Source organism: Leishmania braziliensis, chromosome 33 (genome assembly GCF_000002845.2).
Source record: "Leishmania braziliensis MHOM/BR/75/M2904 complete genome, chromosome 33".
Taxonomy (NCBI): domain Eukaryota; phylum Euglenozoa; class Kinetoplastea; order Trypanosomatida; family Trypanosomatidae; genus Leishmania; species Leishmania braziliensis.
In genome coordinates this window covers 641524-776491 of record NC_009325.2, presented here as the reverse complement: position 1 = coordinate 776491, position 134968 = coordinate 641524, and the positions used below count along the sequence as shown (strand labels likewise).

Sequence of the window (134968 nt, the reverse complement as noted above, 5' to 3'; positions counted from 1 at the left end):
ATATCAGGGAGAAGAAAAGCAATGGTGTGCGTTGGCTATCGATACGATCTGGGTAACATGCTGGCTAGTGTCGACTCCATGCGCTGAATCATGGTATACCACTCTATCCATTCGTCCGCTCGCTCCACTGCATCCGGCTCCACAAGTTCGAAGAGCCGTTCCGAATAGTCTTCAAAGCCCATTGGCTCATAGGTGTGTTCTGACAAGCTTCGCCCACACGGAAGGCGCAAGGAGCGGGCCCTGGCTTCACCTCTCGCCACGTCGAGGAAGCGATTAGGTACCTTTGTGTAGCGGATAGTATATCCCATGCGGTACCACAGCACCTCAGCTGCACAAACGACTGCCTGGCAAACGCACCGCTCTCCAGTCTCAGGGTGGAATGCACTCAAGCACGGGTGGCCATAGTCACAGATGAGATTCTCGTTGTTATTTCGCAGTCGACGAATGTTCATATCCTCTGGAGTACTCAATAGGGCCTTGATGAGTTGGCGAGTATGATCTGCGATCGTAGTTCGAAGAGCCTCGTCCAATATGCTGTTGGCTAGGAAAAGGGGGACTGCATCGACGTCGCTGATAGCATCAGCGGCCATTTTGAGGAGACTTAGCTCTGTACCTCTGCGCTGCAGTTCAGTTTGCCACTTTAACTCTGCGCGCACCTCCATTATATTCAGGACGCGTAGTTTGTCGGCTCGTTTTTCCTCAAGCGCAGCTACTCGACTGACCTTCTCCTCAGCCAAAATAAGTGCACGATTTTGAGATTCAAATGCGACTGCATCTGTCAACCCCTGTGCTACACGCGACTGCCAGGCCTCCGCCTTTGCACGCTGTAGTATGTAGTGATTGTGAATGCTATCCGCCGCCTGTAAAGACGCTGACTCCTCCAAGAGTACATTGGGATCGAAGTCTGAATCAAGCAAACCGTCCAATAGGTTGTTCTCTTTTCCATCCTCATGCAGAGATGCGTCATTTTCCGTTAGGGCATCAAAATAGTCAGGCGCTAAAACCTGAAGGGGTCTGCAGAACGCAAGAAACAGTGCTTCAATCTTTGCACACATCGCTTCATTGTAGATTTGCCTATTTGGATCTGTCTCCCGTGCCTTCAGTACAATTTTCCGTAGCCTTGGTAAACCATCAGCGACGGCCTCGCGAATTTGGCTTGAGAGTAGGTGCATGTGCTCAGCATCACAAACAGGTAGATGGGAGTCAACATCACCGACCACACTCTCGCTGCAGTCATAATGGTCACCACCTGTGCAGCACGCCTTTAAAGCAAGCACATACTCAGTGAGAGTCTCAGTTAGCGTCGTCAACTTCTTGAATTCGGTCATGTAAGGAGTTCCTGTAAAAGGAGCCGCCAAGCAGTTAGAAAAGTTGCTTCATGAGTCCAGTCAAAGGCGTATACCGAAAAATGACCAGCTTCGAAAAGCGCAGAGAGCCGTGATGTAGTAAGTCAAGCCCTTGTTCCTTTTTCCGGTGCATCTAGAGGATAGCATTTTCTCTCGATGTGTTAGCTGCAAAGCAAATTTCTCATGGCTTATTCAATCAGAGGAGTAGCACCATCGCTAGCGGAACGCTTTTCAACAGCGAAGGCCTGTTCTGTTTTTTTTTTTTTTGCCTGTCATATGGGTATTCTTGTAAGTTGTGATTGAGCTAGTTGCAGCCTCATCAGTCATAAATCCCTATTCTGTAACCTCAAGCAGGTGCACAGCTCCTTGACAAAATACTCGTTGTCCACAATGGCTTTGAAGGCATTTACGGGGACACAGTACTTCCTCTCTACCTCCATATCAACAATGCTTTTTGCGCCGTGTGCCTCGCGGATATCCACGATAGAGTGCTCACTCCCGATAAAGATGTTATCGTCAAAGAATACAGAGTAGTAGTTCGGATCGTTCTGCGAAATCGGGTATACCTTTCCGCCAGTCCGGTGTTCCGCTGCCTGTGCCCAGCTAGGGTAGTAATCCACAAGCCCACCTACGTTCTTAGAACGGGAAAAGTACGCCACCAAGTGATCTTTGAGATCGGCAAAAGACGTCTTGCAAGCCGACGTACACCCAGGCACTTGGCGCAAATGTTCCAGCACCTTGGCAGGATCTGTCTCCTCAAAGCTTGGCGTGAAGTATGACGAGAGCGACACACGAGGTCCGTAGCAGATGTATATGTCATCAGCCTGTCGAAAAAAACTCCCCGACAGTGGCTCAACATAGTTCTCTTTTAGCTCCTGCAAAACTGGACCAGAAGGCTTGCACGCATGCATGCCAAAGACGAACGATCTCCACTCTTCCAGAACGGCGCTCAAATCGCTACCGAAAGTTCTGAAAATGAGCGTGAACTGCAAGTTAAGCTCTGAGAGTGTGTTGATCATGTGGAAAAACGCAGGGATAATGTTGTAGTACCCGTCACTATGCCCCAAGTGTTGACGCTGCAGATCGACTAGTGGTGCATATGCCTCACCAGCCTCCCCAGGAAAAGTGAACTTCCTCGTAGCCTGTCGACGGAGATTTGATACCGTCCTCCACACAGCATCCCGCTCTGCCTTTGATAGCTCCTGCATCCCCGGAGGCGCGCAATATAGACTGTCAATGTACGTGTCATACGACATGATGGGACCACTGTAGGTATCGGGTTGTGCGACCGGTGCATCAGAAGGACCGTAGAGAGGCCGCCACTGATTGTCAGTAGGGTCGATACAGCCATACGTGTTAGCGGCAACATTACTATTTAGCACATCATCCATGGTGCGCCCACCCGCCTGGTCGACCTGGATAATAGTTTTGTTGATGTCCATGTGAATCACAAAGTGCTTCTTCGAGCACCGCTGGAGAAGCTGACGCGACATCCTGTCAGCTCTTATGTGTTCATATGAAGTCCAGGGGGTAAAGCTACTTCAGACTGAGAAAAGACACTAAGAAGCAAGGCATCAACAATGGGAAGGAAGAGCGTGTGGCAAGCAAGCAATGTATGCGGCAAAGAACACCACTGGTGCTAGCGCGTCAAAACAGAACCTTTGAGAACAACAAGTTCAAATCACCCTGTGTCCGCTATCGGAGCAGAGTAATTGTAAGGTGCTTTAAAACTGGGTGAAGTAAACCCGGCCATCTATTACTTTTATTTTTCGCTATTGTTCAATGAGACTAAAAGCAAACTATGTCACCCGACCTAACGGCGCAGCAAATGCCCACTCGAATAGCCACTGAATTCGAAGGGGACTCTGTCCAGTGATGCGAGGAAACACCTCTAAAAAGTACCACAATACATGTCCGAGAATGTTGCCCAAGACCTCATTTGACACTCCAGAAACCATTGTGTTCATAATCATTAGCACAAATGGAAGAAGGCGCATTGGAACGGGAACCACGAAAAAGATCGCGACTTCTATGTCGTTGAAGATGCGACTCATAATGTATGTCATGCATGTGCCTAGCATGTAGCTTAAGTACGGCACATCCACAATCGACGAAAACCTCAGGCCCAAAAGCGAGCAACCGACGATCAACAGCAACAAGATGTAGTCGAGCGGTCGCCTGTTGTAGTACTGAGCTTCAAGGTAAGAGCTGACCAAGTAGATCCACTGAATTTCCATTATGCAATGAGCGCTGATTGGACCGAAGTAAAGGAAGTTAGTGACCAGGCGCCAGTACTGATGCTCTTTGAACACCAACGACGGGCTCAGCAGCAAGTAGAGAGGATGAATCACCTCCAGCGATGACATGACACCTAGCATCCCCATCAGCCCACAGACCACGAGCGTAATGGGAGTCTCCCGCAGGGCATTCTCAATAGCGTTGTTCATTCGGAGATGAGTCGCACCGTACCTGTATATCTCTGTGTAAGGAAGCCGCCCTCACTGCTTTTAAAGTCCTTGCGATGCCTCCACTGATTGTGTGGTGTGTCTCCAGAACCTGCAAAGAAAAGGACAAAAAGGAAGGTAGAAAAGCAAAGGTGGATATTTGAGTTCAGATGACTGCGGCGAGTCCCGCACACCATCAGCTGCTCCTCAGCTGCAGATATAATACCTGTATCAAGTCACCCTCGTCCATGTGAAGAATGGTGCTTCGTGACAGGCTCTGAACCTTTTCCACTGGCTCAATCTGGTACTCAAACAAAAGATGATCGTTATCTCCCTGCGTTGAATCCAGACGCAGTCTCGTGGTCTTCTTTCACTTCAAATGGTGTAGGTGGTAAAGGCTGAAAACCAGACCGTGCTTTCACGATTCCCCCGACGACTACCTCAGAACCCTCACTCACTGCAGCCCCCCCCCCCCCCACTGACGCTCACAACAGCTCTGAAGCCTCCCAGGCTACTGTAAGAAGCACATCTGTTCCACTTGTGCAACATTTGCTAACAAACGATACGAAAAAGGGCTAAGACACGCGTGGGATAGTGAAGGCTGGTGCTGGGTGTCCTCAACGCAGTTCGATTAGCATGATACTCTGATGGGCCGCTGCAAATCAGCGACGATGCCAATATGGTAAACGAGTTCTTGAAAGCATAACGTGTGCTGCTAGCGACTGGACTGAAAGCGATCTTGCAGCAGGAAGACAAAGACCGCCTTGCACACATACAAAAAGGAAAATGAGCCTTGCATTAACAGTGTCTCCGCACTGCCGCCTCAGAACCTTTGAGAATGGGCCTCCTCGTGCCAAACTCAACAATCTCTTGCTCCCTTTCGCTCTGTTTCTCCCCTGCCGGCTGGCAGGACCATGACCTCCACATTAATACTGTTTGGCAGTGCTGCCGTTGGCACATTGGTAATCTTGCGGATTGCCTTTACCCCCCACGCGTTTCGAATAATTGCCACCGGCGTGGCCGCGGGTGCTGTTGGCGGAGGAGCGTTGACGTACATGAACTACCTGCGTCACCATTCCATCGCCGCCAATTACCGGCTACTGGGACTTACACCCCCGCCTCCCAACTTTGCCGTCATGCAGCCTCTTCTCTACAAACACCTTTCCGAAGAGTACAAAAACCGTGGAGAGTTGGAGCTGGGAGAGGAATCTCTCACGGTGCAGCCAAACGTGTTTGCACAGATTGGCATCATCGACGTGAACGGTGTCCGCCAAATGTGGACGAAAGCAATCATCCCCGCTCTTCTCGATTGGCGGCAAAGAGAGCTCCTCAAAAGCGAGGGCGAATCTCAAGCTGATCTTGAGGCGAAGATAGTGTTTTGTGACATTGGCAGTGGTGTCGGCAACGTTTGCTTGCAGGTGCTTTCTGAGACGAAGTGTCTGAAGAGCGTTGGTGTGGAGATCATTCCGTCGCGAATCCGGGCAGCTGAAGAAGCATCGAAGCGAGCAAAGCTGCTGTACTCAGACATTTTCTCCAAAAAGGAAGCTGTGTGGGTGCAGAAGGACCTGATTAAGTGCGCGGCAAGGCTCAAAGAGGAGGGTGTGACCGTTGTCTTTACGCATTCGTGGATGTTTGACAACGATCTCATGACAAAATTGACGGAAGTTATCGCTCAAGTCCCCAGCATCCAGTGTGTTGTGACCTCTCGTAAGCTTGACGAAAAGGTGCTTGCTTCAACCATGCTGCGACAGCGGACCTTGATGCACTTTAGTGCAGATTGGAACGACGAAGCCCCTTTCTACATTTACGGTAAGTAGTCTCCTAGCGCTGAACTGGTGCACTCTGCACCTTTGGCTGATATTGTCAAGGCCAAAATAACAGCTTTTAGCCACCCGCGTTAGGCAATATCCAGACTACTTGCTCTGTGTGCTGTGTTGTGTCATTGAGTTTTTAGAAGTTCTGCTACGTACGGGATGCATATTTGCTGACAAGTGCCATGCTTTGCCGAACTACCCTTGCTACACCTAGCAAACGCCAAAAAAAGGTAAGTGCGGCCGCAGACCTCACAATCAGTTGCCACGACGTTCTCCGTAGCGGCAAGACACTAAGCGACTGCAAAGGTTCACCACAGCGCTTTGGTAGCTACTCTAACAGCTGGAATTCCATAAGTGCGCAACAGTATCGATCTCACTTCACCCCGGGGGTTTGCTCTCAGCTATGCCGCACTACCCTAGTTCATCTTATCACTTGCGTCTAAACTCGTGCACCTCGGTCACGTCGGCATTCCTTTTCTCGAAAACATGTACGGCTGCCTCCCTGAATTCACATTAAGCAAGGTGTGGCACTTCAAAACACACAGCAAAGGCTCTTTATTTCAAAGCCTTACCTCTACCACTAATGAGCCTCACATCCGATCTTGAAGAAATTTCGATAGAGCTGGGTAGCGACCATGACTCTTCTTATGACGACTCTCTATTCGAAGAGGCCGACGATGATGACGACAATTTTGTATTCTCGAGCAAGTCTGTTCCGCTGGTCAAAGAACTGATGAAGCGTCTCCTCAAAGTATACGGCAGCTTGAAAGAGAAAAGCACAGCTGTGGAGAACGAAATAGCATCTACGATGGGCTCTATCAATGAAGAGGAGGTAGGCCCGCCACAGGCTCTCACTAGCAGCGCCATCGCTGAGCGCGAATACACCCTGCGGAGCCTCCTTGAGCTGCAAGAGTTATATGGTTTCTTGTGGGCCAGGCTGCTGTATGTGTTGAATGAGGAAAATGAGCGATGTTCAGACTCCTACATGACAACACTGAAAATGCAGGAGCGGGTGCCCTTTGAGTCCCTGGCTCATACAATCCACCACAACACTGTTTTCTGTGATCACATGGGCGAGGTTCTCGACCTCAACTACGAGCAGCAGCTCAACAGGGAAGAAACGAGGAATGCCGTTGGCTGCGATCTACTTGTTGAGTTTTACACCCGAATGGAGCGCACCCAGTGCACTGCTTCACACTGCGCGCTATTGGTCGTAGAGGGCTCGCGCGAGAGCTTTCTCGATCCGATCTCTATGTACGACTTGTGTAAGTCTCTCGCTACGGAGAAAAACCCTCGCCAGCGGCTTATCCCCCTATCGCTCATGTTCAGTATGCTCGATCAAGACGAACAAACTGTGTCGGAAGCGCTAGCACAGAATATGCCGAAGGTTCTGCTGCAGCGCTTTCGCCACTGGGTTCATCAGTTATATGGATACTTTCCGCTTTACAGGGAAACTACGCTGACCTCGCGCTCCCAAAGAAGGTCTCCGCAGCGGTACCGGTCGGCCGCCGTGCCTAGCGACATAGACTCACAGCCCAACTCGCGCAGGTCCTCGCCAAGCCGATCCCCGATTCTGACGCAGCAGCGAGTGCAAGAAGTGGCAACAGATGAAGCGGGAGAAGCCTCGCCTGTGGCTAAAACCACCCCAGACTTGCCGCTGCCACACTCCACAGAACCAAATTTCATAACCGAGGGCTCACCTCCCGAACCTACAGGGAATGGTGTGCGGAAGCGGCAACGGCGCAAGCAGATTTTAACACAACGGGCCCTTAAGAATGCGCGCCATGAAGGTCCCACTGGGGTAGAGTTTTATCTCGATGAATGGATTCCGAAAGCTGGCGACCGAGTTGGGCGCGGCCCAGGCTGGAAAAGCGGCCAACAAGGCAAAGGGTGTGACTACGGTATCGTTGAGGGGTTCACAGAAAATGAGGTGCTTGTACGCTGGATTCCGAGCCTGGACCTGCCAGCGGTAGGGGAGCAGGACCGTCTTTTTCTGTACCAGTTTAGCTCGCCGTACTACGAGGTAGTTCCATGGGAAACATACCTGCGTGTGAAAACTATGAGAGTGACGCAGGCAGACATCCGGATGCTGGAGCTTCTTCAAATTGGTATCGTGGCCGGTATTCTGTGTCAGCAAAGTGATGCTGTTCTTCCTATTTTGCAGTTTCAGACAATCGAGTCTGCGCTCAAGGTACTGGACTCTATCGACATCAGTGCCCGATTCCTCGAAAATGAGCAAGCGCGCGAAGCTGCAGAGCGCTCAGTGCGCCAAACACTTGCCGAACACAAAGTAGACGAGGCCACACACGAAGAAATGGTAGCCAGCCTCCTGCAGTGGGATGTGAGCCTCATTTCAATAAAACGCTGCTATCGCTTGGAGCGTGAGATGCTGGCCCGCATTGGGTGGGTGCTCAGTGCGGTCCTATCCCACAAGAAACTTGCGTTTCTCTTCCTAGATGCTGACGGTGTCAGCCGCATTCTACGTGTAGTACAAGGCAAGTTGGAAGCGTACACGACATACGGTTGCGCCATTGTCCTTTCCCATCTGGCCAAAACCGCGGTGTTTGAGGAGCTGCTACGACGCCAGCGGAGCCACTTCGAGCCGATCATGCAGTTCATCATTGACCAGTGGAAGCACACAACAAACAGTGATGTGCAGAGCAGTGTGGGTGCGTTTCTCTTCCACTCACTGAGCTTTCCTATCGTGATTGACTACTTTGAAGCCGAAAACGGTCCAATGGAGTCCATCGAGGCGCTGGAACGGTGCCTCAAGGTTTCGGAGGAGCAGTTCGACGTGATGCACAGCGACTTGCTCCTCGCACTGCTGCGATGTCTTAACATCTACCTCGTGACGCACTTGATGCTCTCCACCAAGGTGATCTTCCGGAAGCACCGGGTGCTGTCGGCGCTGGTCACACAGTCGTCGCGCATCACGTCCCTGCCGCGGGATCCGCCAACAGTCGACGCAATCCTTGGCTTCCTCGCTGCGCCGTCGCCTGGGCTGCCTGGTGTGTCGGCCGAAAACGTGCAGAGTTTGTTGACGGCGGAGCGACTTGGCGCCATCCAGCAGCTCGTAGACATCGGAATTCACACACTCCTTCTCCGTTGCGCCAATTTCTTCTTTGTTCAAAGTCGGTGGGACCTACTTATCGCGTCACTGCAGGCGCTGTGCGCGCTGACTGTTATTCCGTATGTGCGGCCGCTGATAGCCGAAGTGCGCTCGCACGAGTCTGGAATAGCGCAGCTTCTAGCCATTGTCAACGATCTTGCAGTTTCGTACCAGAACCGCAACACTTCCCGTGAGGGGCACCTTCTCCCGTGCGTAGTGGCAGCGCTTCAGATCCTCATCCATATCACAAATCCACCAGCAGACGTAGCGGATGAAAACGCTGTTGCGAATTTCAACAACGCCTGCGGTGCCTTCCGCGCGAGTGACGGCGTGCGAGCACTCCTGGAGGTGCTCAAAATTCGAAAGGATGCTTCCATGTCGGCAAAGCTCAACTACTTCCCTGTAGTGGCACGAGCGGTGCAGTTGATGGCGGTGCTCCGGCGATACAGCGACACGGCGATTCTTTTCGAAGCGCTCAACATACGAACGCTGGTGCAGGACCTCTCCGCCCAGTACAGCGATGTGCAACGTGAGTTCATCTCCGTCGTCGGGGCCCGCAAGCTTCCAACAGAGCTTGGCCCGGCTGGACACTTCATGGACAACCTCAAGTCATTCATGCCCAGTGCCTTTGGCGGAGTGAGCCAAGCCGATGTGGTGAAGGTGCACGCTGTCGATCCGCTGGAAATGGAACAACGGCAAGCCATTATCGGTCGTGCGGTGGTTGACTACTCTAAAGAGTCGCTGCTCCAGCTCATCGCAGAACACCTGGACAGCGAAGGCCTCGCCGCGGCAGCGGCCACGTTGCGGAGCGAGAGTGGCATCAAATCGTCAGCCGCTACAGCTGCGCTATGCAGCGATGGTGCCACCGCCACATCGATGTCGATCAGTGATGCAGCCGCCAAGGGGCCGACGCCTTCGCTGGACGGTGTCATACGGTCGTACCTGCGCCAACAACAGGAGCGCTGTCCAAACCCCATCGAAACCCTTCCGCAGTTCGACCTGACGAAGAAGCACGTATACCTGCCGCTGCCCATCCCGCTGGACGACACGCGGAACGAGTTCAACCGTCTGCTGTGGCGCCGCTGCGGTGGCAAGTTCACGCTGCGCACGCAAACGAATGCTAACTGGCTCACGTACCGCTACCCGGCGTTCATGTTCGACATCACGGGGAGTGGAGAAGAGCTGCAAGGGGAAAGTGTGGTGTTCTGCGACAGCGGTGACTCCATCGTGATTGGTACCTCTGAGGGCTCCGTTGCTCTCTTCGACACCTTCCCTGAGGAGACGCCAGATGAGAAGCTACTCGAGCAACACCTGGTCTTTGAGAACGAAGCCATCTCAGCTCTTGTCGTCTCGGACGACGGCAACCTCATCGCAGCCGTCAATGACTCACACAAGGCTCACGTGATGCGTCGCAACCTCCTGCCAGTGGCACAGCAGGAGCTGACGGAGTGCCGCACCCTGCGCTTTTCGCGCGACAACCGACTCGCCGTCGTCACGAGTGAGGAGGAACACGCCTGTCGTGTACACGACCTAGTCACCGGAGTCGAGCTGCGTACCCTGTCAGACCCTATCTGGACAGGTGAGAACATGGCAAACGTGGCCTTGTTCGACTGTACCTCGCAGCTGGTGCTCAACGACTCCATCCTGTGGGACCTGCGGATGCCCGAGAAGCCGATCTTTCGCTTCGACCGGATCACCGAGTCATTCGCGAGCACCTTCCACCCAAAGCTGCCTCTTGTCATCATCGATGAAAAAGTATGGGACATGCGAACGTGGCGCATGATGCAGACGGTCCCAACGTTTCAGAAGACGACCAGCTTCCATTGCTCGAAGGCGGGCCGAGTATTGTACAGCTTCCGCGAGGCCTCTCGTATCTCCGGTACGCACCTCCCTATCGTCTCGGCAGTGGACAGCTACACTCTTGACAGCGTCTTCTCCGAGGAGGTGCGGCCTTCCTTTAAGGCCTTCGCTGTCGATCCATCTGACCGCTATTGCGCCGCCATTCTCGACCAAGACATCGACTCCGTTATCCGACTCTTCAGCCTCTCAGCCGGCCCGTACCCGGATCACGGCGCCTTTGCTTCGCCCGCCGTACAGGAAGATCAGGACAGCACGATGGGCACCGATGACGATGAGGAGATGGAACAGTGGTCGATACAGGATGACGACTACGACACGGACGACTCGACTAACACCAACGATGACGAATTCGAGGAGGATGACGATGACGACAGCTACGACGACGAGGATGCGGAAGAGGAGTTCGAGGAATGGGAAGAAGATAGCGGCACCGGGACGGACTCGGGTTCTGACGAGCAGGGAAGCACCCAGGCGTCATCTCGGCACACCAGCTAGTGCAGATGAGGTAATGCGAGTGTCTCGCTCTGCACCCCCTCCCCTCACTACCCCCTTGCCGTGACCCCACCCTTCACTCTTTGTGCCCCTCTTACCCTCAGGGCTCAGCAGTAGTGTGGTATTTCTCTGTGGCTTTGTTGATTTCGTATTCCTGAATTGACTGGACTGTCTTTTGCGCGTGTGTACATGTGTGTGAGTATGTGGCGTTGAACGAAACGACGGTGTCTCGGGGTATGTTCGACTAAGGTAACTCATGTGAGCATTAGCCTTTCTTTTCCTCTCCCAACGGCAACTCACCTCTTTTTATCTCTCGTATTCATTCCTTTCGCCGTCCGAGACCCACGACAAGATGCCTTGGTGCGCATCTGTGTCTGCCGGTGGACTGTTCCCCCTTCCCAGAAGGTTCAAAGTCATGCTAGGATGAAAAGCAGCTGTGGGCGGGAGGAGTAAACCGTGACGCGTGGGGAACCGGTGATGTGTGGATGAGTTTTTGCCCCCCCCCCTCCCGGCCCCCTACCCCTCCTCAAGGAAAGCACAATCTCGATGAAAAAACAGCGGCGCGTTTGCCGCGTCAGAGCGATGCCTCTTTCCACCTACGTCTGAAATGGGCACACCGTGTCTCGCCACTGCAAGACAACTTTGCTGTGCTGCTGCCTTACGGCGCCTCCTACTATCGTCTCTATCAACCGTGGCGGAATAGCCAATTGGTAACTCCTCTCGTGGTTGCTTTTCCCCTTTTGCCTTTATTGACTGCATTGCACCACATCAATGCACGTACTTGCCCCCTTCGTCCATCTCTCCAGACACGCTCCTTTACTTTTACCCTCCTCTTTTTCTTTTCGGACCTCTGCAGATCATTCTCCCCGATCTTCACCTACCCTTGTGCTGGCTATCTCTTCCCCCTTTCACTCTGTCCTTTCCGTTGGTGCGTAGCCGTCTGCTCTCCACGCCAATTCACGTATTTTTCTTCGTTGTTCTGGGTCTCTCAGCGCACCAGTCTTCACACTTTACCCACTCGTTGTTCCTCCTTCAACTCGCCTTTTTGGACCTCTCCCTCCTCTTTCACTTGAAAATTGTTCCGCAAGCTGCAAGTTGTCTAGAAAGGCAACGACTTCCAAAAGGCCACCAAAATCGTGTCTTTCCCTATTCCCGACCACGTGGAGAGAAGCCGTGTATTTTGCCCGCAACCATTACAACAGCGTCAGAACCGCAGGCATCACCTCGATTTAGAACTCATACGCTCCGCGGTACACCGTGCAGCACAGCTTTGACCTTGGGGAGCTTGGTGAAGTTGTCTGCGTCGGCGATGCCCTGCAGAACGTCGCCGTTGGCGATGCAGTTGCGGTGTACTAGCCCAGTGGTTACAGCGGGTACCAGGATGGGCCTGCTGAGGTGGACGTGCGTACTCAAGCTGAACTACTAGTACCTGGTTATCAACGTCAGCGTGATGACTGCTGCCGTTTCTATCGGCGAGCTGTGCTGGCCAAAGCCGACAGACGTTGCCCTCGCCACTGCTGCCGGTGGCAGTAACAGAGGCATCGCGGTGGAGCTTCTCCAGAAGCACGACTGCAAGCGTCTCGTGAGCACGTGCAGCACGCCAGAGAAAGCCAAATTCCTTCACAGCATCGGGTGCAACGAGGCCATTCATAAGAAACCTGAGGAGGGGTTGGTAGCTGATAAGTGCCGAGTGGCTCCTAACGGCTTTGATATTGTGTACAAGAGTGGGGGTGGCACCCTGCAGCGGACGATCCTCTGGTCTGCATGAGACGCGTCAGTGGTACCAATGGTAACTCGTCGTGGCATCAGGATGCCAACAAGGTGGATGCGAAGTGCATCGACTACGTGCCTCTGCACAACATCCGCCCTCGCCGCAGCGCTTCTGTGTTTGGTTTCTTACACATTTTCGCTCTCATTCCCGCGTATTTTTCAGACCTCATCAAGATGCTGGATGCTTGAGAGCGGCACCTGCGCTGCGACTTGAGCGGGCAGATGACTGTGCTGGACCAAGTGACGGACGCGGTGGACTACCTGCACTCGGGCAAGGGCTTTGGCAATGACGCAGTCCACCTGACGTGATGGACGTGTGGGCGCTTCTCGGCCCCAACGGCCCCCCTCAAAGCACGCAAGCACTTCCCATCACTCTCCATATCCCTCCCCCTATCCGTGTTATTATTTCATCTTGTCTTTTCGTTCCTGCCTCCTCCCAGTACAGACGAGACTCCCTGTTGAACTTTTGCTTTTCACTTTCTCCCTTTCCCTCTCGTCGTTTCGCTCCTCTCACATTTGCTCACCCAATCCTCCTCGACAGCTCTTCTGCTTCTCCCTCTTTCCTCCCATTGGGGCGCCTGGCTTCCCTGTTTCTTGGATCCATCTCCTTTGGCTGCCTGCCTTTTCGCTTCGCTTTTACCGACCTCCTTGTGAACGCATAGCACCTAACCATACGGCTTTGGTTGTTGTTGTTACCTGCTCTTAAGCACCGGCACACAAGCACACCTGTTGTGGAGTGCGCGTGTATGGGCATGCGAAAACCTCGACATGTACGCTTGTATCACATTGGGTGTTTCGTGGAAGCGTAAGGAGAGCATGTCGAGCGTCCATTGTGCCCGTCTGTTTTTCTCCGGCTTGTGTGCGGGTGTCCGCCTTTGTGGGTACTTATGTGAGTGCCGTACTCGGCGTTTGAACTGTCGTGGGATGCGCCTCCTTTACCGACTTCCTCCCCGGGTGCAGTGCCAGCTCTGCTAGATAACACGTTAGAGGAAGAACAAAACGGCTTCTGCTCCATTTGTAGGTCGACTGCTTCATGCAAGTCGGTACCTCTGCCCGGCATCAGCCTCTCCCTCCTCTGCCTTCATCGTATGACGGGGGGAAGGGCATTCGCCGTGAGCTGCAACCTATACACGTGATGTGACACGCACGTCACTCACAGCAAACATGCAGCCCGTTCTCTGACTTTACCTCCCGTGAAACATATAAAGCTCTGTCATGGTCCGCCACACACACCCCACCCACCCCTTTTTGCTCTCTATGCCCTCCTCTATCTTCGGCAGAACGTAAGGGACCCTTGTGCACCTTTTAAGTATGATAAGAAGGCCGACCTCACCACAGCATAAAGAGGCACGCGTGCGCGTCAAGAGCAAACCAAAGTCGCATAAGTCCGCGGCTGCACACTTAAGCACTGCAGCGAGGAAGAGCGCCCGAAAGGCAGCAGCGATTGAGCAACGCCCCTGCGGCACGGCATCAGTACGTGAGGCAGCAGATATCAGGGATGCTGTGGGCGTTGTGTGGAGTGCAAGCGCTGCAAGGCACGGGTGGGAGCCAAAGCACACAAAGGTGCATCGCCAAAGAGGTACGGCTGACATGCCGTTTGATCGCTACGACCTGGCGGACACCGCGAATATCAACGAGCTCGTCCTCCGACACGGCACCATGAAGACGTCTGATCTCAAAACTACTCGGCACCCAGTTCTCTACCAGCGAGTGGGGAGGGCGCACGATTGTTCCTCCTCGCCTTTCATGCTAGACCGCTACCTTTCCAACCTGGTGCGCGCGCTTGTCCACCCCTTGCACAACTATCTCCAGTGTCACCACAGCCTGCACAATGCAGACGAAGTGCAGGTGATGCTCATGCCAAAGGATGGACCAATAGCACTTGCCGACAGGACAGCCACGCCGCCCCGCTTCTCATCGTACCCTGGAGGCAGCAGCGCTCTCCGGCGCTGCTACGTTGCCACAAACAACGAAACGCTCACACAAGAGAACCTCCAGGCAGCCGTTGCTGACTGGGGCGTCGCAGCGGTGTTTCAGATTGGTGAGTTCGTACTGGTCACTGGCAAAAAGGGTTGCCACGCGGAGCAGAAGCTTCTCGACCACTTAGAAACGCAAGTACTCTCCCACACCGCCCCCTCGGCTCTTCCGTCGGCGGACCAGAAGGCCCTCATCGTTGGCGAGCGACTCCCGTGCGTTGCGTGCCGACTCTTCGCGATCCAATTCGAATCCGTGGCGGTGCTGCTTCCGTCCCACGGGCACTTTTACCCCTCCGCTGCCCCCGCCGGCAAGGGCGCGCCTGCGGGCGCCGGCACCCCGGGGGAAGCCGCGGCGCTGCTGCTTGCGCCAGGATGCCGGAGGGTGCTCCGCTAGGGAGGAGGGGCGGTGCGCGGCCCCCCATTGCCCGCCCCCACCACCGCGCGCTGAAAAAAAGGGGGCGGGGCCGGGGCGTTTTCCCCTCCCCCGCGGACTCCGGCACGGGGCCAGGGCCCAAAGCCGGCACCGCGCCGGCCGCAGACACGGCCAGCCGGGACGCCGCACCCTCCCCGCGGCGCCACCACCCCGGGCCGCGAGGGCGCGCAGCCACCCCACGCAGCGGGGACCATGGAACCGGATCGGGGTGTTATCACCGAATGCAGTCATCACGAACCCTTCGGGCTTGCCGAATTCCTGGCGGTAAGCAGTCAAAAGTTTGGTGCGCTTCTGGTCGTCCAGCGACACCGAGACGATCGTATGCAGAAACGGCACATACTACGAAATTGGAAGGTGTTGGTATGTATGTAGTAGCGATGATAAAACTGTTGCCTTCATACAGAGCAGAGGGAAGAGGAAGGTAGACACGGAGGCAAGTTCGGGCACGCTGGCGCCGTGGCAGGGGAGCGTCGCATGTTAGGCTGATTCTCTCTCAAAAGTGCCTCTCTCTTTCAGATGAGAGGCGAGGAGGAAAAGGCGTACCTCGGACGAAAAAAACGTGGCATGTGCAACACCAGCACAACTCTTTGCAGGAAAGTCGCACCGTAGCGCATGTGGACGGCAGCCGCATCGTCGGGGGTACTTCGATCTCGTTGTTTGTTTGTGCTAGAAGACCTGCAGTCGCACGTAGCACCTTCTCCCACCGCTCCACGCCTTGTGAGGTGCTGGCAGGACGGAATGAAGATGGCCGAAACAGCAAAGAGCAACAGACAGATACACTGCGTGCAGGGAAGAGGAGAGGAGCGATGGTTAATACACGTACCGTCGTCGCTACTGGACAGCATGGTGAGTGTTTGGTGCACTTCATTTAAACCGACAAAGTCTTCTCCAAGCGCGTAAGAGAGCTGCAGTGATGCAATGGTAGCACCCTAGAATGGGTAAAATTAGCCACTACGGCTCAGAAGCTCGTACCATTCCAGCCGCAATGCAAAGGCGAGAAGTAGAGCACAAATATACTGTCGGCCAGGATGCCACACTCTTTGGTGTCAGCCGCTGTAATTAGGGACGTCACCTTCTCCGGCTCCAACGGACAGCACCCGCCAAGCACCTCCACTCTGACGTACGCGACAGGATCGGTCGAGCCTAAGAAATGCATAGGTGTGTTGCCGTGGAACGTCATCATCACGAGGTTCTCAGGTTTGCCGAGCGCATCACGGGTGATTGCCTGGTACACCTGCGAAAGGTTTTCGCACCTCTGGTGGTTGAGTGGAGTCGAGAGAAGTGTTTAACCAGCATTTTTGACTGAGAGGGATGCTAGTACAAAGCAAAGTGAATATTAGCAGGTGTGTGTATGCGTGAGCCTATGGCTCCCTAGTTGCGGCCCCGCACGCCCTCTAGTAAGTGATGCGCGTTGTAGATATGTATGGGTGTTGGTCCATATGTGTTTGGCTTGTTGGGATGTGGTTCTGTGGGCACGCAAGTCCGTCAGACTAACGCGTTTGGGCAGCAGGCGCCAAAGGGGGGAGGAACAGCGGTGCTCGGCGTGGTGGTGCGGTGTTGGCTGGGGCCCGCGCGCCCCGCGCCTTTCCCATGGGCGGCGCGGCGCGGCGCGACAGGAATGGCCCAAGAGCACAGCCGCCCCCGAAAAGCGGCCCCCCCACAACCCGACCCACCGCGGCGCCAGGGCAAAAGCCGCACCGCCAAGCACGCGCACCCGCGCGCGCGCGACCCGAGAATCCGTCTACACAACCACACTCCTTTTTAGGTAAGACGAAGGCGAACTTCCGAGGGCCCGGCATCCCTGCTCATCACCTGAAGGCGCCTCGTACATTCATCAATTAGCTCGCGGGGCAAACCAGAGCGGCGTACCCACGCCGATATCTTCTCCCGCTGGTGGGGCGACTGGATCTTTGCACTCGCTTGGAGGAGAAGTGGCTGCGCCACTTCAGGGGTGCTCATCAGCCTGTGGATTGAGGGTGTGCTGAAGAGCACTGCCATGCTAAGCTCGTCAAATCGTCTCGCCAGAGCCGCGGCGTGGGTGGCAAGCTTTGCCAGCAGCACGGCATCGTTGTGGCCCAGCGCCTGCAGTGCATGAATCGCCTGTGCAGTGTCCAGCGGTGTCAGGAAGCGGCAGATCTCCGTCAGACGCCCACCAATGCGGCGCAGCACCGCCGGTATGCGAAGAGACAGCTTATCCATCCCGGTGAGGATTTGTACTAGCGGCGCAGCCTCCATCAAAAGCCACTGCTCATCACTGATGCTTGACATGAAGCGCTTCACAGATGCAAAGTACTCGAAGCGGATCGCAGCAAGGCTGTGCAGGATCGACGCAATCGTCTGCGCGGACAGACGACTCAGCACACCGCAATCTACAATCGCGTCCAGGCACTTCTTCAGCAGCTTATCCTGCTTGAGCACCTTTTCTTCGCATACACCAAAGAAGTACTTGTGGTCGTCGGGGCGCGCGAACGGCAGCAGCTCCGCATACTTCTCCGCCAGCCGAACAAGCGCATCCACATCGTCCGAACGGGTACGAACCATCTCCTCCACAATGGCGCAGCTCTCCTGCTGTTGCTCTGTCAGGGGAGTGAGGGTGTTGGAGGGGTCGTGCAGGTTCATCCACTGCGTCGGCGGCATAGCGGACTCCCCCTTCACGCCCCGCTGCGCCACATCCAGCAGAAACGCGTGCGTCTCAGGGTACTCCCTCAACAAGTCCTCTCCGAGAGCGACGCACACCGCCGTTGCAGTGTCGGCGCTTTCCTTCTCGGCAGACGCGACCGCACGCTTGGCTGCGATGTACGCCGCCACGTCGGCGAAGAAGGCTGTGTCGCGACAGCCGAGGCGATGCAAGCTCTCCGTCGTGGCCAGTACGCAGCGTAGTGGTGCACCTTGCGAGAGGTGCTTGCGTGACACCTCTACGCAGAACTGCAGAAATGCATCGAGACGTTCGCGCTCTAGCTCATCATCCACGTCCGCATCCCCCGCGGCATCCTCGACGATGGCGCGGGGCTCGCCTGCACCGCTGGTACCTTGCACTGCCGCACCTGCCGTCGAGCCGACTGCAGTCGCGACGCTGAGGCAGCGCAGCGCCACGCTCAACTGCACAGGCGGCACATCCGAGGCTGTTTTCGCAAACTGGTCGCGCAAGTAGCGGGACGTGCCTGCGTCCTGCAGGCCGTGATCGCCCATTAGAAGAAGAAATCGAAATGTTTGAAGGGTTGGAAATGACTGGCACTGGTTCGCCGCCTCGCGTAGCATTCCTAGGCCCACCCGCTTGCACTCACTTGTGGGTGCCTCCAAAAGGCGCACCATAAGCCCTACCGGCGAGCTTTCCGCAGATAGCAGCACCTCCTGCAGCGGCTCCACACTGGCAGCGCACGCATCCGCAACAGCGAGCAACTCTGGGGGCCACTGCAGATCCGGGTAAGTACGGAGCATCACGCTCAGCTCCAAGACATGTGACACAAAGTGCTGAATTGCATCGGCGTCGTCGCACCCGCTCAACCCGCCCTGTGCAGCGGGCACCTGCTGCAGCAGCTCGCGGGCCTGCAACGACAAGAATGCCACAAACTCCAGCAGCTCCTGCCGCAGTGCAGTGCGCACTGCAAACGGCAAGTGCACCACAGCGCTGCACAGGTTTTCTAACGACCTCACGTCCAGCTCTTCGCCCGTGATGCGCTCCATCAGCCACACAACCGCCTCATCGCTGATGAGCGCAGGTTTGTGCCGTGCCACGAAGCACATCAGCTGCACAGCTGTGAAAGTGTCGCCCTTTTCCGCGCACCGGCCGGCCTCCTCCTGAAACGCGATCACTGCGTTTGTATTGGTCCAAAGTTTGCGGTTTAATTGGCCACAGATGTGCCCAACCGCACCAGGAGTGAGCGACTCAGCGAGAGCCGCAGCTCGATCCCCAGCAGCGTCCAGCAGCCTCGTCGGGTGCGCTGCTAGTTCAGGGAGGGACGTCACGATCGACACAAGCGCCGGTAGGTCATCAGCGCTGGCACACGGAATGGCCGCACCTGCATAGCGAGCAGCACACTCCACAAAAGCTGTGTCGTATGCGCTGAACCGATGAATGTGATGTATTATCACCCGCAGGTCGGACGGTGCCCACACACTGGCCTGCAAGGCACGGGTGGTAGTGCTGACTACTCGCGACCACAGCGCTGTCGCCACAGCACTCTTGGATGAAGGAATAACACGCGAAACAGCAGCAAAACGCCGTCCATCGCCTGCCACCTCTGGGCTTACATCAGCGCTGTCCAGCGCTGCTTGCAGAGTCTCAGGGTTGTGCCGCACTAACTTCTTCAGTGGCACGAGGCACGTTCGTGTCCCGCGGGCGTCTAGGTAGAGTGTAAGGTCCAGCAGCGCTGCCGCAGTTTGCGCGACATCTTCCGCAGCCGTGAGGATCGGCTTTCGGCAGCGAGAGATGAGTGCATTCAGTTTCGGGTTTTCCATATTGGACTGGCACTTCTGTTTAGCAAAATCCGTGAAGTTGCTGTACAAAACTGTAGCCCTCCGTAAGACTCGGTGACGGTAGTGCGTGAAGGGGTATTGAGGAGAAAGACGAGAGAAGTAAGGAAGAAGTGGATGACAGCGTAAAGGAGAAACGCAGAAACGTGTCAAGGCAACCAGCGGCACACATACGCACACGTTCGCAATGTGCGCCGTCAATTTCCGCTGAAACAAATGCAAAACAATCAAGCACGCGACTTCAGGCATGGACAGAGGCGTCGGGGACGCTGTGTGATGTGGTGCGGAGTGCTACTCGCAAGTAAGAACAGACATCACCTCCCCGCCACTTTGTCTTTACAGCTGCTCTGCAAAGGTGCGTGAAGAGCGTTCTGTTGACGGGATGAGCCGAGCATGCTGTTGCTCACCACCAGAGGGTACAAGCGGGTCGTCTCGGGGACGGGGTGAGGAAGGGGGCATGTGCAGGTGCATCGGGCTCGGACGCAAAGAGCCGAAGACGAAATGGCGGATGCACAGAGAGGGGGGGGGGGAAGAGGAGAGGACAGACAAACAGCGATGTCTGTAGACACAGCAAGACTTGCACGCACGCACGGACTCCTACCCACCCAACCCCAAGGAAAATATACATGATGCGAGTTGTCCGACAGAGACGGCGCAAAGCTGTCAACCATAGTGTCCTGTTAGCGTAACACAATTCGCCACCATCTGCATGCCAAGCAGAGAGAGAAAAGGGAAATGCGCAAGATGGCCACACACATACATAACCACGGACAGTATGAAGGAGAGGCGCAAACAACGCTCAGCAGAAGAGTAGAGAGGAGAAAAAAGAAACGAGAATCAGCAGAAGAAAAGGGTTCATATCCTTGATCTTGTACCACGGATGGCAGCCGTCCACGCTTGGCACCGTGTTCTGCGTACACGACAAGGAGGACCTGCAGATGATGAAGGTATCGGTGGGATGTGCTAGTGGGTCTAATCCCTTTCGTTTTTTCTTTTCTACACCCTCATCGTGTCCATCTCCCTCCCCCCCCCCCTACTGAGGAAGTTGACTCACAATGCTCTGCACACTGTTCGTCTTTCCCATCAGGGCTGCCTCTCTCAGCACGGAGTCACGGATTGCCGCGTTGCCCTGCGCAATCCCTATGCTGACGCGAGCCAGACTCACCACATCCGGGTTGTTGGCCTCGCCACCAACGCGGTAGGCATGCTTGTAGTAGAACAGTGCGTGCTGGTGGTCGTGGATGAGCGAGTACACCTCGCCGAGGAGCAGCAGGCACAAGGAGGCACCGCTCTTGTCGCCTGCTACGCTGCACTGCTCCAGACACTGCTCCAGGTGCATCTGCGCGGTGCGCATATCTCCGATACGCAGCGACACGAGCCCCACGTTGCCGAGTGCGATGGTGAGCAACATCGAGTCGTCTGTTTCCCGAGCATTCAGCAGTGCATCCTCGAACGCCTGCTGGGCGAACTCAAGCTCACCGAGGGCGGCGTAGCTCACACCCATGTTCATCTCTGCGACGGCGCGAGCGTAGCTGCCCCCAAGTGCCTCCTGCTTCTTGTGGTGCACAAGTGACATCTTGTACTCCTCCAAGTGGTAGAAGCAGACGCCTAAGAGGTTGTGGCAGAACGCAAGACACCGAGCATCCTCCAGCTCCTCAGCTACGTCAAGTGCCTTTTTGAAACATCTCACCGCCAACTCCATGTTGCCGTAGTTGTAGGCAAAGCAGCCCGATACACAAAAGAGCTGGGCCGCCTTGCTCTTTTTGCCGGCACGCAGCGAGGAATGTGCGAGCGCCTCCGCGTCCTTTGTGACCTGGATCTCTGTAACCGTGTTGTCCTTCGCCGCGGGCGGGGTGTGCCGCCACGAAACCGCCGCACTATCAGCCCCTTGCAGGAGGGCCACGATACGTCGTGCTAGTGGCAGTCGTGTTGGCGGCTCCTCTAGGGCTGGGGCATGATACTCCTCCGGCGCCATGAACCGCAACGGCACATCCAACGCGCTCTCGTGCTCGTGAATCGCACTCACTGACAGCAGCAGAACCCTGTCGCAGTTTTCGCTCACCTTCTCAAAGGGCAGGGTCGGAATCCCGTGCGACGGGGGCGGCTGCGTTCCATTCGCGTAGGTCGCCGAGACGACGCGCTTCTCCACGAAGCGATCAATACAGCGGAGATCATCGCGGGACAGAAGTGTCTTGCTGTCCGACGTCACCACCGCATACTTCTGCTTCTTGGTGGACAAGATGAACTTTCCTGTGCTCATGATTGTAGCGAATCGTCAACAGCTGGTGGGCTTCGTACTAAATTTTGCTCGTTCAGTCTTCGCTGGGAAGGTCCTGAGTAGGAAAAGGGAGAAGAGAGACGTCACTCAAGGAGGGGGACGGACGGCAGGACCAGAGTAAGACAAAGATGACAAGGCACACCTCTGATACACTTGCGCTGCTTTATAGGGGAGAGGGAGAGGAGGAGAGAGAACAGATTACGCAAACACAAAAAAAGCTGGAGAGATTACAGCGAAAAGGGAAAAAATGACGAGACAAGCAGCGAAGAGAGGACTACTCTCTAACGCATTGGTTTCTGGGTGCATAGATGCTCCGCCTTGCTAGGGCAGAAAGGAGGGGCATTGCGCCATAAAACGTCAGGGAGAAGGGCTTGTTCAACGTTGCAGACATCAGCGACAACTGCAAATCTTCTGCAATGCAGAGAGGGAGAGCAGCAAAATCACGCATGACAAGGATCAAGGGCGTGCGAGTGGGTGAACTACGCGCATCTCCTCTTCGGCCCATTCTCATGCTCGTGGGCAGCAAGTTGAGAAACTGCTTGCCTTTCATTGATTGGATCGTTTCTTAGCACTTTGAAGTTGAGTAAACCATAAAGAGGGAGACATACAGAGACTCGCTACTCGCCTAAAAGGAAGTACACGAGCATCGACGCTGCTGCGAGTGCAATGAGCATTGCCAGGTTTGTCTGTGGGGGAAAGGGGGGTGCCGATCATCGCTTTGTGCTCTGAAAAGAGAAGAACCGCGAAGGGTGAATCAAACAGAGGAAGATGATGCGCAGGAGCAGAATTTAAAGGAGAGAAAGAGAGACGGAGGGTGACAGCGGTATAACACACAAACACAGAGAAGGAATAATTAAAAGGAAAAAAAAAACATTTCAGCACTGATGGCAAGACAATATTTGATTGTGTGCGTGTATTGTCTCGGCGGTGTTGTGTCCACCATCCCTCCTCTCTCCTTCTCCCTCTGTTTCTCTCATCTCTTTGTCACCCGGTCTCCTCTTTCGTCGCTCTATCAGTCTAGATGGTTTTCCCTCTTTTTTGTGGTCACTATCATTCACGAAAAGCCGCCAAAACAAACCACAGGCGCTCTAACAAACAAACGCCCAGCACACAACCACTGGAGAAGGTGTGAAAAGGTAAGAGAAGGACAGCGACCACACAAACACACATGCCTGCATATACAAGCGCAAACACGTCGGTACTTGAATGCAACTGGTGAGAACTCAGCAAAAAAAGGTGGCAGGAAACAGAGGTGGAAGGAGGCAGGAGAGAACAAGAGAAACAGCAGAGGACGGAGAAGCAAAGGCAAAAGGGGGAGAAAACCTACCACGTAAGGACGGACCTCGAGTTGTCTGGGGTTTGGTGTAGGAGACATCGAGACGATGGGGTACTTCTTGACAGCGAGTGTGTGGAGGTACGTGCACCAGTCATCAGGAAAGCGTTGGGGGTGGGTATTTCAGTCTTGAGTGAGGGAAACGTAAGGTGCCCCTTCCGTCTTCACGTACCCACATCCTTCCCTTGACTCTCCGTCTTGAAAGACCATCGCCAACAACGTCCTTAAATCGCTTCACTTCCCTCCCTGCCGTTCACCGCATTGCTTCCGTCGCCTCGCCCAGCTCCCCTCTCCTCCTCCTCCATGCAACCTTGATGTTATCCTTGCACTCATCGAAGCAGATTGCCTGACAACTAGCTATTTCCTTCTAGGAAATGGAAACATAAAAAAGGGACAAAATAATGAAACGACGTGTGAGACAGTACGCCTTTGCTTCCACGCGGCTATTCCGCCATACAACACATCAGCTCAAATCCCCACTCTGCCACGGGCCCATCGCGCGGTGCGAAGCAGCCCTAGACACACATTGCAGCACCGCGCCGCCACAGCCCCAAACTCCTCCCGCACCGCCCCGCTGGTCGCACCACCGCCGCTCCCATATGCCGGCCGCCGCCTGGCGCATCTCGCGGGGCGGCGCAGGCTCCTCACACCAGTGGGCAGCGAGGGGTCGGGGGCGATGCGCTCGAGCCGCGCCGGCACGTCGTCCAGCATATGGGTGGCACAAGCGTGCTCACTGCGGCAGGTCGCTCCGACGCAGCGCTACCCAGGTCCTTACCGCCAACATCAGCAGCCACACATCGCTCTGACACCCCCGCATCGGTGGTACCTGGCCCTGCCGGCACCACGAGTGGTTTGGTATTGGCAGGGGACAGGGGTGCTGCTTGGCTTCCCCACACAGTGGGGGTACTGGGGCCTGACCATCGCACGCGGAAATGTCGCCTATCATCTGGCGTGAACCAGTACACAAAGGCACAAGGAAAAATAGAACGAAACACACATCAAGTAAAACGACGTGGCGTCACAGCCCTTGAGTGCTTGCAAACAACATCAGCAACAACGGAGCAAACAGAAGGCAGTGAAAGAGAGCGTGCGAGACAAAAACCAGTTGCGCCCATATACGCCCACACAGGGAGAGGGAGCACAGCTTTGCTGTTGGGGGGTGGGGTGGGGGGGGCAACGGGGTTTCATGTGAGAGGAGACGCAGAAAGACAGACAAAATATGAAATAATAGTAAAGCCTATAGAAAGAAGGAAAACGAGAAATCGAACTACATCAACTCCGGATCGCCCTTCACCGCCGTGTCCTCCTCGCAGCGTAGCAGTTCATCCTTCATCAGTCGTCGAAGGTCGAGGAACCACTTATGAAACTCAGTTGTCTTGCCGCCAATACGATACACAATTACCTTGGTATAGCCGGCTGCCGCGGGGAGAAGACGCACGCCAATCTCCAGTACCTTCTTGGAGTCTTGGGTGTAGGTCCCGTAGAGAAAGCCGTTCACATCACTCTCCTCGAAGGCGGTCGAAAGAGTCTCCTGCTTGCTGAGAAGGAGCGCCTTGATCACCTCGCGCTGGCCGGCAACCGTGTACCCGGTGTTCAGCGAGGCGCGGAAGGCAGCGTGCTCTGTGGCCTCGAAGAAGGCGTTTAGGCGGCGCAAGCGAATGGCGAGTGGGTGGTTCTTGAAGAAGTCGTACTTCAAGCACAGCCCCACAAAGCCTTCAAAGGTGAGGGAGGACAGACCTTTGTGTTCCGTGTCCATCGAGGAGAATACCGACTCAGCATCCTTGTCGGTCAGGCCCAAGCCGAGGCTCTTAAGCTTCTCCTTGGTGATGATGCCCGAGTGCTCAGCGTCGATCATATCAAAGGCCTCGCGTACTACTTGCAGGAACTCCTTTTCTAAGTCGTAGTGGAACAGGTGTGCCATCTTGGAGAGGTCATACTTTGAGCCGAGGTCGTTCTGGTGCCTTGTCCATCCCATCACGAATTCTTCCTCCGTAATGCGACCCTCCCGATCCACCTGGAAGTTGCTCATGAAGTCCTTCACCTCCTGCTCGGTCACCTGATTACAGCCGTTGAGCTTTATGAGGGCGTCGCGCACCTCCTCCTTGTTGAGGAATCCGTCGCCGGTGACGTTGCAGCTCTGGAATGCCCGATGCATCTCCTCCGCCATGCTGGTGGTGGGTGACGGAGCCGCACCAAAGCTGCCGGTACCCACCTTAGGGGTGAGGGAGCGCTGAATGAAGTCGCCGTTGCTAAGCGGGCTCATCGGTGTTGGTTCCGCTTTTTCGTTAGGGAACATGCTGGGATCGAGGTTGACACGGAACCACGGGTGCTGAATCACATCCGAGGTCGTGTAGCGTGCAGAGGGGAGGGAAACTAGCAGATGAGCGATGAGATCGGCGGCCTGTTCCGGGAGGTAGCGGCTCGTCTTGTTGTATTGGCAACTCAAAATGCGCTTGCGTGTCAGCCCGTCTGAGCGGTCGGTGAAGGGGAGGTAGCCGCAGAGCATGAAGAACAAGACACAGCCACAGCTCCACATGTCACACGAGGCTCCCTCGTACCCCCGCTCTTTGAGAACCTCGGGTGCCTGGTAATCAATGCTGCCTGCCAGAGAGGTGAAGAGCACCTCGTGGTCGTTAAAACGACCGTCCTTTGTGTAACGAGAGAGTCCAAAGTCACACACCTTCAGCACGTTGTTCTCACCGAGCAACAAGTTCTCCGCCTTCAGGTCACGGTGGACAATGTTCATCTGGTGGCAGTAGTGCACTGCGCAGATGAGCTGCTGGAAGTAGTTGCGCGCCGTTTCTTCGTCGAAGCGTTGCGAGTCCACAATTTTGTCGAAAAGTTCCCCATTCGGGGCCAATTCCATGACAAGGTTGTACGCCTTGGATGTCTCGATAGCCTCCAGAAGGCGTACCACGTGTTGGTTCTTCATCTTCCGCATCATTTCAATCTCGCGCTCCACGTAAGACTGAATGCCGCTGCTGCGCACCAGCGCCTTGTCAATCATCTTTACCGCTACATGTACCTTCTTTTTTACATCGTACGCGTTGTAGACCTTGCCAAAACCGCCAACACCGAGCACGTGACCGAGCTCGATGTGGCCGCCGATCAGCTTCTTCTGTGCAGCCTTCAACGCCTTGCCACCATCCTTCATTTCCACCCCTTCATCCTCCATGGGAGCCTTGGATACCTCCTTGGACATGGCTGGCACCTATACACCAAACAAAAAAATGAACGAAATGCGTCACAGCAACGAGCAAGGGTCAGATACACCGGTCAGTGCACGAGGAAGTGTACAGTCCGAACGAGAAGACGCAAACGTCCACAGCTCCGCAGAAAAAAAGGAGATGAAACAGATGCCACCTCGTGTGCACGGTGGGATGGCTGCTGAATAGGGTCAGAGGGTCCTCGATTACGCACACACACAGGCCAGATTAGCGCACGACACAAATTCGGTGCCCCCTACAAGGCGTTAGGAACAGCACGTCTGAACAGAAAACGTCGTAAGTCCAAACTCAGCTTGAGTAAACCTCCTTGGCTTGGTGTATAAGACGGTAGAGTCGACACAACACAGTGTGCGCTAAGTGCCTGCTGGAAAGTCCAACGAAGATGCAAACGAAAAAAAAAGAAGAGGTAAGGAAAGTCAGCTTCTTCGAGAAAAAGACGTCAGAAAAACGCGTACGAAACGTGGAAGCAGGAGAAAGAGATAATAAGACTCAACAAGCGTGAAATCAGTTATACGTTCTACAGTGTGCTGAAGTACATGTAGACCTCCATAGACTCACACCTGCATGCGGAAAGAGGTAAGATTAGAAATTCCAACACGCGTTTATGTGTTTGTGTGCGTTTTTCTTTTTTTTCGGCCTTTGTGGCAGGGGCGGAAGTGGTACTCGTCTTCCCTTCTTTCCTTCTTGGCTAGGCATGCCCAATCCGCACCTGCTGCCCACTCCCTCACCCTCCTTGTATGCGACAGATAAATGAAGCAAGCAGGCGAAAAGGGGGGGGGGCTGCTCAAGAATCCTTCCGTGATTGGATCCCACCTCTAGCGAAGCGAGACGAGCAAGACTTACACACGCACACACACACACACACACACACACACACAGGTCAATCCAGCACAGCAGCAAGCAAAAGAAAATGCAACTCGCAGCGAGCAGACAGAGAGGGGGAGGAATGAAGAGTACAGCAATCACGTCAACGCACACACAGAAACACCCGAGGGGGCAAAACGACGCACATAAAAAAAAAGCGAGTCCGCAGCTTACGTAACGAAGTGAAAGAGAAGAGGAAGGGGGGCGAGAACGTGAAGGATAGACGTGTGCGATGAAGCGGTGCAGACGCCAAGCGAAAGAAGACGCAGCAAAAAAAAAAGAAAAATCAGAGCGACGGAAGCGTTGAACCAGATGAAGAGAGAGGGAGATGGACCTGTGCAGCACTGCAAGGATCGAGACTAAGGCTAGGATCAAACAGACAGCAATGCAGTATCGCAAACACAGCAGCTGAGGCTAAAACAGCAACGAGAAAAAGTGGAGATAAGCCACTATGACGACTCTCTTGATTTATCTTTTTTTTTGGGGGGGGGAGGGGGCGTCAGCTGCGTGTGTATATCTGGTTTCTTGGCTTGGTCGCCCGTTCCTTCCGCAAAGCTGCAGGAGGGAATTCGTTTAGATTAAGCGTAGGCTGGTGTGTGGGGACGTATGGCCAGGGAGCATGACAGGAGTGTGAAGCAAAACGCCGCGTTGGCGGGTGCATAGGTGGGCACCACCCCAGGCGGCGAGTATGAGGCGCGGCGTGAGAACAAGGGAAAGAAAGCGGTGAGAAGCACGAAAGACGAAAGAGAGGGAAAAATACACAGAGAAGATCGAGAGCAAAAATGCGATGGGCGAGCACCACGAATACACCCAACACACATGATTACAAAGGTAAAGGGGGATCAGCACAGAAGAGGAGTTGCGCGGTGGGACTAATGAGAAGAGGCTGCCGTTGCTTGCGCCCAACAAACATACCATCGCAAGAGGGGTATATCTCAGCTGTTCCGCTACGTGCTGAGAGCGTCGAGGCGATGATATTGTCCTTGTCCGTGGGCACAATCGCGAGAGCGCTGTTCTTTCCGCTTTGTGCTGAGGCACTCTCCATTTCGTTCAAGAATGTTTGCTTTCCCTCCGCACAGCTGTTTGACAGAAACCCCTTTCGTGGCGTGGCACGCGGGGGCTGAGTCGTGAAAAGACGACAAACACCAGCACAACAGCGAAAGAAAGTGCAACGGTGTGAGCATTTCCTGTTCCCACTAATGTGAGATGAAAGAGAAGAGGGGCAGAGAAGATAAATACTGACTTGAAGGGCTCCATCCCCATTTTCTAACCTGTTGTGGGCAATGTTGCAAGTACCCTGGACGTCGCCAAATAGAAGGGAAACTGGCTTCTGTATTCCCCTCGCACAGAAGTGCAGTTCATGTGTTCTATGACTTCTGCAAAGGTGCAGGGCCCACCCGCTTCCTTGTCCATCACGCCTCGCTCGGTGGCTGACATGATGAGGGCTGGCCGAGTGGGACTGGCTTGAACTCACAGGCGATATACTAAAGTCAGTTGACATCTTCCCCAACATAAGCAAGAGGAAAGAGAGCTGCCACGCCCATACGCCCGCGCGCCTCGGTCGGAAGTCATCAGACAAAAATAGCGGAGATTCCTTACAGAAGAGGCAAAACTCTTTCGCAGTGCGGAGGCGGCGGAAGAGCGGACATCCAACTTCGTGAGTGACGTGTGGGAGAAACAAGCTGGAGAGGAGAAAGGAAGTAGGCATCTATGGATAACCCCTCCCAACACTGAAAAATGGCAAACCAGCCATCTGCACACCACCCCCGACCACACCAGCGCTTTCTCTCTCTATGGGGGCGGAAAGCCGATCTCTCACCAGCGAGGGAGAGGAGGAAAAGAGAGGCGGAGTGCAGCACTATTCATCCTTCTCGGGTGCGCCTATGCCGTAGTATGTAGTCAGCTGCAGCTGCGTAAAGCGAGAGAGGAAGCAGATAAGGTGAACTTCGTTACGTCATAGAGAAAAAAAAAATAAACAAAACAGCGCGGGTGAAGTGCACAATGCATCTACGCTCTTCCTCTTATTGCCTCACGCGTGTACATACGCACGCGGATGATAAACACTGTCATTCGGGGACCCTCCCTAGTCTCTCTCTCTCTCTCTCTGCCTCATTACATGACAACTATTACGCCGTGTAGAGCACCAGCTGAGGAAAGGAGGGAAAAATGAAAAAGGACAGAGAAGGACATGTTACTGTGAATGCAGTCAAGCATCGATACGTGTCATCAGATGCCATCGACACAACCGAAGGCCGGTGTCCAAGCCTCGCCTATCGTCAGCGATGCAACGGAACGCAATGAAGAAAAGGAAGCAATGTGCTCAAATTTCCAGGCGACGGCGACTCTTACTTGGAATGGTACCGTTATCGTCAGCCGGCTTCTCCCACTCTCGTTGTACCGACTTCATCAACGTGTGCAAACGCTTCCTAAAGAAGTCATCAGGGCGGGACTGGTACCAGACATTGAAAATGTGCTGGGGGCGACCACGTACCAGCTCGCTCTTGTTGTCCGCCTTGAACCCAGCCTCGTAGGCCATAAGAAAGATCTCTCGGTCGAGTGCTACGTTGCCGCGTGTCTTGAAGGTGAGCTCCTTTTCTGGGTGCTCGCACGTCTCCACCTTCCACTTGGCAGCCTTGAAGAGGTTCTCTCGCGCCTCGCGCCTCATTTTCGCTTTTTTGATGCGCTCTTCCACGAAGGCAAATTTCTTGATGCACTGTTCACCACGCTCCAGCAGTGCCACCACGTAGTCACGCACCTCGCCCACCGTCTTGGTCCCACCCACTACAGCAGCGATAGCAGTGTAGTCGGTGGAGTCCATCTTTCCGCTGGTAAGGGCTGACACTACCGAGCGGTACTCGTAGAAGGTCCAAGTCGGGAAGCCCTCCGTCAACAGCCGCTCTCGCTCCTCTTGCTCCACCTCGGTCAGGAGCTCGTCCTCGTCCTCGGCCTTGTCGTCTGCCCCGTCGACACCCCCCTCCTCGTTGTTCGCCTTGCCCTTCTGCACGTCACTTTTCTCTTCATATTTGCGTTTCCAATTTCGAACCATCAGCGCCACCTCCGTGTTGTGCAACTCCGTCAGCCTCTTCGCGTTGTACAACTGGTAGGGGTGAAACTTGGGGAGCCTAGGTAGTTTCAGTGGCGGTGCCTTGGTCGCCTTCTTCTGCATCGACTCCACATCCGCCTCGGAGAAGAACTGCACCGGCTCACGCACGCGGTGGCCGCGGCCCAGCTTCTCTCCCACCCCAATGCACTGCGCAATCATGTCATTCGACACCACTGTCTGCGAGTCTCGGCTAGCGAAGGACGATTCGTAGGGCAACTTCGCCTTTGCCTCCATGGCGCCACGTGTTGAGCGAAAATAAACCAGCGCTTCTTTTAGGTTGGGGTGCAGAACAGCCTTGATCACCTCCCCGTATTGCGAGCACTGCGCCTGCAACTCCGCCTGGCTCACCGGGGAGTTCAGCTTCACGTGCAAAATGCGCGACTCTGCGCCGGTCTTGTAGCTCACGCCCTCAAAGTCGTAAATGTTCGCCTCCTCCGCGCCAAGCTGAAAGCTGGCGAGGGACATTTGCACCTGCTGCTTGGCTTCGTTCGTCAGCTGGTTCGAGATCGTCTCGCCGTCGTCGAGCAGGCGATCAATATCGGCCTCCGTGATGTCTTCGTGGCGTGTTTTAAAGATCTCCTCGGCGCCGAACTTGATCATGGACAGCAGCTCCTCTTTGGACGCCTGATTCGTCGCCTTTGACTGCAGTCGGCCCTGCTGCACCACTACAGCATCCAGGTAGAGCTTCTTCAGAGCACGGCGGTACATCTTCTCTTCCAGCGTACCGTCCGTGACGAAGCGGTACACGCGCACACTACGTTTTTGGCCGATCCGATGCGCACGATCCTGCGCTTGCAGGTCCATCTGCGGGTTCCAGTCGGAGTCGTACAGAATGACGTGATTCGCAGCCTGCAGGTTGATGCCGAGACCGCCAGCGCGGGTGGATAGCAGAAAAATGAAGTAGTCACTCGTGGGGGAATTGAAAGATGCCATCTGGGAATCTCTCTCGTAGCCGCTGGTGTTGCCATCGATGCGACAGTACATGAAGCCGCGCATGTTGCAGTAATCCTCCAAAATGTTAAGCATCGAGGTGAACTGGGAGAAGATGAGCACCTTGTGCTTGCCCTGCACATCAGCCCTCAAGCGGTGCAGCAGCTTGTCCAGAATGATCATCTTGCCGCTAGTTCGCACCAACTTTTCATCTGTGACGAATGGAGGCCCCTCCTCACCGCCCTCCATGAGGTACGGGTGGTTGATCACCTTTCGCAGTCCCATCATGACATTTGTCAGAGAAGCAACGCTGCCGCCGGCCTTGTTCAGTACCTCAGCGTCTTTCGCGAGGACATTCATGTACCACTCCCTCTGTTTCTTGGAGAGCTGGCACGAAACGTAAATCTCTTTCTTCGCGGGGATGCCAGTGCTCACATCAGCCTTGAGCCGACGGATCATGAGGGGAGCGAGGATCTTGTGCAGGTTTGACATGACGTTGGTGTCCTGCTGGCCCGACGTGGTGTCGAACCAGGCATCGAAGGATTCAGAGTCGTTGAACAGGCGTGGTGCCAAGAAGTGTAGCAGCGCCCATAGCTCCTTGAGGTTGTTTTGCAGAGGTGTACCGGTGATAATGAGTCGGTGTGACGTCTGCAGCGAGTCGAGCGCGGTGTGGGCGCGCCCCTCCTCATTCTTCAGCTTGTGGGCCTCATCGACGATCAAGTACTGCCATGCAATGCGCTTAAACAAGTTGAGCTCGTCCAGCACCATCTCGAAAGTTGTCACAATAACGTCATACTTGATGCGATCGGTAGGGTGCAAGTGTGCCTTGATGATGCTTGGCCGAAGATCGCTAGAGACATGAAACTTGTACACCGAAAGCCCGGGGCACCAGTGCTTGAACTCGCGGTACCAGTTCCCCATCACAGACTTTGGACACACGACCAGGTGCGGACCCGGCATACCTACCGTGAACTTGAGGTACGCGATGGTGGCAATGGTCTGGAAGGTCTTGCCCAGGCCCATCTCATCCGCCAAAATCCCATTCACGCCGCGCGAGAAGAGGCCGAGCAGCCAGTTAACACCCTCGATCTGATAAGGTCGCAGTTTACCGCGGATGTAGGATGGCGTATCCGTCAGATGCATCATGTCGAACCCGGTCGAATCCTCCTCGTTGTCGCGGCTGGTGTGACGGTACAGTCGGCTGCGCTGGCCGCGCGCCGATGCCCCCTTCCACTCCCGAACGCCCGTGTAGAACTCCGTCTCTCGCAGGAGCCGGTCAAAGGCAGAGAGCTCACGGTGCTCCTCTGATGAGCGCAGCGTGCGGATGATAACCTCGCGCTCTTTAAAGATCTCCTGAATGACTTGCCTATGGCTAGCAGCAACGCTCGCCCCTTTCACTGGGTCGTAGTTCGGCTCCACGTAGCCCTCGTACACCTCGGTCACCGCCCTTGCATTCGGGTCGCTGCCGTTGCGAATGCTACTGAGGAGAAGTTGTTCGTATAGGTCGTGCGCTGCCATATCGTTCATGTCTCGCTCGAACGCCGGCGTGTTATTCAGGTCCTGCCGTCTACGGGCCCTGCGTGCAATCGCCGCCGCCATCTTGTTGCGGGAAGGTTGGAGGTGATTGAAAGGAAAACTGTGCTGGCAACAAGCACATGTGGAGAAGACCGTCGCTGCTGCTATAGGATACGCAGGTGATTGGGGTTAACGTGCTTAACGTGGGTCTCACTGTATGAAGCGAAAAAGGGGGACTCTCAAAAAAGGCCCGTTTGCAGAAGCGTGCGTGCTTTTGTGTGTGAATCGCTGCGCTGCGTAGGAAACGCTGTTCAATACTGCCTGTGTGGGCAGGGTGCCCTTGTTGATCCACTACCCGTCTGATGGTAGTGTCTTCCGCTTGGACACAGCGCTAGCGCTGAGAATTTCGTAGAACTAGCCCAAAACACGCACACAGAGGCAAACACACCAAACGGTAGGCAGGTACATGAAAGAGAAGCAGCAGTGGCAAGCGACCACGTGGGCGGATGCAGAGAAATAGAATAGCATGTAAAGTAGCCACACAACCCGACTCCATGCACTTTCCTCATGAGGGACAGTGCCAAAAATATTATCATCACCTGCTAAGATCATAAAGGGGCAAAAAACAGATGTCATCCAGGGCACACCACATATGCGCCTTTCCATCTTAGAAAACACCCCTGTTCCAATTTCCCCTTTGCTCTGTTGTGAGCCAATGCCTGCACATGCGCTGTGTTCCCATTTTTTCTTCCTTCGCCGTCTCTACGATAGCAAAGGCCACACACACACACACACACACACATGCATGCCCATCCTCACACGCTAGTGCACCTTTTCTCTCCTTATCAGTAGAATAAGAAAGGCACACGCTGCACTCCCCTCAGGGTGAAATCAAACAAATATCCACCCACGAGGAAACACCATACAAAAAACCGCACCCGAGGCCTCAAAGATGTATGCGGCGCTCGCGAGGCCCACTGCAAGCGTCGTTCTCCCCTCTCCATATGGTGAAACGATGCCCATCCAAAACAACCGGCACTCTCACTGAATATGTATGGAAGACTGCTTTGTCTCTCGTTTCCACGCGGCTATTCCGCCATACAACACATCAGCTCAAATCCCCACTCTGCCCCCGGCCTGCCATGGGCCCATCGCGCGGTGCGAAGCAGCCCTAGACACGCATTGCAGCGCCGCGCCGCCACAGCCCCAAACTCCTCCCGCACCGCCCCGCTGGTCGCACCACCGCCGCTCCCATATGCCGGCCGCCGCCTGGCGCATCTCGCGGGGCGGCGCAGGCTCCTCACACCAGTGGGCAGCGAGGGGTCGGGGGCGATGCGCTCGAGCCGCGCCGGCACGTCGTCCAGCATATGGGTGGCACAAGCGTGCTCACTGCGGCAGGTCGCTCCGACGCAGCGCTACCCAAGTCCTTACCGCCAACATCAGCAGCCACACATCGCTCTGACACCCCCGCATCGGTGGTACCTGGCCCTGCCGGCACCACGAGTGGTTTGGTATTGGCAGGGGACAGGGGTGCTGCTTGGCTTCCCCACACAGTGGGGGTACTGGGGCCTGACCATCGCACGCGGAGTTGCTCTACGACATGAAAGGTATAGATGTACTAAAACAAGAGCTGCAGCGAACGAAAAACAAAAACGAAGGGTTTGCAAAAGGACACCGAAAGCAAGCCCACCATGCCCGCGCCTTCAGCGCTGCTGCTTACCAGTCGTCCACAACGCCAAAACGATCCAAGAGCGCCTGTTGCTCATGCAAATCTTTCTGCACCTTCTTGCGCATGTAGAACACCGGGCAGTCGCGGCTAGAGCAGATCACCTCTTGATGCAGTGATCCCTGGCACTGCTGGCACTGCGTCCACACCTGTGAATAAATTGCTTCGTAGTGGTTGCGCTTCGCCATAATCTTGCCGTACACCTCAGGTGCCTTCTCTTGGCAATTGTCGCACAACGCGCCCTCTTTGATGACAGCGCGGCACGAGATGCACTGCAGCTGGACCTTCACAAACCTCATCAACCCACCGGCATTCTTGCTCGGGGCGGAGATGGCAATGTGACGCGTATGATCGCCTTTGATGAGCACACTGGGGTCATCCAGTACACCTTCAAACACGCGCAAAATCGGTGGAGCCAGCTGATGCTCGAGATAGTACTGTGTGTCGATCGGGATATTGTTGTCGAGCACGTAGATGGGGTCCTCACTCCGTTCGTACGCCTTGGCGCCCTTTGCTGCCTTGATAATAACGTACGCCACGCGGTCTCCAATGGTCGGCGCTGATGCAGGGTCTCGTTGCCGCATGCGCTCCACAAGGGCAATGTGCGCCTGAGCACCGGCGTATTCATCCTCCGCCTTGGAGAAGGCCTTGGTGATCACCAAATTCGAGATGTCGAGCCGGTTCAGCAGCAGATCGCTGATCGTGCCTTTCACAAAATCGATGGCGCTCTCAACGGAGCGGTGGATTAGAATGCGGTTCAGTACCCCGGATACCATGCGCGCGACAAGAGGGCAGTTGTCCCGGCGCACTGTTTCGATACCCTTGGCATCCAGCTTGTCAAACTGATCCGTGTTCGTCCACAGCAAGCCTGCATAACGCTTCTTGTTCATGAGTAGGTACGGAAAGTACACCTTCTCGAATTCGAGCTTAATGGGTTTGAGGAAATCGCTGGACACCCTCTCCGCCGCCTCAATGCCAAAATCCATGGCCGCCTGCAGACGCTCCTTGTCGCTCGCCTTCTCATCGGTGACACACTTTACCATCACAGAGTCGGTATCGCCGTACAGCACACGCGTGCCAGGGTATAGCTGTTCAACAAGGTTCTTCGTTTTGTCAATCATCTGCCGACCATACGCCGTGACGGAGGCGCTGATCTCCAGGCACGGCAACTTGCCCACCTGAGCACCCGTGAAGCCGTACACAGAGTTGGCGCTAACCTTCAGCGCAAGCTGGCGTCCGTTCAGAACCTTGTACTCGAGCGAGTGCATGGGCACATCCTTCATCATCGCCCGCGCATGTTTTCGGGCAGCCAGCAAGTCCTGTAGCACCTCGGGAAGAATACCCGGGAAGACGTCTTTCTTCACAAAGACGTCCGACGTGGGCGATCGATCGAGTGCGTCCTCCGGGTACAGCCTCGCGTCCGCCGGGCGCACCAATGTTGAGTAACACAGGTTGTGCGCAATGATGATAGACGGATACAGCGACGCGAAGTCGAGTGTTGCGACGGGGCAGTTGTAGAAGCCTTTGATCGGGTCAATGACGGTCGCGCCCTCGTAGCCGCGATCGCTGCCGCCTGTGTACTCGACCGTAGGCACCACCAGCTTTTTCTTCTGGGCCTTGCGCAGGAGCATGGAGAAGACCTTGATTTGCTGGCCGCGCTCCAGCAGCCACCCCACCGGAACACCCGTTACGCGCGCCATCTCCACGTTGTTCACGATGCACATGAGTCGATCCAGCAGCTTCACAGGAAGAAGCGCATCCTTCAGGCAGTACACGGCGAGGCGGCGGCGTGTTTCTTCGTCGCCCTGCTGCAAGTCTGAGATGATGGAGTGGTGCACGTCCTCCTTCTGCTCTCCAAGAAAGTTCTGTGATACGGAGTTGAGTGAGTAGGAGCGTAGCTTGTAGTCGCGCTGGATCACCACCATCGCATCCATGATGATGCGCCCCTCTAAGGTCAGCTCCGTATACTCGCGGTTGCCCATCTGCTTGGACTGGAACTTCTTGTCGCGCGCCGCCGTCCGCTCGTGAACTTGTCGACCCCAGTAGTGAAACGCATCGCTCGCCTTCAAGGCTGTGGCGCGGTTCAGCAGGTATGGGAAATCGAAATTGCAGATGTTGTAGCCCGTCAGAATGTCGGGGTCGAGTGCTTTCATGAAGGTAGCCCATGCCAACAACATATCCGCCTCCGTTTCGTATGAGAACACCTGCGCCCCGGCAATTGGTGCGCAGCTCTTCAGGGTGAAGATGGTCTTCGTGAGCGGCTCCGACTCGTGACCGTACTCGACACAGTAGTTGGCAATCTGAATGACAGGGTCATGCTCCGGCTCAGGGAAGAGTCCTTTACGCCCCTGGCACTCGATGTCGATGGAGAGGATGCGAAAAGGTGCAATAGACAAGTAGTCCCCAAGTGGTTCGTGGTTCTGCACATCCTCGTGCGAACACGCCACCTCAATCTGACAGGTCGACGTCTTGAGAGGGCAAGAGACGAACTTTCCGGAAGTCAGCGTTAGCCAGTTGCTGCCGCCAATTTCATTGTCGACGAGGAAGCGTAGCGGAAAAATCACGTTCGACTCGAAGGTCGGGAAGATGCGAATCCCATCCCACGCCCCAGGGCACGAGACGCCCCGGTCGGAGAGGAGACTGCGCAGCTTGGGGATGTGCTGCGGCAGCTGCACGACGATCTTGAGATGAGGCACCAGCTGGCCGCCCTTGAAGTACATGAGACTGCGGCGCTGGTGCACCTCCACCCGCACGACGGTGTCTTGCAGACGAGTCTGGTTGCTAAGCTGATTGTTAAGCTCCCGCACAAACCCTTGCGAATGCACCGGAAGCCAGTTCCGTGGCGCCTCAATCCACAAGTATGGCTCGTAGTTGTAGCAGTGTACCAACACGCTGAAACCCTCGGCGGTGACCCCGTAGAGACGCACTACTGGCACCTCAGTGTGGCGAACACGTGACACCGTTTCGTGCGGATTTCCCTTCGTCTGACAGCAGTCGAGGAGCTGAAAGCACAAGTGCTTGTCCAGGTACGCAGCAGGAAGAGATGCGCGCATGATAGACCTCCACTGCAACAGAGTAGAGGATGACATTTTCCTGAGTATGGGTGTCCGGGAGAGGGAGGAAAAAAGAGATGCGATGGTAAAGAGAGGTCTCCTGCCTCGGCTGCCGCAGCGAATCAGAGTAGCAACGAAAGAACAAATACTAACAGTAGACCTCTTAAGGTCCGTTTGGCAGAGTGTAAGACACCATCGAGCAAAGGGAGAAGGAAAAAGGAAGAAGAAGTGAAGAGATGATACAGAAGCCCGCGGCAGAGTAGAAAGCAGAGAGGGAAGAAGTCGCACAGCTGGCGATCTGGGAAGCAGGCGAGTGTAAGTCTATTCAGGCTATTTAGCGAAGCAGGGAGTGTCGCACCATCGGACAGACAGGGACACAACAGCAGAGGAGTGCCACAAGCCGCGATCACGCGCGTGCGCTGCCCCAGACAGCTAGGAAGAGAGTCGATCACTGTAGTACGTTGCCAATAAAGGGCAGTACACCATAGGAAGCAGGAATAGAGACCACAAGATGATGTGTTACACTGTACTTCTAGTGGGTGTCGTAAACAGCGTAGGAGCAGCGAATGGTGATAGCTAGCGGATCAGAGGTGAGGTCTGTTTTCGAAGTTGCGAACCGTAGATTGCCTGCAGCGCCTTTCGCGCAGCGTTTCTGCTGGCAGCATTATCTGGCACTCCCCTGTCCACGATGGCCCAGATGTTGTGATCTCTCCGAACACGATGCGCGTCTAGATGCTGGCTCTGCAGCACGCGTAGCGCCAGACACCACTCCCCCTGAGTCACGGCAGTCTTCTGAATTATGAGGGGCAGCGTGTCCTTGTCGACAATACCCTGACGAATACCGCCAGCCATGAGCTTATCAACCCTCGAAGTGTCATGCTTCTCTTGAAGAAGTTGCGTACACAGCCTGTCAATCATTCGAAATGAAATCTGCTTCATTTGGTTTTTGAAGCCTCCTTTTCGAGCACACTACGGAGATGTATTAGGCAAAGGAAAGAAGGATGAGGGGCGCTAGTTCTGAAAGAAACGAGTGATTCTAGAGGGGATGCTCACTGTGACATGACAGCTACCATTCTCATCCGCAGGTACGGGACATACATTAGGGTCACACAATCAGAAAAGATGAGTCCGTTGCTCATCTAGCACTGCACAAAAAGCAACGCTCAGGGTGCAGTAATGCAAAACAAAGAAAATGTGCTGCCTTTCACAACCGCATACCTCTGGCGAGACACCTTCTTGGCCGTTCCATTGTCGTCAAATTCGTAGCAAACTGACACACATGTTTTAGTGCCTTCATTCTGTAGAAAATGAGTTCAAATCCCCACTCTGCCCCCGGCCTGCCATGGGCCCATCGCGCGGTGCGAAGCAGCCCTAGACACGCATTGCAGCACCGCGCCGCCACAGCCCCAAACTCCTCCCGCACCGCCCCGCTGGTCGCACCACCGCCGCTCCCATATGCCGGCCGCCGCCTGGCGCATCTCGCGGGGCGGCGCAGGCTCCTCACACCAGTGGGCAGCGAGGGGTCGGGGGTGATGCGCTCGAGCCACGCTGGTACGTCGTCCATCATCAGGGATGGCAGAGGAGTTTTTTTTTTAAACGTGTCGTTGTCCCACAAGCAAGTCAGAAGACACACTCATACAGTCACAGCTCCCCTACTGCTGCTGCACCACGGCTAAATTCGGGCTAAGACGAGGCGCCTGCCGTCAAATTGGACCATGCATCTCACAGTTTCTTCTCGTCCTTCCTCATCCCTTCTTTGTGTCCTGCGCGATCGGCGCCCGATGGAGCTAGGTGGACAGAATGCCTTGATCCGAGCGGGACGTGCCCAGGGTCCTGTTTGAGGGAAAAGTGGTGGCGGCTGTCGGGAAGGTAGTAGGGGGTAGTCTGGATGCATACAGGATGAACTCAAGGAAGAAGTCGGCCAGCCTCACGTCAGGGTTCTCTCAGACCCTGCAGCCTGCCTGCATGTCGTCCTCCTCCTAGTCGCTTCTAGCCCTGGTATTTCATAGTCTGGTGTAGTGGCTCCTCACACTGAAGTCTGGAGAACTCGATGGTGCAATTCGGGGTGCTCTCTCCATGCACCCGGCATCTGTGCCTCATCAACCCACCCAGTGGGATGCGGGAAACGCAGCATGCTTCATACGCATGTACTTTGAGGTTGATGGGTATGGATCTCCTCACGCCTTGTTTGTCCATCACGTATGCTCTTCTGCCCTCTGTATGCTTTGTTTGGATACGGTATACCATCCCACCTGTGCTTGAAAGCGCATGCGCACAGTGCTCGCATTTTAGCATCACGCCGCTTGTTTCAGTATGTTGTTGTCTGGGGGTTCCTTGTCTGCATCTTCCATTCCTGTCGATTCTACGCGTTGGGGGCGAGAGTAGTTGGATGGCTTGCTCGCATGTGCGGCGACAGATGGAGCGTTGGCATGAGTCTGCGGCAGAAGGGGCCCGTGCATAAGCATGTGCCAGTGCACAAAGACCTCATAGCTTACCGCTCTGAAGGGACACAGAGGACAGCGAGAGACACCCGGCGGGGGAAGCCCACGCAGCGCGAGGGAGACGTGCGTAGCCACATCACTGTGTGCACGATAATGGAGTCAGGTGAGGTATGCTGTGAGCTTCGAGCGATCTGCGAGTCTCGCGTGGAATTCCTGGCGCAACGTCGAGTCGGACATCCCCATAGAAAACACAGGCGGGAGTGGGAACACCACAGAGCTAGGCGGCGTAGTGATCAGCACACCATCTGCACTTCATGTTGTCACCACCAGCTACCTGCCGCTGCAGGAATCCAAAGCACGGATAGGTGGTCGTGCGGAGCTGAGCGAAGATGGTCTCCTGCCGTCTCATAAGCCCAAAATCCGTGCTTTTCTGGTGTAGAACAGCTGTCGCCAGCTACCTCTTGTCGTAGAGCATCGCATCGCGTATTACAGTTTAGCGTGTATGTCGGCATGGCGTCTGAAACCGGTGACTAAATCTGTAATCCATGCAGCTGACATCGCCGATTTTGCCAGCTTGCCAACTTTGTACTTGTGCTCCAATTCACAATGTCCAAAGATGAACTGAAATGAGCGGCGCACACAGCGAGCTAGTAGCCCTGGCACTTACATTAAGGGAAAAAAAAAACATAGAATGCGAAAGCAGGTGGAGAAATATGTACGTGTGCGTATGTGTGGTTGTCTAGGGGATACACTAGCAAGCTACCTCTTCAGCTTGATCTCCTCAAGAACATTCTTCAGAGCGCTCAAAACACGCTCCGCGTCGCTCAAAGTGGAAAAAGAGTCCCAGCTGATGCGAATGGAGCGTGTGGGTGCAGGTGTCTTCCCGAGTGTGTCGTAGACGGTGGTGTTCACCTCATTCGTCTTGCACGCAGACCCGGTGCCTATCTCGACATGGTACTGGGTGGAGAGACGTGACACCACATCTGTGTTGCTGTAGCCCGTAGGAAGAGTGGCGTGCACAATGTAGCCGCTGACCTCGCCGCGACGGTTGACCTCACAACCCATCTTCTCCAGCTCCTGCGTCATGAGAGCATCAATTTTCTTATGAATCGAGTGGCTGCGGTCGAGGCCTAGAGCCACACCGAAGCCAACGATCGCAGGAACGTTCTCCGTCCCCGGACGGATGCCCTTCTCTTGCGAACCGCCACTGAAGAGCTTGTTGCAGGTCAGGTCGCGCAGGTACACCGCACCGACCCCTACGGGCCCGTTGATCTTGTGCGCCGTGACCGTGATGGAATCGACTTCGCTGAGGTCAAGTGACCCAAAGTCGACCTTAAGCAGACCTTGGCTTGCGTCAACGTGTAGGCGGCCGCCCTCGGGGCGAGTCAGGTTGCGATTAATGCTGCCCGTCTCGTGGTTCACAAGATCCACCACCTTCACCACGGTGGTCCCGGCAGGAATATTCGAATTCCCGGTCGTCGAGGCGTGCGACCAGGGCTCGCGCACAACGTGGTAGCCGTTCAGCGCAATGTGGTTCGACTCCGTCCCACCTGATGTAAAAATGATGTCGTTCGCTGGCACATGCATCACCTTTGCGAGCTGACTACGTACCTTCTCCACTGCCATGCGAGCCTCTCGGCCGCTCATGTGCATGCTATTCGGATTCCCGTGAGGAGCCCGCAGCATGGCCATAGTGACCTCCTTTGCAATCTTGGTTCCGGCAGCGGCGTCGAAGTACACCACGTCGTGCGCATCGTCCTCGTTCGAAGCATCCGGCACCAGCGGGGATGGTACTGATGTATTGTTCGACGCGCGCATGCCAGACTGGGGATAGTATATGAACTCGGACGACTCGCACAGCTCCCCGTCGTGGTACACCTCTTTCATCACCTTGAGCTCAGTCAGTTTGATGCGGCGTACACACGCATCGAGAGTTCGGCGACCCATCATCAGGTTTGCACCGGATTTGCACATCATGTACTGGCAGCAGTCCGCGCCCTCCTGGATGGAAAAGTCAAAGGTGTTGATCTTACGTGCCTCGTCGATGATGAAGTTCTTTGTCACACCAATCAGAGGGGCGATAACGGCCTTGCAAATTGTGGGGTACAGCGTGCTGATGTTGTGTACCGTCTGTGATGCCACCTGCCCAGCAGAGTCCCCAGTGACAATGAAGCTCGAGTCATCAAATCCGGCTGCAAGTGACAGCATGAACCACTTGTAGATTAAGGTACGGTTGTGGTTGGGCACATTCGCCACGATCTGCGACTGAAGCGTGCTAATGTCCACGTAGTGCATGTCAAAGCGGCCCTGCACGCTTGACAGACGCTCGCAGATGCGTCGGTTCTTCTCCATGACGGAAGCTGTGTCGTTTGTGCTGTTGAGAAAGTGAACCCCATTGACGAGGCAGCCGCGCGTCATCATCCGATACGCTGCCACTGGGCTGTCGATACCGCCACTGATAAGAGCGAGGACGCGCTGATTGGGTGTGATGGGGATGCCCTGCGCGCCAGCGCAGATGAACGCGCCGCGAGGGTCACCTTTACGTTCCCCCTTCTCCTGAGAGCCCTCGTAAATCTTGGCAATACCGGGCAGCAGTGCAAGCAGCTTCAGCTGCTCCTTCGTGGGCACCTCCTTGCGCACCTCAATCAGCGTGTCACCGTTGCGGAAGACCTGCGGGTTCTTGAGAACACGACGCATATTGTCCATCAGCGCACGGACCAGCCGCTTGCGATGAATAGCGCTCTTCAAGTAAAGCTCCCCGACGGAAATCACCAATGCCACCTTCTCCACCGGCGGTTCTGCGTGACGCTTACCGAACCAGTACAGCTCGGGTCTCTTAATGTTGTGCAGGCAGACATACGGCTCACCCTCAGTCGCGACGGCGTTGTTCCTCTTCTGCAGCTCAAAGCCAGCCTTGTCTGTCGCGTACCAGCGACGTCCTGGAACCCGCATCTCCGCCTCAAGCTCTGGAACTGCGACGAGCTTAGGCTCTGACATGTACCACAGGTAGTTCTTGGACACATCCGGCTCCGTCATCAAGAAGTGAAAGTGCCCATTCTTTGCCTTGAGGATGAAGTTCGGCGTTCGTTCATCTGGGAACTCCCGCGGATTCGTCAGCAACTTTTCATCTTGCCTATTTGTCAACATGATTTGTGCTTATTTTGTTGTTTTCTTTAGGGTTTAAGCGAAGAAAACAAACCGAAATCTGTGAATATTGTGAGCACCGGAAATGAAGCCGTCAGAGACACAATGCTCTCTACAAGAGTGGGATTGTGTAGCATGAGGGTTGCGTGAGTGTCAATGAGGAGAGGAATTCAAATAGAATAGAATAAAAAAGGTGCGCAGATGTGTTGATTGTCGCGAAGAGTCCGTCAAGAGCAGACACAAAATGAAGATCACACTACCTGCTGTAGCTGGGCAGGGATGTGGTCATCGCACACCGCCCACATCCACACGGGGAAAGACAAGTCTGCAAATAAGGATATACGTAATATCCCACTGAAGATGTGCAAGAGTTTTCAAGGAAGCAGAAAAATAGAACGAATTTACGTGCCTAGAGGTGTAAGGACCACACACACCAATGTGCAATCAGCGAAGTTGTATCAAAATGCCGCAGAAATTGAGAAGACAAACAGCTAGCGCGCAAAGGAAAAAAAAAGCAAGATCACAGCATCCATCTACTCTCCCTTCTTCATAATCTTCTCTTTGTTGCGAAGATAGGAGGACATGGGAAAATCTGGCGCAATGTCAATAGTTTCTGCTGGAATCCAGTACTCCATCAATCTATACAGAATCCAATCCAAGGAGCAGAGCATCCAGCACACGAGCCCAAACAGAGGCCCGACAGATGCGTAGCTCATCAGCCGTTCGTACAAGGACAGCGCCGGCATTTCCATAATGCGGTCGTAGACGCGTTCGGTGCGCTCCGCCACCCAGTCCCACCTATAGAACTGCTTGCAGTTGTCGTGCAGTGTCCATGGTGAGTGGTGCGGCACGTTGCTGATGGCTTCCTCCAAGGCGGCCATGATAGATGACGGGTCGGCATCCGCCAGAAGCAACATTGGCGGCGGGAGAACTTCTGGGACACCTCCAACTTTTGTCGACACGCACAGTAAACCGCACGATGCTGCCTCAACGAGCGCAATGCAAAATGCCTCTGTCAGACTGCAATTCAGGAAGATCTGACCCTGGTTCAAAACCCTCTTTACGTCAGAGTGCTTTAGCGCACCGAGCATTTTCACCCGGCCCATTAAATTGTGTCGCTCAATCATCTGCTCGAGCTGCGCGCGACGTGGTCCATCGCCGCCGATCACCCACTTAATATCCGGATGACGCCGACAGACTTCAGGAATGACATCGACAAAGAGGTCCGCACCTTTGCGATATACAAGCCGGGTGATGATTACAATAGTCAACCCCTCCTTGTCAATCTTCGATGCCCAAGACTTGTATTTGAGATCGTCCGGGGGGGTGAAGGTGGTGGTGTCAGTGGCGTTCGGGATTACGCTTGCCCGCTGCGGTGAGATCCGTGCGCGCAGCACGGTGTTCTCGCGGGAAGTGTTGCTGACACAAATAACCTGGTCAACTGTACGTAGACTCCATACGAGCACCTTGTTGATGTTGATGGATGCCGCATCGGCAAACCCAAAGAGCGAGTGGTCAGTGAAGCACGTCTTGATCCCCATGGTGCCAGCATGAAATAACGCCTCGTGGCAAAGATTGGAAGTGGCCTGGTGGCCATGTACGACAGTGATGCGCTCACGAATGAAGATAGTGCGCAGCATCGGAAACGCACCGAGCCACGTCGGCAGCGTCACGGAGCCGGGAGGCAGCTTTGCCGCCAGTATTGGCAGATAATACACCTTCAGTCCATTTGTGTAATAACGAATCCCAACGCGGTCTCCGTAAGCACGGGTGATTATGATGATCTTGTGCCCTCTCCGCATCAGGCACAGGGCTAAATTGTAGATGTGCACCTCCACCCCACCAAACCCGGGGAAGAAGAAGTCGGAAACTTGCGCAACGCGATGCAGCCCCATCGTGCAGATTCCCTTTAAGCCACAGTACTTTGCTACAAGTACCTTTAGAGGGAGAATACAGCAAATTACTATGAAGAAACTTGTCGAGTAAACAAGGTAGTAGTGGAAACATAGAGGAGTTGAAGGGTGCCACAGCGCCGCGCAGCCTGACTCATTCATAGATACCTTATCTCATTCGTCGGAAAGCGCATGCAAAGGTTGGAAAATGTTATCACCAGCCCCTATCCATATACTCCTTTCCCACTCTTCTACGCCCTCCCTTATGCGCATGCACCCGTAGTGGAAGTGCACGACTCTGCACGAGGGAGAAAGAAAGAGACTCCAGACAATCCGAAAGACTTGCAATGAAACTCTTTTTGTATGTGTCTGTGTGTGTGTGTGTAGGTACGCTTTGTCGTTGGAGTTTCTGCTCATACCACTCCCTTGGCAAGCAAGAAGTCGGTGGCGTCAGCATACGAGAGGGACCGCCTCATTGCAGTGAATTTCAACAGTACTTCAGAATGGAAGGCGTCAGCGGCATCCTCGGAGCGAAAGCGCAGAAACAACCGGCCACCTTCTTTGCTGTCCTCAAAAACCTCGATGGCCGACGAGTGCGCCATTTGAGCGATCTCGCACCGGTCGGCTTCCGCCACACCTTTCCAATACACAACCAAGTAACCGTTGGACTCAGAGACGCCAGCGTCTACGGTGGAGACAGCAGGAGCGTACTTGTGTCTCACGTAGGGTCGCTTCGCAAAAGCGTCAACACCGTTTTCGTGAATCCATCCGACATCGATAATACCAATGTTCTCGGGCCCCTGTGCTAGCCTCGAGAGCGACGCGTAGCAAGTCGCACAGATCAGCGGCTCCGCAAAGAAGACGACGGTGGCGTAGTTGCCGTCAGTGAGCACGAATCCGTGAAGAACGCTTGTCTTGCCATATTTCTCAAACGCCGCGCATAGCTTCTCGGGAGCTAGCGTCTTGGCGTGGTAGACAACCACGCCGTGCGTGTCTCCTAGTTGAACCGCAAGCGGCTTTCCCTGCATCAGTAACTTATTGCTTAATGCAAATTATGCATGCAAGAGGCCCAAGTAATTAGAACATCTGTCACTTCAAATTCAGAGAGCAGAGCAAAGGGGAGGAAAGGTGGATGTAGAGAGTCATACATGTAGTACATTCGCCTCTTGGTATCGATGTTGTCGTTCGATTCTCTGTGAACGTGGGCAGGGGTTTCTTTCTTGCACTACCCAGAAGCCGATCAAGAAATGTGACAGGGCTACTTTTTATTTTTTGGTTTATCCAGAATAGACCTTTCACTTTCGAGGATAGTACAAGACTCTAGGAAAAGCAATAGGACACAAAGGGAGGACGGCGAAGGGATCCACCGCCAGGGGAAAAGCCAGCCTAGGAGGCGCAGAAGAACAAATTAGCAGTGCGGCTGCCCCGCTCAGTAAACCACTCAAATCGAAAGAGGGAAATCCCGTCAGAACCAAACCCCAGCATGAGCGAAGTCTTATCCGCTAGCTTCGCCATTCGTGTGCAGAGGCGCGCGTACTCCTGCAAATCGGTGCAGCGTGCCGATCCTTCCAGGTGCTTGAATACACCATTGTCCTCACCCAACGAGAGCTGCAGTGACGAAGTGACCGTGCTCGTTCTCATAACCAGCTGGCACTTCGTCGACGAAACGCGTCGAAGAAACACGTCACATCGCTCGTCGCCCCAAGCACAGACAGAGCGGACAATCCCGCTAAAGTTTTGAATGTCGGCAATGGTGTATAGAACCCTCACATCGTGATCGACCAGGAGCCTCGGTCCGAGGTCGTGGAGCGCCCCAACCTGCGCTACGTGCACGCCAGTGTTATCTTCCTTTTTCTGATAGAGAAGAACGCATGTGAGATCATCTGCGACCTCGAGAACTATGGGAGAAAGACCGTTAAAGCAAGTGAGAACATTAGTGAAAAAGGCAGCGTTTACGGCCCACGACGTCGTTTGCGGCTCCGCTGCGGCAATCTTTTGCGGTCTCTCAGACTCATCGGCAAAGGCTACCGTGGTGTAGCTGAATGGAGGGATGTTGACGGTGGAAACCTCCAGCATGGTGCGTTGGCCTTCACGTCTCAGCTTGAACTTGACAGTGTCATCGAACTGCTGCAGATACTGAGTGACAAAGAGAAGCTCGGCACCGCGTGGAAACTGGAATGCCATGTAGCAGCGCGGAGCAGCCTGGAGGCTTTGGCAGACGTATGAAAACACAGAAAAGAGAAAAAGAAATCTGTAGTAGAAGAAAGAAAGGAGAAGTAGCAGTTGGAGATAGAACAGCTGTTAAGCTCATTACAGCACTTTGGAAGTGCTTGGGGTGCAGCGGCATTCTCTTTTATGGCAAGCTCTACCAGCAACGGTGGTGTGTCGTGTTACTCTTCCTTCGAGTGTTCCTCAGTCGAGATGAAAAAAATTTCAATCGAAAGTTAGCAAACTTGTAAAGCAGCATCTGTGAGCTTTTTTCGCAACCTCCGCAGGCCCTGCGCATCGACCGTCTTCACGACACTCCCTTCAGATCGAACCCTTCATAAAGGCGCGCCAATGCACTGTCAGCTCCCTCCAACTCCGCCAGTGCTGCCACCTTCAGCTTTAAGTCCTCTCGTGCCTCCTCGATCTCATTATCGCACTGCTGTAAACGCCATTCAAAGTACTTGAGCGTATCAGAATGGCTCAACTCGCACGACACAAACGTAGAGCCACCGCTCAGTATCCACAAGTCCTCCTCGGGTCGTTTTGTAATTATTTTCCGTTGCGCCTCGCGATACTGGTTCTTTCGGCGATCGAGATCAATGAGGTACTGCTTAGCCTCCGTAACCTCCTCCGCCGCAACCTCGATATTTATTCGCTCTGTATTACGATCTGTTTTCATCTTTTGTGTGGTAACAGTACACCGCCTCAGCTAAGCATAAGAACTGACATGAAAAAACGAAAACCGAGGAAGGGGAAAACCAAGGAAGCATGAGAGCGAGACCTGACGAGAAACGTGTATGGTAAGAAAACAAGCACACGAAAGCTCTACGTCTCGCATGAATGACCGCCATTGATAACTTGACAGGAGATGCGCACGCAAGTATACAGAGTCAGAGAGCAGTCGCGCTGACCAAGGGACTCCGTGTCCCCGACATCGTTCGAAAGTGCAGTGTTGATCATCTCTCGTCCTTTTTCTCTCATTCGTTAAACCCAATAGAGAAATTACTAGAGTATGTTATATGTGAAATCGAGTAGTGCTAGATATTGAAAAGAAAACTCTCGAGCCACCGCCACCACACCTATCTGAGCACGTCTCATGTGTAGCGCCAACGGTATGGTTTGCCTACTCTTGCTTGATTTCACCACAGTCTGTGACCGTGATGGGCTGGCGGGTAGCACCAGACTGACTGCCATATGACTCCACCTTGGTGATGATGTCGTAGCCCTTGGTGACCTGGCCGAATACAACGTGCTTTCCGTCTAGCCAGTCAGTGGGTGCGGTGCAGATGAAGAACTGAGAGCCGTTTGTGTTAGGGCCGGCGTTGGCCATTGAAAGCGTGCCCGGGCCAAAGTGCTTGCCAGCGCGTCCTGCAAAAGACTCATCAGGAAACTTGTGACCGTAAATCGACTCGCCACCGGTCCCGTTGCCGGCAGTGAAATCACCTCCCTGGCACATGAACTGGGGAATGACGCGATGAAAACGGCTTCCCTTGAAGCAGAGAGGCTTGCCAGAGCGGCCAACACCCTTCTCACCTGTGCACAGCGCGCGGAAGTTCTCAGCCGTCTTCGGCACGACGTCCTTGAAGAGCTCCATCTCGACACGCCCTGCCGGCTGCGAGCCGATCGAGATGTCGAAGAACACGAGGGGGTTCTTCGGGTTGACCGGGTAAAACGGAATCTTGCGCTGAGCGCACAGCAAGGTACGGCCGAGCATTTTTTCCTGCGGAAGGTCAGTGAACAAGGTGGCGAGAGATAGGAGATGCTTGGTGCTTCTAAGTGCGTGCGTGTATGTGTGCACATGTAAGACGAAGTGTCAACGCAAAGGATATCAACATAAGCGACGAGTGCAGAAAAAATGTATTTTTCTCGTTTCCACGCGTTCAATCTCCGCGGTAGAAAATGAGCTCAAATCCCCACTCTGCCACGGGCCCATCGCGCGGTGCGAAGCAGCCCTAGACACGCATTGCAGCACCGCGCCGCCACAGCCCCAAACTCCTCCCGCACCGCCCCGCTGGTCGCACCACCGCCGCTCCCATATGCCGGCCGCCGCCTGGCGCATCTCGCGGGGCGGCGCAGGCTCCTCACACCAGTGGGCAGCGAGGGGTCGGGGGCGATGCGCTCGAGCCACGCCGGCACGTCGTCCAGCATATGGGTGGCACAAGCGTGCTCACTGCGGCAGGTCGCTCCGACGCAGCGCTACCCAGGCCCTTACCGCCAACATCGGCAGCCACACATCGCTCTGACACCCCCGCATCGGTGGTACCTGGCCCTGCCGGCACCACGAGTGGTTTGGTATTGGCAGGGGACAGGGGTGCTGCTTGGCTTCCCCACACAGTGGGGGTACTGGGGCCTGACCATCGCACGCTGATGTGTCCTCCATCATCAGGATGCAAGAGGAACATCAACCAAAAGAAAAAGAAGCATCACACGCTTCTATTAGTTCCAACCACCAGTAGACCGAAATCCTCACAACACTGCCGTGAAAACATCTATCAGAAGGCAGAAATAAATAGTCGCAGTACGTGAAAGCCCTTCTCATTTCACTTTCTTAACGCTTTACTACAGCACCGATAATCTATGTACATTCAACAAATCAACCTGAGAAAACGGGAACCGTGCAACACCTAGTACTTAGTCTCCAGGTAGTTTAACACGTCTTGACAGTAGCACCTTTCCATGTGTCGCCCTAGAGCGGACCGAGTTAGGTCAACAACAATATGCGGCGAAATATCACCCAACCTTTTCAAGGCCCCTGCCAAAGAAGGTCGGATGCCGATCGTCTCCTCCGTGTCATCCAGGTAGACGAGCATCTTCTTCACGAGGGGCACCACCTGTGCTGATAACTCCTCCACAATAAACGGTGACGCGCCCCAGTCGTCGGCAAGGAGCCGGATCAGCTCGTTAGAGGTACGCAAGCGTATGAAATCGTTTGAATCGTCGAAGCGCAGAAGCACGGATTGAATGATTTCATGCGCAGCTCCTTTCAGCATTGGTAAGCGGCAGACCTCGCCAAGGACTGACATGCAAACAAGTCGCATCTCGCCGTCGTCGGCGTCGGAAGCTGCACACCAAGTGTTTATGATCGTAGTGGATAGGACGCTGCTGTTTTTCACTAGCTCTTCCTGTAGGGCATCGCAGTACACTGGGTCGAGGAGAGCACACAGGCAGTTCACAGCCACTTTACGGAAAAGGTGAGCAGTGTTGCCCGGCTGAAAAGTTGCTAACGGCAGGACGACAGCGCGCAGCAGCTCAGTGACCTCGCTTGGTCCAAAGGCCTCGGTTCTGCACCAGAGAAGCTTTTCTAGGACGGTAAAGTACCGTAGCTCCTCTGTTACCTTGACTGCAAAGTTGACGTCCGTAAGTCGTGATTCAAAGATGTTTGTGAGCACTCTGCCAAGCGCCCCGACGCTGTCCGCATTCAGTACCAGATCACTGAAAGCGCTGACCGGAAGGGCCGCCCCGTAGCGTGACAGCAATCGCCCTACATGCAGGGTATGGATGCCAGTAAGTGATCCCGTCACCAATGTCGACAGCATTGTGATTACTTCACCAGCCTTCAGTTGAACCACAGGTATTTCAGTACTCTTGATACGCAGCAAGGAGTGAAGAATAACAGAATCTAGTGTCCTCTGTTTTGGATCGCAGAGCACCTCCTTGGGGTGAGGGCGCTCCGGGGAGGCGATGAATCCCCTTGCTACAAAGATTGAAATGACCTTTTGTAGTGTCGTAAGAAGCGCAGTCAGAAGATGCTCGTTCTCACACTCGATCAAATCGCTTGTTGTCAACGCCTGAATGATTAGGGTAGAGTGACCCGGGGTCAGCTTTTCTTTGGAACCCTCCATAAGGTACGCTAGCGTTTGCAGAATCGAGCACTTGACCGTCACAGCTGCCGTCGAGAACAGTGTCGGCGTCACCCTGCACGAATCATCGAGAGAAGTGAGCACCACAGTTTTGTTGCGCGATCTTTCGATAACAGACACATCCACGTACGGGTCAGCATTCGCGGCTGGCTTAGCGATAAGAAATGGCAGGTACTGCTCAGGGACCAGGAACTTCCCCAGCATCTCAATACAAAACGTCGCCTCCTGCTTGACCTCGACGTTTTCGTCGGCGAACGCCTTGTACACAGCGTTAAGAATACGCTCAGTGAACTGCACGCAGGACTTTTCACAGTAGTAGATGGTTGTCCACAACAACTTTAGGGCCACCACCTTGCGATTATTAGTGGAGAAGGGAATCACCCAGTCAACAGCGGTGATATCCCCAAGAATCTTCTCGAGAAAACCCCGAACGGAGTCTGCGACAGCGTAGCGAGTCCCCAGGCTTGGACGCCTCTGAACAATTTCATAGTGCTCTGCTGATGGCGTTGTGAATGTCATGGAAGGATACTCGTCATCGCCGTACCATTCAATATCCTTCATAGTGATGCGCCTGTTCGCCATATCAATCCGATTGTCCTCGTTGTCGATCATGTAAAGTTGTCCGACCTGCTCCAAAATTTTGTGCGCCATGTTGCGAACAGCATCGAATGGATCAGTCACAAGAATCAGGAGATGTGGTAGGTACTTAGCGTGCATCTCCAACCGCTCCTTGACATCCAGCAATGCGCATGACAAAATTGAGAGGACTGCTAGTCGAACTGGCTCGCTATGGTCGTTGCACAGAACAAACAGCTCCGACGCCATTGTCCGGCTCTCGGGGTCGTTCTTTCCGTCTTTCAGTGCCTCAGAGGCTCCACATCGAAACAAGACAGTCAGCGTCTGGGCCGCCTCGCACCGTACAGCGCTGTGCTTGTGCAGAAGACATGAATCTTTTAGAACTTTTGTCAGCGGTATACTAATCGCCTTTACTTGCTTGGGCTCGATGGAGCACAGCTGACAAGTTGCCTTGCACGCTTCCTTCTTGAGGTCTGGGAAAGGGTCACGAAAACAATTCTCTAGTAGTACTAGGAAAAAGTCGATGTAGTTCCTCGCTCCGATATCGTGCGGAAAGTACGTCATGCAGGCTGCCCCGAGTCGAAGGAGAAGCAGCCTAATCTCCTCGCTCTCTTCAGCAACTGGCACGACTCCAATGCGTGTGACGACAGAAGGAAGAACCCAGTCCAAAATGCTCGCGTCTTGACCTGGTAGGAGCTCGATTGTTATCTGTGCCGCCTCCTCTCGTGAACGCTCCGAGGCATCCTCAAATCCTTTCAGACATGACCTAATAATCGAAAACTCGTCGTCTTTTGACAGCTTCCCCTTTTGTGTCTTGACAAGATCGTGTATTTTCTTGTACCCTGCGCACCTCTTCATTTTGTTCGAGTCCTGCAACTCGTTGAGATACTTTGGAAGAAGGTCCATTATTCTTGAGATATTTGACCGATGCCTGTTAGGTAAAAAAAAAAAAAATACTTTCAATTGGTTCGGAAAGAGAAGCAAAGCGCCAGTTTCGAGGCAGAGCCTTTTCTTCTTCGCTTTTATAACAACCAATTTCTTCTGCAGTTTGCAACAGAAGCAATCGGCATGGAGTCCGTATCGTCAGCCCAAGATGATGAATCTCTACGGGTTTGCTCTTCACCGCGAGACAGCCCACATAGGAAAGAGGAAGCAAAGGGGAGAAATCCTCTCCTTTTTTTCTGTGCTGTTTTGGGCGTCACAAAGAAGATATCTCCTCCACTGAGAAACAGTGCACTGCGTCAGCACGAACACTTCACTATTTCTCTGAGATAGGGGGAAATGACGCGTGTGTGTATATTACAAACCGGTAGCGTCTGTTTTTTTTTTTCAACCATAGCTACTAAATAAGATCACTAAAGCATTTTACGACCAATAGCTTCAGGCGTGTGGTTACCAAATGGTTAAAATGGTGACATCCAGCACACCCTTGGTGATTACAGATTTGTCATTCTGGAAGCTGTTCGAGTCCATGTGAAGTCCCTTAAAGCCACCGTCAAGGTCCTCCTTCCGTTTTTCAATTCTTAGGCCTTACCAGAATGCGAAAAAGGAGACCACTATTCACTGCCTGTGTTGTTACCCAAAGCGCTATTGGATCTTAGCACATGATCAAACTCCGAATTTAATACCATGCAAACTCCATCCCGAAAGCCTTGGCACTGTCTGGCGTGGGTTCCACGTCCTTCAAATTGCACGTGGGGATAAGAACAGTAGAAAAAACTCCAGAGGAGCATGTCAAGTCACGCTTCTAACTATTTTGTCCAGGATGGAACGGAAAGGCTGGGTGAAACCCCCGTAAGTCCACTTCGGATTTCCCTAGGCAGTGCGCCACATCGGGCGCTCGCTTCCGAGCCTCCTCGAAGCGAATGCACCTTTCCCCCAACCCACAAAGTATCAGAAAGCAGTCTGTTTCCCGGTAACGCCTTTGCAAAGACCGGGCTCAATCTCGCCGTGGGAAATCACCCCCTGGCTCTCCACACCGCGGCAAGGGCTAAATCCTTATAACCCCCAGAGCACCCTTTACCGCCCCGGGGGGAACCCGGGGCCCCCCGGCGCGCGCGAAAAAGGGCGGGCGGCCCCGGAAAACGCGCCGCCCGCCCCCCACCCCCGGGGATTTCGAAACCAGCAGGCCCCGCCACCCCGACGCAGCCGGCGAGTTTTTCGGGCGACGTTCCTTTCCATATCCCCGGAAAACGCGAGAGACCAAAGCCTTCATGTAACCACCCGACCCCGCCACCGAAAAAAAAAAAGCGGCGGCGATCCCGCGCGCCCCGAAGGCCACCGCGCCGACATCCCCGCACGCGCAGGACCCAAACCTCCCCCGAGCCGCCAGGGGTTTTCCCCGGCCTGGCCGGGCGCATTCGGGGCACAGCCCCCTTGGCAAAAACGGACAGGACCAGGCGCGGGTGGGGGAACGGGGAAACGGGGGGGCCGCGCCCCTTAAGAAAAGGAAAGCGCGCCGGCCGCCCAAAAAAACAACGCGCGTTTAAAGCACGCGACCGGCCATCACCACCACCAAGCCCTGAGCCGACCAAGCCCCCCACCGCGGAAGCGCCACGCAGAAACACCACACCCTCTGCCCAGATAAGCCCGACAAAAGAGCTCGCGCAGGCGGGCCAAAAAACACCGAAGGGCGCCAGCCAACGACCCCCCCGCGCGCCGAAGAAAACGCGACCGCCAGGGCAGGACACACGGGCGCCCCCCATATGCAAAAGATGTTCCCCGAATCGCCGCGCACCGCCTAGACCACCCGAGGCTCCCACAACGTTCCCTCGCTTTTCCCACGGAAGGCGCGTGGATTCCGTGCGCTGTGACACCCCCCAAAGTCCACAGCGAGCCAAGCAAAAAGAAAGGGCAACCCCACCACTCACTCCGGGGCCCCCGCGCGCAAAAAAAAACCCGCCCCCGGCAAACAAGCGGCCCGGAAGGCCCGGCCCCACAGCCGAGACACCGTCAGGCCCAAAGGAACGCCCCCAACACACACACGCAGGAGGCGCGCCGCCACCCCAAAAGGGGCGAAGCCGCAAAGCGCACCCCCCCCCCCCGAGCGCCCGGCCTTCCAAAAGCGAACGGCGCCAAAACCCGCCCCGGATATGCCCACATACACAGAACAACCGAAAGACACCGAGGCCACAAGGACGACTCCGCGCCCGCATCCGGCAAAAACAAATGGTCCACCAGAATCACCCCTAACCACACGAAAACCGAAACCCACGATAATCAAAATCACTATAAACTAGGAAACGGGTAATCGAAGTCACGCGCAACCGCGCGTGCTTTTTGGGCCGTTCGAAACTAAAACGCTGCCGTGACAAGGAAGAGGAACGAAACAAGAAAAAAAAACGCAGGCTATTTCACAGACACAAAAAGCCATTTCGGCACACAGGAGATTAATGAAAACAAGCCAGACTTCTCGGCACCGTTACGGTGGCGACGCCGCCAAAAGCTAACCGCACTCCCCCCTGCCAAGGGTGACGGGAGAACCGCCGCGAAACTGCGGTGAGCCAAAGCCAAGAGAAGATAACACCGCCACCAACGCAAAACAGCCGTAGGACAACAATACGAACCAGCATCCCCAGTAGCATGAGGCGACCCAAAACCAAATGTTACGGTAGTACAAGTCAAACATTAACGCAATCCGCCTCGTCCTTCGCCGAATGCAGCGGCCTTTAATCCGCCACGCCCAAGCCAAAAGAGCAAACACACCTTCACCGCACACAAACAAAAAGCTGGATGGCCCAAGCGCCGCGTAGTTATAATCAAGCACTACACCCAACACGCCATCAGAGTTCAGTTATAAATTGGGAAGTTATGCAATTCTTTCCCACCCCGCCTTTTCGTCCCTTTTCTTTGGTTTGCCTGCCCCCCCGTGCTCCGGTTGGCGGGGGGGCCCCCGGAAAAAAAAATGTTTTCCGGATTTTTTAAACCCCCGTTTTCCCCCCCCTGTTTGCTTCAAAGGGCCCGGCTGTAAAATTTTCCCCCTTTCGCGGGGGGTGGGGTGGGAACCCCCGGCGACCCACAGCCAAAAAAAAATTGAGTCGTTGGGAAATTTGAAAACCCTTTTTTTCGCTGAACCCCCTTCCCGGGGGTACGGGGGCCTTGTTTTTTTTTGCTTTCCGGCTTTTTTTGCCGTATTTTCCACCGTTTTTGGCGGGGGCCTTTTGGGGGGGCATTTTTTTTTCCCCCCCCCCCCCCCCCCCCCCCCATGACGCGGCCTCTTCCCCGGGCGGCGTTTCCTCGCGGGCTTTTTGCGGGGGGTCTCGCCCGTTGTTGCCTCCGGGCTTTCTGGGCGTGCGGGCCTGTTTGTCTTCTCCGCGGGCAACGCGGGGTGGGGGGGCGCGGCAGGCCCCGCCTGCCCGGCGATCATCGGGGCGCCAGGAGGAAATGCGCGGCAACAACGTGGCTGATGGCGAGCGTGAGGCCTTTCGCGTACCCGACGTGCAGGAACTCGTTGGGGCCGTGCGCGTTGCTCTTTGGACCGAGGACGCCGGTGACAATGAACTGCGCTTGCGGGTACATTTTGGTGAGCGTGGAGATGAATGGTATCGCGCAGCCCACGCCTTGGTACGCCAGTGGGTTGCCGTACGCCATCTTGCTGCCCTCGTTTAGCGCGTTCGAAAGCCACGGCTTCAGCTCTGGGGTCGCGCAGCCGTCGCCGGGCACCTCGGGCTCAAACCAAACCTTGGCGCCGTACGGCGGGTTCGTCGTGAGCAACTTGGCCATGGCCTGGGTGGCCTTTCCGGAGTCCACCAGCGGCGGCAAGCGGAGGGACAGCTTCAGTGAGGTGAGCGTCCGAATTACGTTGCCGGCAATCTGTGGCTCCGGCAGATTGGCGCCCGTCACGGTGAGGCTCGGCTTCCAGAAGTTTCGCAGCGCCAGCTCCACATTGTCACCCGGCTCCGCCGACACACCATCGGCCATGGCAAACTGCTGCTTGAATGGCACGGACTTCATCGACACCATGGACTTGGCAACGTGGTCTGGAATCTCGCAGTGGGCCTCCGGGAGCAGCACCGTTCCGGTCTTCGAATCCTCAACTCGGTCCAGCAATTCGCGTGCAATGCGGAATGTGTCCGGCACGACACCGCCGGCGACGCCGCTGTGCATGGCCTCCGTCAGCGTCTGCACGTTCAGCACACCACCCGTCACACCACGCAACGACGTCGTCAGCCACAGCTGATCGTAATTGAGGGAGCCGCTGTCCAGGCACACTATCAAGTCGACGTTGCCTATGCGCTCCTTGCACTGCGCCATGTAGTAGTCAAGGTCGAAGCTGCCGGATTCCTCGCACGCCTCAATGACCACGACCACGCGACCATGCGGAATGCCGTGGCGCTGCAGTACCGAGACGGACGTAATGGCCGAAAAGATAGCGTAGCCGTCGTCAGCCGCGCCGCGGCCGTACAGCTTGCCATCGCGCATCACCGCCTTGTGCGGATCAAGGCCTTCGGCCCACGGACGGAGAGGCGGCTGCTTATCCATGTGGCCGTACATGAGGACGGTGTTGTTGGTCCGTTCCGTCCCAGCTATCTCGACTAGGAGGAAGGGCGTCCTTCCCTCGACCTCCATGAACTCGTAGCTGAAGCCCAGCAAGTTCTGCCCCTTCACCCAGTCGATTAGAATGTGGAACGCCTTCTCCATGAGCCCGTTCGTCGCCCAATGGGGGTCGAAGTCGGGGCTCTGGTTCGGTACCTCAATGTAGGCGGAGAGCGCGGGAATGATAGAGGCGTCCCATTCGGCCCCCACGGCCTTTTGAATCACAGTCCAGTCGCAATCGCTCATGAGAACAAGTCAATGTGCAGTCGTATTATACGCTAGGCAATCGAGAGAGGAAAGACAAATAAAGCACAGGGAAAGTAACTGTGGTATCTGGGGAGCGGTAATCTGGACAGGGGAGGGGGCACGCAAGAGAGGGGGAGGAAAGAATGTCGGGTGTTGACAGAGGATTTCGTGTGTGCATGTGTGTGTTATTGATGCCAGCTTTGCACGTAGACGGAAGGCTGGCCGTGCAAGCCGCAGTGCAAAACTCTGCGGAGTTGCTGAAAGCGACACGTCCGCCGTTTTCTCATTTGCGCGGCAAACCTACTGTTTGGCGGACGGCGCTTCTTCACAAGACATGATCGCATGACGGAACGCAACCCTTGCGTGTTCGTAGAATCAGCCCGTAGGTGTACGTGGCAAACCGGCAAAAGTGCACGTGTGCATGTGCGTGGCCGCTTCACTTTCTACACCCACGAGTCACGCAGGTCCTCTACCACCGCCAGCTCCGAAACAAAGTTAGCCAGGGATAGGCGCGCTGGGAGCGTGCAATGAATAGCGAGGCAGCGAGACCCATGATGGTTTGCCGCGCTTGCGCTGCTCAGCAACGACGATCCATCCGCCGAAGCCACTGCCATGAGGCCAGCAGGGAGGCGATCCGTGAGCGCGCGACCCCGCTTGCTTAGCGGCCACACACGCGCGCGTGGGCCGCGTGACTTGGCAGCGTAGTCGCGAGCTGCTGCCGTCTGGCTCGCCAGATCCAAGTCCGTGGAGAGGGTAAAAACGGTAGCGTTGCATTCCAGTGCTGTCTTGGGGTGGCCAACTACAGGGCCCGCGGGGGGCTCTGGGAAGGATCGGCACCACGGCCGAGCGGCGCGAGGGTAGCCGGTGGCCGCTATCAAGAGCGGGCGAAACGCTGTTTCGTTTGCCTGCGTGACGGCGGAGGGAGAGGTGTGCGATTGCCGCGACCGTTGTGAGCGACGCAGAGGTGAGCTGTAACAATGGTCCGATGTAAACCCCAGCTGCGCTTCGATGTCGGCGAGGCTTTCACACCCCACGGATTCACTGCTGGTGTCCAAGACAAGCGGTACCGCGATGTCATGAACACTGTAGTGAGCTGCCTGCGCTTGGTTGTGGACCACCGTTACCGACGCGCTTCGTGCTAGCGGCGAGGGGGTTGCCGACCTTGCTCCACCGTCTCTTGCTTCTTCAGGTTGGAGGACAAAGTCGCCGGGCTTCGGTGCCGCCGCAAGCAGAACGTCACGACGTCCGCCCGTCGCCATGGCGAGCTCCCGAAGGCGGAAGCTCGCCAGCACGTTCCATACCAGATCGCTCTTCGCGCAAACCATGCGTCGCCGTATCGCCGCCGGGACCTCGTGAATCCACCACGCCTGCCACACCCCTTCGCGGTCTTCACCACAGCACAAGAGCTGCAGGGCGCGCTCTAGCCAAGGTGGTACCTCATTGTTCGTTTCTGCCACGGCTTCCACCTCGAGGCAGGCCATCATGACAGCCGCCTCTGCGTAGCGGCGCTTGGCTAAGGCTTCGGTGACGTGGTAGGTGCGGAAGAATGGGACGGAGGCCGCACCGAAATGATGAGGGGAGAAGTAGTTCGGGACGCACGTGGCGCACGCCAGGGAGGCGTGATCGAGCTGGTTTAGAGGGCCTCCACGTTGGTCAAAGCCGCGCAGAAGAAGGGCGTACTGCAGCCGCGTCGGCGACTCATCGAGCACCCGCGACACGGTGTGCTGCTCCCCGCAAGGATCTGTGTGGCACGCAAGGAGCTGAAGGGCAACCCTTGGCGCCCCTCCCGCGAGATTGAGCTGCAGAATGACGCGGGCGGTATGCATACAGTGCTGCACAGCGTCTTCAACGCTGAGAGGCTGCGCCGACGTCGGAAGTGCCATTCGAATGCTGCAAGTCTGCACAGCAACGTGCTCGTCATTCTCTGGCATGTGAATGTTAACGCAGACGTCGTGCGCGGAGATGAGTCCTTCGCTGGCTTTCACGATGTCGGCAATCGCAGCTGCCAGGGAGACACCGTGGCGATACAGCACAAAATGCAGGTGCACACTGGAGGGACAAGAGGTGAGACACGATTCCAGCGACTCACGAAAGGACACGGATGCCGAAAAGTAAGGCAGACCTCTTCTCGCCTCAGCAGCTGCTGCAAAGGTGCCAGGGCCTCCCTCCCGTCCTTTGCCCTTGGCAGGAGCTGCGCGGCACCCAACTTCCTCAGGCCGCGTCGCGTGCGTGAAGGTGACGACCGCGCCATTGGGCAGCACCTCATTCACCTGGACATCACTCGTGTAGCGCAGGAAACAGCGAGGAGGCTGTCGACGCCGCCGATGTGCATGCCTCGTGGTAGAAGCGGAGGAGTAGTGAAGGCGCGTTGCAATACCAGCGCTTTCACGCGCTGCTGATGTCAGCGCCCAGAGACTTGGCGACATGGGGCGTGAGGTTGTATGCATGTCCGCTGAATTCTGCACATAGCGCGCACGGCACACATCCGCAGCGCGGCGAAGAAGTGCCACCGCCTGCGCGGCGGTCACTTGGTGTTCATCATAATTGCTTGAATTCTTCCAGTCTCGTGCCGCAGTTGCAGATTCGTGAAGGTAGCGAGCAAGCTGACGTGCCATGCGGAGTGTGTTTGCGATCGCAAGCCGAGCGGCGATCTGCTGAAGAAGTGCCCAATCGACTGTTGGGTTGTAGCCGCGCACGGCTGCCTCGAGTTCGTTGCGGCTTGCACCACCAGTCAGTCCTACAAGTGACTGTGGCATCCACGTAGCGGTGCAGGTGGCAGCCGATTGGGTTGCAGGTTGCGAGGCTAATGCTTGGTGCTGAAAGGACGCCAAGGAGCGTTTGAAGGCGTTCTTGGCAGTCTGAATGAAGTACGCGAGGGTTGCTGATGCGACGGTAGGGGTGCTCATGGCTGGTTCATTCAGCTGTGCCAAATCGCTCAGAGGCTGCTTGTGAGCGTGTTGGTGTTCTTGCTGCCGCTCTGCATACCGCTGTAGGTCCGGAATAAGGTAATGAGGTTTGTGTGGGTACTCTGCCTCACCATCCGCGGGGGCGCGGCTCACAAAGGTTTGCTTTGGCACGTATCGATGCGCGCGCTCCATCGCCGCCACGACGCCGCCTGTGTCGCACCAACGGGCCGTACATTTCATGACGACTGCCGAGTATGTGAACACGTGAGCTACGAAGAAGAAAAGGATGAGAGGGAGAGGGCAACTGAACAATCAGGAGCGACCCAGACAGCAGCACCACCAAAAGCGGCAGCAGTGAGCCGAAAAGAGTAACGTTGCGCTGCACCGTGTGACAGAGAGGAGGAGGAAGGAGGAAGGGAGACGTTAGTATTGAATCTCGGCAAGCAGACGTGAGGGGGGAAGGGGCAACCGCAAGCACTCACTAGGTGTGCCGGTCATCAGGGCAGCTGCAGCTCCCTTCCCCCTTTCTGTGCTCCTCCTTTTTGCACACGTGGGGAAACGAATACGCCAGTCTTCAGCTGCAGCACAGATCCACCGCCACAACGGGAGGAATGAAGAGGTGAAAAAGGGGAGAGGGGAGAGGCGCGGAGGAGGGGGAAGACAGAAAAGAGCATCACAGTTCTGTTCTACAACTCTTTTGCTTGTTCATCAGCACGCGTGCCCCCACAGCAGCTGTGGCACCCCATACGCCCTTTTTCTGTTTCACCTCTTTTAACTCACCCTTTTCTTTTGATCAGCAGCACGATTGCTCAGCCTCGCTCCCATTTTTTCACTTGTTTGAATGCCGCCCACAGTCGCTTCATTTTGTACGGTTTCACACTTATGCCTCTTTTTCTGAATTGGGTAGTTTCCGCCTTAAGAGGAGGGAAATAGTCACGCCACTGCTTCCGCTAACACATACCAACTAAAATAAGTGGGGCTAGAGGGGAGTTGAAAGGCACCAGTATGCGGAGACTTTTTTCCGTTGTCTTCGTTGTTGCCGAGGTTTGCGGCCATTCGCACGAGCGGTCGAACAGCAAAATAGAGGAGCGAGCCTAGGAAAGACAGCAGGCCCAGACAGACAGAAAAGAGGCTAACATGTAGACGATTCTGTTGTATGTGTGCGCGTGCTGCTGCTGGTGGGCTTGTGTGATGTGTGACCGGTGCCTCTTTCCTCCTGTCACGACACACCCACACATAGGTTCACACGCTCACATAGAGAGGGGGAACAGTAGGAGTACCACACGAGTGGCTGCGCAGCATCCTTTTCATTCTCAGGATCGCGTTCAGAGTTCGCCGTCCCCACCGCCAAGTGACACAAGCACGCCTCTTTTCATTGTGCACATGCATCTGCTGCTTCTGCGGTTGCTTCACACGTCTCTACTGCTTGCCTGTGCGCAGCTTCGACTCTTTCGTTAGACGACTGTGATCGCCGTTCATGTAAGCGAACCGGGTGATTAGCTCTGTGAAAATCTGGAAGTCGAGAATCTTGTTGACAATGCGGAAGGCCATGCACATGCTGCCCTGATCCCACACGGTGAGGCGTCCCGCAGCGGCGAAGATCTGCTCCGCGATGTTCATCGGAGAGGCGGCAGCCTTCTGGGCCGTCTTGAGCGAATCAAGCGCCGGCCCCTCGTTCTTGTAGAAGTTCGTGTCCACCGGGGACGGGTGGATGACGACGACATCGATGCCAAGGTCGTGGTTCTCGGCTGCGATGGTGGTGGCAAAGTTCGTGAGGAAGGCCTTGGAGGGACTGTACATGGTGGCCGTCGGGCCAGGCAGGTAGGACGAAGCGGACGAGGTGAAGGTGATGAGACCCTTCGACTTGCGTGCGATTATCTTGCGGAGGAAGTGGTGCGTGATGGGCACGGCGCATCCGGCGTTGCACTCCAGATTGCAGCGCAGGCGCTCGAGATCGGTGTCCGCGAAGAGCCCGGTGCAGATGTAGCCGGCATTATTGAAGACAAGACCGACCTCAATGTCATCCGTCTGGCTAGTGATGTCCTTCATGTAGGCGTAGTCCTTAGCACCCAGGTTGACGCCGACCTTGCGGAACTGCACGTGGGGATACTTTTTCTGCAGCTCCGCAAACGTGTCCGCCAGCATCTTGTCATCCAGGGCCACAAGCACGACGTTGATGCCCTGACTAGCTAGTTTCTCCGCTATGGCCTTGCCAATGCCACTGCTGGAACCCGTCACGAGGCCCCAACGCGCCTTGTACTTCTTTGCCAAGTCCTGCGGGAAACGCAAGGCAATCTGTTGCGCCACGACGGCGATAAGGTACGTTAGAATGCTGAAGGGCCCGATCCATCCGCAAATATACCACACCACGACCCACGCCCATGTGACAATGCGAATCATCTTGCCACTTTCGAGGCGCACTCGTGTAGAGGCGAGAAAGGGCGAGGGATCGAGGGCGTGTGTGTGTGTGGGGGGGGGGGAGGGGGGGAGGGGCACGTAAGGAATGCGAAGGAAGACGACAGGAATACACGAAGTAAAGGAGGAATTGCCTGGTGGACGAAAACTACACAAGAATGAAATGTCTGCAAATATGTGGTCACTGACATCTGTGCGAGGGAGGTGGATGAGGTGTGTGTGTGTGTGTAGGAAAAGGACAGAGTTGGATAGGGCAGGTCACTGGCGCCCCCTATAAGCCGTGCTACGTAGTTGCCAAAAGGCAGGGTGAAGAGAGAAAGAGAGCGGTGACGGTGCAGCCGCACACCCACATCCACGTATCGGGACGAGATGACGAAAAAGTGAGGTGAAAGGTCTCGGAAGACGTCCTCTAGAGTCGCTCATGAAAGCAAACCTGCACACCGAAGGCGCAACAAGTGATGCTTCTTAGCGCCGGTACCCCTTTTGTTTGCTTCGTTGAAAGAGCAAAGAAGGGTACACTCCCACACACACCCACACTCCCACACTCCCACGCACAAAGTTATGCGAGCATAGCGATGCAAGAGTGGTGCAGTGAGGGGGGAGAAGGATGTGAGATCAGGTGGAAAGGCTGAGCAAAGACACGCAGTCACAAGAGACCTGTGTGCTGAGAGCAGTGACAAAGGAGCAAAGGGGCTGAGAATAGAGGGCTGCTGAAGGTTGAGTAAGGGGCGGGGCGGGGGGAGGAGGAAGAGCCGAGTAGCGGAAAGAGACGGATCGGAGAAATCTAGAAAAGAAAGACGGAGGAACCAACGTGGGTATGAGATCTGTGAGTGGCACAGTGTAAGGGGGGGGGGCGGCGGGAAGAGGAGGGTCGAGGGAGGAAAGGGGTGCCAAGAGCAAGAAGCACACACCTTTGCGTCCTCTTTACCTCTCTACTCTTACTTCGCAAAGTACAGACACATGTAGATGCCTACGGAGAGTGATAGTTACTCAATAGGCAAGCAGCAAGACTCATCACAGCGACAGAACACGCGCATACAAAGGAGGAAGCAAGGAGAAACAAAAGAATTCAAATCATCGGTTTGCACTTTGCGCGGCGGTGCGAGAGCAGCAACTGGAGCATAAGGATCCACAGATCCACACACGTTTGAGCACTTCCCTCGCTTGCCTTCACGGAGAGGAAAGGGTGAAGCGGACGAGCGTCGTGCACTTGGATGTGCTGCCCGCTCCACCTGTGGCCGCAGTTGCGGCACTGCTGCTGTGGTACCGTAGTTGAAACGCAAAGAACTCGCCGGGCAAGTGATGTGTCGCGCTGTTGCTGCAGTCGTCTCTCCCTCCCTTGGCGTTGCAGTGTTCGTGGCGTGGAAGATAGTGTACTGCGGAGGTGCTCGCGTCGCTGCGCGCCACGAAAATTGAGACGACGCCCTCCTTCGCGAGGAGGGGCGGCAGGCATACAGAAAAGGCGTATGGATAGCCAACCCGTGGCAGCAGAGTCTTGTCACTGTGGTAAAACAGCACCTGCTGAAGGCCGCAGCCAAAGATGTGGGTTGTGCCGGAGCTTGTGAGACACACCACGATGTCATGCACCACCTCTGTCAGGCGCTGGTACTGCCGGCTCAATGTCTCGCTGACGTGAACAGAGGCGTTGTTATCGTTACTGCCACATCGCTCGTGGGTGTATGCCGTTGCGGTCGCGGCGTTCTGCATCAGGGGTTGCGCCTGCGGCACGGAGACGATGGCGAGCGAGACGGTGTCGACGACGGCGGGCAGGTGGCCTCGATCAAGGGTGAGCCGGTTGATCATCTTGTCGTCACCGACGAAGTCCAGGACCCGAATGCGCATGCCCTGCTCACTCATGGTCACACCACTTTTGCCGTCCTCGGTGATGGCGACCGCACGCAGTGGTGCCTGGTGAAGTACCTTGTCGACCAGCCGATGCGTGTCGCCATAGCCTTGTCGGTAGGCGCTGCCGGGGTGGTTCGTGTAGTCGTCGTGTGCGGCTTCCTCAAAGGAAGCGGCCGTCAGTGCTGATTTTTTGAAGGTGAGCAGTCGAACCTCACCCCTCTTCTCTCCTGGTAGGAGGACTCGCAGACGCTGCACAATCATTCCAGCTCCGTTTGAGAGTGTCGGGGTCGCTGCAATAGCAACCATATCTTTTAGGTATGCGTTGCTGCTGGGCGGGTACACGGACAGGGTGTAGAGCGGGTGTAGGTGATGGTCGAACACATGGAGGGTGTGTGAGCCGACAATTTTGGGATCCCCAGACGCCACTGCGATCACGGCATGAGGGCAAAAATTCAACCCCACCACTGTGGGCGGGCACACCACAAAGGCTAGCGTGCTGACTGTGGTGGCTGTTGCTGCTGAGCTGCTGGCGAAAACTGACACACGCCACCGCTCATACCACTGCGCAGCCGCCGCATCTTCTTCCGGCGGCCATGGCTTGCAGCGCGGCACGGGCGGTGTCGCGGGTGCTACCCCAGCTGATGGCGGCGGCGCGGAAGGTGCGTAGAAGTCCGACGGGGGCTGCACACTGGTGTCTGCCAGCTGTATTCGCGCTGCCGCACTGCGTCGCTGAACACCGGTGAAGGCTACGAGACTGCACTGCTTGTAAAGGTTAAGCAACCCCACGCCACCGTACACCGCGCAGCGGCAGACTTCTTGAAGCATTGGGTTGTGTACATCCGCGGCCAGGAGGCCTGCGGCTTCAGCGGAGCGGTCGAGGGTGCTCTGAGAAGTCGAGGTACCACTCAGGTTGCTGACGAGCGGCTCGGTGCTGTAGATGAGAAACCCGTCTGTTGTGCCTACACCAATGTTCCGACCCGAAGCTGACCACGTTACACACGTGACGGTGTGAAAGTCAAACGGGGGAGAGGGAGCCGCAGGTGCAAGAACGGTCGCTGCCGCCTTTTTCTTCCCGGCCTCCGGTGCTGTTTGTGCCGTCATGGGGGAGGACGGCATCGTTGGTGCAGGGCAAGCCTTGACACCTGTCGCGGAGCCGGACGGCAAGGCTCTGGCAGAAGTACGATCACTGTGATTGCACTCAAAGTAAAAAGAAGCAGTGCAGACACTGTATGCACTCCGGTGGAGAGGGAGAGACCAGGGAAGAGTAGGGAAAAAAAGAGGAGGTAGCGCAAGAGGGTGCTCATCAAAAACAAGGAGGGCATGGGAGAGAGAGTCACAGGCCACAAACCTACTCGTCCTGTAGCTGAAGGTAGGAGTTGCAGTACGGCAGCCTCCACTGTCTCAGCATACGTGAAGGACGGGGAGGGGGGGGGGAGTTATGGTCCTCATCGTCTTCAGAGGACGCGGTAGATATTGAATATTCTGCATCCACTGATAGTCATATGTATATATATATATATATACGTATTCCTCGCCGACTTTCTATTCATGCCGCTCGGTGCGTGGGCGCCCTTACGTGTATCTTTTTGTGCCACCTGTGAAGTGATCGCATGAAGGTATGCAGTCCCTCATCCGCAGCACGCCGTTTGCCCTCATCCGCAGCGCTTCTCCCTCGTTTTAGGAGTACCATGAAGAACACAAGGCGCATTGGCCAGACTACGGGGCATCTCCTCGAGGAGATGTGCCGTGGGAATGCAGTGATACAAAGTGAAGGAGAGAGAGAGAGAGAGAGACTTGTCTTTTTCTCTCGCTCCGCTCCAGTTGCGGGTTATGAAAGAACCCCCCCTCCCCCTCCCCGAAACATACTTGGGCGCTGTGCAAATGCAAACACTCACTCTACGGGCTTCTTCAGCGGGCCGAGAAGGACTGACGGATGTTCTCTTCTCGATGCGACATCCGCCGCGCCGCGTCGCTGCAGCCTTTGCGCGCCTGCTCGTGAACTGTCGTTCCCAAGGATTCCCCAGAGGCCGCAGATGAGGACTGCCGCCGAGCAGCGTGTCGCCGCTGAAGTGAGGCTTTCATGCATGACTGCTCGTGCAGCGAGAAGAGAGAAAGACTGCGGAGGTGGGCGTGCTCAGTCGAAGGCGAGAGGACCCGGATGGTGACAGGGGTGGTCTTGGTCGTTGCTGCGTTCGTGCTTGACTTCAGCTGCCACCGCCAATTCAACACGCGCGTACAGTAGGCGAGTCGCGCGGTGGTGTCTTCACACAAGCAGCTCAGTGATAGCCACCGAGGTGACGATACACATGCCGCTGCCGAGTGCTCCGATACAATCGTGCTTTTGGGTGACGCTGCGCGAGCTGGATTGTACAGCGCCTGCCGGTAGCGAGGGAGACAGCACAAGAGGTCCCACTCTTGGGTAGGCGAGAGGACACACACGTGTTGCAGCTGATCCACAGGAAGCCCCGATGTCCCCTTGCGATGTTCTACCGTATCGCGCTGCAGTTGAAGCAGCTGGTCCACCGACTGCAGAAGTGCTTGGCGGGCCTGTCGCTCTTGAAGGGTAAAAGTGGGTGTTTCATGACTGCTGCTGGCCGCACCACTGCTTTCACCAACACCGGCTTCAGGTGCCGCGGATGGCCGCCAGTACGCACTCTGCTTCACCACCCACAAGGTAGAGAATGGGAGAATAACCGTCGGCGCCGCTGCAGCGTCGTGGGCTGAGCGGCTGACACCCGTCGTACCAGAGGAGGCGCGAATGTCCTCCATCCATAGGCGCAGGTGATTGCCACCCAGCAGCGGCTCCGTCAAAAAGGCTGGCGTGCACAGCTCCAGGGATGGCGAGACGGCCTCACCGTCTTGAGCATTTGCCGGGGCTGCGGTGAAGAGAGAGTTACGATGCCACCACCAGCGATATGTCGAAAGCGGCGATGACGACGACGTGGTGGATGGTTGCACCTCCGTCCAGTGACGTGCAAACACGCTACTTAGTAGCAGCGCATCGATGGCCTGCTTTGCACGTTGCTCACGTGCTTCGAATGCCTCAGTTTGTTCTGGCTTCCCTTCCTTCTTTCTCTGCTCACGGGTGGCAGACGTGGCGCAAGTAGATGCCGACTCAAGCGAGTGCCAGTGCTTGCGCGCTTGAACGTAAAGTGCGAACCAGTCTCCGTACGGGACGTGGGTGATGTCACGATGCGGACTCGAGAGAAGTTGAGCTGAGAATCGAGAAACAAAGGCGTCATGAAGGGATGAAACCGGGTTTGAGGTGGTAGCGGATGCTGCTGCAAAGTTGAGGGTGACCGACGACGAGGTCGCGTGTCGGGCTGAGCACTGAGGGCTTAGCGCCCACGTGTCATCGGGATAATTGCCGCTCCGCACGCTTCGCCACAAACCTCCTCTCTTGAGGCAGCTCAGCAAACGCCCACACAAGGGCCTGCACCCCATGAGTAGTAGCGGAACGAAGAAGGAAAAGAGTACGAGCAAAGAACGCGCTGGGAGGTGGCAGTGTGACCCTGTAGGCCAACGTGTGGTTTGCGCAAGAAGGAAAGCGAGGTTAATCGAATGAAAGAAGTAAAGAGCCCATTCAACGCGGAGAAAGAGGCTGCAGTGGAGCTGGTAAATAAGTATGGCACTAATGCTCAAGCCAAAAGCGCACAAACACTTGTACTCCCCACACACGCACACACACACACAGAGAGGCACACGTCTACATCAGCGACCCTGGCACTTCTGTTTCATCATACTTGGGACAGCGGGGTGAGGGAGGGGGGGAAGTGTCTTGCAGCTGCTAGCCGTCCTCCCCTTCACATTCGCCACGCCCATAAACACTTCTGTAGAGAGAGTCGGGTGTTGAGGGCTCGGGAAGAAGATACTTCCTTAACCACTGCCGCTTTCGCTTTTTTCGCATTGCTGTCGTTCTTCTCACAACGCACAGGCCAAGGAGGAGGAGGAGGGAGCGCTCACTTCCGCTGAGGCTCTCTTTTTTATTCTACCTTCGTTGTGTCCCTCTGTTTTCTTTGTCAAATTGAGTCCGGAGAAGACGGTTAAGGGTCTCGCCCTCTCGGTAAAATACCGTGTACACGTAGATACAATGCCACCGTGTAGGGGGACGCGTCACAGCATAGGCACACACACATAATAGACACACGATGACTCACATGCGTGGAGGGAAAGACAGCAGAGGATGACCGGAGTTATCACATGCCCCCCTTACCGTCCTTCATGCTGCATCGTTTTTTTCTTCCACTAGCACCCATCGCTGCGGCTGTTCCTGTTCTCCTCGTGGTGGGTCAAATTCAGTAAGATGCCGAAATTTCAGTTCTGTACGAGTCGAGGTGCAGAGAGAGAGAGAGTACATAGGGGAATGAGGAAGGAAGGTGATACCTTAACGCTATTTCTTGGGGGCTCCATCATATATATATATGTGTGTGTGTGTGTGTTTTCTTGCCTGACGTGGGTGGGACGAAGAAGAGAATGTGAAAGAGTAGTTGTTTCCCTGTGGAAAGCAGAACGCACCTTTTTCTTCTTTCTCTATCAGTCGCTGTGCCGACTGGAGGTGGGCGTGCACGTGTGGGGTGCCACTGATCGCACCTGCGGATGTCTTGGCATAACACGGAGCCTCAGCCTCGACAGGAAAGAGGAGAAGAAAAGCAAACAAATAAGCAAGCAAGCAAGCAACAACAAAGCAAGAGAGGCAGCAACACTAGAGAAGGGCCAAAGGACACGAAGGAGAGGATCCGTTGCTGGGATAGCAAACTGTGCTCTGACAGCGAGAAAAAAAAAGGGCCGGGCGAACGGAGAGGGGAGGCGGTGGTGAGTGCCTGTGAGTTTATGAATGGAGTCCAAAGCAGAAGTAAAAGGGATATAATGTGCCTGCTATGGGAAAAAAGCACCGAGAACCAATACGGAGTGAAAGAGAAGGGCTGAAGGGGGGAGGGTAATGGACTCAGCGGGGTGCTCGTGACCACTGCTTTTTCTCCCATCATTTCTTGTACGCAGGCAATGCTCCACTCGCGCAGCCTTCCTACCGCACCCCCTCCACTCGGTCGCTGGCTGAAGAGAGAGACACGTGCACTTATCACGATGGCGAAGTCAAGGATCAAAGACGCGCTCCAGAAACTAAACTATGCGTGACGCTGCCAGATCTGCTGAACATGAACGGCCCTTTTGATCTAAAAAACACACAACACCACAGTTTACCTCGTCCTCGGTAGCGACTTTTAACCCCGCGAGTTCTTGGAGATCCCACTCTTCGCCGACGCGCGCAGCTCCTCGATGGCCGCCTTGCGGTCGCTGGCCTTGAACACTGACGTACCGGCGATTAGGATGTTAGCGCCGGCGTCGGCTGCCTGCTCCGCCGTGCCGGGACCGATACCGCCATCGACGCCAATGTTTAGGTGTGGGTAGTTGTGACGCAGCTCGGCGATGAAGCACAGTCGCTCCGCCATGAAAGACTGTCCGCCGAATCCAGGCTCCACAGTCATGACCAGGACCTGATCCACGTAGCAGCCCTCAATCAGTTCCTTCAGCTCTTGGGTGAGATTCGTTGCCGGCTTCACCGCCACACCGACCTGCATCCCATGAGCGCGAATGAGCTTCGCAAGACCCTTGCTGTCATCCGTCGCTTCAATGTGGAAGGTGTAGCCAGAGCCGCCTGCCTTGGCTATGACAGGGACCCACTGTTTGGGGTCGCTAACCATGCAGTGAACGTCAAAAAATACGTTCGGAAAGCGCGCGCGCAGCGAGGAGACGACGCCGGGGCCGATGCTAATGTTTGGCACCATGTGGCCATCCATCACGTCAACGTGAATCCATTCTACTGCGCCACCCGCCGGTGAAATGACGCTCGCTACCTCGTCACCGAGCTGGCAGAAGTCTGCCGCGAGAATGGACGGGTCGATGATCGCCTCCAGGGCCGCTTTCGGTTTCTCGACGGCGTTCAGCCATGTCGTTTTGTCCTCGTGGTTGTATCGGTTGAACTCCGGCATCATCAAAAAAAGCGAAGAGGGGTGGGGGGAGGAGGAGGAGGATTGTATATATTTGGTTGAGGGGCAGAGGTAGTGGGGGTGGGGAGTGTCTTTGCGAAGCGTGAAATGACGAGGGGAAACGCGGGCGACGCAATGGCTGGTCTTATAGGGCTGGTTGTGCTATGCCTACCAAAGAGGTTACGCCCCGTGCCCAAGGTGCGCACAGACTGAAGGGAAGGGGTGATATCAATAGCAAGAATGAGAGTGAGGGTAATAAGAAAAGTCGTCGTGTTAGTTGGGGAACTTTTTCTCTGTTGTGTAAGTGGCCAGTTGGTACGATGTTGTTGCTTTATTTTGTCTTCTCTGTGCCTATGTTTCCTAATACTGAGATCGGCGGATATGTGTGTAGAGTGCGCCAGATGGAGCTGCGGAGTACGCGAGAGGGAAGACGAGAGCAACAAAAAAACTCATGCGAAGGTAAAGAGCGAGTGAGCACCGTGTACATGCATGAGTGTGTAGGATAGCGGGGAGGGAGACAGGGCAAACGTATATAGTGGTATTATTCTGCATGATAGCGAGCGAGTGCGCGAGGGACGCCGGCCCACCATCTCCAGAACTCCTTGCTTTTCCGAGGATCGAAGAGAGGGCCGTAGGAGGAGGAGGAGGGGGGGGGGCAGGAGAACGCGAAGAAATCTTCTAAAGGCTTCAAAACAGAAGCACACGTCTTTACAAAGAAAGGGGACCCAGCGCGAGCCCAAGCAGGGCTGGCGCACGACTTTTTTCTCCCTTTGCCCATATATGTGTGCTCTTCATCCAAAACTTCAACGCGGGATAAGCAGCTGAAAAGAGAACAAAGAGAGAGAGAGAGAGAAGGGGAGAGGAATGACATCGAAATTGATGGGAGCGCAACTTGCCTCTCAGCACAACACCGCCGCATCACCGTCTTCAAGATAAAGAGAGAGAGAGGCATGTCCCCCCTGTCCTTTCGTCTTCTCTCGCTCCGCCTCACCTCGATCTTTTCACAAGAAGGTAAAAAGCCAAACCAAAGGAAGACACATCAGCGAGTTCCAGCCTTGCGCACACCATTACACCACCGTACCCGCTTGCAGTAAAACATCCATCCTCTTCTTCGCAGACGCAGACATGTAACGATCGACGCACCCAGCCGAGACACATATGCCAGTGGCCAGTTGGGAACCTTGACTGCGCATACTCAGCAAAGAGGTGGGGAGAGGAGGGGCTGCAGACAAATTGTGATCGTCGTCTTCTCGGTGCTCTCCACACACAAGCGCACTCACAGACTTGCTCTCGACGAGATACGGTCCTGCACGTACGCAGTAGCGCTGTGAGCAGTGATGGTCGGGTGCTCCTGTGAGACACTTGTTGATCTTCGCAAGTATAACCGGTGTGCGCGTGTGCCTCCCCCTCCCTCTCCCTCTCCCCCTCTCTCTGTGTGTGTGTGTGTGTTGCTGGAGGACAAAGAAAAAGAAGAGAGAGAAGAGTCAGCCGCTAATGTTTTACCTTTCGTTAAATTGGTGGTCACAACGAAAGAAAGTCCCAGCAGGCACACAAACGAACCACCGAGGGGATGCCGGCACGTACGATGCGATCTTCTGCAGTCATCTTAGTTGCTCGCGCAGCATCGGAGGCTGCTGAGGATTAACGAGTCGGTAGAGGAGACCCCGGAGGGGGAGGGGGAGGGTAAATAGAACGAGCAGAGAGGGGACCACTCTACGTTTCTCGTTTCGCTCGCTCTCCTGTCTATCAGCTTTGGTTCCGCCTTGTGCACGCACGCACGCACGTATACACAGACGGAAAAGAAAGCTTCAGAGAGACAGCCAAAAAAAAAATCAGCCTTTCCCATTCACTCGAGCGAGCGCACATATACATACGCCTACGCAAGAAGCGTCAAGCTCCGATCTGTAATAGAGGCGTATGTGTGTATGGGGAAGTAGGGCGAGTATAGCGCGCAACAACAGAAACCAAACCAAACCGAAAAGACTAAACAAAGATACATCGACAACTGAAACACAAGGCAGCAAAGCTAAAACGGGGAAAGAGGGAAACCAGATGAGCACCCAAACCGAAAATCATCATCATCATAAACAACCGAGTGAGGTGGAGCAGACGGGTAACGAGCTCTCCAAAAAAAAAACCCCTTGGCACAGTCGCCCTTAAAGATAACATAAAAGAAGGAAATATGTCAGGAAAAGGGGTGGGGGCATTGCGTGAGAGGGGGAGGAGAGAGACGAGGGGGGGGTGTTTGCGCTAGTATAGCAGGGATGGCTGCATGGCACCTGTATTACTCGCCGCTCCTCTTGAGCCTGCCCTTATGGGAGGCATCTATGTTTCAATCGCTCTTTCACAAAGTGTTTATTTCCAACCCACTTTAATAAGACGCCCCCTTTTCTGTCACAGGGCATGGAGGCGTTTCGAGTCTCCTTCCTCTTCGCCCCCCTCTGAGCCAGAGGTTCCCGTCATGCAGTGAGTGAGAGAGAGTGAAAAGAACGCGCGCACACGCAGGCGGTCGCCATTCTTCTTCTTCTCGACGGAGACGCAACGGTGCAGGGGAGTGTAGCCTACGTGGGTGCTTCTCTGTGCTTGTGTCGGGGGGAGGGGGAAGCCTCAGGGAGAGCATAGCAGTAGTCCCTCCCCCAAAAGTGCCACAGCGCAGCGGTGAGCTTTGCCTCATCGCTTTCGGATCACAGCCTGGTCTTTGAGTACGTTCTACACGCTGCTGTTCATGCTGCGCAGCGAGGGCGGCTGGCACTCTGGGAGAGAGGGATCAGGGTCGCTCAGAGCGGATTGATCATTCTGCAGTATATCTCTACTCCAGCTAGGGAGGTAGTTGCACTCCTTGTCACTACTGTCACTGCTAGGTGTGCGGTAGCCGGAGGCGCGACGGCCCGCCGGAACGGTGCTCTCGTCTGCTTTGTCTGAGGGGCTGCGCGGATGGGCGGCCGCTGGAGCGGCTGGGGACACTTCTTCACCCCCATTTGCGACTGCTACTGCAGGCGGTGGGGCAGTGCTGCGGTGCTGCTCGAGCAAATGGTAGGAAGAGATGCTCTTTCTTTCCTTGACCGAGCCCAGCTCAGCATGAGTTGCGACGGCCGCTGAGGATGCTGTGGCGTCCTTCTCGCGCTCATCCCCGATACCCTCATCGTCATTGTCGAAGTTCGCGCCTCTCCGCATCGACTTCGGATAATTCGTGCGCTGGAAGGGTACCAGTGCAGTAAAGGTCGATACCGAGTGCATAGGTTGCACAAAGCTGTTGTGGCTGCGCTGGAGCTCCTCCAGGCAGTCGTACAGGCGCTTCTCCACCTCGAGCTCCGACAGCCGTTGCTTTTCAATGAGGGGTTTGTTGTGCTTGTTCTCAAGGTAGGCGCATGAAATAGTGATGATGCCAGTCAAGATTGTGCAGATGATGAGGAAATTCTGCCACTTGTCCATCATGGCCAGTGAGCAGAGAAGAAGCAGGCACAGTACGAACACGTTGAAGCTCTGCGGGCCGAGGAGGCGACCGACGCGATTGCCCACAAACACGCCGGCGAAGCCAAAGATGACCACGACGATCATCAGCGGAACCATGGCTGAGGTGAAGGAGCCGTTCCAGACGGCCATGATGAACCGGACGATGTTACTGGGGATGGACTGGGCGCTAAAGTTGACGCGTACGATGTAGTTCGGGGCATCAAAGATCAGGATGAAGATGATCTGCGGCGGGGCATTCACGCCGGTGAGGGACGCCATCATACCCGCAAGCGACGCCGCCACAGTCGCACCAACTTTTGCGCTCATCTTGATCTTCCCGTTTGCATCGATGTTACGGTTAATGCGGACACGAGTGAACGTCATGGTACGCAATGGCGAGATCTTCGACGGCGTCAGTCGCGGCACATTCTCCTCGTTTACGCGAGGCGCCTGCGTCTCGGATCCCACGAACACCTCGCTGCCGATGGTACTGACGAAAGCCTCAGTCGTATCAGCTGGCAGGCCAGTCCGCGCATCAATCCCTGGGGCTGTGACACCCTCGGCGATAATCGTATTACTCGGTATCGCCATGGCCGAGTCCTGCAGCATGCTCGAATTCAGCGGCAAGGCCATGCTCAGAGCACTAACGTTAAGAGCGCCATGGACGGGAGGGGCAGGGGGGCGCATGGCAAAAATGCTGTTGTTTGGCACATTCTGCACAATGCTGGCGTGGAGGTTCACCATACTCGTTTTGCGGCTCAGCTGCGCTTCCTCTGCCAGGGCGTCGGCCTCCACCACCAGCTTGACATTTCGCGATTTCAACTCCTCCACCTGCCTCTTTTTCCGCCAGACGCGGTAGATCATGATGCCAACGTACACGAGGGCGAATAAGAAGCAAGTGAAACCGAGGATCTTCTTTAGGGTGCCGGTATCGAGCCAAGTGTACAGGATGACGCCGACCATTGCAAAGATGGTGCTCGGTACAGCCATCATGATCGTCATCTGCTTGGAGAAAACGCTGTCGTTAAGGCCGAGATAGACCACCAGCGGAGACATAAAGAGCAGCCGCACGTACATGATGAGCGCCACGGCGCGCACCGGTGAGTCGCCAAGCGGGGTTCTGCTGAAATCATCAGAGAGATTGCACGCGAGAAGCCACAGGACCTGAATCAGAATGGCATCACCGATACCTGCGACACCCTGAATGATACTGGAAGCGAAGTTGAACAGCGCCAGGGTGAAGTACACGAGGAGCGTGGTCGTCTGCTCGTTCTCCATAGTTGAGCGCGTTTATGTGTAAGTACTGCAAAGAAGTAAAGAAATTGGAAAAAGGGGGGAGAGGGGAATAGGTGGTGCTTCTCTTGAAAGAGAATCCACACTGCTGCTGTTTCGTGAGGTGAAGAAGCCGCGGCGGTGGGTGAACGCGGGTGGTGCCGTAGCAAGAGAGAGAGAGAGAGAGGGAGAGAGAGATGCCTTTGTTTTATGCTGGTCTGCACAACGAGAAAACAAAAAAAGGTGATGGGCTTTCTCTCCTGCGCCTTTGGCTCAGCTGTGTCACTGAGGTGTAGTAGAAGCACTTTGGCACGACACAAGTGCAATACGCGCGCGCGCGCACACACACACACACACACACACACGAACACACCGACAAGCACACAGGCGTGATTATTCTCGAGTAAGTGAGAGCGGAGTGCGGTGTGAAAAACAGAGTGCGATAGAGTGAGAGGAGAGCGACACGGAAACCCCAAAAGAGAGAAAAGCAGCTAAAAGGAAAGCAGGGCAGTGACTTGTGCTCGCGTAGGAGTTGAAGTTGCAAGAGCTGCGCGACAGTTCAAGTTCGAGATAAGAGAGAACACACACACACACACACCGCGAAACAGCCCACTCCGACAACGATAGCTCACACAAGAACGTGCAAGCGGGTGAGGGCAATGAGATGCAGTACAAAACTTGTAAAGAGTTGGCGAGAAATGAAGAAGGGTAAAGCAGAAAGTACCAACGACCCCCCCTTGCCCTGCTGAGTCACACGCGGTGACCGCCCGAAAAAGCAAAAAAAAAAACTACACAGAGACGGAGAAAGAGGGGGGATAAAACAGTAACAGCAACGGCCTCCCCTTCCACAGCACCGGGTGGTGAGGACGATCACAAGAGAAAAAGTCTGGAGCCGCAGAAGGAGAAAGAGGGGTGACGGAAACGCAAGGGAGAAACATGAAGACACGCACACAAAAAAGGTGCGCGCTTGCTAACACGGCCCGGAGTGGAGGAGGGAGGGGAGGGAAGGACTGAGGTTGAGAGGGGAAAGAGAAAGAAAGAGAAGGGAGAGACGGAGGAAGAAGAGTGTGCGCGTGTGTAGAACGCACCAGGCATGAGGAGAGAAGTAGAGGGAGGCTGAGTGTGTGCATATGCGTATGTATATGTGTCTACAGATATATCCTCACCGAACACGGCTGCTAGTCGACTCACAAAAACTGCGTCTGCATTTAGAGTGCGTCTCGGAGAGGGTGTTGAGAAGTTTGTGTTTTTGCTTCTTAGGCCGTCACTCTGCATGTCTCTCAAGTGGGAGATGTGCGCACTCTCGCAGAGGCGTCGAGGATAACCGCGTTTCATCGGGGTAAGCACTACCCGTCTAGGAAAAGCTACCCTCAGAGACTAGCACACACACATACACACAGGTAGTGCTTAGCACCACATTATTGTGTAAAGATACTAAACAAGGGCGAGTAACAGGTGCGATTCGGGAAGAAGGTAGCTGTCGCAGCAACTCTTCCAGCGTGCCTCCAAGAAGGACCCGAGCTGTCCCACTGCATCCTCGAGTCGCACTGGCTGCAGAGGCGCCACCGCGACGCCTATTCCCCGGTCGAAGAGTCTTGAGGTTGACGTGGCCTCCTTCAGGGGTTCCCAGTGAGAGGGATCCATCGGTAGCAATGACAGAATTTCACCCTTCCTGCCTTCGCGAGCCAGAATGGTGGCAAGGTGACTCGCCATGTCGGTGGTGGTGGACATCAACAGAGCGGATGTACCAGGAGCGGAGTGCGTCATGAGAGACAGCCCAGCATCCTTGCGGAGTGCCAGCATCGTTTCCTGCAACACACTCCCCATCTTCAGCAGGCAGGCTGCAAAGCCGTAGAGCGCGACGGAGAGCTCTGAAGCGGTAGCAAAGTACGAGGATGAAGCAGGCGTTGACGAAGCGGCTGCAGTGCCGCTCGTTGACGGAGGATGCCTAAGTGCCTTGTCAACTTCGTCTCCCCTTTCGAGCCGCGCAATCTTGGATTGGAGCTGCTCTACCTTCTGCGACCAAGTCTGCTGTGTGATGCGCGAAACGACCCCGAGGAGCTCCTCCACATCTCGCTGGTGCTGAGCAACAAGGTGGTGGACCGTGGCAGCCGAAAACGCCGCCAGGACCCCCAGTGGGGAAGTCATCACGGGAGAGGTGGTGTGCTCGCAACTGGGGCTTGCCGTTATAGCCTCCAGAGGTGTACGCTCTTCTGTGTCCGCATCCATGTAAAGGAAATGCGATGCGTGCAGAGCCTTCGCAAAGCACTGCTCACGCCGACGCGCAGCTCCGACCAGTGCGGCTTTCTGCTTCATGATGTTCTCCAGTGCGAAGAGATGGGTATAGAGGGTGGGCAGTAGGTTCTGTGCCTCTCGGAACGTCTGAACTGCTTCAGACACCAATTTGTCCGTCTTCATCGTAGAGGGCGACGTGCGGGCGCACACAGGTGTGAAGTGTGCTCCAGTAATGTTGTCACGTCCCTGGTGTTGAGCGCGAGTAGGCAAGAGGGGTGGACGGAAGGAGGACAAGGTGTAGCGTTCAAGGGAGAAACGCACCCCGACATGAATGAACATGCACATGCGCAACAGTCAGGGACAGGCGTCTTCAAAGCGCACATCACTGAGGGGGTGCGAAGGCCGTTGCACGAGAGTGAGGGTAAAGGCACCACTTGGCTTTATGGTCTGCTTTCCTGCACGCAGAAGTAGCGGGAAAGTCGCTACAGGGATGAGGGAAAGGGATGTCTTACAAAAGGCGCTGTAACGGCCTATTCCGTCTTACTGTGCGCAACGAGGGATTGGCGTGAGACCGGGAGAAACCATCACTTGTGCAAGCTTACGAAGCGAGTAGGAGATTCGCCGCACTACGTCAGCCGTGCATCTCTTGCGCCGACAAGGAGAAAAAAAAACCGCAGTGGGAGAGCGGCAGGCGTTAGACTCGAGGAGAGGGTGGAGGCTGGATCCTGTCAGTGGAATATTCGCTCTCTATAGCGAGTGGAGAGAATGGGGGGGGGTGGCTCCATCAATCGCCGCAACACTGACAGCACCATAGTTGACAACTCTGACGTGCAGATGGGCAGAAGAGGCAGAGGGAAAAACAAAACAGGCACGCAGGCGTCTTTCCCTCCTTTTTGCACCCTTCCATGTATGCTCGCGAGCCTGCAGATACGCGTGCTTCCTCCTCTCTTCCATGCCTGCACCAACAAGAGATGCACACCGACATAACTCACGGCAGCATTATGCAGCAGTCACGGTGCCTGGAAGTGCCACATCGTGGCGACGTGGGCTCTGAAGATGAGTAGCATCTCTCGTCTCTGAAGGCGTAGTGAACATACTCCTGAGAGGGCAGAGTCAGGATGAGGAGAGGAGGAGACAAGCACCAAGGCTCTCACAGGGCGGTGGCGCTCCCCCTTGTGCAGACTTCACCTCAAGCCGTGCTCTGCTCGGTGCAGCAGCTCTTCATCCTGCTCCGTCGCTCACCGCGTCACCGCTTCCGCGCGCACCCTATGCGGCTGCGAGGGCGTCGACGTTGTCGTCACTGCATTCATAGTTGCCTCCGCCGCCAACGTAGCCTTTTCAGGTTCCTTTGCCGACGGCACGCACGCAACGCCAGAGGGGGAGAAGCTGAGTCAAGCCGCTTCCCAGCTGCGGCCACCTTTGCCGCTGGAAACGGATACTCGATCGACTCGTCTTTTGTTAACCCCCAGGGGTGGCCGCCTCATGGGGTCTGCGCGCCATCGTCGTCGAAGAGGAGAGGGCGAGCGGGGCAGTGCTGTCGGGTGTCACAGTTGCCTTGGCGCGACGCGCCTCCACCTTGGCGGCTGCCTGTCGTTGGTCGTACACGGCAGCCGCCACTATGACGATTGCACACACAGCCGTGAAGAGCACCTAAATCGACACCCTAATTTTTGATAACGATGGAAGGCGAGGGCAAGAGAAGCGCCAGCAGACAAATACTGTAGTGCTTCGGGCCGAGGACCTTACCCAGGATCCGACTAGCCATCAATCCAGCACACGCACCAATGAGGGGGCACGAGGAGGGAGTGGCCCCGTGATTGAATTGAACATAGGGGTCAAGCAGGCGAAGAGGAGACAGAGTGCCGCGCTGGGGATGGACGGCATGGAAAAACTCCTGTGATTAATGTATGCCGACACCTCGAATGGAAAGATGAAAATGATCTTCGATAGTGCGCCAGCATTCGTGAACGAGTCCATTAACCCCGACACGGCAGCCGCACAGGAAGCACCAACCTTGGTGGAAAACTTGGCTTTTCTATCCCCGATCAGGCCGTGGTTTACACGCACACGCGTGGACAGTGGCGTGCTCGTCGGCGATACCTTCGATAATGTAAAGGAGGGGGGAGTAGATCGGTCAGCGCCGCTGACAGACTTCGTGACTGACCGAAGCATTGGCAAGCGCTCGTTGACGTTGCCAACGTCGTTGTTTCACCTCGCAGACTTGCGCTGCGGTTCGCGTTCAAGTTCGCCTTCACTTCCGCGGACTTTGGGAAGGTCGTCTTCACTGTCTCAGACGTGACGCTAGTGTCTTCCCCGTCGCCGAGCCTTTGAACCTTTCTCCTGCGTAGCGCATACGTGGTGGAGAGAACAAGTGTAGCATCGCAAAGATGAGCCCTGCCACGCGCAACAGCATCGATGGCAATCTGAAGTTGGAACTCATACACGCCAGCACTGGTGCCGAGAAGACGACGTGACTGTACATGAAGAGGGTGGCGGCTTTCACCGTGGTGTCGTTAGAAAATGTGCGGTGCAACTTCCGTCGCAGTGGACCAGACCAACTGCACCAGAGTCGCATTGCTGAGCCAGGTGATGCATGGAATGATGCTGTAAAAGAACTTCAACACCAGTAGCGATGCGTGCAGCATAAACTCGTTGGCCATGATTGCTGCAAAGACTGGAGGCGCACGCGGTTGGGGGTGGGGCTCTCACCATACACCGAGCGCCTCTTTGTTTTCTTTCCATGTGAAGGGTAGAAGAGAGCGATCGACCCGGTGTGTCTTGGGAGCAGCCAACCAAGAAGAAGAGCTGATGCAAATCCGCGCACCTTCTCTTCGTCTTGTTACGGGTAAAAGAACGCGCCTCTCCCCCTCCCATGAGCAGCAGCAGCAGCGGCGACACATCACATGCTCGATTTGTCTGTTTTCTACCACAAACGCGCATGCGTGTTTGTGTGTGTAAGTGAAGAATGCAAAAGAAAAACGTCTATGGTTGTCCGAACAAAGCAAATGGGGGGGGGGGCAGTAGCAGCAGCAGCAGCAGGCGAGCGTTGTAAGTATACATGTGCGCTTAGCGCAGGCCGAGGTGAAGGGGTAGATGGGGTAGCGTGCTAGGTGGATGGCAACGACACGACGGGGATTTGGTGAGGAGACGGAGCAGGATTAGCAGCAGTTCTACAATAGCGAGAGGGAAATACAACAGGATGTTTGAGCAGACAACGGGAGAGGCCCACATGTATGTGAGCAGCCACGTGCGATGATGGCGCGTGTGAGTATGTTTATGTCTGTGACTGCCCGAGTGCTTCACGGCTAATGACCACGCCAGTTACGATGTGCCTGACAAAGGAGACGAGATGGCAGAGAGCGCAATGTAGGGGGGGGTGGGGAAAGAGAAAGGGGCAGAAGAGTGGGTAGGCGTGTCATAAATGGGGTGTCCAAGTTGAGCTCATTTCATCTGCATGGCAGGGCTTACTGGGGAGAGAGACATCAAATGCAATTCGCCTCATTTCTCCTCGCCGACCATGCGCGCGCGCCGCAGAATCGACCGCGGGGAACGGTTCTTGGAAAACTAAGGTGCCTGGGCACAGCTGACTCTTGTTTCCGTCGCCAAATAAAGGAAGAGAACGATGATGGAGATGAGGAGGCACAGAGGAGGGTGCTGCTACTGATGAAGTTTTGGTGTACCCTTCCGTTGTTGCATGTCTCTTTTATTTCGGTTGCTCGTTTTGTACACTGCCGTGAGTCGCCAGTTTCGCGACACACACCGCAACAACAACCAAAAGTGCTGCTTTCGGCCGCAGGCACGCATACACACACACACGCACACGCCCCCTCTCCCCTACACACCCACATCCATATAGATGCTGAGTACAGCGAGAAAGGGAAGTCGAAGAGCGACAGCCACGCAGGCAAACACTGCTGTTACACAAAGAGGTCATTCGATGAAAATCACACGCTTAAACAAAGAGAGAGAGAAACAGGCAGACCGAAATCCACACACATACGCACACCTACAGAGGGAATCATGTGCGTCTTCAATTCATATGTCATCAGCGGCGAACAACTTTCACAGGCAGTGACCATCCGCTGCCACCGCGGGCAATCTCACGAAACACGCACAGAGAGAGAAAAAGAAGCTGACAATGCACGAAAAGCAAAACGAACAGAGTCGAACAATGTAGGCAAAACATCGGAAAAAAAGTAAACGAAACACACACAGCCCGACAGAATCACACAGAAGAGTCGGAACAACAATGCACAGGGCTTGGTCAGCCTCTCTCTCAAGCAAAATCCCGCAATCAGAAGTAGGCAGAGGGGGAGGTGATGGTGGTCGGGAGGGGCGTAAGGGACTTCTATGGATGTACCATTGATGGCAAAAATCACTCCCCTACATACACACACGCACAGACAGAGATGTGGGCGGGGGGGGGGGTGAGAGGTGCACGGTAGAAGGGAGGGTGAGCTAAAAAGAAAAGGCAGTCTCACGAGGCACTCTCCGCCGGGGTCCTTTTCGCGTCTAGGATGCGTTTTTTTCTGTTTTGCACATTGTGGCAGCGGGATGGAAAAGAGAGGCCAACACGCTGCCTCTAGTTGCGCAAAGGCCCGAGTGCTGCGCCCTCCCGGCGCATCACGGCGAGAATCTTGGGGTGGCGCATCACTGTGTTGTAGTGACGGTACACGGCACGGTACTCCTTGGCGAGGGTGTGGCCATGCTTGCGGTTGCAGCGGTACACCCACTGGATGGAGAAGGCGACGGCCAGATCGGCAATGGACAGGCGCTCGCCAACGAGAAAGGTGCGCACGCTCAGCACTTCTTCCAGTCCAGCCAACACAGCCTTCACCTTGTCGAGGGCGTCCGCCGGGACGTCACTGGTGTCCTTCTCGTACGCCATACGGATGTACGGCATGTTTGCCGCGTCGATCTCCGTGCTAGAAAAGTCGATCCACATGTCCACCTGACTCGCCTCAAACGGTGTGCGACCGTAGGGGTGCACCGACCCCTCATCTTGCATGCGCGCCACATAGCGCAGGATCGCATTGGTGCCAAACACGCAGACACCAGAGCTGTCTTCGAGCTCGAGCACAGGGTACTCGCCACATGGGTCGCAGTAGTTGAGGAAGTCAGGATCGGCGCTAGCCTTGTTTTCGTCACATGGCTCAGCGGTAATCGCCACTCCCGCGTACGCGGCTGCTGCGAGAATTTTCTGCGCTGGCGCGTTGTCGGGCCTCTTTTGGTAGAGCAGGTGCATTGTGAAGAGGAGGCCCACACGCACGCTCGCGCACAGATGCGACGGAAAAAAAAGTGTGTGTGTGTGTGGGGAGGGGGGGGAGGGCCACAGGATGGAATAGCCGGAGTCAAGCGAGAGAGGAAAGGAGGAAAATAAAAAAAAAAACGAGGCGGGGAAAACCAAACGAAATAACGATGAGGGAATGGCCGCTCTTCTTAACTATGGGATAAAGCTGAAGTTAACAATCGATAGAGAGAATGAGGGTCAGCGCTACAGCAGATGTAAGAAGAGTCCGTCAGGCCGTGAAAGACTGAAAGGGACGGTGTTAACTGCCGCAGAGCGATGCAGAGACGCCCCTAAAAGCACACGAGGCAGAAGGGGCGAGGGAAAAAGAGACGAGAGGGGAGAGAGAGAGAGAGACCGCTGATGCAATTGTCGTAAATGTGAGCCCTCTCTTTGGCTTCTCTGTTCTGTTTGCCCTTACTTGCGTGTGTAGGCAGTAGGCTTCCACGGAGAGAGGAATTCACCTGCGCTGTAACAGCACGTCAGCCGAGGAAGGTACACGATTTTGAAGTACACACACACATGTATGTATGTGTGTGTGTGTGTGTGCGTGGCTCAGTGATATCGTCTGAATCGCGTAGCGTTAAGGCCAGTATGAAACATAGAGAATCATCTTTCGCGAAGTGGAAAGCACCAGAGACATACATGTGCCCACAGTGGAGGAGTAGGCTATAATCAAGGAACAGGAGCAGGGAGGAATGCACGAGTGCGCCAACCATGAGACGGCCCGAAAGCGTGCGTCTGTGGCAGCTTGAATTATAACGACGGAGAAACACGAAGAGACACCTAAGTCCACCGCAACACGCATGCTACTGCACTTCGAGCACCACAAACAAAGTAATTAACTGCAACATTTTTGTGCGCTTCCCACGTTCCCGAATCGAGGCTACGGATAGATAGGAACGCCATACAAAAGACACTGATGGGATGGACGGGGCGCTGTGGAGCTGAATTGAAGGCACGTGTGTGTGCACACGCTGTCAGGCTACTTCACACTGTAGTCATGTAGGGGGTGAAAGGAAAAAAAGATGGAAAGGGTCCGAGAAGGAGTAGCCAAAGGGGGCGCCCGATCGCGAGGTAGCGGTGAATCATGAGGTGGTGGTGGCGGCATGAAGCGTTCCTCAAGTGATGTGGGGTGGGTGAGTGGAAAGGCGGGAAGAGCGTTTAAGAACGCGCACGCACAGAGTGCTTTGATTCCTACCTTTGGTTGCTCTCTCTCTCTCGAGTCTTCACACGAGTCTACCGTTGGGACGAGTGGCAAGCCAAGGTGGGGCGCCTCTCGAGTAAACGCCGATACTCATGTAGGGAAACGTATTCCCACGCAAAGAAGCATGCGCAACTGTGTCTGTGACCAAAGGCCGATGTCTATGCAAGCGTGACTGTATGCAATTCGCCACAGAGCTAAAGAGAGCAAACGAGGCCAACCATTACTAGATGGGGGTTGAGTGGGCTATACGGTACCCTACGTGCGATCGACAAGAGGTGATGAGCGTGAAGGAGGGATAGAGGAAGAGAGACCAACAGCGGCGACCAAAAGAACAGTAGGCTTCTACCATTGGCATTGCGGTATGGAGACACGAGAAGTAAAACATGAGATGGTACAAGTGCGCCCCCCTCCCCCTCCCCCTCCGCAAAAAAAAAAGAAAAGGAGCCAACCAACAAGTAGTGCAGAGTACGATCTACAACGACATGCACACGTGGGCACACGCACGCATTATTGTGAGGGGGCTCAGCGTCGGAAGGACAGAAAGAGGAACCAGCATGAGGCAGGCTCGAAAGACCTCCAGCTACGAGTCACTTCGTCCAATTCCTGCCGTGGAGCTGCTACACACACGTGCACACAACACACATCCGCCAAAAAAGGCTACATACGCTCCAAGACCCAGGGACCTTTCACCGTGTCTCTGTATGCGCACACAGGGATCCTTTGAATTGTGTACCAGGGCGCGCCTGCAGGGAAAGTCCCAGTATCTAGTATTTTCCCCGTCTCTTCTCCTCAGCGCATCGCCAACGCAGTTTCATGGAGGGTGGTGGTGGTGCCGGGCCTACGCACGCATGCGGTAGGCTACCACCTTTACACAAAGTCGAAGGCGGAGTCTTGGATGGGGGGACGACGCATCGATGCATGGCCGACTGACACACCAAGCGATGTCAACGATAACCAGAAGATGACGGAGCTGCCACCGGTGAGGTAGAAGCCGACAACACCGAACACGACGAGCATCAGGTACAGCTGCGATACAGTGAAAGGGCGGTTTGCGATGTACACCATCTGCTCTTCTTCAGAGGCACCTTGGGCGGCGAGAGCGGCCACTATGGCAGAGCGGTTTCGGATGAACATGTACCATGCCACCATCATCACGGTGTACACTGCAAATGGCAGGTTGATGAGAAGGATATAGGAGGAGCAGATAAATGACAGCACCAAGTAGTTTGCGTAAAAGTAGGGGAGGTTGCGGTTCAGACGGTTCACGGTGTCTGTCACTCCGGATGGTGAGTGGAAGAACGTGGTGTCGAAGAACTCCGACCATGGACGGAGGGCCGTGAAGTTGCGCATCACGTGTTGGCGACTCACGTGGTACAGCTGCTGCACCTTGAAAGCGGTGGAGCTGCCCGAGAAAATGATGGAGGCATAGCTGGGCAATGGCTCGTCGCTCCCGGGATACGCAAGAGCAGCGCTGTGAGCCGCGGCTGCTTCAGTCGACCCGTCCGCGCCGGCACCGACAGCCAAGCCCTCCACAAAAGAAATCTTACCTATCATCTCTTGCTTCCCGATCTCGCCGTTAGTCTTAGAGTGTAACATGTCGGCGTTACTAAGAAGTCTGTGGTTGAAGGGGGAGGGACTGAGGTGAGACGATTGAGAGGCGGGCGCCGAGGCCAAAGTGCGTATATCTGTGTACTTCAGGAGGAGAGGTGAAGGGGCTAGGGCTCCTCGGAGAAACAAAGGTGCACGAGAAGGGAAAAGGCAGCGATGAGCACCAAAAAGATCGAGAGAGGCGCACTACGGGAAAGATGGAGTGTGCGCGTGTTGGTGCGGTGAATCCTTTCTTTCCCTCGCCAGCGTGAGGGAAGGAGAAGGGAGGGAGGTGGTGGAGGAAGGGAGAAAGAGAGTCACACTGTGACCATAAGTAGCAAGTCAGCATACCCGCTTCAATCGACGCACCTTCTGGCGCGTGTGCGATCGGGTCGCTTAAGGCGAGGCTATACCAGCAGGAATAGAGAGCGTCTTTCCTGTAAGAGCATCGATACGCATATATGCTGCGCTTCTGCGCTGGCGAGAGGGCGGGGCTACCTGTCCGCCTAGCTTCATGTCTCCTCGGGTGGAGACTTGGAGAGGATCAGATGCGCGGGACTTGCACTGAAGACACAGGCAGTAGAAATGGCGAGAGATCAGTTTCCATAAGGTTACTGCGGCCCTTTCTCAAAGTGAATGAAAGCTAGACGCATCACTGACAGGCGGAATAAAGATCTCGCTTCCGCTGGACACGGAAAAGAAACCCTCATCGTCTTCCCCTCTTTCGATCTCGCCGTACCGTTGGTGTCCCAGGAAAGATGTACAAGGCGAAAGGGAACAAATAAGGCTCCTCTATTTTCATTCAACGTGCTCATTTCGTCGCAGAACGTAAGCTGAACGATACTCTGCCCCCGGGCCTGTCACGGGCCCACCGCGCGGTGCGAAGCAGCCGCAGACGCGCATTAGAAGAACGCGCCGACCCAATCATCTGAGCATCGCCTCAGCTCCAAACTCCACCCAACCCTCGCCACGCACGTTTCCTCACAACCCCTCCCATATGCCGGCCGCCGCCTGGTGCATCCCTCGGGGTGGCTCACGCTTCCGACACCAGTAGGTAGCGGAGCCCAGGTGCAATGCGTTAGAGCCACGCTGACACCAGCAGAAGTGCCTCGGCATTAGCAGGGATAGGGGTTGTTTGGCTCCCCCACGCTGAGTGAGGGTAACGGACCCTGGATACCACGCACTGATATGCCCCTCCGTCATCGAGATCCTTGCATGTATGGGAAAAGCATTCCGGATGAAATTAGGGTGTGAAAGGGGTTGGGCTTCTGCGCGACACGCGTGACCAAGTGCAACCTCGACGTAAGAAGAGAGTACAGGAGGGAAGACGAAAGTGGTAGAGGGAGTCCCTGTTACAGCGAAGCCTTAGGCACCGGCAGCCATTGTTGCTTGAGTCTATCCAAGCCTGCGGCGTACACCCACAGCTGCGCAGAATGTGACCGCAGCACTTTATTTTTTGGCGGTCTCCTCCTCCGCCTCTACGGCAGGCTCGCGCCCATATATATGCACGCCCAGACACACAGAAAGTGTAGGGCCACGTCATTAGGCAAGATGAAAGGGAAACGCAACGAGCGGAGGTGGATAGCATCCCCGGGCAAGCCAGGGAAGAGAAAGGACGCTAGCGAGAAGGAATGCACGCACACACGCACTTATCCTCGCACAAAGTCGTCGTCACCTTTGTAGAGCTCTTCCAGAGCAGCAAAGCGTACTTTCATGAGGAGGATAGGGTGAGCAGCATGCTTCGATGGAGCCACCTCACAATCCCCCATCTGCAACCACACCACTCATTCTCTTTCGATCTCTGATGCTTATCCATTGATGCTTCCACTGCCTTCTCTCCACCTTCCCAGTTCTCGCTCGCCACGCTACGACGAACACACAAGTTATGGTGAGTATGCCCATCGATGCGCGACACGTGTGCGTACAAAGTGCACACGCACTGGGGAGGAGGCAAGACAGTGCAGTGAAGGACATATATGAAGCACTCGAACGGACGTCATCTACAATATAGAGCAACAGCAAAGCTACGAACACACATGCCACAAGACTCTTCACATAGTCGGTCAATGGCGAGCACACTTGTACACGGAGAAAGCAACAGCATACATACACTGTAGCGGGGACGCTTCCTTCATGCCAGTGGGGCATGGCGCCGCCGCAGCGCGTGTAGCCGGCGAGTAGCTCTTCCTCTGCCACCCCCATAAGCTGCTCTTGCCACCCAAAGAATCACCTCAGTAGTCAGAAGTTAGCCCGTTGACTCGCGCTTCGCCAGTACCTGTGCCATTCGCTTTCGTTCCCGCTCTACGGCTCGCCGGTTTTCTGCTTCCTCGTCGTGGGACGTATCACCCTCCAAGTAGGCTAGCACCAGAATAATCAGACAGATCGCATACTGTGCCATCTTTGGCCGGCACTTCTCGAGGTCCTCGTCATCAAAGTACGTGGGCTTGCGTATCAGTGCATGTGGAACAATGATGCAGAAGTTCAGCAGGAGAACCCACATCAGAGTGCGCAATCCGTTGAAGAAGAGCAGCATCACCAAGGCGAACACGAGGAGGTGGCCCAGGTTTCGGTAGCTGATCGGTCGGCCCAACACCACCACGCTATCGCCGTACGTGTGCGTCTTCTTCTTGTGCATTCGGATGGAGTGGATTACCACTATGGTTAGAAAGGTTACAATGAAGAAGGGCTTGTTGTACAGGAGAAGGAGCGGCATCGTGACAGCGTAGAAGATTTCAACGTAGTTGGAGGAGTAGTAGGGGATGTTCAGGTTGAGCCGCCCGGCAATCTCCTTTATCTTGCGTGGCCGCCCCATCTTTTGAATGTCAGCGAAGTCCGTCATCCACGGCAGCCGGTCCTCCTCTACCGTCTTGTAAAGGTGGCGCAGATACCTCAGGCAGCAGTCGACTTCGTTGCGAATGTCAAATGAGTTCACATTGGGGTTACTGAAGTAGGACGCGGAGGTGACGCTGGAAGAGGCCTTTATTCGCTTTGCGCCAAGGTTACTGCTGCTGCCGCCGCCTCGTTTCTCTGATTGTGTGGTCAGAGAAGGAGGCTGGAGAGAGCCGCGCCTGCTGCTGCTTTCATGTACTCTATGCCGCTGGCGGCTATGCGGAAATGCTGGTAGTGCCATGCTACCGGGGCGTTCGAAGAGGTTGTCGCTGCCCTCGCTTTCGCCTTCGCTGTAGAGGTCACTGTCACTGTTGCTGTTGCCGCTGATGCTTCCGTTGTGGACATCTCGGTGTTGCCCGGACGTGGCCACAAAGGTGTTCGACGTGTCAGACTGACTCGTATGCTCGTTCTGAGAGCTTGTGGGGGAAGCGGGCGGCATCTCCCTGAGCTTCATAGAGCCCGGTGAGCCAGAGCTCGTACTGCTCGCGCCTTGGGGGCTGTTGTCTAGCAGAAGCCAGTCCGACACTTTGGAGGAAGGCATTCTGTTGGAGCAGGACTGTTGTTTGTTCTTCCTCGTTTCACCTGTTTCAGGAAGTTCCCTGTGTTGGTTTCGTGTGCATATGAATGTACTTGCGCGGGCGCTGAACCTCTCCCCCCTTTTGTCCGTCTAACGTGGGTCTCGAGATGCAATCAATGTGAAGTGAGGCAGAAGCCGACGCCGTTCGACGTGTGCGCGTGTGCGCTTCTCTTGCAGGGTTCCCCTCCTTTCACAGGGGCAGCGGAGAAAAGGTTGTCAAGCACAGAAGCAGCGAAAAATGATGCGATCGCGCGTGCTAAAGAGCTGATCGAGGAGCGAAGAGAGGCAGTGGTCGAGGAAAGCGGTATGGGCGCGGATGGTTAGGAAATGATGAGTAGAGAACAGCAACTATGAGCGCTGGTAATGAGGAGGAAGATGCCTGTATCGCATAGGTGCGCATCCCAAACGCCATACGCAACGGTGGGAGTAGAGGTTATGAGGAGGGGGAGCGATTCGGTCTTTGTCCAACTGTTTGTAACGGTGTGTACGTGTGCGTGCTTGCTGCGACCCATTGAGGCACACACGTTCATCAGCGCTACTAGTGCCCTCCTTTTTGTTTCTGATCAACGCATACATTGCATATCCCTGCAGTGTTTACACTGTGTGCTTCATCACACTACCGCCACCTTGACTAAGATGGCGACCGCCTTGCAGACGCACTCCACCGCAAAGAGCTCCATTGAACGGAAGAAATGGAAAAGTCAGCTGAGGATGCGCACATTCAGGATGACAAGGACTGGTGGGAACGGGAAAACGCTGCCGCACCAACTCGTGTTCAACTGTCATGACTGTACATTTTGTCCCTGCCTGCGCAGGTGGACAAGCACGGATGGTGGTATCCACTGCTCCGCGCGCTCTTCTGTCAGGACAGCCCATGCGCTCTTCATGGCACTAACGCGTTCCTTACCTGGAGCTAGATAGGGGGTCTCACGGCGGGTGCGCCAGCGACGCCGGTCGTTGTGTCTGCCATGGTGCTCCTGGCCAGCGAGATCGGGGGGAGGCTGCTCGGAGTCCACCACGTTGGGATGTGCCTGGCAGAAGGTGTTGAAAAGCTGCACAGCCGCTTTCCACTGCCCAGCCTGCCGAAGCAGGCGCAGCTGAAAAAGTAGGACGAGGGCAGGATCGTGTGCTGGTGCCTCCGCGTCGCGAAACACGTCCAGCGCACTGTGCCACTCTCCAGTCCAGCGAGGGGCGGGGCTGGCACGCGTCTCTTTCGCTGTGGAGGAGGAGGCCGCTTGCTGCGTCTCTTCGGTGGTGCTGCGCAAGACACACGAAGCCACATAGCTGCTGAGCTTCGCGTGCCGCAGAAGTGGATAGCGTAGGACCGACTCTTCCTTCCGCAGAAGCTCCCACCAGAGCAGCACCGACGAGTACGCGCCGGCGTCACGCAGCGTCATCACCAATGGCACAGCTGCCGACGGCGTCATCGCAGCGCGTGTCTCTGTGTCGAGAAGAAGTGCAGCCGCCAAGTCACTGCATCTAAGCAGGTGACACGCCTCCGCCACAGTCTTTATCACGACACTGTCTGCCCGTAGCGCCCTCGACGTGGCACGTGAGGGTGGCGTGTGTGTCAGGGCTGGCAAGGGGCTTTGCGCGCTGCCGCTGCCACTCCTTTCAGGTAATACGAAGGTGCGCACCAGTTGTTCTACCTCGCTTCCTCGGTGATGCTGGAGGAGATGCCGCAGAAGGGCGGTGAAGAGGTGCCCGGTGACGCATTCCGCCGGAATTCGCCGCAGAAAGTTGAGCGAGGTTGCCCAGGCACCCGTGGTTCGACTGTTGCTGGCCAGTTGCTTTGTGAGGTCCTCCTCTGCACGCTGCACATCTGAGGCGGCTCGTGTATGTGATGTACCGGCGTCCGAGTGTGAGGCTGCTTTGTTTTCAAGCTCTCTTGATGGTTTGTGTGATACGGCCGTGTGTATGTCTGAGATGGCGCGAAAAGCCACGGCAGAAAGCTCCGTTAGCTGCTGTATGGCGGCTTCTGTTTGCTCGAATGTTGCTACGCCAGTGAGGGAGCGGCGCCGGGGAAGCTCAGCGCGGCACCATCGCAACAAGTCCTCGACACATGCCGTTTCAGCATCTGTACCCACAGAGGTGGGTCCTACAGGGGCAACGAGCGGCTTCGCCAAGTCTCGTTCCGCCGGCTCTTCACACAGCGTCTCGTTCCTCCCGAAGAGCTCAGGCACGCTGTTGGGCACGCAAAACGCTTCCTTGGCCAGTGCCAAGACGCACTCGAAGGACATTTCTTCCGTACTCGAGTCCACACCACGCGCAGACACAGTCGCTCGTGTGATTGTTGAAGCGTTGTCTAGAACTTCTACTGGGCTGCCGCTGCAGCAGGCCTTCAGGACATGCTGGTATGCCTGGATGCGCGCTGTCAGATACGCAGACGAGTGCGGTTTGCATCCCTGCGCGGCAAATGGCAGTGCGGCGCTGCGCAGCACTGCGAGCGCCGCAATCCACTCACCTTTGCTGGAGAGGGTGCTGGAGAGACGGAAGAGGTTCGAGGACGTCTCCACTGCAAGCAGCGAGCCGGCGCTGGTGCTACTGCTTTGACTGTCTCGGGGGAGCTGTAGAGCACTGAGGGCTGCCTTCCACTCCCCCTTCGCTACGCTTGCCTCGATAAAGAGGGTGACCACATCGCGCATGGCGCAGGTGACTAAAGGCTTGAACAGACTTCACGGCGGAGAGAGGTAGAGGCGGAAGTAAGGACTGCTCGAGGCAGCGACTGGAAGTGATCGGCCCTCTACAAGGGATGGGGGTGCATGGTGTATTTGCCTGTGTATTAGCCGGCTGGAGTAGCGTAATGGAAGTAGAGGGGAGATGCACGTGCGACAGAGAGCGTCAGGCATGTAATAGCAACGAAGCCGCAGCAGTGTGAGTGGGAAGGGAGGAGAGGAAAGACAATACGCCACGTTTGCGTACTGAAAGATCTGGCGTGTACTCCAGGCGAGTGTTATGCGTGTGCGGCGGTTTGACCTGCTCCACAAATTCCCCTTTCTATTTGCTCAACGGCTCCACACCAAATGAGACAGTCACTTCTGCGCCGCATCAGACCCGTAAAAAGCCCCATCGAAAGACACCGTTGCAACAGAGCTCTATTTCCACTAGTGAATTGCTGGGGATATGTGGGGGAGGCGGCATCAAAGCGCTAGTCGTTTGTTGCCTATGGTGGGGTTTGTACTTGAAGGAGAGTAGTGAATGTGCCACTTCCACAAACACACACACACACACACACACACACGCTCTCCACCACCAACGGCGCAGGCGCCGGGGAGGACAACAACAACAAAACGGGTGGAACGGGGGGGGTGTGGGGGCGTTTTCGTGGGCCGCCCACATCGACCCGCGTCTCCGCTACAGAGGCCCGTGCGCGCCTGCAGAATTGACGTGCGTCTTGCCTTTTGCTTTGTCGTCCCTGGTGCATTGTCCGCACGCTCTCTCTAAGAAGCTAAAAGAGAAGTAGCAATAGCACACCACACACCATCGGACTCTAGAAGCCACGACGGGTGCTGTTGCTGCTTCAGGCGTACATCCACACCCACCCACCCACCCACCCACACACACACACGTGCACATTCGCGCAGAATGTGCCACCAAAAGATCATCTCCAAGAAGAAAGCACGCAAGTGAACAAAAAAACAATCGAAGTAGTGTCACCTGCAGGCAGACAGGAGGCGGCACAAACAGGCAAAGCGAGAGAGCCACGGAAGGGAAAGAAAAGCGAGAGCTAACACACAATAAACCAAACGGATGTGGACCCAGACTAGATAGCATTATGCATCCTTCCACGCACCCCTTGCAGCCCCCCACTGCCCCGGGGAACTGATGATATACACGTATGCGCCTGTGTGTCCCTTGCCCACATGTATCGCGTGTACGTTAGTGAGACAGCATCACAACTCCCCCCCCCCCCACACATTCACACATACAACGCAAGACCAAAAAAACGTGACTTTCTAAAGACTCAGGCTCCCCACCCACGTCGACAGGCCTCCCATTCAGCACCCTCTATGATGCTTGCCGCGATCAGTACCTCTGACTGACAGACGCACGCACGCGAGTATTCAAGCACCCCAAACGGCCCTATTTTGATAACACCGACTACGCGTGGCCTCTGTTTATGCCATTTGTATCGGCCGCCGCCCACGCACTGGAGGTGCTGGCGCGGTTAATCGTGCGAGACCTCGATGACATCGCCGCTCCCAAGATGATAGTGAGCGAGCGTGTGGCGGTCCTGCAGCTTCGTCACCAAGCCATTGCTGCGCTTCAGGGTGAGAGTGCACCGGGAGAGTGGGATAAGCGTCTTGCGCTGCACTACAGCGCGTACCTTCAGCACCTTCTCCTTCACCGGCAGCCGCTCCTGCCAGTCCTTCTTGTTGTGCAGTCGATCTTTCACATGAAAGCGCACCTGGATGGTTTCCTCGGCCTCATAGATCCAGACCTCTTGCGCAGTGTTGCCGCCAGAGGTCGAGGAGGTAAACTGCGCTGGACCGTTGCGCAGTGCCGACGGGAGACCAAGCGTTGTGCTGCCTACTAGCGTCGCGGGATCTAGCGACTTCTGCGCTGTAGTAGAAGAGACCCCGAAACCCTCTGCTCCGCCGCTGACCACTCGCCACTCCTGACACTCAGCCTTGATGCCGGTACTGCCTTCCACCATCGCCATGACATCGCTAATGCGGTCTGCCGCGTGAGCAGTCACGCTGAACGCCTTCTGAGGCGTCTGCGCGACCCGCACCACAAACGTTCGCCACACAGCTGACGACGCAGGATCAGCGAGTGCGGCCGCTAAGGCCACAGCAGAACCTTGCGTGGCGGTTGCCGCTCCCGCTGTCACTGGCGCACCAATCGACCCCTGGGACGGCGGAGGAAGGGTGGCGACGTCCAATAAGACTCCGCCCGCTCCTGGCGTGTGAAGAAGGGCAGCATGCTGACGTTGCACGTTCGACGCTGATTCGTCCACAGTCAGCGGTACACCCAGTGTCGCCCACAAGGCGTAGTTGTGTAACATGTACTTTGCAAAGTCATGGTAGGAGACAGTGGGTACATTGGCGAACAGGTCGGTGACTAATCGCTTTCTCTCTTTGGTCGGCATCTCGATCGTCTTCTCTAGCAGGCAGTGATCCACAATGTACTGCACCTCTTCAGCTGCTACGGCGTCCTCGACGTCGCGGCGAAGCGCCACGAAGCAGAAGCGCGCCGCATCCTGCACTGACAGCTGCGCCGCGTGAAAGGCGCAGCCTACCATCATCTCCCGCAGGTCTCCGGCTGTCACCTCTGCAGGGTTTTTGCTGCTGAACGTTGCTGCCACACGCGCCACCCCGGCGTCGAGCGACGCGCGACCCATGAGAACATCGAATATGTGGCGCACATGCTCGGCAGTAGGTTGCGCTTCCAGGATGCACTGCCGCTTCCGCTGGCGCTGCGCAGCCTCCAAGACGTGCACCTGAGACTCCCAAGCAATGGGCTGATAAGCGCCAGGAGGCACCTGCGGCGGTTGTGACTTTTCCCAGAGCTCTGCCACGTGCTGATACTCTTCTTGATGAACGGGGTCATTCACACGCGTGCACGCCGCGTCTGGGCAGCGCGGTGGATCGGTGGAGAGCGGCTTGCTGGACACTCGCATCGTCACGAGCAGTAAGCCGAGGTCCACGCCGTTGATGGTTCGAACAGGCGCAGTCCACCGAACGTCCCGGTTGCGGGCCGCGGCGGAGGTCAGCGGCGGGAGCGGCAGCGGAACTGCCACGTCATGCGACTTGGTGGGATCGACAACGCTCTGGACAGAGCAGTGTAAGACGGCACGGTGCAGCGCCGCCTCGGCCGACCCGCCGTGCAGTGTCAAGCAGAGCGGTTGCTGAGGATTGGAGAAGATAAAGCGGTCTTGTCCTCCGAACTCGACGGATGTGGTGTAATGGGCACCGCGAACGTAGGCGGCGGCGCGTGCCAGCCACGTCGCCCGTAGCGTCAACCCGACTGGGAACGGTGCCGCGCTAGGAGGCGAGGAGGAGGAGGAGGAGGTAAGCATAGGCTCAGTCCCCATCAGCGCCCCGCCCCGTGGCACCACTGCCACCTCCCAGCTCATCGTCACAAACCCAAAGTCATCGAGGTGCTTCGCCTCCAGCAGCGCGTTGTCTTGCAGAAAAAGCGGGTCTGCGGCGTCCTGGGCGTTTCGAGGGGTCAACATCACGCGTACAGGGGTTGCTGCGGGAATGGCGCTGGTGCAATGTGGGCTAAAAGGCGCGTATGCCTCACCGTAGAAGGCTGTGCCGTCAGCAGACTCGATCGTGACGACGATGTAGTCCACGACGCTCTCACTGGTGCCGCTGCCGGTATTGCGCACACCGCCATCCACCTGTTTCCTACGGCCTTGGGCGGCGGCGTTAGCTCTGTCCACAACTGCATGTCCTGGAATCGACAGCGACGTCAGGGCACTCGTCTCTGCCACGGTGAAGTTGAACGTCTCGTTGAAGCTGGGGTGTGTGGTGAAGAAGTGCGGCTTTGACTTGGCCACCTCCTTCGAGTTCAGCACTATACGGATTCCTCCCTCCGCTGCGGCAACGCCGCAGCTGTTTGAATTCGTCTTGGGTACGGAGGGAGGCGGCGCTGCGTGCAGTGTCTTGATGGTGACCACATGAACGCGTGCCACAGGATCGCAGAGCAGCACGCCGGCTGTCGAGAGAAACGCCTGGTGTAAAGTGAGACTAACGTTGCTGTCAAAGCGCACCGGCAGCGGGGCGGGGTGGTAGGAGGCCATGTCGCACTGCGAAGCAGAGAGAATGTACAAAGAAAAGCAAAGGAGAGCACTGCGAAGGGTATGGCGCAGCTTCTTGTATTTGGAGCACTGCTTTATACATATCACACACACATATAAATATAAATATATATAAATATATGTGTGTACCTTCTATGCTACTTTTGCGCGTTCGTACGTATGTGTGCCCTAACGTCTATGGGTTTCGTGCGCAGTGTGTGTGTGTGTGTGTGTGCTTTCCTGTCTTGAGCTTCACAGCGCGGCCTCCCTGGTCGTCGTGCCAAGACGAAGCGAACTCCAATATAGGGCGAACAGGCCTCAGCAAGCGCAACACAAAGCAAATGAATCACCAGCAAGCACACAGTTAGAAGCACCGCTCTGAATGCCTTCTCGTGCCTTTAGCTCTCTTCAGGGTCTTCCCCTTTACGAAAAAGAAAAGCGCGTGCTTCGCTCAGTTTCTATGATTTGTGTGAGCCTCTCTCGGTACTCGTCGAGATAGGGGTCCCAAGTGATGCTCGAGTATGTGTATGGGTCACTCGCTCTGTGTGCGTGTGTGTGTGTGTGTGTGTCAAGCGGGGGTTTTCTCCGGTGCTCCTTCGGGAGAGGAAGGGGGAGGGAGGGGTGTGGGTGGGGTAGGGTGAGCAACGACAGCACACGCGCACACGAGGGAGAAAAAAGGAAACCAGCAAAAATGAAAGAGAGAAGAGGCAGGGTCCAGGACTGTTGAAGACAGAGGAGAAAGCGGGGAGACACGCATGGGAGGCTCACTGGAGTCACATCCCGGCATCGCCAACATACTCGTGAGGAGACGAAAGAAAGGGCTCAGTCTCGTAAAAGGGCCCTTCCCTCACGAAGGAGCAGAGGGAGAGAGTAAGAAACCAAACCGATCCCACCAGAGCTCTGGATGCGTCTTCCTCTGCGATTTCCTCACTGCTCTCCGGTGCGTGTGTAAGGTGCAGTGCTCTCAAACCATTTTCGTAGCCGACTCCGCTTTCCTCAGACTGCATATGGGGGAGGGGAGGGGGGTACGCAGGCCCTTTACTTTGTACTTTCCCTTTGGGTGATTTGCATCTTGCAGTGGGGCGGCACTTAAGAAAAGGAAATCTGTCTGTCCCCCGGCAGACGCATATTGAGAGGGTGGAAAGAAGGGGCCTTGTGAGGGCGAGCAAAAGGTAAGTGGTGTCACTCTGCAGCGAATACACCATTGATGGAAGCGTGTACCTACCAAAAGAGAAACACACAGCTGCGCCAACACGCACACGCACGCACACACGTACACACACACACACAGACAAGGGCAGAGTAAGGGGTGCAAGTTCGATCATTTGAAGTAGGCGGAGAGAGAGAGAGAGCGTCAACGGAGAGTCAACAAGGAAGAGGAAGACTTCGCACGTATACACACAGACAACCAGACAGAGGAGGAGCACCACCTTCGGGAGCACTAACAAGGGCAACAAAAACGAGCCCAATAATAGCGACAGAAGAAGAGAAAGCAGCTTTCAGTCCCAGCATATGAGACCTGAAGAAGAGAGAATAGAGACAAGGGGACATTTCAATGCTGCCAGCATCGGCTCACTGCAGCTCACGACCACTCAAAGCAGTGGCGGCTGTGGTGGAAGAGAGCAACAAAACAATACCATGACGCGCAGCAAGATGATAATGCAGAGGCCAGCGAGGAAGGGGTAGACTGACAATTTGGGGAGGGGAGTGGAGATAGAAAAGGAGAGAGAAACGGAGGGGGAGAGCAGTACTAGAAAGAGCGCCAGTGACAGTGGAAGCGGTACCACTCGTTCAGCCACAGCACACCAACACAGAGACATACACCAGTACCAACAACTACACCCAATAGATACTCGCCCACGCAGGTAAAGAGAGGCAAACGAGCACGGAACACGGAAGGCGAGAGAACGAGAGAAAACGAAAGAAGAAAGAACGATACGCTTCTTCTTGATTCAACAGAGTCATTTCTTCTACTTACTTGGGAGGCAAGAGAGAGAGAGAGGGTGGTGGTGGTGGTGGAGGGAATACAGAGAGAGAGGAAAGGACAGAGCGGAGTGGCCCACATCCACATACACCCACACCGATGCAGATGCACGACTATAGTGGGGTTAACTTACATACACGTAAACATGTTCGTGACATGTGAAGTTGCAAGGCATAAAGGAGCAAAGGGGGTATCTATGGCTAGCAGCGCCACCACGTAGCTAAACTGCATGCATACGTGTACGACTCGGATTGAAAGCGGCCACTCGTTACTCATGGCATACCCACCAGGGTGAACGCACCCCATGTGTTGGACGACATGCCCAACTTCCGCGCTTCCGCCATAGTCGTGCGGAGTGCCACCGCGTACGGATTCCGCAGCGACCACCGCATCACTTTCTTGAGGTTGGTCAGGTAAAGTGCGATGAATGCATGGTGCTCATCATTTGGGGTTAATCCATTGAGAATGTTGAGTTGAAGCACCCGGTGCACACCAAGCGCCATGCACATCTTTGCTGAAGCACCAGCATCGCTGACGGTAGGGTACTGGCTGCGGTTGGCGGTAAGAACAAGGAGGTCAATGTGAGAGCAGAGCGGGGGTAGGGGGAGTGCCGGCGACGCCAACGGGGTGGGCGGTACCGTTGTCACAGTAGGGCCAGTGGGGGAGACGCTGACATTGCTGGCTAGGCTGGCGACGTGGGTGGCCGGTTGTTGAGCACGTACCTGCTGTAGATTCTGCGTCAGATCCTGGATCGTCACGACGCCATCTGCAACTCGAATCAACCCCTGGTCGAGCGGAGCAAGGAACATCAGTGCCCGCGTGTGCACATCTGTGAAGGCCTGGATGAGTTCCTTGCGCGTACACCCGCAGTGCACCCGCCACGTGCGCAGGAGATCGTCAAAGGTGTCATCCCTTTCGATCTGCTGCGGCGCGCTACTCGACGTCGCTGGCGTGGGATCACCTGGCACAGGATTGCTGCGCATACTGATGTCTGCCGCAGTTGCAGAGGCAGCAAGGGGGTGTCCAGTGAGCAAGGGGTCCGTGAGGGAGTGCGCACATGAGACAGAGGGTGCGGCGGGGTTTTGCGCAGTCGCTTTGCCAGCGACGACCCCCGCCGTGACTGTCAGTGCACTAGTGGTAGAGTTTGCGCCCGCGTCAGTGCCGGTCTTCGGCTGCTGCTGCTGCGGCCTTGTATTTGATAACGACGGCGAGTACGGCGTAAAGGTGGGCATCGTGAGCGGCGCAGACGGTGTTACTGCACCCGGGCCGGCACTACTGTCGTAGGGCAAGAAGATGTACTTCTTGGCAGCCGGGTCCAGAGCCCCGCTCGTGTCGTGCGAGCGCTGCGGTTGCTGTGTCATGCCATAGTGCACAAAGTGGGTCAGCGATGGGGTCACAATCAGCGTGAATTGTTCACCTAGCGGTGCTTCCTCGTCGCCGTAGTTGGGTGATGGCAAGAAGCCAGCGAAAGGCAGGTGCATAAGAGACACATCCGGCATTATAATGAGCGTCTCGGCGTCTTGGTAGCTCACGTGCTCGCGGCGCATGCGATCTGCAATGGGTTGCCAGGCATTCGCGTAGAGGTTGCGGAGGCACGTCGATGTCTCCTCCTCCAAGGCAGCGCGCAGCGCATCCGGCGTTACGTTGCTGAGTGCTGAGCTCAAAGCTGCACTCCCTGTTGCGGCGCGTGCCATAGCCGTGCCAAAGGGGTGCGCGGATGACGAGGCGGAGCCAGCCGTCTCTGTGGCGCTGTTGTGCTCCCCTGTCATCGAAAACTCAGCTGAGGCTGGGGCCAGTAGTGCGCTCATCGCGTCTTTGCTATGGTACTCCTGGAGGGATATCTGCGCCCGCAACTTCATGAAGCTAGCGGCGTGAGGAGGGCGAAGCACGACGTCACACTGCGCCCCGTACTCGGTCGTGTACTCGGCAAAGTAGAAGACGAATAGGGACTGCGGATGGGCGATCAGGGCGAAGTCGACGGCCTCGGCGGGGCTGTAAGGAATGACTATGTGGCGCACAGTTCGAGGCATGAGAAGTAGCTGTGCTGCCGTCTCGATCATCTCAATCGCGCCTCGAAGGTACGTTGTGCGCACCGTCGAGGGCTTGCGCTCTTGAGCGCCATCATCGTCCCCGCCGCTGGCGGTAGCGGCTGGCCCGGCTTGGAAGGAGGCTCCGCGCGGGGAGTTACTCATCAGAGGGGAGCTGGTAGTGCTGGGGCCCGAGAGTGTCGCTTGCTCGGAGGCGGAGCGGCACACGTCGACTGGGAGCTCCAAGACATCGGTACCTGCTGCGGCTGCTGCTGGGCGGCTGCAGATGGAGACATTGGCGAGACTCGTTGGGGGCGGCACGTAGGTACTGGAGGCGGACTTGCCGAGCGGTGCATCGCTGCCTGCCACTGCTGCAGTGTTCACGGTAGGTTTTACTGCTGCAGTAGTGACAATTGGTGTCTGTGCCACTGGGGTCGGCTTCGGTCCAGGCTTCTTTAGATTCGCCAAGTCAAAAGGCTCCTCGCTCTCGATGCTCACGGGCAGCTTAGGGTCTTGGCGGTGTTCCGCAACGTCTTCCACATCCATGGGGCGGAGCGCATCGTCTTCCACGTCCTCGCCGGCCTCGTTGTCTCCGCCGTCCGATTGCCCTGCGCTGCTGCTGCCTTCGCTGTGATCGTTGCCGCCGCCCAGGACACTATCTAGGTGGGTCGGGGACCTTCGCATTGAAACGCTAATGCTGGAGGTTAGCGAGGGCGGCTGCGTCACCACGCCCGAATCCTTCGGCATCAGCATTGCAGAGATGAAGGAGGACGTCGTGAGCGGTGCGTCGTTATCGTTGACTGCTGCTGCACCCTCGCTGCTGTCCTCTTCGGCCCTTGTCATCGCGCAGTCATCACGCTGTTCCTCCTCCTCCATGCCGCGGCCCTTTGACACGAGGGCATCGGCACGCGACAGCCCGGGGGGCGGCCCGCCGAACATGCTCTGATTCGATAAGAGATCCCCGTCCCCAAAATCGTCGTCGTCATTGTTAAATCCGAGCCTGTAGTCCTTTCTATTCATCAACGATGTGCGGCGCAGTTCTTCCTTGGCGAGCATTTCCCCAAGGTCTCCGCTGCTGTTGCACAAGCCACTGTCTACGTAGTGGAAATCAACGCTGCTTTCTTCCGAGCCGCCTGAAAGACCACCGCGGTCGGTATACGTTAGCGCAGGGTCGACCTGCATCGTGGTATCATCGAGGTACGTGTAGTGCACCAACCACCGCGCGCTCTCCAGTGCAATGTGACGGCACTCCTCGTCGAGCGTCTCGGCCAGGGCAAAGGCGTTAAGTGTGGCTTCGTGGTGGCAGCGCGCCTGCATATTGTGATTCTCCGAGGCATACGCTGCCGATAGCGCCGAGTTCGCTTTGCCCAGCTCCACCCAGTTGCCGAGGTTGCGCGCCTTGGCGGCCCAGCTCTGCATCACTTTGATTGCTTCCGCCGACTTGTTCAGTCCCATTCGTGCCTTGGCGCGCATGCTCAGCAGCGCACCGCTCCACTCTGCTGACTTCTCCTGCACCTTTTCACGACTGTCGAGGGCGGCGATGCAGGCATCGAAGTGGCCCAGGTGCAGGTTTGCGTTTGCCAGCGCCTCGAGAGCAAAGCGACTGTCTCTGGCGGCGTCTTCGCCCTCCTCGCCGGTCGCAAGTTTCTCCAGCTCCTCCGCTGTCTTTACGACGTCCATGTACATGCCAGCGGCTTCCTGCCCCGCCACAATGTTGCGCATCGTCTCCCGACTCACCTCCTTGTCCTCGTACTCCTTCGCCAGTTCACTCACCTTCGCCCACGCGTCGCGCGCCTTTTCACTCATGTTCGCTGCGGTGTACAGCCGAGCAAGGCTCAGCATCGAGTTGTAGGCCAGCAGCTTGTCGTGACACTCGTTAGCGTACTCCATGACAAGGGTGTGATAGTGGATTGCAGTGGTCGGCTTTTCGAGGGCACGGTACACGTTCGCCAGTTTACTAAGCACGACGCTCTCGCACGCGCGCGAGTCCATGCGCTCTTCGTCAGCTACCACCGCCCGCAGGTCCTTCGCTGCCGTCGACGCCGTCAGTTCTCGGTTGACGAGGTTGTCGGCAATGAGCACGTCCTCCTCGTCCCACAAAAAGAACTCTTCGTCCAAGGGGACAACGGGGCCCCAGCCTTGCAGGGAAGCGCTGGGGTCACCGCCGGCGGTATTGCAAATCGCTTTGTAAGCGTCATGGGGGGCGGACAGCGACCCGCCATCGTCCGCGCCCATCGGACTTGTCGACGACTGTTGTGATGAGAAGCAAGATCGTGAGGTGATCTGATGAACACGGCGGCGAGACCGCGCCGCCGCGCTGGCGGCCTCGACCTCGCTCATAGTGATGACAAGGGCATGCGAGTAGACCTTCAGGGCCTCTTCCCAGTTCTTGATGAGGGAATACGCGTCACCGCTGATGATGAAGATGCCACGAAGCGCTTTTCGGATGTGCGACTTGGCCTCGCGGAGGGCAAACAGCGCTGTCATGCACTCACTCGAGCTCTCTGTGTGTACTCGAATTGGTGGAAGCTGCAGTAAATGTGGGACTGTGGCGCTGGGACTGCTGCTGCTTCGTGCCGTCGGGACCGCTGTGGAGCTGGAAATCACGGCATTCGTATTGTTTACTAAAGAGAATAAATCTGTCTCGCTGCGGTTGCCACCAATGACACTGAGCTGGGTTGAGGTGTTCCGACAGCTTCGGCAATCGTCTTCCATCACGGCACCACCGGCCGCCGTCACCCGCCGCGGCCGCAGCGGGGCATCGTCCGGCGAGTTCCACTCTGGTCTATGACGACTGTCATCGAGCGGTGAGGGCGACGCAGTAGAGGAATGACTGATTGGTATTTGCAGGGTCGGCACGTCAGTCGTGCAAGCCTTGGACTTGCCCACTGTTGTGAAGACAGAGGTGCCGGCGGAGGTCTCTGCGCCAGCGCCGTAGTCCTGTCGCCCGTTGCTGTGCCCATCCTCACTGTTCTGCCCGTTCCCCGCAGTGCCATGCGGTGAGGCAGCACTGGTACGCCGCAGCGCCTCGATGCTCTGCGCCGTACCTGGCGAGTTCAGCGAGTCAGCCACTGTTTTGTCCTTGGAGCTGACGTCCTCCAGTGCGCGGCGAAGCTCGGTGCGGATGGTGCAGATCCATGTATCACTTTCCTGGAGCAGCTGATCCACCTGCGTGACGGCACGGAGGGCCCTGTCCCCGTCGAACTCGGCCAGGCACCGTGCGTACAGCATGAAGACAGCGATCTTCACAGAGCTCACGTACGTTCGCAGAACCACGTCCTCTGTCGTGTACGGGTCCTCTGTCGGGTGCAGAATTTCCCCCCACATGGGCGGTCGTACCAATGCAGTGTTCGGTTTGTTCTCGATAAGCGGCTCCAGCAGCAGGGCGGCCTTGCGCGGCTGGTTCAGCAGGAGTAGCCCTTTGCAAATGACGATGAGACTGCACGGCACGGCGGTCAGCAACCGCTTTGGCGTTCCACCTTTCCTTTGCCACCGCTGTAGCGATCGCTGCGAGCTATATGCGCTGCTTACGGCGTTGCTGAGTTCCTCGCGGCGCTCTCGCACATTTACCTCATGCTCGGCTTGAGTGACATAAGACAATGCCAGCATGCGCTCGCTCTCCGCCACGCGCCAGACAAGCTCCAGGTCGTCTTTAATGGCGTCCGTCACACCGGGGATGTGCTCCTCGGCTGTGGTGAGGCTGCCGGAGCCGGCGGCGCGCAGGTGCAGGTTGCGGTGAAACTGCTGTTGCGACGCCGCCGGTGGCGCTTTCGCGGCAAGCCCGGCAGCCGCAACAGACACTGCGTTCTCCATATTGGTCATAGCTGAGCCAAGTGACGGCGCGGTGGAGCCGGTAGAAGCGTTTGGGCTGAAGGTACCGCTGTCTCCACTTGCGTTCGCTGCTGCTGCTGCTGCATCGGCTGCCTGCAAAGACTTCTTGGCAATGCTCACAGCGTACCGGAAGAGCTCCACCGACCGCTTGTACTCCTTCAGCTTCATAAGCTGCGCACCGCGTTCCATGTAGGCAGCGAATAGCTCTGTCTCGCGTACGCGGCGACGCAGCAGCTGCACGACCTGCGCACATTTGATGAAGTATTTCTCTGCCTTCGCCAAGTCGTTGAAGGCGGCGTGTGCCAACCAACCCTCTTTCAGCAGATACACGTAGGATCGAATCAGCTTTGACCGACAATCCCCGAAACGGAGGATGTAGTCACCCCGCGGTCGAGGCGCCAGCACCTGCACCATCTGCTCGCACAAGGCGGCTTGCGGCAGTACAAACTGCACTGTTTCGATGACGGCGCCGTAGACCCGGCACGCCGCTTGGGCACGCACGAGAAACACCATTGATTGCAGGTATCGCATCGCGGAGAAAATTGTTTGGTTGTGGCTTGTCCAGTCTTTCTTCTCGAACTTGAAGTGCTTCTGCGCGTTCGTCAGTGCCTCCACCGACTTGCCCGATGCCAAACGCGCGTTAATGAGGGATACGATGGCGCGCTGGCGCGCGCGGAACTCGCCAAAGGCGCTTGCGACGAGACGCTCCTCCAGCGCATCCTGCTCTGCCTCCTCTAGGCGCGGCGGCTTTGCAGTCAAGCATTGTTCACCCCGCTTGTGCAGCGCCGCCGACCAAGACATGTTTACAATCCGCTCCAGGACCAAGGACCCCAGTGCGCTGTCCCAGCCCTTAAAGGCTGCGGGTTGCACAGCGGTCGGAGGCACCTGCAGGTTGACCGTCGGCATGGACAAGGCACTCGTTTCCATGGTGCGTCTGCCGGCGTTGTCCTCGCCCGCCTCTTGGTGTCCCTCTTCTTCGTCTCTTTGGATTGTGGTACTGGAGCTCGGGTGGTGCGGCTCCGGCAGCGGGGTTATGGGCTCCGACGGGGTCATCGCAAAGGCAAATGGCGTCCATGTCGTTGGCCGATCCGTGTGCCCCGCGGTAAAGAGACCAGATTCGCTGATGGGCCCTCCTCCTCCCGGTACCATCACCTCCATATCGGAGATCCCGTCGCGGCTGACAATGAGCGAGTTGGCGAGCGGGGTGCTGTGGTGCGAGATGGCAGAAGTGCTTGCGTTGGATGAAAGGAGCTGGCTACCAACCACCTGGGTAGACGATGCCACGCCGTGACGAGTCGTGACAGGGGTGCCGACACTAGCAGCATTGCTCGCGGCGGACGGGCACCCTGCAGACGGCGACACCCTTGCGGATGTGTCCTCCACGCTAAACTTTGACGGTGTCAGGCCCGACACAGCACTGGGAACGGGGGTGACGGTGGTGCTAATCTGAGGTGGGATTGTGAAGCTCTGCGATTGTGAGGTACCTCTGCTGCTTGGGGTAGTTGTTACCACGGCGGCTCCAGCCGTTGTGAGCTCTACGAGGGGGTGAGGCTCGAGAGAGCCTGCTACGACAGCAGGTGTGACCATGTGAGGCGCGGAGGTGACACAGGTCGTGCCGCGACGCAGGTGTCGCCGCGTCGCGGCGGACTCGCTGTATCGCTCCATTCTTCCACGCATGCTGCGAAAGAGGAGTGTAAAGCAGCGCTCCCGCTTACTTTCTGACCACGCGTCAGAGCCGAAGAAGAAGGCGGTGGCGAGGCGACAGAGGGTCTTGGTGTCTGTGATGTGCTCCTGCTGAAGCGGTGAGAGCGCTGACGGTGACGTTAAGTTGCCAGTGCTGTGCTTCGGCGGCTCCTCGGCTGCTGTCGTTAGGTGGGTCATTGGGGTAGAGGCCCGGGACGTGTCGGAGTCGCCCGCAGCGTCGATGGAAAGGTGGCGCACATCCGCCTCAATGGCGTCCTCCAGGTAGGACGCCCATGTGTTCGCGACAGCTTTGCGGTATGTCATTTCCAGCCGCGCGACGAGGTCGTCCATCACCAGGGCGGAATCCTCCAGCGTCGTCCGAGTTCTGTTGGGCGTCATTGTGGCCCCCGCGGGTGGTGTTGCAGCCGCCGCACCACTGCCGCTACTGGCCGACGGAGTCCCGCTACTTGCTGGTGTGCTTGATGTAGATGCAGGGGCCGATCCAAAGACGCCTGTGACTGTGGTGGTGGGACTGCCTGCCGGCGCCGTTGCTGTGGTCACTACGCGCGGAGGTGACGAGCCACTAAGAAGCGAGCCCACGTCAGCCCGGCGAAGCTTCTCGGCGTGCCGGTGAATGTTGGTGAGCAGCCACCGTGGCTTTGGGGTCTGCAACATGCACAGCACCATCTCGCGACCATCATCGCGCAAGAAGCTCGCGCAGAGGGTGCACTCTGCAATCGCGACAAAGTGCTGCTCGCCCATCCACTCCGCCAGTTCCTGCACGACAGCCGCCCAGTCAATGTATGGAATCGCGTCCACGTCATCCAGTGCATTCATGTGATTCGCGTTCTTGCTTTGGTCGCCGTCCGTCGCTGCTGTTGCTCCAGCTCCGGCACCAGCTTCCGCCGCGTCGTTCGAGCAGGCAGCGTCATTCATCGCTGCTGGTGGAGGCGGGGCAGGAGGGGCAAGCGGCGGTCGCCCGGTGGTATTAGTGTTGCCAGCCCCCGCCGTTTCCATACTTGTCGGCGACATAGACATGTCCGCACTGAGACGCGCGCTAGCTGTGGTGGTGGTGGTTGCCTTGGTCAACAGTGTAAGGTTCTTGCGGCACTGCCGCTGCTCCAGTACGTGCAGGTGATGGCGTAAGATCGCCTTGACAATCGCCCAGGTGGCAAGAGAGCACGCAATGGTGAGAGCCTCTTCCAGCATCTTCTTGTCCACCTCCGTAATGGCGAGGTCCGCTGATGGGTCAGGCGACACGATGCCGCTATCAGCCAGACCTCGCTTAACCTTGACAGATGGTGATGAGGTGGAGTCCGCCCTGGCAGCGGTGATGGTCACTGGTGTTACGGCCCTCTCGTGCGGAGTTGCCATTCCTGCGACCGCTGCAGGGTCCGCATTCCGATTAGGAAGGGGCGAGTTCAGTGGCGCCGCGTCTCCATGCGGTGGGTGTCGCTGAGGACCGCGGGTGGGTGTGTATGAACGCTGACCTCGACGCGAACCACTCACCGTCGCATCTGCGGCGGTGAGTGGGGTCCCTGACGCAGCAGGTGTCAGGAAGGCTTGCGAGAGGTGTTCCCATCGGAACTCCGGCGCAGCGTTCGCGTTGACGCCTGTGGTGGCAGGAGCGAGACGTTCGAGTGCGCGGAGCCGCACATTGTAGAGGAGAGCTCGGTCAATGCGCACCAGTACGTTGATGATTTCCATGAGAAGCCGCCGCCACTCATAGTGGCCAAGGTCGACCAGGGACGGAGGTTCTTGCGCCACCACGGCCGACGGCTCAGTTATGCCCTGCGGAATGGCGGAAGTAGATGACTCCTGTCGCGATACGGCGAGCTCCGACTCTGTCTCCATGCCCTCAAGCAATCCGTCGCCATTGCTGTCTGCTGCGGTGTCCAGCGTGCCGCTGGAACGCTCCTGCAGCAGCAGCTGCGGCGCATCTGCGCCAGTTTTACCGTTTCGCACACGCTCATCGTCAGGTACACTAGCGCTGCTGCCTCCCCACGTGTGCGGGTCCTCCGGCACCTCCTGCAAGCACACATCCAGGGCATCGATCATCTCGGCTCGCATCTTCTGAAGCTTGTTCGCGTGTACCAGTGCCACTGTCGCCGGCCCTTTGTCTGCTTTTCCTTTCAGCGAAGCAGCTAGACTAGCGTGCTCACATTGAGCTGCGCGAGCTTCGGCGCCATCGGTGGCGACCACAGATGTGAGGGAGGTGCTCTTTCGCCTCTGTGCTGCAGCTGCTATGGCGCTCTCAACAGCAGCGCTGCTGCCATCGCTGCCCCCGCGTGGCGTTTGGGTTGATGAACGCTCTTGTTCCTCCTGCTCCTCTTGCTGCAGCTGATCGCTGCGCTCCTGCACCACGCGCCGAATGTGCAGCAGCACGTCTTGTGTGCTTGTATTCGGTGGGAGACCTCTAAGAATGTGCGAGGACACAAACATGACGTTATCACCAAAGGCAGACGGCATCCCTGATGAGGGGAATTCGCTCAAGTTCGAGTCGTAAGCAGCATCCCCGTGCTGCGACACCACCGCCGCACCGACGCTGCCCGTGGAGGCAGTGCGACTGTTTCCTACATGTGGGCGGTGATGTGCACCATCACCTGTGCCACTGGTTGCTGCTGACCCAGCTGCACCAGTGGATATGCTGCTGCCGACGCTGCCCGCCCCAGCATGATTTCCATCAGTACCGCCTCTCTGATGACCCTCTTTGCTTTGATCATCGCGTGTGCCGCCCACCTTCTTGAGGAACCCGGCGATGCTCTTGAAGCTCAACATGGTGAGACTTCGGTGAAGGAACGAAAAATGTTGCTTCTCGCCTCTTTCAGTGTTAGCTTCGCAGGGTGTGAGGGAGGAAGAGAAGGCAAAGCGGGTGGAGGCGATACCTAGAGAAGTGCAGCTCAAACACCAACACCTCCGATCACTCTAGGAAGACCTTTCAAAGAGGACAGCGAGTTCTGTCTAGGCGGCAGTGGGAAAGCCAGAGAGAAGTGGCACACTTACCGCCAAAAGGAAAAGGCCAACAAAAGAGGCAAAGAAGAACGGGTCGCACAGGAGTCGGCAAGTACTGAAGGGAGTGGATGGTGACGGCCAAACAAAAACAAACAAACAGGCAGGGCGATACCGACTCAGAGAGGGAGAGAGAGAGAGAGACTGTACGTGCTTGCGGAATCTTTGGTGCGGAAGAGGGGAGTACGTAGGTGGGGGCTAGATGGTCCAGTAAAGGGAGTGATAGGAGAGAAAGACAGGCACGAACAGAAAAGAAAACCCGAAAGGCAGAGACCCACGATTTACAACGCGAAACAGATGGAGAGATTGAAGCTTTTTTGTCTGTTTTCGCTGTTGCTTGTGTTCGTTGGTGTGCCGCAGCTGTCTGAACTGACTAGCTTGCACGTTTCTTCTACTGATTCGCGTTCGTTTCCCTCTCGGGTATTGTGAGGAACAGAGAAAGAAAGGGGGTCAAGGGCGAGTGAGCGCTGTAAACACACCTGCCAATCGCACAGAAAAGAACAACACAAAACACAAAACACAGGGGACAAGGAGGGCAGGGAGGTGTCGAGCGTGCGCAACAGGAAAAAAACCAAACCAAAGGAACAACACGCAAGCGGGCGTATCACACCGCACAACAAGTGAGGGCGAGAGGAAGAGAGAGACGCGCGGATTAGAAACAACAGCCGTATTATAGAACGAAACCGAAACAAAAACTGCCACTACACCACTCTCGCGACAGGCAACACCGGCAAGCAGCAGACAAGACGAGCAACACAAAAGGAGGAAGAAACACAAACAAACAAACAAACAAACAAACAAACAAAAAAAGCGAGAGTACCGCTAGACAAACAACAGTCGGCTAGCTTGTTTTCCCACCTACCTCAAGGATAGCCTCTGCTGCGGTGAAGGGGTGTGCGACCGTAGAATGGTGCGTGTGGGAAAATCGACTTCGAAGGAGGGCGAGTCAACGTTGAAGGATAGCACCCGCGTGCGCCTCTGTATAGAAGAGAGGTAGAGAGGAAAAGCCCAGAAGGGAAGATAAAAACGAGAGCCAAGAGTGAATAAGCAACGAATGAGGCCAGGCAGGACAAAAAAGAGGAAAAGACGAGAGTGGAAGAAATCAAGACGAAGGGAAAGCAGTAGAGGTGCTGTGTGCGTGTGCCTGTGCGCCTCACTAAGACTGGAAGGAGGCGGCGAGGAAGCGCCCGACCAACGAGAGATCAACAGGAGGGAAATAGAAGGGATACGTTCAACGCACATCCATACAGGAGGTACAAACACACAGAGAGAATGACAACGCAACGACAGTCAAAGCGACCCTACAAGTGCGAGCAGCAACATCCACAGAAAACAAAGAGAGTGTGCGTGAGGAGCGAAGGAGGGGATGGGACCACAGCCACAGCCACACACACACACACGAGCACGCTGTAAGGGGAACACAGAAACATCAACACCAATAACGGTGACAGGGAGGCAAACAGAAAAGGAGACAACACAAAGTACCAGAAAAAAAGAATCTCACAAACACACACACACACACAGCAGCAGCAGCAGAACAGCGCACGTGTGAGGGCAGCTAGGTGAAATTCACTACGTAGCTACACGTACCCATGCAAACGCATCCCTTCTAACCTTTTTTTTTGTGGAGTGTGAGTGTGCGCGTGTGTTTTGTCGTAGCCAGACAGGGGTCATTTGATGCGAGTATGAGTGGGGGGGGGGCGGAGTGCGAGACGTGTATGTGTGTGTGTAGGGGTAGGAGATGTATGTGCAGTACGATGGCGACCGATAGGCAATGGAAGGCATAGGAGGAGGTGTGAGAGTGGGATGCATAGGAAGAGCTTCGTATACGCCGTCAGCTTTGAATTGTAGCCCTACTTTAGGGAGACAAGAGCAGCCGACACTAACAAACAAACACACCCACCCACACCCACACGCACACACATGCAAGCATCAACGTTGCCTTTCTTCCCCTTCTCATATTAATACGTTTGGCATCGCGGGGGGCACACGCACACACACAAAATCGGGGACTAAAATAGTGTGTCTCGCCGTCTGTTGTTTGCTGCCCTTTTGTATTGCCGGAATTCGCTCGGGATCACCCGTAGGGGGAGGGGGGGGGATCGACACCCCCATGCGTTTTTCCTTTTTCCGCCTTCTGTCGCTCCTTCCAGGAGCAAAGAGCGGTACACGCAAGGAAGAAGGGGGGGGGGGGAGAGCGAGGGTCTGGGAGGCGGAGGAGCAGGCTACCATCTCCTCCTTTTTGCTTCTGCCCACAGACTTTCCCCTCCCCAACCACATATATATATATATACATGTAAGCCACCGGCAGGACAACACGCCCCCACTCCCGTCTAACATATCCCGCTGCAGATACAACTCCAGCCCTATTTACCATTCTGCGAAGACGTCTGACTCCAAGGGTCTCCCTGGCATGCCCCAATGGCGTGACTCTCTTATTGCCCTGCCAACAATTCTGCACTCGCGTCTGTTGTGTTGGCGAGTGTTATGGCAGAAAAGAAAGAGGTGGTGGGCGGATTGACTGGTGCCGCACGCACGCAAACGACAGCGGCGCATGCCGATCTTTCCTAGCACACACACCGAAAGACATACGCAACCAGCCGACAACCGGGCGCACAGCTCAAACGACACGCTCACAATCTCGGCACCTCTGTGATGTGCACTTCTTCTGCACCTTGCTGCCTCACCGCAGATCCGTGCTTCACATGTCTCTTCTCCCTTTACCCCACTACACACTTCCTAGGCGGGTGGTGCCGGCATGACTCCCCCCAAACACCACCACCCATGGCTTCTGCTCATGCGCCTCTCGCTAGATGTGGTGAAGATCGAAAATGGTGTTGTGAAATATGCGCCGCACCCACTCAGGAGGCAACTGGCCTCGCGTGAGTGGGACTGTGCCGGCGTTCGAGGGAGCCGTCGCTGCTGCTGCTAAGCCACTGGCTTCACTGCAAATGCACAGCTCGTCTATGATTTCATCGTCGTCTTTTGACTGCTGCTGCCCAGACGCCGGCATTCTATCAGGTGCGGAGGGTGTTGTTGGAAAGATCCCAGATGAAGCTGGCGATGGTGGTGATGGCGCAAGGGAGGGGGGGGGGCATGCCACAGCTGCTACATTCACATCTCCGTCGCTCGGATATGTGCCGCCACAAAGGGCAAAAGACTCGAAAAATGTCCTCGCCAGTGCCCTCGGGGCCAAAGTTCGGCACGCGACTGAGTCGCCTTCGCGCGAGAGTGACGCTCAGCTCCGGAATGCGCACTGAAAAGGCAGTTAATGGCCGCTGGTGCGTCGCTAGCAGCAGCCGTTGCTGTGGTGAACGTTGATGCACCAGCAGCTGGTGCTCTGGTTGCAGTTGATCTACTGAAGCAGGCGGCTCCGGATGAGACGGCCGTAGAGAGGTCTGCACTCTCGCTTCAACGACAGCGGTGGAGGTGGCGCTGCGAGGGGGTTCGAGGGCGATGCCTCAACCGTTGTCGTGATAGATGGTGGCACACTCAGGGCGGCGTGCTGTTGTCCCTGCGTTTCTGACGATGCAGATGGGGAAGGCGGGGTGGAAGGGGCAGTTGAGGTAGAGAACAGCATGGGGTCCAGCAACACAAGTGCGCTGATGTGCGATGCTCTGGTTAGCTGCTCGATGATGAAGCTGTAGGCATTGGCACTGTACAGTGGTACATAGAAGACTACCGGATGCAGGGCTGTGTCACTGAAGCCGTTGACAAGGTAATTGTTCTTGTTGGCTTTGTTGCTGGCATCAGCTGCGGAATCGCTTGGGTGTATCAGCTAGGGATACTCTAGCCAAGAGGAATAGAAAAAAAATATGTTCCTTCGATTCTCGCCAGCGCGCCTCAGGACACGTTTTGGATTGCCCCCCTGCTCCCGCTGCTTAAAGAAGAGAAGGGGTGGGAAGAAGGGAGAAGGGGAAAGCTGAAGAGCAGCGCGCCGGACACCATACACATCCAAACATCGGTAACCGTTTAGGGAGCGTGGAGACACGCCAGGGAGAGGCGAGAGCGCCGCATGGGTGGAGGCTCCTACGAGGGGGACGTGTGTGTGTGTGTGTGTATGCGTGAATGGTTATGAGAAAGTTACCGCCCTTTTGTGTACAGCAAACAAAATTGTAAGTAGTAAACAAAGCCGTGCTTTCTCTCTTTCATACAGAGGCCAAATCCGCCTCCCACGCCAGGATGCACCGGCTGTATATGATGATCCATACGACTCACCTCCCGCAAGCTCCCGGTCAGACTGAGTAGACCAACGGAGAGAGGAGCGAGACAGAGAGTACTTAACATTTCGCCACTATTGAAGATCTTCGGTTCACGCGCTGTCATCGAAGAGGGGTCTTCTACAGAGCAGCTTTCGCTCCTGCTCATACGCGAAGACACTCGCATGTACAAGTCAGAAACAGGAGAAGGCCTCAGCACACAGAAAATGTATAAGGAGAGGGCAGTACAAGGGAGTACGCGTATGATGTGCGCGGGGTGGGGACGTATGTGATGACGGTAGTAGGCGGGTGAAATGGGGGAGAGGAATGCACTACCTCAAGGCCCACCACACACACACACAAACGCAAAAAAGAACGAAGGCTTTTCGGAGTGTCACTCACGCTTACTCGTCCACAGGAATAGAGAAAGACAAACGGCAAAGATCGCCATGGTGCTCCACAAGTACACCCCCCCCCACAGTAGGTAGCAGCAGTGTCCACAACATTGAGGCGCAGCGTTGAGAGAGAACAAGACGAAAAAAAAAAGGAAGCAAGCGAGAGCGAAAAGGGAAAAGGAAACGAGAGGGAAACAACACAGGAAGGGGGCCGCTATGGAGTCAGGCCATGGGGAAGGCAGAGGAAATGACTAGCGGCGAAGCCCTATGTCCCCCGTTACCCCCTCCCCAAACGTCTGTGTGTAGACGCCCATGGGCATGGGCGGCGAGGTCGGCGGATACCGCGCTCGAGAGAGGAAGAAAGACTGAGATAGCTGCAGAGGCGAACGGAGAAAAATCAGAAAACAACGACAGGGACATCAGGCTAACACAGAGAAACAACAAACGCGGGAAAAAAAAGAGGACGGATCCAATACAGCCAAGGCATAGCGAGCAGAGAAAAACAAAAGGAAAGGAGAAGGAGTGAGGGGAGGAGGAAGAGAAAAAGCGGCAGAGAGCTCGAGAAGCCGGAGATCGAGGGGTCAAAGAAAGCAAAAAGAGTATGAGGTGGGGGGGTCCTACAAAAAGTACACGCGGAGTAACGCTACAGTGCATCCGTCGTTTCGCTTTCTTTCTTTTTTCTCTGCTACTCCCACATCCATGCCTCTCTTTGGCTTTATTTGTTTTCTGTGCGCCACCATTTCTTCGGCCTGTAGCACCGCCGCGGCATCTCCTTTCCCTCCCTCTATTTGTCTATTAATCTGTCCGTTGCCGCCCCCTTCTTTTTCTCCGCCGTCGTGGGTACTTCTGCCTGGCACTGAATTACCACGGGTGAGTTGCCCCAGGACTGCGCACGCACGCACGCGAGGAAGGGCGGAGAGACTGCAAGTTCGACCGAGAGAGGTGACACACACACAAAAGCTGCGGCAGCACCTCGGGACTGCACGGACGTGATAGGAGGGAAGGAAAGTGAAAAGAAGAACACACATACACACAGAAGAGCGCAGAAAAAGGAAAACGAACAGAGAAATGGAAGCGAATGCACTCGCCCCCCCCCCCCCCCCCCACACACACACACACACATCCAATGGCAGTGGTTCTGCCTCCGCGTTCTCCATGACTGTCGATGCGCCACTTGGCCTCTTTCTCCCTTCTTTCTGTGCTGCGGAGCTTCACTCTGCATACTTTGTGCATGTGGGTGTACTTGACTGCATGGGTCTCTCATGAGCGCGTGCGGCTGTTGTAAATATTTGCGAGGAGACATGAAGGACGCAGAGGACTTGAGAGCCGCCCTCTCTAGACGCGTTTCAGCTCAGTAGCGAACCCGGAGATATGAATAGAAAGGCACACGGCAACACGTCACATCAGTCACGACGTGTGCACGAGCGCGATATTCTCAGTCCCTTCTTTGACAGATTTGAGAGTGCCGCACATGTTTGAGACAACCTCACTACGTTTCCTCTTTCTTCAAGCGCACCCACTCACCCGTCCTTTCCGCTATGTCTCCATTTAGCTGCATTTCTTTTTAACGTCTCGCTCACGCTGGGGTTCTGCACTCACGATGACGTCGGCTGCGGTGGAGGCGGGTTCGTGGTGTTCTTCTCCCGCAGCTTCATTGCGTGCTCGTACCCGAACGCCGAGATGCGCTCGCTGCGGCGGCAGTAGGACACCTGCAGCGGCTTCTCCCGGCCCATGTTGTAGCGATCGTGCATAGACATGATAGCGAAGTCAGCCTCGTCTGTAACGCGGAAAGTGACGAATCCACTACCGGTGCTCTTGCCGTCCGCATCGCGCAGCACGTTTGTGTGGATGACGTGGCCATAGAAGGAGAAGATCTGACGGAGATCATGCTCGGTGGCGTCAAAGTTCAGCTGACCAACAAACAGGCGAGCGGTGCCACTACCCAGCCTCTCGCCGTTGTTGTTACTGCCGTTGTTGACTGTCATTGTGAGGGAAAGAAAAGAGGAGGATAGGGAAAGGAGAGGAGGGATATAAGAAGCAGGCTTGGCTCTTGTTTGAGTGTGTGGGGACCCGAAAAGAAAGCAAGAAGAAAGACGACGACACGAGGACGGACAAACCCGCCGAGCGCAAGATTCAGATAAAGAAAACAAAAATCGCAAAGGTGCTTAACAATTCGCTACTCGGGAGACCTCGAGCGACGACGGAGGGGGAGAGAGAGGAGGGGGGGGGAGCGCGCCTGCGTGGCTCTTAACTTTTTTTCTCCTTGACTTCCCTGTGTCGTGCTTCGCTGCAGTATGGGCGGGAAGGCACACAAGAAAATGAGGTGGGGACGACTGAACACTGAGACGAAAAGAAACGGCGCTGAGGAGGTCACGGGTAGGAGGAGAGGAGTGAGGCAGGGCTGGGGAGAAGAGGGAGCAAAATCAAGCGAAAACAAAAAGGGAGTAAGCGGATGTGCGCAGAGCGTGTCGTAGTAGGCAAATAACGTAGCCCAGAAGCAAAAAGAACCCGCACGACAAGAAAGGTCCCCCAACTTTCACGGAGAGGGTGTTGGTAGGCGGGGAGAGGCAAGAAAACCAAACCACAGAGACCACTAAAAAAAGCACCGACAGACACACGCTAGCAGGGGGGGAGGGGGGGGGGCTGCCGAAGCAACACGGCAAGACGACAACACAAAGGGTGGCGATGATCGACAAGGGAGGCGAATAGGGGGGAAAACAAAACGGAGAGACGAACGAGCAGAAGGAGGCAGAAAAATCCAGAATGAGTGAATAGTAGAGAGAGAGAAATAAATGAGCGGGGGCCCTTGATTCAGCACAGACCTACTCGCAAACAAGAAGCTGTGGTATGGTTGGCGCTGCCGACACTACTGGGCACACCCTTCCAAAGAGCAGCAACAACAAAAACACCCCCAAAACGAATCAAAACTAACAAGCAAAAGAAGAAGGGGGACTGTCAGCCGTCTTTTTTCTCCCCCTTTTGTCTTCGCGTTTCAGCGATAGACGATGGAAGAAGAGTTTGTGTGAAGCACGACGACACACACGCACACACACACACACACAAGGAGAGAGGTGCTGCGGTGCCAGGGTATCGAGAGAAGGGCACACTTCGACAAGCAACCCCCCAAAGAGAAAGGTGCTGCAGCTCGAGTTGTATGAGTGACCAGGCTATTAGAGACTTCGAGAAATACAGAGCAAGAGAGCAGAAAAAGCAACACTGGTGACACTTTTCTGCTAACCAACTCACACACACACACAACGCACGAATCCACACGACTGTCGAGAGGAATGAACAGTAAAAAGAGGCGTGAGGCGAGGAGAGAGAGCGAGGGCTGCAGGAAATGTGGCGTGCTAGAATGAAGAAAATAAATACCCTCTGAAAAAGTGAAGAGGAGGCGGAGAGGCAACAACAGGAGGAGAGGGACGGAGTCGGCGCTGTACACACGCCCAAAACACACAAGGCGACAAGTACGGAACTCAAGTGGAGAGGCGTGCGAAGAAGAGGGAAATAGGGGCCAAGTGAAATTGATCTGAATGAGAGAAAGAGAGGGTCAATCCCACATCCAAGCGAGGCACACCGGCACACCACCGAGCTCTAGGCAAAGAACACACGCAGAAAAGGGGAAAGTGATGTGAAATGGGCTCGTTCACGCCGGTGTAGAGAGGTAGCTCGCCAAAGCGGAGAAGAAGGGCGGGGAAGAGCTAATTGACCAGTGGCAGAAGCTGTGGATCAAACAGCAGACTCAGAGAGAGAGAGAGATGGCGAAAGACTGGGAGAAGCCGCTGGGATCGGCGTGGTCGAAAAAAAAAAAAGACAGAGAAAGACGGTACGCAGATTGTAGACGTCAGCAAACCTGAAGAGAAAAGGAGGGGGCCAGATAGAGAGAGAGAGAGAGAGGCGGAGGGTGAAAAGAGAGGGCGTGTTGATCGGAGAGATGATTAGTGGGAGTTTCGTGTCGCGTGTGAAAAGTGCGTTCTCCCGATGCTCAGACCCTGTCACGTTTCGCTTTGCACCAGGCGCGGATACTGTGCAGCCAGGGCGGCGAGCCGCGAGCACAGTTACATTGAGTGGGGGAATTTTGCGAATGCTCTGCCGTTTGCTAAGGGAATGGGGTGCAGTCCTCGGCAGTCCATCGGCGGACAGCCGGGTCCGTGGAGCAGCATACGCAATAGTTCGATGCTAGGCTGCTCTACTCCACAGCAAAGGCGAAAAAATAACACACTTGTCTGTGCGGATGTGGTTACCATTTTTTTATTCGGCATTTCGTGCCAATAATAGTTTGTCTTACTAATTTGGGCAGAACCGAAAGAAGAATCCACAGAGAGACCTTCGCACACACCGAAGCAGGCCCATCTGCGATCTCTGTCGTTGCTTTCCCATTAGAAGAGACTCACAACACACACACCCACACACACACACAAGGTACGTGCGCGTGTGCACATATAAGAGATGGTTGCATATGCATGTATATGACGTGACTAAAGACAGAAACACACGTGCGCAGAAGAGTGAAAGAGAGTAGGAAGGAGGGAAAATCCATCTGTGCTATGCTGCAGAGGTCAGCTCGTAACCACCACCCACGTAAACAAAAAAACAATAACTAAAAACAAGCGAACACAAAGAACAGGCAGTAGAGTAGCTGTTACGACCTCTGATCAGTGCAGCTGTGTTGACTCTAAAAACCGGTGGTTCAAGCAATGCATCTCACTGAACACCCTTGCAACGCCTTCATGGTACCTTTTGTGTGTTCAGCCTCTCTCCACTGCGTTTCTGCCGGCACGTTGACTTGCGTTTGGTCATTGACATCAATTCCGACGAATGACGATAAAAAAAAACTCATAAATGAAGGCTTGTTGGAACACGCGACAAATATGGTAAGAGAAAACATGAAAGGAAAAGATCTTCATGTGCTCACCCACACAGGTAATGCGCGCAGCGCTGAATCGAATCTCTCCCTCCTATACACCCTACTCAATACGCCTTGAGTGTTTTTTTCCCTTTCAGATCTGTTGTTGCTCAAACGACTTCGCACACCCCCTCCCTCTTCCTTCATCCGCTCACTTGCAGTCCTGTCCACTAGCTAAGGTCAGAAAAGTTTCTGTATGCTGGTGCTGGGAGGAGAAAGGTGACAGAAGAAGAGGAGCTGAGTTCATCTCAGTTTGTGGAAGACACTAAGGGTATGTTGAGAGAGACAAATAGCGAGTGCTGAGCAGGAATGGGAGGGGTGTGTGTGTGAAAAGAAGGGCGACGGCGTGCTGATCATGGGGCGTGAGTGGGGGGGGGGATGAAAGGAAAGAAATAATAGCAAAAAGGATAACACTAAAAAGAGAACACACCTCTAGTCAGTGCAGCTGGCGTATAGAAATACACAGAGAGAGAGAGAGAGTATACGCATCATGTGCTGAAGAATGGTCGGGTAAAAGGGATGCGGGGAGGGGTGGGGTGGGGGGGGGGGGCAGGCAGAGTTCGTGGCAGGGGAAGGGGGAATTGAATGGAGTCAGTTTTTTTTTCTTGCTGGGAGAGGCAAAGAAAAGGATCAGAAGCGGCGCGTTGTGAAAGATGGAGCAGTGTGTCAGCGAGGAAGCAATCGAGACACCCCCACAAATACAATCCCCCCCAAAACTCACACCTAGTTCCTTTATGCCACTCAGGGCCTCGGACGAATCTAGGAAGAAGGTCAGGTGAGGGTCTACCTCGTCCATCCAGCCTTTCCCCCTATCATTCCGTACTGTGAGCAGAGAAAGCGAGATACAAAAAGAAATGAGTCAATGAGAGGCTGACAGCCAAAAGGAAAAGAAAAGACACCCATGCGCGCATACACCTACACAGGATACACAGGCGCACAGCCATGCAGAAATTCGCGCAAAGACATGGGAGGCAAGAGAGCAGTTTCGAACCTCTTTTTCATTTTTTGATCACCTCGAGGTCTGCCGTAGGAAAACAAAGGCAAAGGTACCTGATCGTGGTGTGGCTGAGGGAAAACAGGAGACATCCTCCTTCCATGACGTGCATACACACCTACCCATACAAACGTGCAGGATGACACACAGAGAGAGAGAGATGTAGCTGAGTGAACGCCTCAGCACCTTTTCGTACTCTGCATCACACAGGCCCAGGCCAGCACACGCGCACTTCAGCACGTGTCCCCTCTCTCTGCTGTACAACACGTCAGCTCAAAATCCTCACTCTGCCCCCGGCCTGCCACGGGCCCATCGCGCGGTGCGAGGCAGCCCTAGACACGCATTGCAGCACCGTGCCGCCACAGCCCCAAACTCCTCCCGCACCGCCCGCTGGTCGCACCACCGCCGCTCCCATATGCCGGCCGCCGCCTGGCGCATCTCGCGGGGCGGCGCAGGCTCCTCACACCAGTGGGCAGCGAGGGGTCGGGGGCGATGTGCTCGAGCCACGCCGGCACGTCGTCCAGCATATGGGTGGCACAAGCGTGCTCACTGCGGCAGGTCGCTCCGACGCAGCGCTACCCAGGTCCTTACCGCCAACATCGGCAGCCACACATCGCTCTGACACCCCCGCATCGGTGGTACCTGGCCCTGCCGGCACCACGAGTGGTTTGGTATTGGCAGGGGACAGGGGTGCTGCTTGGCTTCCCCACACAGTGGGGGTACTGGGGCCTGACCATCGCACGCGGAGGTGCACTGCGACATGAAGGGCGTATAGGAGGGAAGAATAGGAGATGGAGAGAAGCAAAAAAGGGAAAAGCGTAAAAAGACCCGAGGTACAGTGGTGGGGAAAAGGCTCAATGGTGGGGAAAAGGCTCAATGGTGGGGAAAAGGCTCAATGGTGGGGAAAAGGCTCACAGAAGACGGTCACCGAGAGTGAGGTGGTTCTGCTTAAATTATGATACATTTTTATAAAAAGGAAAGAGAAACGACTGGAGAGGGAGGGGAGGCGGCGAAGAGAACTGAGAGGATGAAAACGCTAGAAGAGAGTTTAGACGGGTGTCAGAGAAAAAAGGCAAAACCAAGAACAATATGATGACTGCGTCCCCACCCCCCGCGTACGACAGCTCCGCTTACAAGAAGTCCCTCATCTCTTTTTTCGATTTGATTTCCACACCGTGTCTTTCCCCTGTAGTTCGGCTGTGCGGACTTTCTTTCGTGGTGCAGAGAAGGAGGGCATACGCATTTACACGCGCGCGCGGAGACACTTCATTTCAATTTTTTTTTATATTTGTTTTCTTCCGGGTGCACGAGGAGAAGTGCTGTGAAGGCGGAAAGAGAGAAGGCGGGGGCAGGGAGAAAGTGGAAGTGGCGGGAGGGGGGAGGGAGGGAGGGAGGGCCGTATGTTGTTAACCAGAGCAGCAAAGGGAATATAAGGAAAATAGTCCAGAGGTTGTCCTCGAACCCTCCCTTGCTCCGTGTCACCCAAGTGCCTCAAGAGAAGAACAGAAACGACAAAGGAAAAGGCAAGCGAGAGAGAGAGAGGGAAGGAGGCACGTAAAGTAAAAGAAAGTAACCAGGATAAAATGAGGATAAGGAAAGACGGATACAACAGGGCGATATAAGAACAAGACGAGATCATCACTGAGACCGCAAAGGAGAACTAACAGTCCCCTTCCCCACTCAAGAATCGCCTTTTCATTCAGTTTCTCTTTTTTTTTTGGGCGGGGGGCCTGCATGACGGTAGGCATCGAGAGTGGTCAAGTCGCCGTCTGGATAGCATGCAAGCATGCTCGAGGCTCTGCCAGGTCAAGTCCCTCCAAAAGTTGATCGGGGGCGGAGGTATGGGGTAGGAGAGCGAAGGGAGAAGAAGAGGGGGGAGGGTGATCCCGCCGCGCGTTTGAACACACGAAAAGTAATGAAAACAACAAAAGCGCGGCGAAAAGGATGTCATAAAAAAACGCCGGAAACACAACAGCAGCCTGAGGGCGAATGTTATTCACCATAGGGGGACAAAGAGAAGAAGACCATCAAACGACTTCATACACGCAGACGTCTGTGGGCGCAGCAGCATCCACGTGCGCATACATGCCAAATAAACCACAGCACACCCCAACTCGCTCAGGAACTCACTGTTCGGCACAACACCTCATTTTCGTGACTCAACGCATTTTCGCTTTCCATTTTTTCTCCCGCGTTTGGCCTTCTCGTTGCGCTCATCGTTGATTTTTGCTGATTTGTGCCTTCTCCTGTTTTCTCCGCGGCTCTTTCCCGTTCGTCACTGCAGCGTCGCTGTGCTCCACATACCGCCGCCACTCTTGAGGTGTTCCCATATGAGGCGGGCGTACAGCCACTTCGGCATTGTGGCCTGACTTTCGATGGACCGCGAACCCGCGCAGGTATCGCACGAGCAGCCTGTGCTTTCGCCAAAGTACCTAAGATGATCCATAATCGAAATGGGGAGCATATTATTGCTGCACTTGCGCGACTCAGCCACCGGGCTGTCGTTGCAGATCACCATACTGTCGTTTGCCCTCGTGCGATAGAACACCTCCGTCGGCGCATGTAAGAAGCCGAAACTCATGGGGGGCAGGTGAGGCACGGGGTCGCGACAGTGAGTGATGCGGTAGTGCGGGCCACGGGCCAGGATTTGCGCCGTCCACCTCGCGAAAGTCGGGTTGCCGACGCGCGGGGCGCCAAGGGTGTAGAGCGCGACGGGCTTCCCAGGCTTCCACATGCTGTTAAACTGTTCCTGCAGATCGACCGCGGCGTGAACGGCGAGGGCGCCGCCGAGAGAGTGGCCGGTGACGAGCACCTGGTAGTCGGGAAACTTGGTCACAAGCTCTGACACAGCCGCTCTCACCTGCGACTGCAGAGACAGGTAGGAAGCATAGAAGCCGAGGTGCACCTGACATCCTTTGCCACAGCTGGAAGAGGTATTGTACTCCCTGAAGAGGAAGGTAAGACTGTACAGCCAGTTAGTTGCACTGTTGCTTCCGCGAAAGGCGAGAACGATCTGCTGATTCGAGGTATCCACACCACCGAAGCCGAAGGTGTTGTATTTGGAGCTGTAAAAGGTGGTGTAGGGTTTAAAGCCGGGAATCATGTTGCAGACAGACCCGCATGACCAATTCAGCAACGTTGACGCCGCACAGTAGCTCGCGCGTGCGTAGTTATGACTGCGGTAAGCCTCCGAGTAGAGGTACGGCATCGCCTGCTTGCCGGCATGAGCAACTGCGGCGAGCAGCACAGCCGCAATCACAGCAACGGTGGTCCAATCGCGCTTCATATTTGCGACTCGGCTGCAGGGAAACGTGGAGTGACCAAAGGTGCAGCAGCAGCAGCAATAACAGCAAAACCACAGCGACCGCCTTTATAGTGCTGAGGGTCGAAGGCGAGCGGAGAAAAACGAATATATCAAATGGTGAAGAAAAGAAAAAGACGTTTCAAGAAGAGCACAATGCCACTAACGAAAGGGAGAGCGGGAGTGGCAGGACAGGTGTGTCTCACAGCAATTATGCAGGTCTCCGTCAATGCGGTATGCCGCACATCCGTCAATGCGTCTGTGCATGCGGATGTGTTGAGATCATTGAGAGAGGAAGAGATAAAAAAAGGGATAAAGAGGCGATAAAGGATAGCTTTGCGGAAGCTTCGGAGAGAAGAAGAGCAACTTCCGAGAGGTGTAACGCTCCCTGCATGAGAGACACGCTTTTTCAGTGAACAACGTTGTTGCTTCTGCACCTCTCGACTACCAGAAGGGGCGCATGCAGCAACGAAGGGGTGAAGGGTGGCACAACAGAGCACCGAGAGAGGGAAAGAGAGAGAGAGAGAGAGATGGCTCCCCCAACCACTGGTGCTCATGAATGTTTTCTCTCCATTCCTTTTTAAGCGTTAGAGCCCTTTGTTTTCCGAGTGGAAACAACCATACGAAAGAGAGGCGAGCAGCTTCGCTAGCCCCGATAATATAGCGACGATAAACTGCTTCAATGAAGCCCAAGCGAGAGTGAGAGAAGTGGAAGGGGGAGAGAAAAGGGGCCGAAGGTAAGTCACGCGTCTGCACACAAAAACAGCATCGCACAACACGAGGGGGAAGGGGGAGGGGTGGTGCGCGAGAAAGAGAGTCGATGAAACACACAAATCGGGGCGAGTAGAAAAGCCCCCCTCTCCCCTCATAACAAAAAGCAGCCGAAAAGGCGCTCGAGGTGCGAGACCGAGGAGGGGTGGAGCGGTAGAAGGGAAGGAGAGAGCGAGCGAGCGAGTGTCTGCTTCAGTATATTCGATCAAATGCCGAAGTACAGGCGCAGGTTATGCTAATGGTGAGGAGTTGTGGGGGAGAGTGGGCCGGCAGGAAGGGCTGGCACGTGCATGTGACAATACGGTCCACGCGTTAGTCTCTCGACCCTTCCTTTTTTGTTTTTTTTTTTTTTTTGGCCAAAAGGCTCTCTTTTCTTTTCTTTGCTTCCATATAGAGGCAATGAGAGTTGGGGAGCCGTATGAGACGCATTTTCCCTCCTCCCACCACTATACACTCGCAAGAGAGATGCCGACTTGCTTCGCGTTTTGCTTGCGTCCAACTTCTTGTGTGAGTGAGCTTGAAGCGCCTGTAAACGCTGTTTATCTGAAATGACTAGGAGCTGCATATCTGGTTGGTGTTGATTTGTGTGAGACAGAGAGACGTGTGGGGGGGGGGGGAGAGGGGCGGCGTAACAGCACGAACGTATTACAGGTAGACAGGCTTGAGGCAAACGGGAGAATAAAGACAAATAAGAGGACACGAGCAAACGTAACATGCACAGCTTTCCCACTCAAACATACATGCGACTGATTCTCACACATCACACAATCACCGGCCGCTGTTGCCCGTTGAAACTTCGCTAGCGCCACGCCCACGAAGCTTCTCATGCGACTCCTATTCACCGCCTCTTCACAAACCCTGAAGCGGATGGGGGCTTTACGTAGAGTGGCGAGAGAAAAAGAAAATAGGCACAGAGCAGTTCAGGGAGTAAAGGAAAGATCTGGGAGATGAAAGTGGGGAGAAGGCAGTACTGTGCACCTTCTGAAAGACTCTTGTGTGAGGGGGAAGAGAAAAAGATGTGTAATAGTGGGTCCATATACTAGCCACGTCGCGTCACAACACGCTTCTCTGCACGTGTCGCGCCGAAAGGCTCAATGAATACGTCCACACGGCTTGTGAGAACGGGAGCACAAGAATCGAGGAGAGTGGGCACAGAAGAGAGAAGAGTATAGAAGGATATTTTGCTCCTCATATGTGGCCCAAAGAGAGAGAGAGAGGGGGAACGAAGAAATAAGAAAAAAAAGCATAGACGCACCAGTCAGATCAAGACTGAAAGAGGGAACGGCGTGTCTGTGTGTGTGTGTGTGTACAAGCGATGAGCGGAAAGCACGTGAGCGTGCTATCGCATGAGCGTGGGACGGCAAGTGAAACAAAAGGCTATGCGGCACGACCCAAGCAAACTAAGGGAGCACAGCAGAGAGAGAGAGAAACTAGAAGAAACACCCAGCCAAAGTTGCGACACTTTATTGGGCGGAAAAGGAAGACCACGTACACACACGCGGAGACACTCGAGCAGCCATACAGAGATCTCAAGTGTTAATGAAGGATCCAGAGAGCGTGAAGTGGCGAAAAGGCAAGTAATCGCAAGATAGAAACGCAGGAGTGATGGGTGTAAGAGAGACGCCAAAAAGAACGAAAAATGCTCAGACGTAACCACGAAGAGACACACACAAACGCAGATGCAAAGCGCTTGCAAACAGGAGGGTAGCAGCAGGCGGTGGGGAGCTTCGGCCGCCAGTAGCGTTGAAAGTCTCTTCCCGTCGCTCGCTCGTTAGCCTACCCCTGCCTCCTGCTTGCTTGTATTCTTGTCCTCTGGGGACTTTTTTTTTCTTTAACTGGCTTCTTTCTCTTCTTCGTTTTGTTTCAGTGCTAATTACACCGTGTGTGGGCGTGTCTTTCGTTTTTCCCATTCGTGGGTGTGCGCAGCCCTGTCCTCAGTGTTTTTCGCCTGGATCGGTAACAGGGCGCTGCCGCATGGGAAGTTGGGCGAATAGGAGCACCCAATAAAACGTGATAAGACCAGGGCTGGTGTGCCGACAGAAGGAGCGAGAGAGGAAGGGGAGAGAAAGGATTGTGGTGCGGTGATGAAGTAAAACAAGTCTGCGCACACGCATTTCGGTTAAGCCTGCGCTTCTCTGTTTTTCTTTTTCCCCGTTCATTCTTCTCCATCTACGTTGGGAGTAACCACCGAGGACGCGTTGGGAAAGTCATCTGAGAATGTCTCCGTGCGCCCGCTACCTACCAGTGCGTAATTATGTGGTGTCTGCGGCGGCGTACAGGTGGCTGAGACACTAGGAGGAGCCTGCAGTCGATTCCGAGCCTCTTCAGCAGTGAACTGCAAGGGAGAGCAGTGTAGTTGACGGTGGCGGCGCGGGGGGGGGGGGAGGGAGGGAGGGAGAAGACATGCAGTACGTCTTTGAAATGAGAGACCGCGTGCGCGTGCGTGAAAAGTGGTGGCGGTGGCGGGAAAACGTGCGAGATGCGGCTCGATTTCGAGAGGATCATCGGTGAGAGGAAGGCGTGTATTAGCTAGGAAGCGGTGGCATAAGGGTATGGGGAGTGCCAGGATTGAAGTGATGGTGGTGGAAGGCGATGTTCACGCAACAGCAAAAAGCCGTGTACCCTAATCACGTGTCTGAGCAAGGAAAAGAGCGGTGGCAGGATAAGGGTTGAAGGGGCGAAAGGAATTTGGCAAGGGACGCAGCAGCTCCTGTGCACTTGTATGCATAAAGATGCTCCCTCGCAGACATGAGTAGATCGCGCGTTGTGACTCGACTAGCGGTCAGCACGATGCTTGTGTGAAGCCAAGGAGGACCGAGCGGCAGTTTCCTTGGAAGAGACGTTCTCATAGGCGTACCACTCTAACGACAAGAAACACACACACACACACGCCTTTCCCGCTCCTCGGCTCTCTAACTCCCACTCTTCCGTCGCACTGGAGCACCAGTAGCTCGGGGATAGGGAAGAGCGCCAGGTGAAAAAAAGAGGATGCATTCCGAGTAGAGTTTTGTCTGTTCGCCTGCCTGTCGATTCAGAACTCGGCGGCTTGCTTTCCCTGGTTTTCCGGCACCTCCTTCTTTTTTTTTTTTGTGTTTTCCGTTCATTCCTTTGGTTAGTTTGTACACATCTTATGAGGGATGTTTTCAGGCTTTCTCTTTTTCGTGTGTGTGTGTGCTACATGTTAAGAATGTGTCTTTGCCTGCTGCGAGAGCAAGCAGGATGCCCCACGCTGAAATAGCGCATCGTCACACAGACGCGCAAACACACGCCCATGTGCGTGTGTTTGCATTTGCCACCCCCATGCAGAAAGAGCGAAAGGGAAACGCTGAGAGAGCGAGAAAAAAAGAGGAAACACTGAAGATGGACAGGGAAGACAGGGAAGAGGACAAAGAAAGGGAAGAGAGTCCAACAGTGGAGAAGTAGCGAAGAAAAACAGTAAAGCAGTGAACTGAGAGGAGGTAAAGCAACGGCAAAAGTCGAGAGGGAGAAAGAAAGGGGACAAGGAAGCGAAAAGAGGGTCGAGCATAGTAGAGAAGGAGCAAGAGAAGTGCGCAGGCGCGCGCACCCAAATTTGCCTTTTCTCTCTTTGAGAGAACAGTGGGGGGGGGGAGGAGACAGGAACGCCCAAAAGTCGCTGGCCACACAATCAAAGTGGGAATGACGCACGTGTAAGAGAGAAAAAGCTCAGAGGCACAGGGAAAGCGAATGCTTGCGCACAATCAGACATATTCCCATACATCCCAGCCATGTGCCTCACGTGGAGTTGCTTGACTGCACCTCTTCTTCCTTCCCTCTTTTCTTTTGTTCAGGCCTCACGAGCAGAACGGCCTCAGGCCCCGAAATACTCACGGAGAGAAAGAGGACAGTCAAAGAGAGGCTTCAAAGGTTTGTAGATTGTTGGGCGAGAACGAGCGAAGAGGCGGTACACCAGGTCGGCTAAAACCGTTGAAGACGAGCTAAGCGAAAAGGAGAAGACCGTTGATTCAGACAAAGGCGCTGACGAGCAAACAAGCCTTGAAAAAAGGTCAAGTGTGCATACCCACATTAATGATGGTGATGAGCGCCCCGAGAGAGAGAGAGGTGGAGAGTTAGGTGAAGAAATGAACTCAAGGCACAGCTTCCGCTTGTTTCTTTCCGCTTCTTTTTTTCTGTCGATCGAGAAATGCCCACCCAAACACACACCTTGAGCCCCACAGTGAGACCCTTGGGTTATGGCCACGAGTCCGGGCAACCAGACGCATAAAGACTGAGGTTTCCCTTCTGTCTTTTGTACTCCCACGCGGCCATCAGTCTCTCGTAAATTTGTTGTTTGTTGCTGCAGTCGTTCTCTTGAAGCTGTTTTACCTTGCCTTTTCGAACTCCCAGCAGCACCCTTTTATCGTCTTTTGATTCTCGCTGATTGCTCGCTCTCTCTCTCTCTCTCTGTCATGCGTCTCCTCTCCTCCTCCGCGGCACGGTAGAGTGCGACTGAGGGTAGTTTGATAAAGAGATAGAGGTTAGGGCACGGCAGAGGGAAAGGTGGCAATAACAACAGAGGATCTCCACATTGGGACGAAGAAAGGGATCGAATAGAAAGAGCGCAGAGAGAGAGAGAGAAGGAAAGGGTGGTTTTTGCGAAGAGGAGCGGTGATGAACAAGGAGTGAGGGTAGGAAGGATATAAGCGGTCAAAAGTCGCATCTCGATTGAAGCAACAGGAGAAGACCAAAGCGGGAGATGAAGAGGGGCAAGAGTAAGAGCCAGAGATCCAATCAAGCATCCCCAGCAGCTCCACAGCAATTGAGACGAGGCGCAAAAAGGAGCGAGAAAATGAAGAAGAGGGAGAAGAAAAAAGCGCAGCTTTTTCATTGAAAGCAGAAAACATCACGCAAAAAAAAAATAAACCAAGAGAAAAAGAAAAGGCGAATAGAGAAAAAAAAATGCTAAAGCAAAGGCGAGGACATTTGTTGCACCTCCCCCTCTTCGCACACACACACACACACACACACACACACCCACAGCCCCCCATCAAATTAACTGTTTACACGTCACTCAAGTTGCCATTTCCAAAACGGCAAATGCGACCCACGAGGGAGGCAGAGAAAAACCAATGACAGTGACTTGAGCGGGGGGAGAGAGATGAGCCTCTGCGTGTGCGCGTGTGGTTGTGTGGGGATTTAATGTAACCGTGCTGCCAAACAACAAGGTGACAAGGCAAGGTGTACGGGCAAAGAAAGGAAAATACCCTCGAGAAAGCACTTGCGTAGGGTCCAAACAATAAAGAGGGGGGGGGCGGATGTGTCTAGTCATCTGGTAGGAGGAGGAAGTAGCCTAGGGAGAGGGAGTGGGGCAAAGAAGACAGCACGACGGCCTAAGAATGTGCCGAAGAGTGACTCCTCGATGCGCGAGCGATATGGATCCTTTCTTTACCCTTTTTTTTTCTGCGTTCTACGTGCGTTGTCGCGATGAGACAGACGACTTTCAAACTTCTCCCTTCCCTGGCAGTTTCTCTCGTACAGCGTACAGACAAAAACACCACGGCTACTTGCTGCAACACGAACAGCATGCATACATGAAAGCCAACGAAATAAAGGAAAGACGCAACAGCACACAGAGCGCAGTAGCACCCATGTGCCTGTGTGAGTATGTGCTCAGGGAAAGCGCGCGCACATCCATCGTTGTAGTTTCGCCCGTTTTGATGATCTTTTCACGCCATTTCGCTGGCTCGCGACACACAGCTCTCTGGTTCTTGCCCCCTTCTTTGGGTTGAACAGGGAAAGTTAAAGGGCATCACAGGAACCGAGCGAGAGACGCATTTGTCAAGAGTCTGAAAACACACACACACGCACACAAGAAGGCATCATACATAAGTCCAGCCTTTCTTGGATTTCATTTTTTTCCTTCTTTGCGTAGCTGAGATGCAAATCAACATGACCCAGAAAAGAAAAGAACGTGAGAAGCCACCATCTTCGCCACCTTACGCTCCCTCACACACGTACAAGTTGAAGAACATCGTTTGCGAACATCACCGATTTTCTCTCCGAACACCACAGTGACGCGCACGAGTAGGCGACCGATCTGTGCACAGACGCTTGCGTACTCGTGCGCGTGCGCACTTCTGCGATTTGCACCGACTGTGTAGTAGATGGCCAGGAGGGAGAGAGGTATAAAACTACAAGCGCACTCCTTACATACACGCATGCTCAATAAACAAAGTACACAGAAGAGAGCTAGTGGAGAGTCTTACATGCTCGCTTATCCACTGCTCAGCGAAGAATGACTGCTACAAGGTATTGCACCGGTGAGAGAGGGGTGTGTGAGGCCGAGGAAAGCGTGAGAATAACGCCAAACTTTTGATATGAATCATCCGTCAAGGCCAAGAGAGATTTGGAGGGAGGAGGAGGGGGGGGGGGGGGGAAGGGAGACGTAGGGCACGGTCGCGGAGGGCAGAAAAGACGGCAGCACATACACACACAGCCCTTCATTTTGCGGAGACATTTTCTCGACCGCTCATCATTATGGTAGCAGTAGAAGAGCAGGAAAGGGGGAGAGGCACACTCCAATACACGCACACACACACACATACTCAGAAGCAGATGAGCGGCCACGTACCCGAAGCGTCCAGTACGCACTTTCCAGTACGATGACAAAAAAAGAAAAAGAAAGAGAAAAGACTGCAGCAGCCTCTGTCCCACCCTTTGCCTTCGCTTGCCAGATCGACACTTCTCTCTTGACTCGTTTTGATACACACAGCAACGGGAAAACGAAAGCGAAAAAAAAATAAAAAAAAAAAGCATCTGGTAAGCCTGCGTGTGGCGAGGGCGGTTTCGCTTCTCGAGTGGGGGAGGGGGGAAGCCGTGCCCCGCGTGCGAAGAAGAAGCACCGCGCCCCCACACGTTGTGCACGAGAGAGCTGAAAAGAAGAATGTGAACAACAAAAGGGAGAAAAACACGCACAAGAGACAACAACACCTAATGTGTAAAGTTCCGTACAACGAAGAAGCAAACAAAAAAAAAAACAAAGACAAAAAGAGTCCGTGCTTGTGAGAGAGGGAGTGAGGGAGAGAGGGGAGGGGGGAGAAAAAAGAAGCAAAACTAAACGATCAGCGCAGACACAGGGAAAGAGAAGTTGTATTATCTTTTTCCTCTCTCGTTCGCGTCTTCCTGCCGCTTCCTCTTCTTTCCCTCTCGCTTGTCTATTTTTCGCTTTGTATAGAGCCTTTATGTGTCGATTCCGGGGCGTGAGAGGAGAGAGAGAGGGGAGGGGGAGAGGAGGAGAGACGTGGACAATATCAGCACGCGCACAAAGCATAAGAAGAAGCAGATCAAGCACACAGAGTGACTCACAGAGTTGACCGTGCGCACGAATGCGCGTGCGCGAGGAAATAAAGTATATGCGCCGCAGATGTGAACGCGATGCATGTCTCACTTCACTCATTGGAGAGAAACAAATAAAAAGGAGAGCACTCGGACATCTCCGCACACGCACACATACACACACACACGGCGTGTGCGTGCGTGTAATACAGAAGAGGTATAGGCGACAGAGATGCAAAGAGAGAGGCGCAGTAGAGGAGCATGTAAACACAGGCAGTGGTATAGACGCAGATCGGTCAGAGAAAAAACAAGAATGGCCAACAAATAATAATAAGAAAAATAAAAAGACATCCCATAAGAGAAGAAGCGAGAGGAGGAAAACGCGTTCTGTCCTTTTTTTGTTTTCTAACCTCTGAGAGGGCGGCATCCAGGCCGTGACGGCAGGGAAGGAAAGAGTGATGGAGGGGTGAGGAGAAGAAGAGCGGGGGGAATTCAGTAGAAGCACGAACACAAATTCGCGGAGAGAAACAACGGTAAACGAAAAAGATTGTAAACTGAAGGTGAGAGGGAGCCCCAAACAAACAAACAGGAATGGAGGCACATTGTTGCTTCGGAAAGATGTCTCCGTGCATGAGTGAGCGGGGGGTGGTGGTGGCAAGTCCGTTGTAGAGGAGGGGACGCGGAAAAAAAAGCAGAAGGACATCGTAACTCAGGAGCCGAGAAATATGAAAGGGGATGGCAGAGGAAGGAGAAGCGAGTACACCTCATTCACTGCAGGCCCGTCAGTTCAGCACTACTCAGGAAGAAAGAAAAAGTAAACCAACAACCAGAGAGGAGACTATGCGTGTTTATGCACGTGTGTATGCGTGTTCATGACAGCCACGCATGGCGCCCGTGCGGGGGAGGGACAGGAGAGAAAAGAACCCCAAACAAACAGTGACAGACACCCAAAGGTCTAAGAATAAAACAAGGGAAAGGGAAAGACCAGCACCCGAGCAGGAGAGCGTTGGTACGCCCCGCTAACTTCCAATCTGGGGAAAAAAAGATAAAGGCGCGATAAAAAAAGAGGATCTCATTCGTTTTCTTTTTTTTTTCCAGCATGCTTTCCCACCTCCTCTGCTGCTTTGTCATGTACTCCAATAGACTCATATTTGTGAGAATAAATATCAGCCTTTCCCCCCTTGAGTGGTCTTCTGGTTTCACGTTTGTGCTCCTCTCGCGTCCTATCTTCTTTTCGTTTGTTGAGCTGTCCCTCCCGAGCACGGGAGAGGTGCTCTTTCTGATGCGCATCGCCTGTAGCAGTGCACCGAGTCTTTGAGCGGTGAGTAGAATTGCCACTGGCTTGAGAGGGAGGGGGAAGGGAAGGCCAGCTAAAGGTGAAAAGAAGATGTAAGCAGCAGGTACAGCTTGGTGGGTGCAGAGTGACCAGAAAGCAAAACTCATCTTCAAGTGCAGTAGCGAGAGGGAGAAAAGGAAATAAAGAGGCACAGGGAAGGAATCGAAAAAGAGGGGAGGCGAGAAAGAAGCTCTTCGCATTAGCAAAGCACCTCCAGAGGAGTTGGAATAGGAGTAGCCGGAATGGGTGAGTGAGTGAAAAAGGGGCCGAGAGGCGGAGAGGAAACAAAAGGAAACAGCGAAAAAGAAAGGGCGACAACGACAGCGACAACGGCACACACATCTGCATTCTTCACACACACGCCAACGAACAACAACAACCACTAAAAATGGCTGCTTGATCATAGAAGAGACAGATAAATCACGTGCGGGTGGGACAGAGGGGGGATGCGAGCGATGCCGCTCTTCTGTGAGTAATCAGCATCACAGTACCCAAGGAAGAAAAAAACATACCAAATGCGAAAAACACGCGAGCATTCGCTCATTCTTCCCGGCCTCCTTAGAGTATTTCTCCCTTCTGAGTAAAAAAGGGGAGGGGGAGAGCCACGGGCGGCAGATGAGAGCGGGTGTGTGTGTGCGACTCAGAGTTTGATTTACAGGAAGAGAGAGGAGCAAGATCCGCACCAAGGGGGAAGAACAGGCACACACAAACGTGGCAAGGTCGAAGGAGAAGGCCCACAACGAAAGAAAAGAAATAGAGCGAGTGAGGGAGACGCCAGGGGGAGGGCAGGAGTAGGGAGTGGGAAGAAGAAGGGAGAGGCTTAATGGTGGACATACAAAAGTAAGGGAGCAAGCCGACATCATTACCCCGTACTCCAGCGCCTCACACAGTTGCGCTCCCCTGTGCAATGGGCCCCCAAAGCACAAAGAGGTTTTGTGTAGGGTTTAGGTGGTCCCACACTCTTCACAGATAAAGAGGGAGAGAGAGAGAGAGGGAGAGAGCACCTGACGTACGAGGACAAAGCACTCGATGGAAAGAGAGGAGGAAAGGAATGAGGATCAGAGAAAAATGCAGTTTTCAATATGAATAAACGAAGAGAGGCTGTGCGGCTCACTTTATCTTTTTTTTTTTTCTGATCTCGAGTAAATCGGCGCACCAGAATTCCCACAGAAGAAAAAAAAAACACACACACCACCCCCACGTACAGGCAAATCAATACGGACAAGAAGAACACAAGTAAACTTGTGGTGGTAAACTGATGGCCTGAGCAACTCCATACACAGCCACCGAGGGGGGGGGAGAACAGGAAACACCGAGACAACAAAGAGAGAACAAAGACTGCCACTCTCCTTTTTTTTCGTCCTCCGCCAAAGCACTGCAAGCGCAGCGCAAATCAAATCATTTCTCAGGGCAAACAAATAAGCGTGGTGAGGGAGGGGGAGAAGGGATAAGCAAGGCCAAGAAAGAGAGTTCCTGAGGATAGTCTGAGGCAAGGGGAGAAGCGCAGAGAGAAAAAAAAATGTGGAGGTGAAGAACAAAAATGGTCAGGTCAGGAGAGAGTTAAAGATGATAATAAAACTGACGTCGACACGCAAAGATGTGAAGCGAAATGGAGAAAGAGGACGGAAAACTACAAAAAAGAAAAAATAAGCGAAGGAAACAACGACAACGAGCGAAATAAAACGTGGGCAATGAGAGTGGTCGCACACACACAGGAGAAACAGAAGTAACAGAGGGTGATGCTAAAAGAAAACAAGCAAGATCGAGAAAGAAGTCTATAGAAAGAGGGCTCAGCCTCACACTCCCTTTTTTTCGTTGATTTTGCACTACCTCGATCTCCGACCCCCGCTGATTTAGCACAGAGGCAGCAAAGCGCGCGCCAAGAAGAGGGGCGTGGGAGGGGTGGGCAGAGATCGAGGTAGTGCAGAGAGCGATGAGAATGCATTAGAACCGTGACTACAACACATACACCTCTTGATGGATCAAGAGTGAGAAGATGGGAGTTGGCAGCATGTGGAGACAGCCGCTACTTCGCACCACACGCACACATACCTTTGCACAACAGATACAGCGAAAGGGGAGAAACAAGAAGCGCATAGCAGATGAGCAGAAGAGAGAGAGAGCCCAACATGCGCATTTAAGACCAGAGTTGTCAGCGCACCAACTCACGGCGATAACAGTAAGACAACAGGAGACGCAAAAACACGGCAGTCAATTCGAAAAAAAAAACAAAAAAGAAGTTATAACAACATCTAATGAGGTACGAAGGCCCACAGGCACAGACGCATACAACTCACTCAAAGACGCCGAAAAAAGAAAAAGAAGGGCGATATAGGAGCGGAAAAAAGGAAAACATCACCCCCTCTCCCCCCCCCCCCCCCACACACAAAGGACAGGGAAGCACCAAGGTACTTGAGGGGTGGTGGTAGTAGTGGCAGTATGTGCGCGTGTTAGGAAAGAGGGTCAAGATGAAGGAGAAGAGGCAGTAGAGAAAAGAAAGCGAAGCATGCAAGGAGGGTAAACGAAAGGAACGACGCAGTAAGACAGACGAGAAAAACGACAGATCACCACACGCGCAAATAATAATAATAATACACGAGTGCATTGACCATTGGGGGAGGGGCGAGTCAGGGAGCAGAAGAAAAAGAGAACGGGAAGAGTGTAAGGCAAAAAAAGCAAGCGTGCGTACATGACAGACTTTTGCGTGTTCGTGTGTCTGTCCATCTGTATGTTGTTATGGAGGCCACATGTATCCACCCACCCATACACACACACACACACACACACACAGGCAAAGTAAAGAAGAGACGCTCACACTAGAAAAGGTTCCAATGCGCTCGAAGGGAGACGAGGTGCGCAGAGACAAAAAAAAGCATCAACGTGAAGGATAGTGAGGGAGAAGAACAAAACATGCGAACCAAGCACACCCCAACCCAAGGGCAAGAGGTGAGAGTGAGAAGAAGGAGTTGAGGGAGGAGAAAGTCAAGAGAAGGAAGTGACAGGCAAAAACAGAACAAAGCCAAGCCCCAAAAAAGCGAAAGAAAAGTCAAGAAAAAAAAGGTGCAGACTAACTGCAGTCCTTATTCAATGATGACAACAACACAACGAGGGGCTAGAGCAAGTGCTCTCTTTTTTTTCCTGTGAAATATGCAGTCGTCTACACAAACAACTCTTCAGTTGCACACC

General features: G+C 55.2%; 36 protein-coding genes across 36 annotated transcripts; 4 read left to right on the top strand and 32 right to left on the bottom strand.

Moving 5' to 3' along the window:
• Window positions 1–35: 35 nt before the first annotated feature.
• On the bottom strand, window positions 36–1328 carry LBRM_33_2080 (conserved hypothetical protein; the record flags this gene model as incomplete). Its single annotated transcript, XM_001567926.2, has 1 exon — window positions 36–1328. One exon carries the CDS (start codon window positions 1326–1328, stop codon window positions 36–38), a length of 1293 nt encoding a protein of 430 aa, XP_001567976.2.
• Window positions 1329–1669: 341 nt separating this feature from the next.
• Window positions 1670–2839, bottom strand: LBRM_33_2070 (conserved hypothetical protein; the record flags this gene model as incomplete). The annotated part of the gene is made up of 1 exon (XM_001567925.1): window positions 1670–2839. The coding sequence occupies one exon, from the start codon at window positions 2837–2839 to the stop codon at window positions 1670–1672; it is 1170 nt and encodes a 389-aa protein (XP_001567975.1).
• A 306-nt stretch (window positions 2840–3145) lies between these two features.
• On the bottom strand, window positions 3146–3793 carry LBRM_33_2060 (conserved hypothetical protein; the record flags this gene model as incomplete). Its single annotated transcript, XM_001567924.1, has 1 exon — window positions 3146–3793. One exon carries the CDS (start codon window positions 3791–3793, stop codon window positions 3146–3148), a length of 648 nt encoding a protein of 215 aa, XP_001567974.1.
• A 1052-nt stretch (window positions 3794–4845) lies between these two features.
• Window positions 4846–5607, top strand: LBRM_33_2050 (conserved hypothetical protein; the record flags this gene model as incomplete). Its single annotated transcript, XM_001567923.1, has 1 exon — window positions 4846–5607. One exon carries the CDS (start codon window positions 4846–4848, stop codon window positions 5605–5607), a length of 762 nt encoding a protein of 253 aa, XP_001567973.1.
• A 580-nt stretch (window positions 5608–6187) lies between these two features.
• Window positions 6188–11068, top strand: LBRM_33_2040 (conserved hypothetical protein; the record flags this gene model as incomplete). The annotated part of the gene is made up of 1 exon (XM_001567922.1): window positions 6188–11068. One exon carries the CDS (start codon window positions 6188–6190, stop codon window positions 11066–11068), a length of 4881 nt encoding a protein of 1626 aa, XP_001567972.1.
• A 1447-nt stretch (window positions 11069–12515) lies between these two features.
• On the top strand, window positions 12516–12833 carry LBRM_33_2030 (the record flags this gene model as incomplete). The annotated part of the gene is made up of 1 exon (XM_001567921.1): window positions 12516–12833. One exon carries the CDS (start codon window positions 12516–12518, stop codon window positions 12831–12833), a length of 318 nt encoding a protein of 105 aa, XP_001567971.1.
• Window positions 12834–14425: 1592 nt separating this feature from the next.
• LBRM_33_2020 (macrophage migration inhibitory factor-like protein) lies at window positions 14426–15205 on the top strand (the record flags this gene model as incomplete). The annotated part of the gene is made up of 1 exon (XM_001567920.1): window positions 14426–15205. One exon carries the CDS (start codon window positions 14426–14428, stop codon window positions 15203–15205), a length of 780 nt encoding a protein of 259 aa, XP_001567970.1.
• Window positions 15206–16202: 997 nt separating this feature from the next.
• On the bottom strand, window positions 16203–16427 carry LBRM_33_2010 (macrophage migration inhibitory factor-like protein; the record flags this gene model as incomplete). Its single annotated transcript, XM_001567919.1, has 1 exon — window positions 16203–16427. The coding sequence occupies one exon, from the start codon at window positions 16425–16427 to the stop codon at window positions 16203–16205; it is 225 nt and encodes a 74-aa protein (XP_001567969.1).
• Window positions 16428–17005: 578 nt separating this feature from the next.
• On the bottom strand, window positions 17006–19702 carry LBRM_33_2000 (conserved hypothetical protein; the record flags this gene model as incomplete). Its single annotated transcript, XM_001567918.2, has 1 exon — window positions 17006–19702. The coding sequence occupies one exon, from the start codon at window positions 19700–19702 to the stop codon at window positions 17006–17008; it is 2697 nt and encodes an 898-aa protein (XP_001567968.1).
• Window positions 19703–20750: 1048 nt separating this feature from the next.
• Window positions 20751–21977, bottom strand: LBRM_33_1990 (conserved hypothetical protein; the record flags this gene model as incomplete). Its single annotated transcript, XM_001567917.2, has 1 exon — window positions 20751–21977. The coding sequence occupies one exon, from the start codon at window positions 21975–21977 to the stop codon at window positions 20751–20753; it is 1227 nt and encodes a 408-aa protein (XP_001567967.1).
• Window positions 21978–24595: 2618 nt separating this feature from the next.
• LBRM_33_1980 (putative protein kinase) lies at window positions 24596–26530 on the bottom strand (the record flags this gene model as incomplete). The annotated part of the gene is made up of 1 exon (XM_001567916.1): window positions 24596–26530. The coding sequence occupies one exon, from the start codon at window positions 26528–26530 to the stop codon at window positions 24596–24598; it is 1935 nt and encodes a 644-aa protein (XP_001567966.1).
• Window positions 26531–29739: 3209 nt separating this feature from the next.
• On the bottom strand, window positions 29740–33051 carry LBRM_33_1970 (putative DNA-dependent ATPase; the record flags this gene model as incomplete). The annotated part of the gene is made up of 1 exon (XM_001567915.2): window positions 29740–33051. The coding sequence occupies one exon, from the start codon at window positions 33049–33051 to the stop codon at window positions 29740–29742; it is 3312 nt and encodes a 1103-aa protein (XP_001567965.1).
• Window positions 33052–34683: 1632 nt separating this feature from the next.
• Window positions 34684–37782, bottom strand: LBRM_33_1960 (putative DNA polymerase delta catalytic subunit; the record flags this gene model as incomplete). The annotated part of the gene is made up of 1 exon (XM_001567914.2): window positions 34684–37782. One exon carries the CDS (start codon window positions 37780–37782, stop codon window positions 34684–34686), a length of 3099 nt encoding a protein of 1032 aa, XP_001567964.1.
• Window positions 37783–40946: 3164 nt separating this feature from the next.
• On the bottom strand, window positions 40947–43334 carry LBRM_33_1950 (thiamine biosynthesis-like protein; the record flags this gene model as incomplete). Its single annotated transcript, XM_001567913.1, has 1 exon — window positions 40947–43334. One exon carries the CDS (start codon window positions 43332–43334, stop codon window positions 40947–40949), a length of 2388 nt encoding a protein of 795 aa, XP_001567963.1.
• A 530-nt stretch (window positions 43335–43864) lies between these two features.
• LBRM_33_1940 (UDP-GlcNAc:PI a1-6 GlcNAc-transferase) lies at window positions 43865–45226 on the bottom strand (the record flags this gene model as incomplete). Its single annotated transcript, XM_001567912.1, has 1 exon — window positions 43865–45226. One exon carries the CDS (start codon window positions 45224–45226, stop codon window positions 43865–43867), a length of 1362 nt encoding a protein of 453 aa, XP_001567962.1.
• Window positions 45227–45636: 410 nt separating this feature from the next.
• Window positions 45637–46251, bottom strand: LBRM_33_1930 (conserved hypothetical protein; the record flags this gene model as incomplete). The annotated part of the gene is made up of 1 exon (XM_001567911.1): window positions 45637–46251. The coding sequence occupies one exon, from the start codon at window positions 46249–46251 to the stop codon at window positions 45637–45639; it is 615 nt and encodes a 204-aa protein (XP_001567961.1).
• A 358-nt stretch (window positions 46252–46609) lies between these two features.
• Window positions 46610–47407, bottom strand: LBRM_33_1920 (conserved hypothetical protein; the record flags this gene model as incomplete). The annotated part of the gene is made up of 1 exon (XM_001567910.1): window positions 46610–47407. One exon carries the CDS (start codon window positions 47405–47407, stop codon window positions 46610–46612), a length of 798 nt encoding a protein of 265 aa, XP_001567960.1.
• Window positions 47408–47738: 331 nt separating this feature from the next.
• LBRM_33_1910 (conserved hypothetical protein) lies at window positions 47739–48110 on the bottom strand (the record flags this gene model as incomplete). Its single annotated transcript, XM_001567909.1, has 1 exon — window positions 47739–48110. One exon carries the CDS (start codon window positions 48108–48110, stop codon window positions 47739–47741), a length of 372 nt encoding a protein of 123 aa, XP_001567959.1.
• Window positions 48111–48554: 444 nt separating this feature from the next.
• Window positions 48555–49145, bottom strand: CYP4 (putative cyclophilin 4; the record flags this gene model as incomplete). Its single annotated transcript, XM_001567908.1, has 1 exon — window positions 48555–49145. One exon carries the CDS (start codon window positions 49143–49145, stop codon window positions 48555–48557), a length of 591 nt encoding a protein of 196 aa, XP_001567958.1.
• A 910-nt stretch (window positions 49146–50055) lies between these two features.
• LBRM_33_1890 (conserved hypothetical protein) lies at window positions 50056–52773 on the bottom strand (the record flags this gene model as incomplete). The annotated part of the gene is made up of 1 exon (XM_001567907.1): window positions 50056–52773. One exon carries the CDS (start codon window positions 52771–52773, stop codon window positions 50056–50058), a length of 2718 nt encoding a protein of 905 aa, XP_001567957.1.
• Window positions 52774–56229: 3456 nt separating this feature from the next.
• Window positions 56230–57648, bottom strand: LBRM_33_1880 (putative peptidase M20/M25/M40; the record flags this gene model as incomplete). Its single annotated transcript, XM_001567906.1, has 1 exon — window positions 56230–57648. The coding sequence occupies one exon, from the start codon at window positions 57646–57648 to the stop codon at window positions 56230–56232; it is 1419 nt and encodes a 472-aa protein (XP_001567956.1).
• Window positions 57649–58091: 443 nt separating this feature from the next.
• On the bottom strand, window positions 58092–60794 carry LBRM_33_1870 (conserved hypothetical protein; the record flags this gene model as incomplete). The annotated part of the gene is made up of 1 exon (XM_001567905.2): window positions 58092–60794. The coding sequence occupies one exon, from the start codon at window positions 60792–60794 to the stop codon at window positions 58092–58094; it is 2703 nt and encodes a 900-aa protein (XP_001567955.2).
• Window positions 60795–61973: 1179 nt separating this feature from the next.
• On the bottom strand, window positions 61974–62954 carry LBRM_33_1860 (conserved hypothetical protein; the record flags this gene model as incomplete). The annotated part of the gene is made up of 1 exon (XM_001567904.1): window positions 61974–62954. One exon carries the CDS (start codon window positions 62952–62954, stop codon window positions 61974–61976), a length of 981 nt encoding a protein of 326 aa, XP_001567954.1.
• Window positions 62955–64139: 1185 nt separating this feature from the next.
• On the bottom strand, window positions 64140–65915 carry LBRM_33_1850 (conserved hypothetical protein; the record flags this gene model as incomplete). The annotated part of the gene is made up of 1 exon (XM_001567903.2): window positions 64140–65915. The coding sequence occupies one exon, from the start codon at window positions 65913–65915 to the stop codon at window positions 64140–64142; it is 1776 nt and encodes a 591-aa protein (XP_001567953.2).
• An 807-nt stretch (window positions 65916–66722) lies between these two features.
• LBRM_33_1840 (conserved hypothetical protein) lies at window positions 66723–68258 on the bottom strand (the record flags this gene model as incomplete). The annotated part of the gene is made up of 1 exon (XM_001567902.2): window positions 66723–68258. One exon carries the CDS (start codon window positions 68256–68258, stop codon window positions 66723–66725), a length of 1536 nt encoding a protein of 511 aa, XP_001567952.1.
• A 1775-nt stretch (window positions 68259–70033) lies between these two features.
• Window positions 70034–70801, bottom strand: LBRM_33_1830 (putative ribulose-5-phosphate 3-epimerase; the record flags this gene model as incomplete). The annotated part of the gene is made up of 1 exon (XM_001567901.1): window positions 70034–70801. The coding sequence occupies one exon, from the start codon at window positions 70799–70801 to the stop codon at window positions 70034–70036; it is 768 nt and encodes a 255-aa protein (XP_001567951.1).
• Window positions 70802–73507: 2706 nt separating this feature from the next.
• Window positions 73508–75529, bottom strand: LBRM_33_1820 (hypothetical protein, unknown function; the record flags this gene model as incomplete). Its single annotated transcript, XM_001567900.2, has 1 exon — window positions 73508–75529. The coding sequence occupies one exon, from the start codon at window positions 75527–75529 to the stop codon at window positions 73508–73510; it is 2022 nt and encodes a 673-aa protein (XP_001567950.2).
• A 1428-nt stretch (window positions 75530–76957) lies between these two features.
• LBRM_33_1810 (conserved hypothetical protein) lies at window positions 76958–77941 on the bottom strand (the record flags this gene model as incomplete). The annotated part of the gene is made up of 1 exon (XM_001567899.1): window positions 76958–77941. The coding sequence occupies one exon, from the start codon at window positions 77939–77941 to the stop codon at window positions 76958–76960; it is 984 nt and encodes a 327-aa protein (XP_001567949.1).
• Window positions 77942–82340: 4399 nt separating this feature from the next.
• LBRM_33_1800 (putative elongation factor 1-gamma) lies at window positions 82341–83003 on the bottom strand (the record flags this gene model as incomplete). The annotated part of the gene is made up of 1 exon (XM_001567898.1): window positions 82341–83003. The coding sequence occupies one exon, from the start codon at window positions 83001–83003 to the stop codon at window positions 82341–82343; it is 663 nt and encodes a 220-aa protein (XP_001567948.1).
• Window positions 83004–85119: 2116 nt separating this feature from the next.
• On the bottom strand, window positions 85120–85806 carry LBRM_33_1790 (conserved hypothetical protein; the record flags this gene model as incomplete). The annotated part of the gene is made up of 1 exon (XM_001567897.1): window positions 85120–85806. The coding sequence occupies one exon, from the start codon at window positions 85804–85806 to the stop codon at window positions 85120–85122; it is 687 nt and encodes a 228-aa protein (XP_001567947.1).
• A 2278-nt stretch (window positions 85807–88084) lies between these two features.
• Window positions 88085–88678, bottom strand: LBRM_33_1780 (conserved hypothetical protein; the record flags this gene model as incomplete). The annotated part of the gene is made up of 1 exon (XM_001567896.1): window positions 88085–88678. One exon carries the CDS (start codon window positions 88676–88678, stop codon window positions 88085–88087), a length of 594 nt encoding a protein of 197 aa, XP_001567946.1.
• A 1409-nt stretch (window positions 88679–90087) lies between these two features.
• On the bottom strand, window positions 90088–91950 carry LBRM_33_1770 (conserved hypothetical protein; the record flags this gene model as incomplete). The annotated part of the gene is made up of 1 exon (XM_001567895.1): window positions 90088–91950. One exon carries the CDS (start codon window positions 91948–91950, stop codon window positions 90088–90090), a length of 1863 nt encoding a protein of 620 aa, XP_001567945.1.
• Window positions 91951–93473: 1523 nt separating this feature from the next.
• Window positions 93474–96056, bottom strand: LBRM_33_1760 (conserved hypothetical protein; the record flags this gene model as incomplete). Its single annotated transcript, XM_001567894.1, has 1 exon — window positions 93474–96056. The coding sequence occupies one exon, from the start codon at window positions 96054–96056 to the stop codon at window positions 93474–93476; it is 2583 nt and encodes an 860-aa protein (XP_001567944.1).
• Window positions 96057–98309: 2253 nt separating this feature from the next.
• On the bottom strand, window positions 98310–107648 carry LBRM_33_1750 (conserved hypothetical protein; the record flags this gene model as incomplete). The annotated part of the gene is made up of 1 exon (XM_001567893.2): window positions 98310–107648. One exon carries the CDS (start codon window positions 107646–107648, stop codon window positions 98310–98312), a length of 9339 nt encoding a protein of 3112 aa, XP_001567943.1.
• Window positions 107649–114776: 7128 nt separating this feature from the next.
• On the bottom strand, window positions 114777–115166 carry LBRM_33_1740 (putative RNA-binding protein; the record flags this gene model as incomplete). Its single annotated transcript, XM_001567892.1, has 1 exon — window positions 114777–115166. The coding sequence occupies one exon, from the start codon at window positions 115164–115166 to the stop codon at window positions 114777–114779; it is 390 nt and encodes a 129-aa protein (XP_001567942.1).
• A 6190-nt stretch (window positions 115167–121356) lies between these two features.
• LBRM_33_1730 (lipase precursor-like protein) lies at window positions 121357–122367 on the bottom strand (the record flags this gene model as incomplete). The annotated part of the gene is made up of 1 exon (XM_001567891.1): window positions 121357–122367. The coding sequence occupies one exon, from the start codon at window positions 122365–122367 to the stop codon at window positions 121357–121359; it is 1011 nt and encodes a 336-aa protein (XP_001567941.1).
• Between the last annotated feature and the right edge of the window lie 12601 nt (window positions 122368–134968).